We start from the raw sequence: 126,060 nt of genomic DNA, 5'->3' as shown, positions 1-126,060 counted from the left end.
AGTCACGTATGGGGCTCCCCCCAGGGACCCTGCTTCTCCCTCTGCCTGTGTCTCTGCCTCTCTCTGTGTGTCTCTCATGAATAAATAAATAAAATCTTGTTTTTTAAAAAAGGAAGTGAACAGACAAAAGTTCTGAAATCATTTTCTTTTCTCTGAGTTATGAGCGTTACCTTGCCACTGTTTAGTGTTCAAAAACTTTGTTAAATTTCCTTCACCTTCAAAATACAGTCATGAAGTCTTGGGAGATTCTGAGCAGTGCCATTGGTGGTACTGGATGTGAGTTCCTGGGATCCAGGTCCTCAAAGCATTCAGAGAAAATGAGGCTGTTAGATATTCCTGGGTGGAGACAATAGTCTGCAGCACTCAGAGTTTATTTCTGGGAAATAAATAAATAAATGATAAATCAGCTTTGAGGAGTGTCTCTTTGAAGATTTGGTCTTGCATGCCCTGAGCCAGGCCAAAGGATGTGTTGCTGGGCTCGGCAGAGACTTCATGGGACCATTAGAGGAAAAAGATGTGTCGGCCCTTCGCTACTTGTTGGCAAAAGTGTTAACTTGTCCTTCACATTTTCTAGAACACTTGGAAGTTGTCACAATCAGAGATTCTTAAAAAGAAAAAGGAAGGGTGGAGGGAGGAAGAAAGAGTATGAAGTTCTATAGGGGAAGATGCTCAAAAGCTTGAGAAATTGTCCCTGTAACTTTTTAAAGAACCAGTTTTCTCATCTTGAAAATAAGAATAGGGGGAGCATTTGGGTGGCTCAGTTGATTAAATGTCGAACTCTGGGCTTCAGCTCAGGCCATGATATCAGGGTCATGAGATGGAGCCCTGAGTTGGGCTCTATGCTTAGAGGGGAGTCTACTTTCACTCTCTCTCTCTCTCTCTCTCTCTCTCTTTCTTTCTCTCCCCGCCAGCCCCTGCTCCTTCTGCCCTTTCCCCACTTGGGGAGCATGCGCATGCTCTCTCTAATAAATTAATAAATCTTAGGAAAAAGAAGAAAATAAGAATTGGAAAATCTCCCTCTGAGATTTGGTGAAACTAGGGTCTTTGAGACCCTGGAAATGTTTGCTCCTGTTCTCCTTCCTGCAAGAAGATGCCTTTCCTATATGTTGTGTGATACACATTTTATCACAGTATAGAAGTGTCCTTAGAGATCAAGCAAGCCATCCTTCACTTTCTTCAAATGATCTACCACAATCCTGAGAACTTAGGTGACTTGCCCAAGACCATGCATCCAGCCAGGGATTGAACCCCAAACCCTCCACACCAGTGCTTTCCTCAGTGAGTGGGTAGTGTTTGTTGTTCTCCTTTATCATGGATCTGGCTACGTAAATACTCAGATAGATAGACAAATAATAATACATTAACTACAGGGAAAAACCAATATACACCCCCATAGCTTTGAACCAATTTCTACTACTGCAAGGGTCCCTGGCCTCTGTAGGCTTACATCAGAGGACAATGACCTCAGGAGCTAATTTGTTTCTACCCTTCTCAGTGCGGGCACTGGCCTCAGGGCCTCTGTTGTGCTGGCGAGTAAGTAGAAAGGCCCAAGACTTCTAGTTAGATAGGCCTGTTGAATGCAATCTGTCACTAGCTGTGTGATTTCAGGCACAGGAGAATTTATTTTCTCCAACACTCAGTTCTCTTCAATAAAAATGGGGACAATATGTATGTTTTCTAGGACTAAATGAGATCATGCATGTGATGCATGTTCTGTCGATTTTAAGTCTTAGTACTTGGTAATATTTTCCTCCACCTCCTTCTTTTTCTTTTTGACTCAAAAGCATTTATGCCTATTAACGGTGTTGGGTGAAGGGCTTAGAGAACTCACTGCGGGTTAAACTTTTTTCTCATTTAAAGAATATGATGAAAGCAATTCATGTGCATTATAGAAAAATAAAAAAGACAGAAAGTGAAAAAGATGACAATATGCCACTGCATGTTAATAGTTGATAGATATCTTTCTAGACTTTCTTCTATGCACATATACATGTTATATACAGATAACATAATGCTGAGTTGCTATATTGTAACTTGTTTTTAAAGTCCAATAATAAAAAGAAATAAAGTCCAATAATAGATTTTGAACATCTTAACATATAAATAAACCTGCTTGCATGTCTTAATTTTTAGATGCTACACAGTAGTCCATTGACAGGGGATTCAGTTATCCAAACCAATTCTCTGTGACAGACATGCAGGGTGTTTCCAATTATATGTTATGAACATGCTACAATTAACATTCTTGTGGGTAATTCCCGTTCACACCTTTAATTATTTTCTTGGTACAAATGCCTAGAAATGGAATTACTGGATTAAGGCATTTCCTAATGTGAAAGGGTTTTAAGAACTTGGTTCTCATAAAACTCATCCAAGGTAGCAGTGATGAAAGACCCTAGCTTCTTCAGATACCTAGGTCACCAAAGTCAGAGGCAAAAGAATGGACTTGTGTGTCATCCATCCTAATGGGATCCAGCTCAAGCTTGTGGGTTCCACCTGCTTCCCATCCCCTTACTTCACAATTGAACTTCTATTCTTAAACACCTGCCCCATGGACTTGAGGCTCCAGTAGTGGATATGAACACTGTTTTAGAGGGACTGTTTATTCAGCTCCCACAATAAGGAGGGGGGCATAAGCCAGTTACCTGTAATACCTCGTACTTGTTCTGCTTTTCTGGTTGAGCCCTGACTGATACAGTCATGAACAAAAGAGACCTATTGGAAGTGATGCTGCTGCAGAGACAGAAGTGACGGTGCATACAGAGAAAGGGATGGATCTGAGATATATTAAAGATGTAGCAAGTCAAAACTTGGTGACCCATCAAATATAGCCGTGAGGAGGAGGGAGGGGTCAAGAATGAGCTCAGAGGTTTCAGGTGAGCTGACTGGGTGGAGAGATTTTGGAAGCAGGGGCAGGGGTGGTAGGGAGAGCTGGAAACATATGTTTGAGACTGTTAATCAGAAAATCTTGACAAATCTCTTAAGTGATTTGTAATAAGTGTTGGATACATGGACCTGCAGCTTGTGGGGGATGAGCAGGACCATCATCAGTACCACACAGAGCTAAAACCATAGGAGTGAATGAGCTCCCTCTGGGAAGGCAGGTAAGGTAATAAGAATTTAGGTGGAACTCTGGAAAGAATTTAGATTAAGGGAGAAGCAGCGCTAAAAAAAAAATATCTGAGATTCAGAGGCTGCAGAGGAAAAAGCCAGACTCCATGGACAAAGGAGGATTGAATTCAGTAAAGAAAGGGGGTCAGGGGTCAGATGCCATTAAGAGCTTAAACCAAAAAAAGGGGGGCTAAATATGGGTCCACTGGATTAATCACCTGGGGAGGGCCCTGGTTACTATCGTTGCTAGCAGCTTCAGTGAGGCCCTGGGTGGGGTGGAAGCCAAATTACAGTAAAAAGAAAAGTAGATGGGAGCTCACGAAGTTGAGTCAGGACCACTGTCTTTAAAGGATTGGCTGTAAGTAGGAAGAAAGCAACACATGAGTAAGAGGAATACCAGATTGAGGAAGGACCTTTTTAGGAACAGAAAAGATTTGAGTATGTTTGCTGAGAATATAGGCCCAATTGATGGGGGGAGATTAGAAAGAGAACAGAAGGGGAAAATGATGGAAGAAGACCACTCAGTCAATTGACGTCATGGGTCAACTTGTCAGGAGGAACATTCAAAATGAGAAGAGTCGAGAGGAAAAGCCCAGGGACGCTTTGGAGATGGCTGGAGGAGAAAGAGAACGAGCTCCAAAGGGCAGGTGGACCACAGCCTCACAGAAAGAGTAAATCATGTAAGAAGGAAAAACAAACCAGAGCATCAGTGGTTTTGGCAAATAGGGAGGTTACTGGCAACCTTTTCCCAGAGTGATTTCATCATATTGGTGTGAACCTCAGCCAAAGTATAGTGGATTGAGATGTGATAGAAATATAATAAATTGCCTTCTATTTTTTAAGGCAGACATAAATTAGCACTTTGTGGGCATGATGGCCAAAGTTCAGTAAGTGGGCATTCTCGTGTCATGGCAGTGCAGTCTGGTAAAATGTTTGGAAAACAATTGGACACTAAATGTCCATAACCATAAAGTATTAATATTTTGGAGTATTCTATTTCTAAAACTCTACCCTTAGAAGGTATTTGTAAATATTGAAAAATCTTATGCCTAATAATATTTACTGTCAGGCCACTTACAATTGCAAAAAGGTAGGAACCACCTAAATGTCTGATAAGAGAGAAGAGTTAAGTAAACTATGGTGTGTTCATTGGCTGAAGTCCTGACTAGCTATTACAAAATACATTTGTGAGCTCTATAACATAGAAAGATGTTTATGTTATAATGTTAAATTACAAAGCTGGATAGACTACTGAAACTACAGGGTAGTTGCATGGTATTTGTAAAGCATCTCTATGGCAGGAGTACAAGAAAATGTTACTAATGCCCATATCAAAGATACAGAACTATACATAGGAGATCTCTATTTTTATTCTTTCAGTTTTCAGTATGTTCCAAATTTTCCTTAGTGAACATTAAAAAAATTTTAAGTATGCATTTTTTTTAAAGGAGGTTTGGTGGTAAAGGGAAGGGGAGGATAGGGGAGTGGCTTGAGGGAGGGAAGTGGGTTTTAGGATGGGGATTAGCTGAAAGCAGTTGTGGTCTGGGGAAAGGATGAGGCTGATTTAGGAGAGAAAAGATGCCAGGAAGGACACACTAAGCAGGGACAGTATGGGGGAGGTGGTGGTCGGGTTGGGAGAGTAGCTTGAGAGAAGGCGAAAAGGCTTTTGTCTTATGCAAGAGAGGAGGTAAGAATGGGCAACTCTGGAGAAGTACTGGAGGGAAGTGGAAGGATTTTTCACTGGGGAACATTTATTTTATTTGGAAACTAGGAATCTCAATCTGTTCAGGGTCAAGCTGTGGGAGGGAAGTAGTGTCATTTATCATGTACCATCTCAACAAAGATTTTATTTGAGCCTTTCTAAGGACAAGGCAATGTTCTAAGCAGGCTGACGAATAAGTGAATTAAAATGAACTAGACAATTGGAGACATGCAAAGAAATAGCCACAAAATAGACTAGAAAGGGCTCTGTGCCAGAAAATAGTCCAGAAAAGGGTGGGGTTTTTCAGCTGGGGCTTAGGGAAGGCTTTGTGAAGAAGAAGGTATTTGAGATAGGTCTTGGAATAGCACTTAGACATATGGTTTGGGGGCGTTGGGAGAAGACAGGGAGTAGCATGAGGTGATACAGGAACGAGAAATTCCAGGGTCTGTTCAGATGAGATCTAGTAGATGAATTTGGTTAGAACATAATATATACAGGGAATAGGATATAGAAGGGGAGGGAGCTGATTTTGTAAGGACTTGAATGCCCAGGTAAGGAATCTACACTTTAGTCCATGCATTAGCGGTTTCTAAATTTTTTAATCATGCATCCTAATAGTAATAAAATGTTAGAATATGCATCCCTGATATATGTATGACTATTTGTTATATGTGTTTATGTCAATAATTAATATATTAAATATTAGCAAAGCTTAATTTCTTTCTTTGTAAGTAAAAAACAAATAAAAAGAGATTCCTTTAAGAGAATAAGGAAGCAATCACATACTGGGAGAAAATATTTGCAAAAGATAAATCTAATAAAGGACTTTATCCAAAACATTCAAAGAACCCTTAAAACTCAACAGTAGGGATGCCTGGGTGGCTCAGTGGTTGAGCATCTGCCTTCGGCTCAGGGTGTGGCCCCGGGGTCCTGCGATCGAGTCCCCACATCAGGTTCCTCATCAGGAGCCTGCATCTCCCTCTGCCTACGTCTCTGCCTCTCTCTGTGTGTCTCTCATGAATAAATAAATAAAATCTTTAAAAAAAAAAAAACCTCAACAGTAAAATAAACAACCTGATTTAAAAATGGCAGGGGCGACTGGGTGGCTCAGTCAGTTGAGAGTCAGACTCTTGATTTTGGCCTAGTTCATGATCTCAGGGTTGTGAGATTGAGCCCCTCAGTGTGCCCTGTCAAGTTCCATCCCAGCAGGGAGTCTGCTTCTCTCCCTTTTGCTCTCCCACTCCTGCTGGGTGTGTCCACACACACACACACACTGTCTCTCTCAAGTAAATAAATCATTTAAAAAATATAAACAAAAAAATAAAAATAAAAAAAGGCAAAAGGCCTGAGCCTCAACAAAGAAGATATACAGATGGCAAATAAGCATATAAAATGATGCTTTCCATCATATGTCATCAGGGAATGGAAACTAAAACAATGATGAGATACCGGGAAAAAAAAAAAAAAAGATGAGATACCACTATACACCTTCTAGAATGCCAAAATCCAAAGTACTGGCAACACCAAATACTGGTGAGGGTTTGCAGCAACAGGAATGCTCATCATTGCTGGTGGGAATGCAAAATGGTACAGCCACTTTGGAAGACACTTTGGTGGTTTCTTACAAAACTAAACATACTCTTACCATAAAAACTATCCAGCAGCTAGGTTCTTTGCTATTTACCCAAATGAAACAAAAACTTATGTCCACATGAGACCCTGCACATGGATGTTTACAGCAGCTTTATTCATAATTTCCAACACTTGGAAGCAACCAAGATGTCCTTCCAAAGGGGAATGGACAGATAAACTGGTCCATCCAGACAATAGAATATTACTCAGAGCTAAAAGGAAATGAGCTATCAAGCCGTGGAAACACATGAAGAAATTGTCCATGCACGTTGTTAAGTGAAAAAAGCCAATGTGAAAGGGCTACATACTGTATGCTTCCAACTATATGACATTCCAGAAAAAGGGAAACTGTGGAGACAGTAAAAAGATCAGTGGTTGTGGAGGGATGGAGGGGAGAGAGGACTTTCAGGGCAGTGAAATGTATGTACGATACTCTAGTGGTAGATACATGTCATTATGCACATGTGCTAACCTATGGAATGTGTGATGCCAAGAATAAATCCTAATAGGAACTGTGTGGACTTGGGGTGAAAATCATGTGTCAACATAGGTTCATCAATTACAGCAAATGTAACACTGTAGTCAGGGATGCTGATAGCGGGGAATGCTGTGCCCATGTGGGGACAGAGGCATATGGGTATTCTCTGTACCTTTTACTTAGGTTTTCTTGTGTCCCTAAAACTACTCTAAAAATTAAATCTGTTTAAAAGGAAAAGTCACTGTCATATGACCTAATGTATACAGCCAATAAATATGGTAAAAAAAAAATTAGAGAAATAGATTTCTGATACTAACTCCCCCACACAACCCAGCAACTTATCTTGTGCATTCTCAGGGGATTTGCACCTTCTGTTCTGGAGCCCGTGTGACGTATGAATCCTCCTTTTGCAGGAGCTGGGCTGTAATCTTGTCTTTGTGCATGTGTCCCTGTCAGCCCACTATGAGACCGCTGGAAGGAGGCGGGCTGGAGCTGACAAGATCCCTTAGGAGGTCAATCTTTTTTTACGTCCTCATTGAGTTCTTCTAGGCAATGGCTCAAGAGGAGGTAAAATCGATGAAAAGGAATATAATGGAGGAAACAATAGAGGTGATGAACACATTGTTGCCCATTCCAGTTATAGCAGAGCTTGTCTCAGTGAGGACCAAAGGCCACAGAGTCCTGTATGGACTTTGGGTAAGGTGAGACTGGGGGAAAGGATGGCAGTGACCTAGTGAGGGAGAGGCCTCATTTCCTCCAGAGATTGCTGCTGTTTCTTGTATCATCCCGTTGCCTGCCCTTGAATCACCAAACTACTGCTTGCTCGTTCCCGGCACTAATCCTCGCAGGCCCCACGTGCCCCCAACAGAACCCCTTTGGCTGTCTGTCCTCTCTCAGCAGTGTCATTGTCTCTGTGCTCTTGTGTCCTCTCTTGCAAACAGACATACCATCAAGTATCCCTGTTTTGCCCAAATCTTTCTTTCCACTGTGCCTTCTGAAAGACCCTTTTAGTAAATAAACCTCCATATGTTACCAGCCTCGTCATTTCCCAGGTTCAACCCAAGGAACAGCTGCTCCATAAAAACTGTGGAATAGCTGCTTACATCTGGTTAACATTGGCACCATCTCCATTTCCCAGTGCTATTCCTGGGAGGGTTAGGCCACAGTGCTTGCATAAAACCTGTTTCTTTGAGAGTCATGCCACATGGTTTTCATGCCTGAGTGCGTGCACATATGAATATGCCTACATACAAAATTAGAATCATATGATTGTAAAACCCGCCTTGTCATTTCAAAATATATGATGAATATTTTCCTACGTGAATTGTTACATTTTTGTAATATGATTTTAAATTTCTGTTTAGTAGTCCATCCATGAAATGGATGTAACAAAATTTAGTCAGTCATCGTTACAGAAAATCTATGTTGTTTACAATTTTTGCTCTTTCAGATAATGCTGTGATAAACATTTTATGTGTTTTATGTGAACATTTTAAGCTCTGGAAGGCCACGAGAAAAGGGTTAGAGTCACTACCTACTGAATGGAGATTTTGTGTTCTCTCTCTATATATATACATATATTTATATATCATATAAATATATAAATATTTTGTATATATATTTATTATACATACATATACAAATTCTAGTAAGTCAGCATTGTATTTCACATATTCCTGGTGGGGATATGTGTTTGGGGGTTTGGGTTTGGGGACCCGGGTAGGGGGTAGGGAAAGAGCCAGAAGCAGGAGGAGCAGTATACTCTAGTACCAGCAATATTTTATGAAAGCAATTAACTGGGAAACAGTGCTAAGAGTGCTATATTATATAGGTTACATAATCTTCCTTTAAATCTTAAAGACTAAAAAAATAGAATTTACCTTGTGATGAATGAAATTTTAATTTTTGGGTGACTGGGCATTATGGAACAAAATGAGGAAGATGCCAGGGATGGGAGTCAGTTTGCAAGAGAAGCAGCTGAGGATTGCACATAGAAAATAGTTATATTTTACAATAGTTAAATTGCATGATTTTGAATCATGCAAATTTTAAATGGTGGGTTAGTAAAATAGCAATAAAGTCTCACCTTACATACAAAATTGAAAACAACTTGAATTCTCCAAATTTTAAAAATTAGCCAAAGATGGAATATGTTTTAAGTAAGTACATGGTAAGCCTTGTGGCATTGCCATATGACTGTTCTATGAAAGAGAAATACCCAGCACCCTTTGTCAGTAGCATGGAACCACATTTTTTTCATAAGCAGCAAAATTTTCATGAGTGATTTTGATGACTACTATTCAGTTAGTCTGTTTGATGTTATTATAGTTTGCAAATATTAGTATCATCCTAACGTTCACCAAATATTGTTAATTGGTGACGGTGGTACAAGTACTGGAAAATACATCTGAAATGAAATAACCTTGGAACATGAGATAGATGTGATTAAAAAGCCACTAAGAAGGCAAGTAAATGAGATACATGCAATGCTATTAATTTAGGAGAGAACAGTCTGAAAAATGTTAAAGAGGATGCTGAGAAAATATAGAGTATTCATACAAAAATACATGCTGTAAGTGCAGGAGATATAACAGCTCCATAACTCATCCTCTCTAATTTATGTTTATTTCTATGAAGAAAATTTTCTCAAATACGCACATTTTGAATAATGCTGAGTCTTTAGGTATGCATCTCTTAGATTAAATAAATCACATAGGAAATTGTTCTAGGTGAATATAAGTGAGGAAATCCTGGTGACATTTGGAAATGCAATGCTGAAATTAAAAAATAAGACCCAAACTGGAACTGTAAAGTTATATGCGAGACTGAGAGTTTAAATCATGAGACTTGCTCAGGAGAGAGTACACATTTAAGAGAAGGTCAAGACATAATCTTCTGAACTCACCAAGTTCAGAGGACAGGAAGAAAAGTAGGGAGGAAGGACCCTTAAGAACCTGGCATGTGTCAAGAAGGTTCCAAGCATATACTTCTAGCATCTTATTGAATCCTCGCTGTTGCCCTGCCAGGCTACTGTGTACACCTGCTTGTAGAATGAGGGCAATGAGAAGTGAGAGGTGAAGCAGCTTAGCCCAGGTCACTCAGGTCTGTCAGATTCACTGCTTTCTTGAGAGGCATGAGATCAAGGCATGGGTTAGCCTGACATCGAAAAATCAACTGCAGTGGCGCCTGGTGGCTCAGTCAGTTAAGTGGCCAACTTTTGATTTTGGCTCAGGTCATGATCTCAGAGTCGTGGGATGGAGCCCCATGTCAGGCTCCAAACTCAGTGGGGAGTCTGCTAGAGATTCCCTCTCTCCTTCTCCCTCTGCCCCTCCCCTGCTCATGAGCACACACACTCTGTCTCTCTAAAATAAAAAAATAAATCTTAAAAAAACAAAATGAAAAAGAAAAGAAAAATCAACTTCACATTTTCAAGACAGAGAGGAGAGGCGTTGAGGTAACTCAAGTGAAATGAACCAGTGTCCTCTGCCTCGGTGAATGGCATCACCATCTACCCAGTTTGCAAAGCTACAAATCCAGGAGTCATCTTTCACTTCCCTCTTTCTCACCCCCACATCAAATTCATCAGGAACTCCTAGGATTTCTACCTGAAAACTACATCATAGCTTCACCACATCTCCTGCCCACCACCTTACCCTAAGTTATACATTATCTCTCCCCTAGAAAGCTCCAGTCTCTTTCTATCCTGTGGCTGTTTTTACCCAGCTACAACCTCTTTTCCCTACAGCAAACAACAAATGAATGCTATTGATATTCGGGGCATTAGCTAATCACTATTCGTTGTTGGAGCTTCATTACTGGGGCTGACCTGTCCATTTCAGAGTGTGTATCCTTGGCCTCTGGCCAGTAGCACCCCAAGTGCCTCCACTGACTTCCAAACATCCCTCTGGCGGAAAGGTGATACTGCTCAGCCCCACCTCACCCATCCCCAGGTTGAGATCCATGGTGGCTGGGTAATCTTTTAACATAAATCAGATTATGTCACTGACCTGGTTAAAAACTTTTGTGGTTTCCCATGGCACTGAGACTAACACCCCAATTCCTTCTGGGGACAGCAGAGCTGTTCGTGACTGCCCCTCATCTACTTCTTCAACCTCATCTCCTAGAGCCCATCTCCTTCTCCTCTTACCTGCACGGTCCAGCTGCTTCTCTCATCCTTGGCCACATCAACCTGTCTCCTGCCTCTAGACCTTTGCGCCTACTAGTCCCCTGGAATAGCTAGCTCATCCTTGGGCTCTCCTTGATTGGCTCTTCTCTCTTCAGACTTAGGCATTAGTGCTGCTGTAGGTGTGAGGCTGCCAGTGACCATCCTAGCTAAGATTGAAGGGAGGCTTTGTTGAGAGATGGAGGCAGGGAACAGACAATATCTTTTGAACCCCCAGATCCAGCTGTGTCTTAGGTGGGACTCATCCATTTGAATTGCCAATACACAAAGCAGTAACATTTCCCTTTTATTTCTGTTGGGTTGGGTATCTACCACCTGCCCTCCACGTGCTCCCTCACAGCAACACCTGTGTGTAGCCATGGTGGAAAGCGCCTGAGTCTTTTTTAGTGCTGGGTACAAGTTGCTTTTTCAGGGTGCTCTTGCGAGCTCCCTTAAGCAAGGACCAGACGTGCTCAAACCCTCCTGTTCCCAGCTTTCTTCTAAATTCTCTCTCCCAGCATCCTGCCCCACCATCTCTTCTCTTCTTCTTCTCTCTCTTCCCATCTTTTGCCCTAAATATGCTTTAAAATCCTCTTTCCGGAAAAGGAAATCTTCCCTCAACCTAGTTACCCTTTTGAATTACATCCTATCTCTCCCACTCTTAACCAACAAACTGCTTAAAAGAGAACGCATGAGCCCCTCCCTCCATTTCCTCATCATATACCACCAGTCAACCCTCTGCAAGTAGGCCTTTACTCTCATCCTTTTGGTGAAACGGCATCTGTCAGTGGTCACTATGACCTCCAGTCAACTAACCCGTGGATTTTTCTCAGCCCTCAATCTCGTTGCTCTTTCTGTAGCATTTAGTCCAGCTGATCGTACCTTCCTCATCTTCCCTGGGCTTCTGAGATACCCAGTGGTTTTCCTACCTTCCTGGCCATTCCTTCTGGTTACTGGAGTATTGGCAAAACCTCTAAGCAACAGTAATAAGATATCAAGGCTTGATCTGGTTTCCTTGATTCAACTGAACTCACTCAAGAGATTGTTGGCCTCACCTCCTTAAAATTCCATCTGAAAGGACTTATCATTAAGGTTACTCAGAATAACCTAATGGTAGTAGACAGTGAAATTGTCTAGACACCATTCTGTAATAGGAACTGTTTATTTCTTTATGCTGAGTACTTGGATAGTACCTACAAATGTCCACTGGATTTACCTGCCCAAGTATCCCTCCTCTATTCATACTATAAATCAGAGCTTTAACTTGAGGTCTTAAAATGGATTGGTTAAAAAGACCAATCTTCTATCATGACATGAAGTGTATACAGTACAATCAACATAAATAATGAAGAGATATAATTAAAATGAGGCTTCTGTGTTAATTACCAATCTCCCCTTACCTGGATATTGGGGAAAACCAACGGTTGGCTTGTACAAAGTTCAGGCACTGTGTCCTCCTTTAGCAATATTTTCTGACCCTCATGAAATGAAAAGGATTATTTTGTCATAAGGAAATGGGCACGTCCAATGGCTTATGAGCAGGTCTTGGTCTAATTTTTTCCTGGGCATAGTAATACAGTGGAGTTTTGTTTCATTTTATTTTTATTTTCACTTAGATTTTGCTTAGGGATTTCTGTGATATGGTTATTTTGAAGACAGATCACATGTGAGCTTGGAGGGAAGAAGCAACAATCACGACCACATTTCAGCTTAGAACCTTCTTTATTAAGGAAGGTCTTCAGTCACTTTCATTAACAAGAAAATATGAAGTTGGCAAGAGCACCTCTCAAAGTCACAGTTCCAATTGTTTTTGTGAGGTCAAAGAAGGGAGAGAACACAATGGTGGTGGCTTAGCATCAAAACAATAACAATCAAGTTGCCAACCTTATTATACCTTCCATGAAACATAACATTGCCCCTCTGCTTCCATTCTCTGAAGAATGAAGAGAAGTTGGGATTGAAGACTTGATATTAATCTAGACCTGCATAGCACCTGCTTCGATAGCAAACAAGGCCCCCACCCATACCCAGACTTGGGCAAAATGGCGGCTATGTTCCTGGGCCAAATCTCTTCATCTCTGACCTACATCTAGATCTTGAAATGTCTGATTCTCCCTGGGCAAGGATGGACCACTGGACCAGCAGCAACAGCAACGTCAGGCTGCACCACCTTGGGTACTTTCCCCACATGGAATGCTTCTCCTGAGGCTGACTCCACTGAGGCCACACCCATGAAGGCATGACGCAGGTCATAGTGTGCCCGGTGCTCTGGTAGGGGTGCCTCGGGAATTGCTACCACCACGGGTCCTACCACCAGGGCAGCTGCAGGCAGGTCAGGTGAAGCTTCAGGCACAGTCACACCTGGGTCTGCCACAACGGTAGGGCCCACTGCTTCGGTGCCGTCTGGTTGGGGCTGCGGGATCAAAGGCTGGAGAGAGAATCATTTCTAGGTTAGCTACCTTTCTCCTCATAAGCAAGGCCACTCACACTTCTGGAGGGCCCCTACCCAATTCTCTCACAGTAATAATTTTTATTTGTAAGGAATCTAGCAAAAAAGAACTACCAAGGTACAAAGGATTGCCTGCAGAGCCATGAGGGAGAGGTAACTAGCCTATAATAGCCCCTTTCTTACCAACTGTCTTGGTATCAGTGGACTTACATGTATATCCCACAAGACGATCACCCTGCCTTATAGCTTTGACCAGCAGCATCACCCTGCTTGTCATCTACGACTGCAGGCACTGGGAGCTGTTGGGCGCCAGTAGCATCTGGCTACCTGTGTAAACTCAGAATACCACGCCCAACCCCCTGTAAATAGAAATATGGACTTGTCAACCTCACACTAGCATTGGCTCTGTCCTAAAGCCACTAGCTCGTGGGAGGGGAAGGCATGGCTGAAATATCCTTTCATTTGTGGCTGATTCCATATATCCAGGGCAATTTATATTGTGGGACTCAGAAGGACAGGGCAGCAAATGCCCCATAATTACTAACACTTCATAAATGTTAAGGGATCATTGTATTCTGAAGATGAGGGCAGGTATATCCATGATGTCCTTACCTGTGTTTGGAACACGGTGCAGGTCACTGCAACATCTTCCCCACCAACCTTCTCTGTGAGTGTTGCCTTACAGAAGCCATATTGCTGCCCACAGAAAGAGAAGAGTTATCTGAACTGGTTTCAAAAGTGGATTCTCTCCCCCAGTTTCACTGACACTCCAAGTCAAAGGAAAAAAACTTAAATTCTAATTCCCTAAAATTTTCCCCCTAAAGTTTCTAGTTTCTGCTTGTAGAAGATATGCAATATATATAATTCTAAATAGAAGGTAGAAAAATACAGATATGCTTTGAGATTCTAAGAGATCACCCATAAGAGGCTCCTGGGTGGCACAGTTGGTTAAGTGGCAGACTCTGGGTTTTGGCTCAGGTTGTGATCTCAGGGTCATGAGGTTGAGCCCCTCATTAGACTCCAAGCTCAGTAAGGGGTCTGCTCGAGATTCAGATTCTCTCCCTCTCCTTTTGCTCTTTCTGCTTGTGTTCTCTCTCAGAGAGAGAGACAGAGAGAGAGAGAGAGAGAGAGAGATCACCCATCATCGCAGAAATTGTGGTGACCCAGAACTTCTGTTAACATACATGTATTCTTTTTTAAAAAAATATATTAAAAATCATTTAGAAATCGGGATTATTGTGACTATTCCATTTTGTATCCTGTGTTTTTCACTCACTGTAATATAACATTTTCTTATAACACTCATTTTTCTTTCAAAACTTAATTTTTAGGGTCTGTATAATTTTCTATTTTAAACAATGACCCCCTCCTGTTGGACATTCGGGTCTCTTTTGGGTCATTTTGAATCAATAATAAATCATCTTATTAGATACATTTCTGTCAAACATCTCTGATGATCTCTTTAGGCTAAATCCCTAGAAGTGGACATTACAGCATCAAGGGACTTAAAAGATTTCATATTGGAGGTGTACCTAGAAAATCTACAACACGCTTCTGGCAGCCGGATATGACTTGGCCTAGTGAGGAAACAGCCTCTATCTCTCTCCTGACTCCAAGGACGCCCAGTGGGGGAGATGACTTGGTGACAGTTCTTAAGCGAGGAGATGACACCACAGAGGAAGGCCCAGCATAACCCAGCCCCACAGGGAGGGATATTTTTCACTGTCATCTGTTTTCCACGGCCCCAAGACACTAGCTCTAAGAACGCCCTGTTCTACGGCCAGTTTTGCCATCGCCATGGCTTGGCCTGCTCACCTTTTCTGCCAGCAGGTTGCACTTGGCTGGATCTGTGACCTCTGCAGCAACACAGTCTGTGGCAGCCACTGCAAACTCCACATACGTGGAAGGTGGAAGAGGCTGAGGAGAATACATGAAAATGTTTATGAGGCAACATGACTTGACCTGAAAAGGCGGGGAAGCCGAGGCTGGAAGGCAGCAGCGAGGGCACCGATGCTGCACGCTCCAGGGAGTGCCACTCGTGTGGACCACTCTGAGCAGCCAGGAAACACAGCCCCAGTGGCTGCCACAGGTCAGTCATTGTGGCACTGTGTTCCGAAGCCCCTGTATACAGAGGTGAAGGAGGTACAGGTATCCACTGCCCATCATTCAGGGCAGAGCTGAGCTTTCAGAGAGGAAGCAGGAACCCAGAGGGCCCACCTTAATATTAATTTCAGATTCAATATATTAGTTTTAGTACAATACAGCGATTCACAGCCTTCCCTCTAGGGGGGAACTTTAGGACTTGGAGTCCTAAAGTTCTGGTTACTCCACGATGGGGCAGGAAAGTGGAGATGAACACCTCTCCCACCTATCCTATCATATAGAGCATGATCCAATGGAAAATCTAAAGAAAAGAAGAGAAGACACCTGTGCTTTTCTCTCTTGTACTATATGGGTGCTTACAACGATAATGTGTTTGGTATAAAACCTATTACAAATGTTGTGTTTGGTATAATAACATAACCAATGTTATTTGGCATAGTCTGGGGTGAGGGTTTCTGAGAATCATGTATTCTGGTTAATTAGAATCACCTTTCATGTTGATGCTTACAACAGTAATGTTGCCTTTGGCATAATACATATTACAAATGTTGTATTTGGTATAATAACATAACCAGTGCCATTTGGCGTAGTCTGGGGTGGGGGTTTCTGAGAATCATGTATTCCGGTTAATTAGAATCACCACCTACACCTAGAATGCATTTCCAAGGATGCCATGCCTGGGATCCAGAAGACCAATTTTCTTAAATATTAGAATTCTGTTGCAGTCAAATGTGCTAAATAATCCACTGTACAATGAGATTTTTTTTTTCCCAACGGTTCAGGAGGCCCTTTAGGACCTTGCCGCTACATGCCCACCTGTGTAAGCAGGCTCCTACCTCTGTGAGTATCAGTTACTGAGGATCCATCCGCATCAGTGCTGCAGGGTAAGGACGTGGAACCCCGTGGATGTATAGCAAGTGCTTCTGGATAACGCGGGGACGGTCCCCCACTGCACCGCAAGCCAACTAGGCCTGAGGCAGCCAGGCCAGGCAGAGGCTGGCTGTTTCATGTTAGGGTGACACCGCGGAGGAAGGCCCAGCATAACCCAGCCCCACGGGGGTGACCAATGCTGTAGGGTGGCTCCGCACGGGTGACAGGCTGACAGTTCCTGGGACCCTGGTGACCCCCGGTGTCCTCACACCCTCATACCCCTACGGACCCTATCTTTCCCCGGTCTCCCATCCCCCGCTGCCCCTGCACCTGCTGTGTCCCTCCCAGCTGTTTTAGCGCCCACATTCCCCAGGTGCCACCAAGCTGCCCAGAGGTCTGTCCTGAGGTCTCAGCCCTACCGTCAGTTGAGCCCTGGAGACTTCCACAAGCCGAAAATAGGAGCCGTTGCTCTGAGCGTTGAAGGCGGTCAGCGCAGCATCCACGGCGTGCACCACCCTGGTGTCGTTCAGCGGCGCCAGCAGGGGACACTGTGGGCACACCTTGCGCACGTCCTCGGCTGAGTCTACGCACACAGGAGAACCGAATCTGGGTTGTCCTTCTGTTCTCCGGGGGCATTCTCCCCACGCCCTGCTTATTTTGAAAGGCCTGGGACAGGCTCCAAAAGGCTCCAGGTGCTTTCTCTGCTGCTCACTAAATCTTCAGGTGGCTCCCGCCCTGCCGACTTTTCTGCAGGAGCCCCTCTCAACAAGGGCAATTTTCACCTCCAATGACAACCGTTCCTTAAAAAGAACAGGTTCACAATGCCAGCTCCCAGGAAATCGGACTCCTTCTTTCCCCACCAACAAAGTGGCTAAAACTTGCTTACGTTGAAAACAATTCAGGCCCCTTCCCCACTCTCTCTGCAAGGTACAAATAAGAAAAACTCATCATCATCTCTACCTGGGCTGGAATCGCATTTTGCAAATAACACGGTAAACTGGCCATCCTGTTTCAGCAGCCGGAAATCACAGTCCCCTTCCACAGCCTGGAGAAATAAACCCACGGTGAGGGCTCAGGAGGAGGGCTGGCCTTTCCTTTCTGGCTGGGAGCCCTGGGGGTGGTGGGTGGGGGGTTCCTCAGACGTGGTTGTCCAACAAGCCTCATGAAGTCACCTTGACTGAGTGGTATTGAAACATGATGCTCTCTGGTTTCGGGAAGGGCCTCAACAAGAAGGTTGAACTGCTGTAAAAACCAGCCTCAGGGAAGGCAGCCTCAAACAGTAATTCTAGCAGCCTCACACTGGCTAGCCATGAAGACGGGCTGGGAAGCTGGGTGAGACGGGTCTGCACTTTGCAGAACCACCGGGGACCCTGGATGGCTGGGGCACCATCCACAGTCACCCTAAGAGGGACACTCACATGCTGCATCTGCGGCCTCACGGAGCAGTTGGCCAGGGGCGTGGGGTCCAGTACATGGCAGGTGGTTTCCAGGGTGTCTATTTCGAGCTCAAACACCTCTCCCATTGGCCGCTGTGGAGACACAGAATGAAGCCGTGAGCAGCCTATTCCTCTGATCCCATGGAGTGAGCCAAAGTACGAGCCCCCATTGGGCTTGAAGTCAGCTCTGTTGGACAGGTGGGGGGAAGTCCCTCCTGTTAGTTGGCACCTCCACCCAGTGCTGCCCTGGCCTGTGGACAGGACGACAGCCAGGGCTTCTCAGGTCCTCCCCTGTTGGCTGGGCAGGCTCTAGATGGTGTTTGCAAGGAGGAAGGGACCATGGGCTTGGGCAGGTTGCTGGAACCACAGTCATCATTCTGAGCTCTCTTTGGAAGCTAAAACTGAGCACTGATACTTTTTTAATTTTTAAAATTTCACCCTTCAAGCGATGCTTTGCAAAAATCAGCTTTGGAATTTTTTTTCAATCAAGTGGCAAAGTAAGGTGGCGTAGGCTAATACCTACTGTCTCCTCTTTCTCTTCTCCATCCCTCTCTCCTCCCTCTACTTCTTTCTGCCTTCCCTCTCACCTTCAACTTCCCCTCTGCCCCATTTTCCTTTCCTTCCTAAAGGAAAATTGTCCTTGGCTTCTTGTTCTGGGGCTTGTTGAGGCCTGGATGCCAAGGTGCTGCTCTCTACTGTCCCCTGCTGGGGGTGAGGGGGCACAGCGAGCCGCCCTCTGACCCAGAGGAAACTCAGAAGGAGTAGCAGGGAAGGCAGAGAGAGCTGGGGCAGCTTGGTAAGTCCTTGTAGCTGTTCCTGGCGTTTCGTCTGTTTCTGTATCCTTTCTCCAAACCCTGGAAAATCCAGAAAGTACAAGTATGCTTTTTAAAAAATTTTAGTTCGGCTCTGCTTGCCTCTCACATGGGTTCTGGCTGAGTCACTAGTATCCAAACCTCCTCTCCGGGAGGAAGCTGTGTTTTATGATGTGCAGACATGCCCAAGTTGAACTGCCTGACAACACGCAGGGCTGCAGTGAACAGGAGCCTGGTGCTCCCTGGTTGCTCTAGCGAGGCCCCTCTCAAGCTCTGCCGTTAGTGAAAATTGCAATGTCTGTTCATTACTTTCCCTCGAATATACACGTCGTGTGTTTGTTTTTCCCCCTGAAGTCATTGGTGTTTCCTCCAAACCCCCACTGTGCTACAGTATGGTTGCAGCAATCCTAAAATCCATCCTGATTTCAAATATTTTGTCCCATTGTGAGATCAGGTGTTAGGGCAGACATTCTGACATTTACCATATCCTCCCCTCTGGACTGTAAATTTCTTGTGGGCACTGTGTCTTTCTCACTTTTGTGTTAGGTTGAACCACTAAAATGCCAATATTTGACTGCTTTTAATATACAAAAAGAGCAATTTTTTAGGGTTCAACTTGATATCTCATGGCACCTGCCATGGTTCTTACTCATGGAAGGCTTAAAATCAATGTTTGCTGAAAGAATTAGCCCTCCTCAGATATAAAAACTAATTTCAAAATAGACAGTAGACATACACCTTTTCCCCACTGCTCCAAATCTCTCAGCTGACCCCAAGGCATATTTCCCAGCTTAATCTTTATTATCACTGGCTTCAGACTATACTGGTTACTTGTCTAGTATGTGAAGAGGTAAACCCCATTCGTTCGACATTTCCTTCTGGGAGGTGGGTACCTGTCTTTGGGAGGTAACTTGTGTAGAGGAAAGAGCATGGATCTAGAATCAAATCCCAGCTGGACGCTTCCAGATTATATGATCCTGAACAACAACAAAACGCCCTAATATGTCAGACGCTTGGTTTCCCCTCATGTAAGGCAAGGTCCATACACAGCCCATGGGACTGGGGGACAGGAGAGGTAAGGAGATGGTGTATGTGGAGGGGCCTGGCCACCTAGTAGATGATTGTCAAATGCTAGTTTCATTCATTCTCAGTCTCCATCCAGAGAAAGCAAAGAGAGAGAAGTGATTTCCAGTCAACTAGAATCCTGTATTTTGTGCATATAGTTTTTCTAGCAAACCCCACTTTCTCCCTGTGATGTTCAGAATATCATTTGAAGACTTTTCTTGTCTCACACACCTCCCCGCCCCCATCCAGCACCCTCTGGAGACCCAGGACTACAGCCCAGAATGCCTCTGTTTCCCCACTTGCCCCCTCCCTCACTCCTGGGAAGAAACCAGAGAATTTGGCTCCCCCTGCAGTTTCATTGTGCTCAGAGATGTGATCTTTGAGACATGCAGTTGAGCTCCACACACAGGTTTTCTCAGCTCATACCCAGCAGGTTCACTTACCCGAGGCCACACCTTCACTTTGTCAATCTGGTTCAAGGTGTGCTTGTAGCCTCGAAGAACGTGGTTATTGATGTAGTCCACAGCCACCAGGGCTGCTTGCTCTGTTTCTGGGTCATCACAGTCCAGTTCCCTATAAACCAGAGCTGGCCCCACTGGGACAGAATGGCAGCCCCAGAGCTGAGCAAGGCAAAGGAACAGGGCGAGGGACTTCATGGCTGCTCCAGAGAGGCCCTAGCAGGTAGGCAGATGGCTGGAAGCTTCAGGACAAGCCCAGGTGCTCTTGCTCCAAAAAGTAGGCCGATGGAGGGCCGAGGGCTTTATTTATCTGCCGGAGCCTGCTGGAGGAATTGCATAAGGACGTGGGATGATTTCTGTTCTGGTTCCAAGTAAACCCCTGCAAACATCAGCTCTGGAAAAGCAAACAGGTTAGGACATCACTGGTCCCCAAGAAATCTGCCAAAGTCAATGCTGCTGGGGGTGGGCGGAAGGGGGTGGAGATGCTCCAAAGTCGGCTTGGAACGTGGAGGAGATGAGGTTTGCACCATGGCGAGGAGGGGCCCGCACCACCAGCCCCATTGTGCTCTGAGTTCAGCAGCAGAGGGAGCACTCCCTACTGGAGCAGAGCATGTGGAAGGGGGGAGGGTGGGGGTAGTGGGTGGCTGTGAGGGGAAAGTGGGGATAGGCAGCAATGTGGTAAAATCCTCTAATGTCAGCAAGAATGATCTCCTCCTGGAGGGAAAACAAGTCTTAGAGCTGTAGCAAAGATGGAGATGATCTAGAGTGACCAGGAAGAGTTATGGGAGCTGCTAAGGTCTTGGGTAAGAGCCTTGAGGAAAAGAGGGAAGGAAGGGAGAGATTGCTGCCCGCAGTGTGGAACAGGGGTGAGAGAAGGGGCTTCCTGCGGCAGGGCTGGGTGGGGCTCTCTACCCCCTCAGACCACATTGCCAAGGCCTTGCACAGATGGGCACTGACCTGGGTCTCCTGGGTGGCTGGGTGTAACTGGGGCCCCCAGCCAGTGCACAAGTGCCACAGAGGGGAACCCCAGTCCAACAGCCACTTCTCTGGCAAAGCTCTGGGTTTGAGTCCTTCACTGCAGGCTGAGATGCTTTGGGGGCAGCTAAGAACATAAATGCCTCTATAATGCCCTTCGCAGCCTTAGCAGAATTAGAGTGAGTCTTGATGACCAGAGCACAGGGCCATGGTGTTGGTTCCAGGCAGTGCTTGTAAGTGGCTCTTGACAAACCCTGGAGTGACCTACAGGAGGGTGGGCAGGACAGTGAGAGGCTTGGAAAAAATCATAGAAAGACATGGCTTGGTTTAGCCCAGAGCAAAGAAGCCCTAACATGAAGATCCCACATGTTCTTCAAATATTTAGAGTTCACCACTGTGTGTGGATGGATCTGTTATGTTCTCTGATATTGAGAATGACATTTCATCTTTAAAAAGGAGACACTTTCTACAAGGAAACTTAATCATATGGATCTGCTGGGAGTTGAAAGGTAAGCAAGGGTGAAGTGAGATATAGGGCCAAGAAGGTAGATGTAAGGGTGTTTTCCTAGTTATGCCCAGGTGCTCATATGGTCCTATGGAATCTTTTTTTTCTTTTTAAGATTTTATTTATTCACAAGAGACACACAGAGAGGCAGAGACATAGCAGAGGGAGATGCAGGCTCCCCACGAGGATTTTGATGCGGGGCTCCATCCCAGGACCCCTGGATCACGACCTGAACCAAAGGCAGATGCTCAACCCCTGACCCACCCAGGTGCCCTGATCCCATGGAATCTTAATGACAGAGGCTCAGAAGCTGTGGTTGGGACTCCAGGTTCTCTCTGAGAGTGAAGTCCTTGCTCTTAGGGACCCACAACAAGCTCTGGTCATCTAGCAATATGATCCTCAGGACCAAGGGTGACTTCCCACTCCTCTTATGCAACTTTGTGTGGATGCAATGCTTTTCTTTTAAATAATGTTTTAAGATATAAAATATGGTCATTACTAAAAATTTGAAAAGTCACAAAAATGTGTGCAGTGAGTACACACTTCATATGCCATAAGCTCAGGTGTACAAAATACTACTTTATTGGCCACACACACGAGTCTGAGCCCTCTTTTGTGAAATTTAATCTAGTCACTTATAGGTAACCTGATTTCCCAGGTGCTTGGTTGCAATCCAGTCCCATTTAGGTTTGCCCCTTACGCTTCTTCTGCCCCCCCCTCCCCCGGGGTTAGAAGGAAGCCTGAGTGGGGAGGGGAAGACTTCTGCAAATACCACTTTCCTTTATAGTGGGGCAGAGACTGATGTCTGCCTTTGCAGCTAGGGTGTGCACTGGCCCCTTCTGCCGGGTAACCCATCTCCTCTGGCGCCCAGGTGCACCCACCTGCATGTCCACCCACAAGCTAAGATCCTGCCTGCCCCCATTTGGTCCATAGCAAGACATCCCTCCTGCATCCTCTGATCAGGGGTCCCTTTGTCTCAGCTCTGGGACCCTTTCTAGACCAAGGGCCTTTTTCTTAGCTAAGCACTGCCCTCTTGGTTAACCTTGGGGAAACTTGGCTATTTTGTCCACCCCGGGTATGGGGGCTTCATGAAGCTGCATCTAAGCCCGTCTGCCCAGGCACTGCAGTCGTGATGGCTCTGCCACTGCTCTGGTGCCATCTCGCTATGCAGGAGACTTTTCCCTATGATGTGATGTCTCCCCATGCTGCCCATGAGTCCCCTCCTGCCCCCCACGCCTGAAGCGAGGTTCGGGTTTCCTATGCCTTGGGATTCTCAAACTCTTCTGGGGGTGGTTCTGCAGCCATCCCCGCCTCACGGTGGAGAGGGGGGTGGGTAGGAAAAAAGTCCTGTTGGATCATTCGTTTTGATCATGTTTTCTTGCACTTGGAGCACTTCTTTTGGGATCTTCGTTCTTAGATCTTCCATCGGTGACAATTTCTAAAGCACGAGGTATTGTTTTGTTTCACTGATGCTAGAAAAACAAAGCCTGTGGTAAAAGAGCAATTGATACCTCACTTATCATCCTATCAAAACTCATCCACAATCTCATTACCCAGAGGTCAACAGTGCCAATGTCTCTTTTTCTTTCCTTCTTTTTGAACAGTGCCAATGGTTTGTCATACAGGTGTTATCCCCATCTTGTGTGTTTTTTTCTATACAAAGAATTATTTTATGTATAATATAATTTAGACCATAGTGCATACACAACTTTGTCTTCTTTTTCATTTAACATTGTAACATGAGTATATTCCCACATCATTAAACGGACCTAGAGAACATAATGACTGCCTGTGATTCTCTGGCGTGTGTCATAATGTATGTAACCACTTGCTTACTATTGGGCATTTAGCTTGTTCTCAGCTGATCATTATCGTGTATGAGCAGCAATGAACTTTTGTGTTTAAAAATCTTTGGCTTTCTAGTTCTTTTCGCAAGAATGATTCTTTCTAGTAAAATCAGTGATTCACTAATAGTTTGGAAATGTTTAAAGCTCTCAGTTTTTCTGGCCAAATTGTCTATGGGGAAGACTATGCTGATTTATGTCTCTACCATTCAACCGGTGTAGGTCAGCTTGAGTATTGTTTCTTTTCTTCTGCTACTGTTTCCATTCTGACTTTTGTGAGAATTCAGATATGGGAAAATCCTCAGAACTCTTTTTAAATGTATTTTATGACTATCTGTGGTTATATCTCAACTATTCCATATGTCTAATACTTACAAACTGAAATACCTTTAGAGCCAAGCTGAATAAAATTGTCCCTTGAATTTTTTTTTTTCAGTTTCCTTAGATATAAATGTCATCATTTACCTACTGACAATGAAGAAGAAAAGAGACGATGTTTTGGTATGTTTTCCAAGAGACTTATAGCAAAGGGTGTCAAAGGGAGGCTACAGGTACTTACTGTGCCTGTTGGCACCAATTTCAACCTTGGGAAGATTTTCATATGCTAAATGCATGCACTTATCAGTGACCTTGGGTTAGTCTCACTCACCTGGCTCCCATTTCTTTGCATGCCAGTAGGGGATGGGTGTTTACTCCATTTTCTGGTCATCAGTCTCACTATTTTAATTGCTCATCTGTGCATTTATCTGTGAGGCCCACATCACTGTACTAAAACAATATTCTTAACATTTACACTGCATCTCAGAGTATTGAGGTTATCGGAGTTTTGTTAAAGCAAGAAGAACAGGCCCAAGGGCCTAAGGGCCAGAAGAGGGTCAACAACCTGCAGGACGTGGCAGCAGAGCGCTGGGCAGAGCTTGCTGGGTGGAGTCCCCATGCGGCTGGTGGCGGGGTTCTCAAGATGGCAGCTAGGATGGCTCCAGGTCCTCTGAAGTGGTCAATAGGGCTCTCCACTAGGGCAGCGATGCATCTGAGATATTCCAAGGCAGATTCCGCATTTATAATTACCAACCAGAAGCCAAGACAAGAAGGATCACGGCAAGCTGAGGTCAGTTGCTGGGGGTTGGTTGTGTCTGGGCCCTGCAGGCAGACACAAGTCTTAGAGGGGAAGGGTAGAGCTAGAAAGGGGTGCAATACCAAGTCAAGCTTTGAGATCTGAGGTGAGAGGCAGAAACTCAGCCTCTCACAAAGCAGAGCATGACAAGTGTACGTCAGCAGAAGCCAGAGGGACAATTGGTTTTCGAGGGGAGGAGGTGACAGTGGTTGGTGCTTTAATCGCTGGGCTGGATTTCTGGCTCTGCCCTTTTTGATACTTAAAGAGCCTAGGCCCTGAGAGGCCGAGCATTAGTTTCTGATAAGCCTGGTGTTTCTTCATTCATATGGGCAATTGAACAAATGTTTATCGAACACCCACTATCTGTGATATCAGGTGCCTGGATGCAGAGTGACGAGAAGACACAATCTGCCCTAAAGGAGCTCACCTTGACTCATGTGGCCCGGTAACGTCTGATCAGCCAAGAAGTATAGATTATTATATAAAAGTATCATAACGTTTGTCTTGTGGAGACAGACTGGAATTTATTTCTGCAACGTAAAACATCGGTAGAATGCAAATTACCCCTGTCCAAGGACCCATCAGGGTTTTTGTGAAGGTAACTTAGCCCAGTTGCCCTGGGAGTGATTTGGAAAAGCCCTTTGTACTTGGTGCCAGCCCATCAAAATTGGAAGATGTGGGCCTAAGTACAGCATGGCATAATTTATTAAATCGTAGTGACCAGCAGTGATTACCTACTCCCTTTCTTTGGGTGGAGAAAGGATTCTAAAAGCTTTCCCCCAATCCTGCCTACAAAACTACGACCTGGCTCTGTAGATCTAAACCCTGAAAAGAAAGGGCATCTGAGGGGATCAATGGGGAAAGAGTAGGGCCTGGATTAGGGTGAGGCAAAGGAGAGGGTGAAGGTGCACAATTTAAGGAGGTGCTCATCCTCAGGGTTGCATCTCTTTGCATTTTATATCCTAGGCCTCTCCTGTTTACACTTTAGACCCAGCACTGGGGAAGGGGCATGATCTCAACCCAGCACAGAAAGAAAAGTTTGCACTTCATCACATCTTCCTACTGTTTCAGGGAAAGTTCTTTTATCACTCAGGGTGGTGATGCTATGCGTGAAGTCCGCCTCAAGAACACAGTAATCCTCGGGGTAAGCTTTTCATTATCACAAAAGAAACTCCTGGGAACCTTCCATTCTCTTTTGTTTGAAGGAAAACTTCCTATATTCTTACTGTTACTGTGGCCTTGACACCCATGCAAACTCCCTGTCTCACAAAAGACAGAGTTAACCACTGTAGGGTCAAAGAAAAGTTGGGGAGATTGGGCTTTCTGAGGCTGGAATAACTTCTCCTCAGGAAAATATCATCTTCACTAAAAATAATGTTAGGGACTCCTTTTTCTGTGGAAAGCATTGTGCTTTTATTGTCATAACTTCATGGGACCTATTCTATTCTCATCTTTTCCTCCTTTACAGGAAGACACAAGGGCTCAGAGAGGTTTTTGCAACTTGACCACATCAGACACTGACGAAGCCTGGGTTTAGCTCAATCATTTTTCTTCCTATTAACCCCAAACCAAAGAAAGCCAAGAAGGTTGACTGGTGTGTGTTGCCTATAAGTGAGCAACTCGTTATTCTTAATAATAGAAAACACGGCTATGTGTTGTAGTTGAAGAAAGGTGGAAAAAAAAAGAAAAATGTATTGGTTTTGGTTAACAATGAAAAGAATAAATTAGTTTATTCTCATAATTTCAGTCAGTGGAAAATATCTGGAAATCAGTTTTGCAGAAGAGACTTTGACCTATTGACTTTAGTGATGACTCAGCTGGTGTTGAAATTATCTTGACTTCAGGCTTAGAAGGTAAATAAAAGGTAAGTTATTACATTATTTCTGGTTAAATGTTTTCCAGGGGGATGCAAGTCAATGCAGAAAATCACATCCATTTCTTCTACTGGTTTCTGTCATCACCTTTTGAGATCTTCAAAACAAGGTGAGTAGTACTTTCAGACAAGAAGCAAGATGAGAGGCGAAACGATCATCTTCTAATGAGGCCTCTGCTGTGCCTTCTGGGGCTCTTGAACATGGAGATGTTCAGAAGAGCTGTGCTTTACCATTGGAGGGTCAAATGATTCTAGGGAGGCCACTGGAGTCAAGTAACTCATTGCACCTTAGAAAATGGGGGCACTTCTTTATCTATCATGTAGATCCCTGGGGTTGGAATGGCTCCTCTCAACAGCGAATGAATATCTTAGATTCTGTAGATCCATTTATTGCCTTGAATAGAGTATTCTCTGGGCACACATTCATTAAATTCAAAGCTATTTCTTGGACACCTATGTTGTGCTAGGTGCTAAGGATGCACAGATGGGAGGTACAGTTCTTGTCCTCAGATGGTCACCACTGGGTCAGGCTCTACAGCACTATGTTGGTTATTATGAACACATGAGAGAAGTGTAAGCTATTCCTGCCCTTGGCCTGTGTTAAATCCTGAGGAATGCAATCCCTGAGTTGGAAGGGTTCTTACACTATAGCAATGTCTTTGTCACTTTTAATCTCATATTCCCAGCACCTGCCTCCTGCCCAGCACAGATTGCGCCCCTCATCCATGACCACTGACCAAGAGGTTCTAGGGCAGGTTCCCACTCAGCTCAGAGGCACCCTTCAGTGTGTGGTGTCTGCTTGAGGACATTTAGATACAAGAATCTCTCCACCACACTGGCAGTCCATCCTATTGTGGAATCACTCTAGTTACTAGGAGGCTTTTCCTTTATATTGAGTCAACACTTGCCTACCTTATAACCTCACCAATGGACCCAGATTCTCCCCCAGGATCTACATAGACTAAGTCAATTCTCTGGTCTGTATGTTGGGTTTTAGGTATTTAGATGCATCTACGTTGTATCCTGCCACCCTTTTCTGATCTTCATCATCTCTTTATCATGTACTTCTCAGGTGACTTAGTTTTGAGACTACCTCATCACCTTATTGAATAGGGAAGTCTGGCACCAGTGGTTAAAAATAGGATGAATCATCCTATGATTGGGGGTCAAGTGAATTTCATAGGGATCTGAGTGGAGATGGACTTGTGCATGCACCTGTGTGCACAGGTGAAGGATAATTCAGCAACTCCTAGGTGAGGAGATAGGCCACTTGCCACTCATAGGATAGTAGGAGGATTTATCCTGGTTTCTAGGGGCTTATCTGGACTTTCAACCAGAGTTACAATGAGACCAAGAAGCAGAGAGGCCATTCTTTTCCATAGATTGCTTTGATTAGACTTCTTGAAAGTTGAGAGGGAAAATGTATGAGGCTAGTTAGCAGGAGACCTGTCAGAGTGGAAAAAGTTTCCATTCATCTTGAATCTGACAAAGCTCTCCGTTGATAGCATGTCTTCACTACTTGATATCTGATCTGTAGAAGTCATGTAGTGATATGGAACATCATTGCTTCTGGTGCTCTTGTTAGAGCATTAGAAGGCCACAATTTGAAACATAGAAAGTGCCAATCATAGGGCCAGGGAAGGTAATGTGGGCAACTTTCTCTTTCTATGTTGGGTTGTGCAACACGCAGCCAAATCATTCAGCAGGTTAAGCAACAATTGAGCCTCCGGGACTCAGATTCTAATGGAGTCTAAGGCAGTGTGAGGATGGATACTAGCAAGAAGGTAAAACTGAGTAAGATGGAGAGGGGCCAGATTGGCTGGGGTGGGGCAGGGACAGGGAAGACATGGGAGCAGTGTAGCTTGATTAGGAAACCTATATTTATTTTTATTTTTTATTGGAGTTCAATTTGCCAACATATAGCATATCAACCAGTGCTCATCCCATCAAGTGCCCCCCTCAGTGCCCGCCACCCAGTCACCCCAATCCCCCGCCCTCCTCCCCTTCCACTAGCCCTAGTTTCCCAGAGTTAGGAGTCTCTCATGTTCTGCCTCCCTCTCTGATATTTCCCATTCATTTTCTCTCCTTTTCCCTTATTCCGTTTCACTGTTTTTTATATTCCCCAAATGAATGAGACCATATAATGTTTGTCTTTCTCCGATGGACTTATTTCACTCAGCATAATACCCTCCAGTTCCATCCACGTCGAAGTAAATGGTGGGTATTCGTTGTTTTTAATGGCTGAGGAATATTACATTGCATACATAGACCACATCTTCTTTATCCATTCATCTGTCGATGGGCACCAAGGCTCCTTCCACAGTTTGGAAGCCTACATTTAAAGAAAGGACTGACCCTGGTGCCATGATTTACTAGCTGTGTGACCTAACTAGAGATTTGATCTTGCTAAGCCTTAGCTTCTTTATCTGTGAAACATAGGCAGTAAAGCCTGACTAGTAGGGATGTGGGAAGGATTTAATGAGAATGTTTGCAAATTCTCAGCCTTGGGCGGTACACAGTGAACTATCAATAGATGGGGGCTCTTAATAAACCCAATGGCACAGTGGCACTGAATGCAAAAAGTGGTCCCGTGGGGGAATACAACGAGACCAAGATATGGTCTCTGCCTTCAATTAGCCTATACAGAGGCAGCATAGCCCAGTTACTAAGAGTAAGCACTCCTTAATTTTATCATCTTTGGCAAATTCCTTAACCTCTCTGAGTTAGTTCACTCATCTGTAAAAAGGCACAATAATAGCAACACATACTTCAAATGATTTGATCTTGCTAAGATTTGATCTTGCATTAAGTGAGATAGTACACTTAATATTCCTGCATCAGTTAAATATCTATATTACCACTTAGTCACAAGAAAGAAATAGAACAGGTGGAGAGTGTGACTGCATTTTTTGCACCAGCATGCTGGCAGAGAGAATCATGTGTTGGAAACATCTGGCAACAGGAAGGAACAGAAAGACAAAGGGAGATGTAGTGGTGTTGTGGAAAACAACCAATGGATTCTTCTTTGTTCCTGGTGCTAGTGGCCAATCCAGAAAATCAACAAGGCAGGACCTAAGGACAAGGGGCAATAAGCCTAGGGCTGAGTGGCTGGGGGCTCAGGGAGCAGTGCCCTCAACTAAGTGCTAGAGAGGTGGAGTGCCAGACATGTAGATGCTGGGGAGCCAAACTCCGCTCAGGCAGGGCGGGCAGCTCAGGAGGTTCCCTAGGAGGGGACTTGAATAGCCATTTAACCAATCACATTTGTCAAGTGGGCATCACAGTTTCCCCAGAGTGTCCCAGTGTAGTCATCTGGCCAGCTAGCTGGGTGAGTATCCCGTGCAGTGGTGTGGGGCTTCGCACTTTGAAGGGCCCTGCACTTGATGTAACGCTCTGCAGTAGCCATCCTGAAAATTCTTAGTCAGTTTTGAACAGGGAGCCCTGTGCCTTCACCTTGCATTGAGCCAGGAAATCATGTAGCCGGCCCTATTAACTGTAAGTGGTACATAAGAGGAATCCAGTGCTATCAGCATTCACAGGAGAAGGGGAGACTCATTCCCAGCTGAGCGTGGGCAGGGGAGAGGAAAGAGGGAGTCATGGTTGAGGACACATTTTGAGTTTGACCCTGAAGGAAGGACAGGTTTCAGACAGGTAGAAATGAGGGTATGGCTGTCTGGTTGGAAGAAGTGTATTGGCCAAGTCAAGAGGTAGAGATGGGTTGGCTGTGTTTAGGGAATGGTTAGAACCCTTGTAAACGTGGAGTGCCTGTTCCCGAGGGGCTCACATGGACTCCTTTAAGGGCAGTGCCATGCTCAGCTGACCTTCCAGAGGGCAGCCTTTTTCCAAGGCCTTTCTTAGACTTTCTTAGACTTTCCTCCAAATTCTGCTAGCTGCCTGTCCAACTAGTAAGTGAATTCTAGTCATGTTACTCATTAAAACCAGAAAGAAAAAAAAAAAAAGAAAAAGAAATCAAGGGATGGGGTAGGGATGGGAAGAGGCAAATATAACAAATAATCAAATAGAAATTCTTAACTAAAAAGAATGGCTATTGAAATAAAAAAATAAAAATACTTAAATAAGTAAAATAATAGATCAAATACAGACCAAGAGAAAAATTCAATCTGGAATCCCCATGGTCTAACTTGTCTTCTCTCTGTCTTTTATGTCTATCTTTCAATGCAAATTCTGTGTAGGGATTTGCATAGAAGACAAACAGTGGAGGTGGAATTCTGACCGGGGTCCATGTCTTGTCATCTGCCCACTACCCCACATGGTCATGGCCCCCATTTTATTCCATGGCACTGGGTTGCCCCAACCAGAGGCCTGGGATGCCCCAGAAAACAGTGCAGGTGTTGGCATTTATAAGATTACCTAGAGTCATACCCTGGCAGCACAGATAAGGGACAACATGAAAGAAAAAACATAGTTTCTCTTTTAAACATCTGTTTCTTCCTCGACCTTATCCTAAAATTGGCATTTAAAATTTTCTTTCTGTGAACACATGGATCGTGAATGTATTGATTTTGTTGTATGCCAGTGTGATTTGCATAAGTACTAAGGTTGGCTACTTGATCAACATGCTTTGATTTTTCTTTGATTGATTTTTCGATTTTTCTTTTCCAATATAAATGCCCCATGGTTTCTAAAAGTTGGAGCTTCCTCTCTTAAATTAAATGGGACAGAGTTACATAGATAGCTAGTAGGTTTTGTGTGGCTCCAGAGCCTCAGCTTCCTCCTAGGCTGTGTTGCCGTGTGTCTGAAGACGGGTGGGATAGACACCAGGACACCATGTGGAGGAGGGGTGGGGGCCCTTCTGGGGCAGAACCCACCTCCCCGGAGCAGAGCCAGGACTGAAAGGCCTGCCTGGTACTGAAGCGTCCTCCCTGGTCAAAGGGAACAACAAAATATTGTCTGTCACTGAGCTCTGTCTCCCGCCTGGCCCTGCTTTGAACTCATTATCTGAGCCCTATTATGAGAAAGAACCGAAGAGGGGCTGTCCCCAGAAGACCTCAGGAAGTTTAGGCATTTCTGTTTCGATGCCTGTTGACAGCCTATAACATAGAAAAGCAAAGAGACCTTCCTGAACTGTCCACATGGAACTCACTTCGGCCCTGGGTGCTGCTCCATGACCACCCCCAGGCCAGGGAGGGCGGTGCCGGCCAAGGGGACAAGGGCGGGGGTGCCTGGGGACAGGAGCCCTGAGTGACAGCAGTGCTCTCCTGCAGCCCGTGATTTGATCACCGTGAGAGCAAACGGTGCCCTCTCACTCCGAGTCGCTAATACACGGTATTATTTTGAGAAGTGAACAGAGAAGATGACATTTAACAAAAGACATCTGGGCATATCACATTTAAAAAGGAATAGGAGCTGGTTACCCAGGAAGGTTGAAACCAGCAGAGACCACGCGTGATCAGGAGCTGGGGGTGGGGGGGTGGGGGTGGATGGCAGCATTATCTCTTTGTATAAAATCCAAAACTAACAGTTCAAGGTTGATTTACTTTCTGATGTAATAAAATGTAGGTCTAAAGTCAGTTTGTTGTTCTTGTGGCTTCTGTCCATGAGCTCAAAGACAAGTCTGGGGAAACATTACTGACGGGGGAGCCTGGGACAGGGTGGGCTGCAGGGTGGGGGGCGCAGCCCCGAGCTCCATCTGCGCTCCCTTTGCTTCCATTTGACCTATTGCTGTCGGATCGGCAGGACGGCAGGACAGCAGGAGGGCAGGACAGGACGGTGAAGGCTAGGCCATGTCCCCACCTTTCCCTGCGCTGCAGTCAGGCCACCCTGAGCTCCCCCACCCCAGCCCCCAGTAGCACCAGTAGCAGTGGAAGCCCCCGGTGCCTGCCAGCCTGCACCCTGCCTCCGCTCTGCTCCTGCAGGGTGTCACCAACGCCCTTGGGGCCACTTCCCCACCGCAGCCCCCACGGCCCAGTTTGTGCTGTGAAAGGCAGGGGCAGGGCCTAGCGATGAGCCGCACGTGGAGAGGCGCTTGGACCCGCTCAAAGGAGGTGTGTGCAGGGGAGGGATGATGGCCCCAGGTGCTTCCCGTGTGCCCGTGCCCCAGGGGACTGGCAGGCGGCCCGCGCCCCGGGAAGCTCTGCGTTGGCAGGGGTCTGAGTTGAAGGGCTGGCTGGTGGGGAGCCTGCGGCGGGAACAAGCCTGCACCCCCACCGGCCCTGGCTGGGCTCCTCCTCCAGGGGCTGGCGCCTGGGCATCCCTGGTTCCCAGGGCCACCAAAGGTCATGCGCATTGCGGCTGCTTAATAAGGGTGTGATGAACCAATACTGTTTTCCTCGCCTGTTTGCCTTTGACAAAGTCTGCAATTAGTCCTAATCGGGTGGTTTTTTTTTTTTTTTTCTTTTTAAAGATTTTATTTATGTATTCATGAGAGACACAGGCAGAGGAAGAAGCAGGATCCCTGCAGGGAGCCCGATGCAGGACCCGACCCGGGACCTCGGGATCACGCCCTCAGCCAAAGGGAGATGCTCGACCACGGAGCCACCCAGGCGCCCCCCGTCCTGCCTGTTTACATCAAATTAAGTCTGTGAAGTTTTCCACAGTCCAGCTCCCTCCTTCCCTTGGATGTGATGCTGCCCACCCCTTCCCTACCCCGGACACCAGTGGGCTTGTCTCAGGCTTGACCAGGGCACGCCGCGCCCCTGCCTGGGCCGGACGGGACTGGGGAGCTGAAATGACCCTGGAACAAACTGGAAACCCGGCAGCCATGGGTCCAAATTTCCAGGCAGGACTCCTTAGTGCTCGGGGGGGCGCCACAGCCCCGTCCCCGCCACGGTAGACAGCGCCCTCCCGTGGAAAGAAGGAGACCGTGCGGGGCGGAGCTTCCCCCTCGGGAGGGGGCCCCAGGGACCAGCCGGCAGGTGCTTGCTGTCCTCAGAGCCCGCTGTGTTCTTTTTTTTTTTTTTAAGATTTTATTTATTTATTCATGAGACACACAGAGAGAGAGAGAGAGAGAGAGGCAGAGACACAGGCAGAGGAAGAAGCAGGCTCCACGCAGGGAGCCCGACGTGGGACTCGATCCGGGGTCTCCAAGGTCACGCCCTGGGCTGAAGGCGGCGCTAAACTGCAGAGCCGTCCAGGCTGCTGTTCTAAACGCAGTACTACTGTTCACGGAAACGGCTAATGCAATTATGATGTAAAATTAAAACCCTTAGTATGTGTCTTAAGACGATGCCTGGCTCAAGACTCACAAACCAAATAACCACACAAGCAAAAACAAAACAAAACAAAACAGACAAAAAGAGAATAGAACAAGCAAACATTGGAGAACTGCACCAACATACAATCAGAAAAAAATAATGTAATTTCAACCACATGAACGTCATCGGAAAATATGCTTTCACATTTATATGGTGGGATAGAATTTTCAGAACAGACTCTCAGTTTACTGCCTAAATGAAAAGATGAAGAAGATTGAGAAAAAGATGCAATAAATATCTCCTCTCCACCATCCTGCAAGCACACGCCTTTCCTGAATCGAAACGAATGGCTAACATTGCTTCTGCAGAGCAGAAATAAACATGTGTCTTGGCTGCTAAGTGATACAAAGAACATTAACAGCCTTTAATTATCTTCCTAGTGGGAACTTTTTCTACTTTACGTAAAAGTTCTATATGTGTGGAAATAAGTAAATATATAACGAAGTATGATTTTCATGAGGAGGTTGTAAGGTTGTAAAGGCCACGTTGCTAACCTTACGGAAAGGTTCGAAGTAACGGAAGAAGTATCAGTCTGTCTTTCCCCCGGTAACACCAGAGGCCTGAAGCTAAGACTGGTCTTTAAAATCTTGTAAATATATAGTGGCCATTTCAGTATCTCTTATCAGGGTGTTGACCTCATATTGAACTTTAAACATTTTTTAGAATTTGCCTAAACATCCAAGTATCATGGGTCGAACCATATCAATTGACAGTGAGAGTGAGGCTGCCGAATCAGGAATAGCCCGCCCCAAGAACTTCCACTGTGGTCCTGAGCTGACAAGTTTGGGGTGATTCTCCTTCTTTGAGAAGAAGCCCTTTCGGATGGCAATGTGCTACTGGTATCTATAAATTAAGGCATTTCCGAATTGTCGTAAATGGAATATTTTAGTCTTAAGGTTTTTGGGTTACTTGAATTTTTTTTTTTAATTGAGCTTTCCTTTTTTTTTTTTTTTAAGATTTTATTTATTTATTTATTCATTCATGAGAGACACACACAGAGAGGCAGAGACACAGGCAGAGAGCCCATGCAGGGAGCCCGACGTGGGACTCGATCCTGGGTCTCCAGGATCACGCCGTGGGCTGAAGGCGGCGCTAAACCGCTGAGCCACCAGAGGATCCCTGAGCTTTATTTCTGCTATTTGCCCTTTCATTTTTGTATATCAAGTTTTCATTATACTTAAAACTGTATCTTGAAACGTTGTGAACTGACTTGCTGTATTTGCACTTTGAACTATTGAAATAAATGTGATTTTTTGGTCTGATTAAAAAAAAAAAGAAAAAAGAATTTAAAAGATACTTTTAGAGGACTTTAAGTCCAGCACCATGTAAAGGGCCTATATATTCTTAGCATAAATGGATACAGTTATTCATTAAAAAATGGATGACTGGGAAATGAAAGGCAATGAAGTGTTTAATTTAGTCAGATAGTCAGCACAGGCAATAATTCCTTCAATGTCATAAGCCAGGTGAATATAGAACTTTTACCAAAGAAAAGAACTTTCTCCCTCTGCCCCTATAGAATCGTGCAAAGTGGAATGTTGTTTCCAAGACATGCCAATCTTTGAACAGGCCCGGGAGTGGCACGCCAGCGCTGGGCCCACTTCTGCACACACCTGCCCTGTACTAGTTGACCTTGGCCCTGCTTCCCTGGGCCTCCGTGCTCATTTCTCAGGGACTCCTCCTCCAGGGAACATTCTCAGGACTCAGCCTAGCGCTAGCGCCTCCAGTCCCTTCTGCTGCCCCTCTGCACTGGCTCACATCAATGACATGAGCTGCAGGGGCTTGTGTGCAAGCGGCCCCTCCAGTGCTGGGACCTTAGGCTGACCGACCATCCCGGTTTGCCCAAGACTAAGGGGTTTCTGCGATGTGGGACTTCCAGTGCCAAAACGGGAAACGCGTCCCAGGCACAGAGGGAGGAGTCGGTCATCCTCGTGCTGGTGGGAGTCACACGGAGTACTGTGAGTCTTGCCTTTCGCAGCTGCGGGAGCAAAGACCCGAGAAATCTGAGGCTTCCTGCTGTGTAAATGCCAGTTGGCTCATCACAGATGGGCGCTGGAGACACCTGCCTTTATTTCTCGTGAGGCCCTGCGGGTGCCTTGCCCCCCCCCCCTTTACTATTTAGTACACATCCCTCCTAGTACGTTCGGCAGAAATCCTTCAGCAGATACTCCTGTTTGGTTTCTAGTGAGTGTGGCGGATGGGGGGTGGGGGAGGGTTGTCACAGGTCAGAAATCCACACCTGTGGCAGGTCAATGAATGTTTTCCCCTGTTTGACATTGGGGAAAGACAACCTGTCAGTGTTTCAAAAAATATGATGTTTTACCAGAAATGCAAATCACTTCAAAAACAGTTCAGTCATATTTATTATGTAATAGCAATAATAACTCTTAGTCCAGGCTGTTATAACAAATCACCATGACTGATGCTTTAAACAACAAACATTTATTTCTCACAGTTCTAGAGGCTGGGAAGACCAAGGTCAAGGCGTTGGCAGGTCCAGTGAGGGCTCGTTTCCTGGCTCACGGATGGCCATCTTCTCGTGTCCTCACGTCGTGGAGGGAACATCTCTCTCAGGTGTCTTCTTAGAAGGGCACTCATCGCATTCAGGAGAGTTCCACCTTCATGACCTAATTACCTCCCAAGAGCCCTCTGAATCACCACTGAACACCATCATACTAGGGATCAGGTCTATGACGTTTTGGAGCGGGGGCACATTCACTCCATAGCAATAACTCATATTTAAAGAGTGTTTGTGGGGCACGCTTGGGTGGCTGAGTCGGTTAAATGTCTGACTCTTGATTTCAGCTCAGGTCACGATCTCAGGGACATGAGGTTGACCCCGAGCAGGGCTCTGCTCTGAGCATGGAGCCTGCTTAAGATTCTCTCTCTCGCTCTCTAAAAAAAATAATGAATGCTTGCTACACACCAGGTACTGTGGTAAGTTTCAAATACATCATGTTGTTTGTCAGAATCAGGTAGGGGAGGAGACTGAAGCTCAGAGAGGTTACGATATTTATCTGGGGTCACAGAGTTGATAATTGGCAGAGCCAGGATTTGAATCCAGTCTCACTGCACACAGTCCACACTTGGACTCAGAACTGCAGACTTGGGGCTAAGCATGCACGATCATGCTTTGCTCAAGCTGAGCAAACACCTGAGAACACCACAGGTTCACAGACTGCAACTGGGGCACATCAGGCAGGCTGTCTTCTTCCTGGACCTGCATCTAGATCACTGAGGAGACTCTCAGTTTCTACAGCAAGCGTTAAATAAAAGATATCTGTGGACTCTAGGCATTGCCCCAAGTTTGGCCAGAGAATCTGAAATGCCATGATCCATCTGGATTCATATGCTGCCACCGAAATTCCAGGGACATGCCCATGGGGAATAGCCTGTAGCTACTTCTCAGCTCAGCCAGTTCCTCTTGAAAGTGAGCCACAGTGATAAAGTCTTGGCTTGAAACTTCAGACTTACCCTAAGGTTTGTGCTTCAAAGGCCACCGAAGAAATAAAAAACCCAGTGTGGTATTTTGAGTTTGGGTTTGCATCCCCTTTGATCAAATCCTCTGCGTGCTGGAGCAGACTGCTTGGGTTCAAATGCTGGCCCTACCACTTGGGAGCTGGGAGATGGAACTGAATTTGCTTATCTGTACACAGAGATTAACAGCCTCTCTTCCATATAACTGAGTTCATCCGTATGAAGTACTTGAACAGAACCTGGTCCATAGAAGCACTCCATAAATATTTTTTACTCAGTAAGAAGGCACGTTTTCACTGTTCCTCACTTGATAACTGTGATAGATAGAACCTTCTGGCTTAAAGAGAACATCCATATGACTGCTATACCCTCCCAAGCTAAAGAACCCTCTCTGCAAGGTTCCTGGACAGATGCTCTCTTTAGCTTACTTGGTAGGGACTAGCTGTCTCAGGGACCAGCACTTCAACTGTGGGTGGTGCTAACTTCTGGCATTAGTTACACCATAGTGCAAAAAAGCTTGGGCTTTGGAACCTGGTTTTAAGATCTCCCCATCATGTCTACCACCACTATTCTGCCCTAATAGTTTAGGGTGAGAAAAAATCTATAGAACTATGATACAAATCTTTCTACATTATGGTGTGCTTCAGATAAAGCAGTTAAAGTGAACTGAAGCTCAGTCAAATGAGAAAAGAATATTCTTAACTTCTCAAATCATGGCCATCTGGATCATGGATTAACAGGAGTAACAAAGCCCCATTAACATTCTTACTTGTAGCAAGAACATTATCTCCATAGGGTCTTTCTAGCCAAGACTAGTAGCTCTAGCTCTCAGTATGAGATGGACTCTTGCAAAAATCTAAGAAAGAGGGGAATGAGCAAGTCCAGGTAACGATCAAGAGTTCTCTTGGGCTAAGAAATATAAGGGAAATGATGATTAGTTCTAAAAGATGTTCGACTAGGTAACTCAGTACATAATGAACATCAAATGTACAAAAAGTCCACTAAGATATGAATTTACATGATTTCATTTGAATTCTAAGATTTCCAGCATTTCAAATAAGCCTTTTAATTTTGTTCTTTTCCTTCACAAGAGAACACAGTTCAGTTGTACTCAAGTCTGATTGCTGTTAAAAGTGTGCCACTGCTTTTTGTCTTGTTCTTAACTGCTCTAAATTGATGAAATTTTCATTTTTTTCTCCTTTTTCCACTCATTTTTGTATACCAGGGGCAAAATGCAACAAAAAGGCAAAGAGTAGTACTGGCTGCTTGAACAAAGGTAGGAATGCTGCTGGAATTACAGATGGCAGGAAGGTAGTTCTACACATACTGCAACAGAAGTTATTCCACACTACTGAACTGCTCACTAGCTGAGGCAAGAAGCCCAAGAGTATGTGAAAAGTAGTGTGATGGGCTGGGAGAAGAGTGAAGGAGGTTCAAAAGTCAAACAAAACATACTTAAGTCATGCGCCATCTGAATCAGGGGCCCCTCAGGGAGGCAAAAGTAATCTGCAGGTCTACTTCACATTCACATTTTCTAGGGCCAGTGGTAATCCTAGTTCCTAACACAAACCAAAGGCTTTTTAATCAGGAGGTCAACTGGGATTGTATATATGAGAAGTGCTTTATAAACAGTAAAGTATCCGTATCAGATTATTCCCAAATTAAATGAGAGGAGATATACTTTCTCAGGGACAGTTAGATCTTTGTGTAACCTGGACTCATGTAATCCAATCTCTAATCTACTCAGTTCCTTCAAGCTACTTTCTAGAAGATACTATTTGTGTTTAATTGGGTGTGTGTGTGGGGGTGACGGGCCTGGTTCATTACCAAAGTTGGGGAGCCCTTCTCCTTTCCTCCATAGCTTGGCTCCTGGTCTTGTGATCTTATCCCAGGAAATATGTACCTAGAAGCAAAGGGCAATGGACTGGACTAGGACTGGTACTCCTGAAATATAACACACCGCTGCTAGCATGCACTGGTGTCCAGAGCACGTGTCACACCTCAGCCCTTTTGCAGGTTTGAGTGTCCATCTTGCCTGATGGGAGGACAACCCAACTAGCCCATAGGAAGCCAGGGGGGCACTAGGAGGATCAAGAGAAAGTTACCCGATGGAGATGGAAGGACAACAATGTAGCTAAACCAACAAGAAACAGGAGTCAAGAAAAAAATGACAACAAAATGTATTTAAAAACAGACTTCTCCAGTTGGTATTTTGAATGAAATGGCTAACAATTAACTCCGACCCCTTATATTGTGTTTCTTTTGCTCCTGGAGTCCTCTTGCAGCTTTAATTCTTGAAACTCAGGCAGCAGCACCAGACTTTAAATCCCCAAAGGGAGAGGTATTATTAAACCTTTTGCTGGTCATTCTTTTCTCAACACAAATGGACAAATTCTTAAGCCCTCTTATTCATCTCATGACGATCATTAGGAGAAACAAATTAAGCCAAACTTGCATATTGAAAGTAAGAACAAAAACACAAAAAAACCCTTGTAGATAATAAATATCGCTGATTCACTTATTTTAAACAAAGTCCAATTTTATTCACTCTTAATATCCTTGCAGTCCATTGTATACCTTCTGCACTGATCCTTGGTTCAGAAGCTGTTTGATACCTGAAGAAAGAATAAGTGATTCCATCAACAAAAAAAAGGGATTTCGCTTAGAGTTTAAAGAGATTTCATGGGGAGGCTCACAAAAGGCCCTATGACAACCACAGATCCGAGTTAAACAGATAAATAACCATGTTCAAGTTCATTGAGTGTGGATCCCCCCCCCCCCCATGGGCACACGTATGTCCAAGATGGCACGGCCCCTTATCTCCTTCTGTCTCTGAGGCACACATCCCACAAAACCCTATCAATGAGAAATGAGAAAATGGCAACCAAGCTCTTCAGTTGTCTTCCGTTCCTTCTTCTTTGTCCTCTTTTTAGTTCTGACCTCTTTCACCATTCTCCTTCCTCCTACTATTCAGGATGCACCAACTGGGCCCTTGCCTCAAGTAGCCATTGCTGATGCCACCTCTAGCCCTTCTAATGTATATCCTTCCCTTTAACGTTTGGTCCAGCTGATTTGTTTTTATGTGATCCCATTCACGCTCACAGCCACATACCCTTGTTGCCAAAGCCTCTTCACCCAGCCTTTTGTAACATGGTGATGAGATTTTCAATATCTCTTTTATAGAAAGGCAAGTTCATTTCCTGGTCCTGTGTTTGATGCCCAAGGTCACCAGAGTTTGTTTTTGTTGCCTGTCATCTCTAACCACTGTTTTCATACTCACAAACTGCAGACACGACACACACACCCACACACACACACACTCACACACACACACTCTTTCTCATTAGACCTCTCACCTTCTCTTGCTTCCTCTGTTAACTGTTCTTTTGGAAAATCCACATCAAAAGTGATTATCAAAGAGCCCTTGATGTTGTTGTTGTCAAAGTTGGGGAGCCCTTCTCCTTTCTTCCATAGCTTGGCTCCTGGTCTTGTGATCTTATCCCGGGAAATATGTACCTAGAAAGCAAAGGGCAATGGACCGGACTAGGACTGGTACTCCTGAAACACCACACACTGCTGCTAGCATGCACTGGTGTCCAGAGCTCGTATCACAGCTCAGTACAGCAGCAAGGGTGAAAAAGGGACAAGGGAAACACCATTAGGACATTGTGAGCCAAAGAAATAGGTTTCCAAAGGAAAAGAAAAAACACGTAATCTTAAAACCACCCACACAAAGGTTTAAAAAGACAGGTTTTAAAAAGACAGGTTTTAAAAGGATGGGAAGCAGGAAAATTGGTCTGTTTACCTTGTGGCCATCCAAGTGAGTAATATCCATATCAAAGCCCACCAGAGACTCGACTAGTGAGATTGTCACGTTTGTATACAAATCATCTCCTCTCCTTTCAAATATTGGGTGCCTAAAAATAGAACAAGGCAAAAATAAAAAACTCCCATCTTTCTTTGGAAAGTGTTCCAAAAATTTTAAGAAAAATCTTGGTAAAGGATGAATACCACTCTTTTAAACAATGAGCATTTATTAGACACTCCTTTGTGTGTAGCGTTAATTGAAACCAAAAAGTTGTGTTAGGTTTATTAAATTCTATGCTTAAGGAGTTTATAAATCAGCAGAAGGCAACGCACATAAGTAAAACTAAAACTACAAGTAATCATATTATAGAAAAGAGAAAGACAACTTCTGGCAGTGGGGGCTGGGCGATGGGCATTGGAACAGATTTGGGAAGGTCTCTAAGGCTAGGCTCGAGGCCAGGTCAGCTGTAGATGCAGATAAGGTGGGAATGGGGGAGGGTGAGGTTGGAGTAAGAGGGAATTCTGGCAAAGACCAGGACTTGAGAAGGTACCAGGTTTACTCAGGGAACATCACATGTTCCAGGTTTTCTGGGAAGATATGAGAGAGATAAAGTAGGTAAGGAAACTTGGGGAAAAGATCTCTGAGATTAAGAGTGGTAGGAGGGGAAAGTCCTAGGCAGTGGGGGAATGTTTCTCCATATTTACATAGGAAAATTGTTCCAATGAATCCTTAGAAGCAGAAGTATCACTGCTTTCCAAAGTGGTAACAAGAGAGAAATAATAAACAGGAAAGCTTAAGTCCTGGGCAAAATTCTTGTATAATCAGCATTTCATGCTAAAAAGAAGCTGCATATTATGTAACAGAAGGTTCTTTCTATGTAAAGCCTTCCATTCCTTTGTGGTGCCATGCTTGCTCAGTCAAAATCTCAGGTCTCTCCTTGAGTCCCATTCCTGTTTGTCTCTCTTTTACAACTCCTTACTTGTCTTATCAATTCTTTCCTTCCAACATCTTTTGGATTTGTAGGTCCCAAGTAAATATATAACAGTTCAATCCTGGGCCCCAACCCCAAATTTTCAGTATTGCTGTAGTTACAAATGACCAATTAGGTAGTGAAGGGCATGAAACACAGGGAAAAGCCTAGCAGTGTCCTGGTGGCTATCTATCTCTTTCTAATCCAACTCATCTGAAAAGCGGGGCCTAAAGAGAAGGCCTCCGAAATCAGATCACTTACTTGACAACTTTGATTCGGAACCGCAGGTCTCCTGGCTCTCCATCCACATGAGGCTCACCTAGTCAGAAGAGATGATGGTATATCGTAAGTCACACAAGACGAACACTGCAAATCTACCTGTAGTTTAGGAGAATTTTTAAAAGCTACTACCTTAGGTGTGGCCTATCAAGTCTACCTGTGAGAGCAATGTCTCTAACTGGTTATACCAAGTTTCAAATTATTAGTGAAGATCATCTGTGTCTCAGACACAGCGATAAATAACTTGAGCTGTTTCCTAACCAAAGAACCAAAGAAAGATTGATTTCTTGAACCTAAGTCTTAAATTTTCTTTTCTTTTTTTTTTTTTTTCAGAAACCTCAAAAGTGAGGTCTGAGAGCATCTCATTAATGCCAACCAGAGCTACATATCTTCTTTCATTACTGAGTTCAAATTAATCCATTAGGGTCTGAACACTCTAAATTTTGATATAACTTAGGCTACTAGATATCCAGTAAGTTACTGGATAGTAACTTTTGACTGTGATGTTCAAAAGGTAAACTGTAATGCTATGGCTTAATGTGAAAATCCATGAAGGTCATATAAGGCTTTCTGTGCCCTAAAACTGACCGAAGAGTATTGGAAATGATATACATGTTTACTAATGGCCATTAGGATATGGTGTGAGGTGGGGGTGGCTGGAATTCTCACGCACCTGGAAAACAGAAAATTATGACAATAAAAAAAAAAAAAAAAAAAAGAAAATTATGACAATAAAACATCAATATCAGTATTTCACCTTCTCCAATAAAGGGGTACTCCATTCCATCTCTCACTCCAGGTTCTATTTCTACCTCTAGTGTTCGTTCTTCATTCACTAGTCTGAGACAAAGAGAATTTAGAGAGAAAAAAATGAAAATACAGACCAAATCCCAGATACAGATAATTTTTTCTGTTCTATCAGAGTTGTTTCTTTTTTTTTTTTTTTTTTTTTTCCAGAGTTGTTTCTTGAAAGACTATTCCATACCTCTGGTTGGCAAAGCCATCGGAGATCCATTTACATCTCGTACATGCCAACAGCCAGGGCAAAGTTACTATATATTCTATAATCTTGTAACTGTGGCTTCTAAAGAAGCCTGTAGTAGACTGAGTACTTTGAGCTGAGTGATCAATAACAGAGAAAACTACTCAACACCTACGTAAATTTGCACCTGGAAGGACAGGAATCAGAAGCAAAGTATCCTACCTGATACTTCTCCTGATCCCACAAATAACTGATCTAGTTTATATATATATAAAACATACGGCTCAATTAAATAGTAGTGTTTATAATATAATCAGCAAATAGTACCTCTCTAATCTGAAATGTTAGCTGGACATATATAACTGCTCTAATATTCCAAGTGGGAAAAATGAAACACTGACAGTTGAGAAATATATTCAGGATATATTAAATTAATGGGCACTGCTTATTAGTTCAGAAACACAGAAGGAGATATTTAGAAGAAATACTTCTGGAAAAATAAAAAGGTACATGTCTTCGCTCTGTCCTCTAGAGGTGGAGCATGAGAGAGAGTGAGAGAAAGGTGTTGGGAGATTGGGGAAGTAAATCTCGGTATGGACCATTAGCATTTATCAGACAAGTGAGATGATGAAAGTGTCTCTTGGTAGAACAAAGAAGGTGCTCCACTTACTTGACATTAGGGCACTCGTCACAGACCACCTCCTGGGTCATCTGGAAGCGCCCTGGGCCCAGCTGGGTAGTCCGCATCTCCTGCCGGCAGTTGCATTTTCGTTTGCCTGGAGCCTGTCTTGCCACGGGTTTGTTTCTAACTACCTGAGAAGTACATAAACAACATCAGCTTCTCTCTCAGTAAAAGAGCCTTTAGTCTCCTCAATTGATCAGGGCTGCCCACATGCCGGAGCTGGAACTTCCCTCCTCTGGCAAGCTACCCCCCAGAAAACCTAAAGCTGACAGAAGCCTTTGTGGAGTCACAAATCAGCCTCTATAAGAATAAAGCAGATACTTCAATGGCTCAAATTCTGGAGCTGGAGAAGAGAGCGGAGTAAGAAGAGAACTGTAAAATAATACATATGATATCGGCATCTCTAAGGCACAACTAACCATGCCTGAGTTAAAGCAGTTCACAGAATTGCTATTTTTTAAGAAATCTGAGCTGTACGAAGCACAACCCCTGAAGAACCACTATGGCATTTGAAAGCTGGTCTTAGCTGTCACCATACAATTAGCTATGATAAATCTAATGAAAACACTTCCTTGTTTCGGGCAACTTGATCCAGGACTGTTTCCCACTGCTATCTCAATTCAGACACCTAACACGTAAGGGATACAATGATCACCTCTTTGTAATTGCTTGCAACCAAACATGCTGATCCCTCAAGGTTTGTGTGAACCAATCTGCATGAAGAAATGTGTTCCTGGTTTTTGCCTGCTTCATTAGTCAAACACCTGATCACAACGCATGAGTTCATGCAATAGGATGATGCAAATGCTTGCCAGAGAAACCCCTTAAAGCCTACCAATATATGGAAGCCTAGGTCAATGGAATAAATGACGACAGTAAGAGTAGAAGAGACCCTCGATAGGACTTACTCTGAGCACCAAGCAAGGCTCTGATCACTTTTACATATACGAACTTGTCTGATACTCATAACAACCTCATGAAGTAGATCTGTTACGGTCTCCATTTTGCAGGGGAAGTAATTAAGAAACAGAAGGTTCAAGAACATGACCAAGGTCTGGAGGGAATGTGGGAATTAATTAGGCTCACCTCTTTTCTCCCACCTCAACAACCTATCTTGCTTTTGAAAGAGAGATAGAACGAATACTTTCAGTGCCCTTTCCCCATCCTTCAGACCAAACCACAGTATTAGAAGCCAGTGCATCTTCTGTAACTGTCCAGTCTTCTTCGTTCAACTATTCAGAGCAAAAACACAACTAAAGAAAATGCTTCTTGTCTAGTTGGTAGCTATGCATGGGCTACTGGCTTTCTCCTCCAAAATCCTGGAAAAACTAAAAGAAAACATGGATTCCAAGAAGCAATAATTATAACACACAATTTGTGGGAAAACTCCAGAGCCAGAAGGCTGTTTTGAACCAGCATGTGTATAATGTGGAGGCTACAACATGGGGCGGCTGCAGCTAGTGGGGGCCACTGAAGAGATGCTAGAGAAAAGCAGTTGAAGTTCTGCTCTCATCTCTCTCATGAATCGCCTTGGGACAAGCACTATCTGGCCTCTCTCCTCCAAAACAACAGACTGCATACACCAAACAAGACCAAAAAAACCTCCAAGAACACAAATAAAACCACTATGCAAGGGCTTGCCCCCAAACGCTCTCCTCTGGAAAGAGAGTTGCTGATATCCATGGGGGAAATATGAGCTCAAAGTCCAAAGAAACATCTAGACACCTGCGGAGTCCAACTACATATATGTCCCCCACTTTCCAGAAAAGGCAACAAATAGATAAAATATATAAATTTTAAGCAAATGTATTAGAGGAGAAAGACCAATAAGCATAGTTACATTTAAGGAGATAAGGGAGGACATTAGCAATAATATAAGAAATAATGTAAAGATCCAGTAGAGATATTATATACAAAGATATGAGTTGAAATAAAAACACAGCCAATGGGAGACTATTGGGATGGACATAATTGAAAACTGTTGTGAGCCAGAAGTCCAAAATAAGGCACTCTCCTAGAAGGAAGCAGGGAAGGCTAAACAACTAGAATGGTTTTGTATTGTGTTTTTAATATTTAAAAGAAAGTTATGAGCAGATAGATGGAGAAATGTCAATGAAGAGGACTATATATTTGCAAAAATAATGGGATATAAATTTTCCAGAACTAAAAAAAGAGAAATAACCTCAAATGAAAAGATCCCAAAGTTTTAGTAGAAAATATAGGTGACTTGTTTTCTGATTTTAGGGCAGAAACAAATTTCTTAAACAAGACACAGGGGCGCCTGGGTGGCTCAGCAGTTAAGCTTCTGCCTTCAACTCAAGCGTGATCCTGGGATCCAGGATTCAGTCCCATATCAGGCTCCCTGTGGGGAGCCTGCTTCTCCCTCTGCCTAGGTCTCTGCCACATTCTCTCTCTGTGTCTCTCATGAATAAATAAATGAATCTTTAAAAAAAAAAAAAAAAGACACAAAAACTAAGCATAAAAGAAAAGACTGATATATTTGGCCATGCTAAAATTAATGACTTCTGTTCATTTTAAATAAATCTTCAATATAATGAAAACACAAGTTATAAACTGGCTACATTTGTATCACTTATTGCCAATAAAAGTTAATAAAAATAAACTATTCTTAGAAATCGATAAGGACAAAAAAATATGCGCAAAATACGGACATTTCACAAGAGAGGAAATAAATACGGCCACTAAACATATGAAGGTGTTTATCCTAATTATGAACTGAGAAAATGCAAATCAAGGCCACAATGAAATGATATTTCTGCCCACTTGATAGGCAAAAGTTGAGAAGTTTCACATTTCAGTTTTAGAGAGGTAGCCAATCTATAAGATCTCTAGTAGAAGTGCTAGTACTAATCAATTGAGAAAACAATATAGAATTATCTTGTACAAATGAACATTGGTTTCCATTACCCATGAATTCCACTCTTTTGTATATGCACCCAAGAGAAACTCTTGCTCACATGTACCTAGTTATATGTACAAGAATGTTCAAAAAGCACTATTAGGAAGTGAAAAACAAACAAACCAACCTGGAAATAACCTACATGCCTACTGATACAATGTGCTCAGAGTAAAATTCTATTTAGCAGAATTTTAGCTACAGCAACACCTACCGATCTTGGTAACATAATAGTGAGTGAAAAAAGCCAGTCCCAGAAGATAATGTATGGTATGATAGTATTTTTACAAAGCCAAAAACAATAAAAATACAACAATATATTATTCAGGTATTTGTACACATGTAATAGAACAAACAAAGAACAGTGGCAAGGGAACAGTAAAGACAAAACTTAGGACAGTAGCTAGCTCTGAAGTGAGACAGGAATGGAACAGAGAAGTAGCATGTGGGTAGATGTAAGTGGTAGTTTTATTGTAGTTCCTGGACTGGGTGGTGAGTTCATGAAACAGTTAACTCTGTATCATAAACCAAGGACTAGGATTAACTCAAACTGACACATCCATCTGATCACTCTCCCGACTCCCAAAAGACAGAGAAGGCACTCAGAAATTTCTTGTTTTTAGTCAAAGGAACAAGTTCTGGAAGTTATTATGAATAGCTGTATTGTTTGAACTTACTTCCACAAAATTTCCTGCATATACTTCTTCCAAAGTGACTTCTAGATCTACAATAATATCACTGCCTCTTGGAATATTTCTGTCTTGCTGACGAGGGGTTCCTCCAAACATGAAACCAAAATCTCCAAAGAAGCTGTGAATAAGTGTAAAATCATCAAGAAAAGAAAGCAGAGTTCACGTCTTCAATTATTTAGTTTTCTTCACATGGATACAATATTATGTCCTACCAATATACTGGATAAAAACTGACATTTTTAATACATTGGAGTCATACATAATATGCAATTTAAATTTATACAATATTAATTATATTGCCCTCTGCCACAAAAAATTTTTAATAAATATTATCCGGATACATATTACAGTGCACATATACAGTGTGCCAATGAATTCAAAGTTGGGCTTAATCAATGAAATAATAATCTGTTTTAATATCAAGGAATATCAGGATATAATGGCCTTACTGAGAAAGGGCACATATAAACTCATGTAATGCTGACTTTCATGATAATTTTGAACATTTGTATTATTCACTTTGTATATTCAGAAACTAGCTTTAGTTAAAGAAGCTATGTTCTGTAAAAAAACTCTTGGTTATATAATTAAGTAAGCTAAAAAAGCATCAGCCTTAGTAGAATTTTGGACCTTAAGATAAAGGAAGTTCTGTTCTCTACAAAATCAAAATCAATTTTTGTAAGTTATAAAAGCATCACTTTGAATTAATACAAACAATGCCCTTCAAATGTTCAAGTGTTCTAATCCTGACGTTAATTTTCGATGTTAAGAAACCTCAGATGTGGGCAGCCCGGGTGGCTCAGCGGTTTAGCGCTGCCTTCAGCCCAGGGTGTGATCCTGAAGACCCAGGATCCAGTCCCATGTCAGGCTCCCCGCATGGAGCCTGCTTCTCCCTCTGCCTGTGTCTCTGCCTCTCTCTCTCTCTCTCTCTCTCTCTCTCTGTCTCTCATGAATAAATAAATAACATCCTAAAAAAAAAAAAAAGAAACCTCGGATGTTAGCATAATGATGACAACTAAGTAACTCCTTCTCACCCACCAACCAATCTTGGTGAATGGATTTCCTGAATCTTAAAAACAGAGAGGGAGGATTTTCAGGAGGTGGGGGTAGAGTACAGATGGAGCTTTCTTTCTGTCTGGTATCCCTACATATTGCTTCTCATAGCCAAGGGGAAGAGGACACTTCCTTAGTAGGCTAAAACAACCAAATTGATCCTAGGGAAAAGAAGGATTTCCTAATCATATTATTCACAAATCTTTACAAGTCCTGAAAAAATCTACTGTCTCCCCCAAATACTAAATGAGGGAAACTACTGTATGCAACAGTGATTCTTACTTCCTTTGGGAAAGGATTCACAAAACCCTTTAAGAATCTGAAGAAAGCAATAAACCCTCTACCCATACAAAAGCATACTCACATTTTTTGTTTATAACTTGATTTGGAACCCCAGATTAAGATCTTATGGCATCATCAGTGCATACAGATATTCAAATGCTCAACAAAGAGGGGTTCAAAGGGTGTGAGGGAAAGGTGTGTATTATTATTCCAGTCATTTAGCACTCCCAGAAAGCCATGCACAACTGGAGCAAAAGAGCCTCTACCCTAATTCCTTCTACCAATGCTGATTACCATATTTGCCACACTCTTGTTGATATAATGAAAAAGAGGCAGTTCTGGGTATGGGAATAGGAATTTCTCTCTCTCTCTGCTTATAAGAATAATTTTATGCATTAACAGTTTGCAGATTTTAAGACAGTGAAGAGACAATATATAGTAGTTTCCAACACATAGGGCCCCCAACATTGTCAGGGTCAATTTGATTGATACAATTGGCTGGATGGAAGCATTTTCAGTGCTACCTGTCTATTTTGGAGCTTTATGAAAATAGAAGAGTGTATTCCTGCAGGGAAGAGGATGATTAACCTTTTGGTCAAGAATCAGTTGAGCTGTACTCTTCATCAAAAGCTTCTCAACAAGGGAGCAAGGATAAATCTCTAATAAGCATCCGATGACCTATTCTCAGACACTAACACTTTACAGATGGGCAAATTACTCACTGTGAAAAAATGTCTCCATGGGAGCTCTGATGACCATCTTTTAATCCCTCTTCACCGTAAGTATCATACTGTTTTCGTTTCTCACTATCTGACAGAACCTGGGGACAAAAGCCAGTGGAAGAAAAGATCACGAGTTAGTAATAATGCAATTAAGATACATGCACATTTAAGGGTTTTTAAAACTCTGATAAGACTTTTGTGAAATGTAGTTTTCATTCTGTGTGGTATTAAGGCTGTATATATTTGCTTTAGCAGACTAAATTCTTCAATGCACTGTTCATTTTGGAACTTCCAGTTGCTCAATTCATGTCTTTAATTTAAATTTATCAAAATTCACCTAGTCAGATAAAAATCATATCTGAGATTAGCAATGTGGCTATGAAGGGGAGGGCAACAACAGGGAAGAGGTGAGATGAATTCATCAGGTTTATTTCCCATGCAGTTTAATTCTTGTGCTTGTGCTGTTCACCTCTATGACACAGTATCTCTCTGAACCATAGATTATGATATGATAGGACAGATTGTAATTAATGATGCAGTAAAATCTTCTGCTTAGGCCTACTTGTCCCTACCATATGGACCCCTATCCCCTATACACATTAGGAGACTGACAGGTCAAGGGAATCAAATGATAGGCCCTTCAGAAAGGTCTATACTATACTTTCATATTCCCTTCTCTATTTTGGGGGTATGTAGAAATTCACCTGTAGAAGAATGCTATCTACTATATATATGTTTAAGTTTGTAATTTTGAGTCTGAATTGCAGAGAGTGGGGAAAAAAAATTCACTGCTCTATGAAGACTGCTCAAGGTCAATTTCACAGCTTGAAAAAATTGGGCCCATTCCATATAAAATACTGAAGAATATAGAAACAAAATAAGCTTCCATACTCTTTAAAGTCTTTCAACATGCCAAAAAAAAGTAAAGGCTTCCCATCTATTTAGAGAAATCTGAAGTATATACACACATACAATTTTGACAACTAAATAACTTTATTCCTAATTTGTTATTTTAAAACTCTATTTAGACAGCAGATTGAAGGCAAGTTATTTCAAACCCATACTTGCACTGGCTCAGGAAAAGAGAGGTTATAAGTACGATGGGGCTTGTTGCTCAGCAAAAGAAAGGGAAGACTTGCCTGGCATATATAAACAGGATACGCTTTTGGCTCGGGGCTGAATAATGTGTAAAGAGCCCCGAAAAAATTTTATTTTTCTAAATTTATCTTAAATGTTACAAGAAAGTGAGTGTATGAAAGAGAACATTCTTAAAAGCAAAGACAAATGGGTTACTTGACTAAAGGCATAATTGTTCATGTGAAAGGAGTGTTTGGGTAAATATCCTAAAAAAAAAAAAAAAAAAAATTAGCTACTTGAGGGAAGTAGAAATGGGCAGAGTTAACTTTAAAAACAAAAGCCTCAAACTCATTATTATGTGATCTGGATTTCCAATATTTTTACTTTCAAGTCTCTTGGGCTCTTGTCTTGCAAAGAAATGAACCCCACATTTGGGTCTATAAGAAACACCACTTCAAAACCCCTAAACCAAGACTATTTTAAAGTCAGCCTCTTTATGGGCAGCAGAGGCTTCTCTCATAACCCTCTCAAAACTACCCTTAAAGTTATCTATTATAATTCACTTCCTTTTCAGTTTTCTTCTGTCCAAGGAATGCAATTTTATTCCATGGTCTTAGAAACTATTTTATTTTCAAAAGAAAATAAAGGTTCTTAGTTGATTGGTCAATCAACCCAAAGTCTCAACTAATTAAAATGCCAGCAGTAATCCCAGCTCAGTAGAAAAGACAGATTTGTATTCACAAAAGACTCAACTGGGATTTTGATTCGTGAACACTAATTTATCTAAGGACCAAGGCAATGAAGTGAGTAATACAAAGAAAAAAGAAAATTTGAACCAGTGACTAGAAAGGTTCTTCGAGTTAAATAAACTGCAATCTCATGAATGATTTATGTATAGCCTGCTTAGGTCATAGCTAAACAGCATGGGAGACACTTATTTCTTTAGAGACAGAGAGAGTGAGTGAATTTGTAAGTGGTGGGTGAGGGGCAGAGGGAGAGAATCTCAAGCAGGCTCCACACTCAGCCTGAAGCCCAATACAGGGCTCCATCCAATGACCCTGAGGTTATGACCTGAGCCGAAATCCATAGTTAGATACTCAACCAACTAAGCCACCAAGGCGCCCCAACATGGTAGACTCTTTAAAGAAGATGGCAAATTCTAAGCAACAGCTTCCCTAAAAAATATTTTCAGTTCCTAGCAAACAATGGGAATATTTATGGGAAAAATAGTGCAAAATATGGTTTCCATATTATCAATAAGAACCAAAATGTTACATATAATTTAAGAGTCCACCAACACTCTCAAATTTATTTGTGGGCTCCAGGTTAGAAATTTCCATCCTATGGGATCTTTGAAGGCATCAATAGAAGGGGGACTCCATTAGCTCTAGATCGCTCTCTATAAATCATTGTTTTAGTTTGGTGGATTCTTTAGGCTTTGGGACCCCTTCCCTTCCTTTCAGCTTTTTCCCACTAAAAATATTTTTCAGATTTGTTTCCAGCCTTCTCACTAACCAGGGATTTAACTTGAATTCAGAAGTTTTAGCTCCAAAACTTTCAGAGTTAAATTATTTTACCTGTGCCCTTTCAGAAAATGGAATGTTATCACTACAGTGGTAACACTGTAATGTATACCTGAAATGTGCTAAGAAAGCAGAACTTAAATGTTCACATCATAAAGAGACAAGAAAAGTGCTAGATGTGTTAATTACATGGGCAGTGTCCTTTCACAATGTCTATATATATCACATCATGATGTACACTTTAAACATTCTATAATTTTGTCAATTACATCTCACTAAGGCTGGAACCCCTCCCCCACCCCGATCTCTTATTCTATTTCTAGAGGAAAAGTGAATTGCAACACATGAAAAAAGCTAACTCCTAACAAATGCAAGATTATCAGAACTTATTTGTAAAATTTTTTCCCATAGTGTTGAAGGAGTCTGTGTGTAACAGTTTTCAAAATAGTAAGTAATTTATTAAGCATTCAATAAATATTCCTCGGTGTTAGTAAAAATGAAAAAAAAAGAAATTGAGAATATGTCCAGCTCTACTATATTTCATGGTATCCTAGTGCAGATTAAATGAGATGATATTAATGAAAGCGTCTTCATCTCCTGATTAGAGGCTGCAAATTGTAAACTGTTGCTGTGTTTTGTTTGATCTGCACAAAAAAGAAAATTTTAAATTGAATTAGTTACCAACATTTTCCAATCAAAAGAATTACATAAAAATCTGCATTTCCACTTCTCTTGAAAAATTACACGATCTGGCAATACTGTGTTTCCATTTCTACATGTCAAAGACTAGCTGGGGTTGAGTAACAGCTGTCCCCTTGAGAAAGGGTAAGAAGACTTCAGTTTGTCACAGTCCTCATCAATCCCTGTTGATTCCCAACATGGAGGTAGAAGATCCACTGTCATGTTTTATCTCATAACTGCCCTGCATGTTCTGTGTCCCATTGCAGGCATGTGGATTTGCAATCCTCATTTAGATTTTGTTTCTATTTCCGGCTCTAGCTCCCAAACTGACTGATGATCAACCTACTCATTAATCTTTCAATCTTTCTTTTTTTCATCTTTTTCAACCTTACTCTCCTTAAAAAAACAAAAATACGAAAAAATTAGGAAATGGCATATGCTAATGTTAATATGCAATGTAGCAGCAAGCACTACTCTTATTTTTATCTGTAGCCTATTTTTTTTAAAAAGTGACCTGAAAGAAAGGAGTGTTACTCTGTGTTACATGGCCTTTGCTCTATCTGTAGATTTTGTTCGTACTTCATCCTTTTTCCTGACTCACCTCATAAGCAGCACCTAGGTCCTGGAATTTCTCCTGAGCTCGTGGGTCATCCGGGTTCCGGTCAGGATGAAGCTGCAGGGCTAGTTTCCTGTAGGCCTTTTTAATGTCTTTTATAGAGGCGCTGCGAGGCACCCCCAAGATCTTATAGAAATCTCGCCTAGGGAATAGGGAGGGGGAGAGGGTACTTCATTAAAGAGTTCTACAGTATGTTTTTAAAAGTGAAATTTTTTTCCTTTGCTTTTAGGTTTGTATATGAGCAAAGAGGTAGGAAAATGAAGGCATACATGTGACACACAAAAAAGAATGACTAAAAAGAGCCCGTCAGAATTTGTAAGGAATCTTACATATTGAAGTAATCACAATGAGAGGCCATGAACTTTTTGAACTTTGCTACAATTATTCAAAACATCTGTGGCATACTTCTCTTAGACCCTTTCAGACAAGAGAACTATTTCCTTATTTATGGTCACATGTTATTTTCAACCAGTAACTGTACAATCGAATTAACTCTCTCTTTTTTCCTTCCCTCTATTAGTGACTTCAAATGACTTCTGGCTATGTCCAAAGGTCAAATAATAACCAAAGGATGATTTTCTTTATTCAAAAAGATCACATCATGTAAAAGTTCTAACCGTAGCTTTGTTTAGAATGTTAAACATGAAGCAACTGAAATTAACTTCAGAGGTTAACATAGAAGTTAAGCCAAAATCCAGTTAAGAACTCTGAGAAAGAATAACCTCTACCTGGATGTAGGAGTTGTGGTGTTTTTTGCTAAAAGTGAGAGAAAATATCAATCTTGCAGTCATTTTTAGTGGCTATACTGGTTTGTCTTGGTCAAGTCGTAATTATAGACAGCTGCTGAAGCCCATATGCAGAAGCCTGTAAGTCTCAGCAGCTACAAATATGCATACAGCATGAGCAGGGAGATAAGGTACAGATTCACTGACCTCCTTGCAAGGGACTCTGCTAAAGTAATTATAAAAGGAGTATTTGCAAGAAGGGCCAATGCATAAAACAGACCATAATAAACTTCAAGGGTAGGGACTGTAGCCCATAGAAGACACCAATAAATATTTACTGAATGAAATGAATAAATAAGCATGCTCACAAAAACCTACTCCTTTTGCCAGAGTCATTTTAGCCATCAAAAATTATTCTGAAAAAAAAATTATTCTGAAAATGCATTTCTCAACACAGGGAATGGGAAAGTTGTCCACAATGGACACACTACTACAGTAGTGATGGTGACTTTAAAATGCAATGGGGATAAAATGCATTGAGGTGCCAAGTGATATATGACAGAACATGGAAAAAATGATTTCATAAGTTCTTTGTTGCACTTTGGAAAGTCATATAATCATTTCAGGTCTAAGTCTGTAAAATTATCATCCCCAATGAGAATTAATTAGACGTTTTATCCTCCCCATCCCCCCCCCCAAATCTGCAAACACCCCTAAGATCTAGAGACAAGGGACTAAATAAATCAAAAGGTTCACCAAAATTAATAACAAAAGAGCTGTTTAAAGAATGAGGCTTACTTAGAATATGCTTAATATAAAAATGGGTCAGTAACAGTCCAGAATAATCAGGGAAAAGAGAGCTGGCATAGTTCAGCATCAATGTTACAGTTCCCCAAAGACTTCTCTATAAAAAGGCTGGCGTTTAAAGCTACAGAATTAACAATACTCAGACTGACCCATATCTTAGGGTATGTATGTGTTGCTTTAAGTGAAGTACTAACAAAAACATACTAAAAAAAAACAATAAAGCATTACCTAGAAGAAATCATTATTATTATTATTTAGCAATTTAAAATGTTTCACCAGAAAAAAAAATGACAACAAAGTTTAAGCATATAAGCACGGGGGGAAAAGAACACTTTTAAGAAATAACAAGCGCTTTGAAGTTTAAAGCTTTGCTAAGTAGCATCCCCTACAGTGAGGGAAACTTAGGAATTGTTAGAAGCTAAGACTTCACTGTTTCCCCCATATACTCAAATGTGAGCCCGGCACGTCATATCCTGCGGTCACCGAGCTTTAGGATCGTAGATCTAAAAGGCTGCACGCATCCCTGAGGGTTCAGGTGGTCCTTCCTACTCCCTTTGTACGGGGGAGGGGGGCACCTTATTATCTTCATGATACAGATGAGAACTCAGAGTCACGAAACTCGCAGGTGGGGTGGGGATGCGGGGTCTTGAATGCCAGCTCGCTGTCTGTCGGTGAAATGCCCTTCCTGTTCCTGAGATTAGGAGGCTTCTCAGGAACGTGCCATGGAGAGGCCGTGAAGCAGGAGGGCAGCTAAGGCTCCGTTATCGCCAGGAGCCAGGAAGGACAAGCACTCTCCAGGGCCCGCCTCGCTGCCTCCATCCCATTTCCTTCGGCCCCGGCATGGCTCCCCTACCTGTTCTCCCTTGCTCGCTCAGCCTCGCAGCACCGCCCCCCCCCCCCCCCCCCGCCCAGGGGCTTGTTGCGGGCTGTCCACGTACCCGGTCCTCCTCTTCGGCTCAGCAGCACCCCGCGCCCCCCCCCCCCCCCACGGGCCGTCCCGCACCGCATCCACATCCCGCTGGAAGGGCCTCCGGCCCTGCGCCCCTCTCCGCCGCCCCGCACACCCCCTCCTCCCGCAGCCCAGACGCACCGACCCACCGGCCCCGTGCCCGCGGGCGCCCGGTCCTCACCCGGCGATCGCGGCCCCGAGGAGGTACAGCAGCAACAGGCAGAGGGTGCCCAGGTTCTGCGGGGCCATGGTCTCTCGGCGCCCGCCTCCGTGCCGGCCCCTCGCCCACGCGCTCCGCCCCGCCGCCGCGTCGGCTCACCGGCCCCCCACCCCCCGCCCGGTGCCCAGAGGCCGCCTCTCCCCGGGGTCACCCCTCGGTCCCGAGCGACGGCGAGCTCGCCCCCTCCTCGGCCAGTCCACTTCCCGGGAGTCCCGAGTCCCCGGGAGAGAAGCCCCGCAGCCGGCGAGAGCCAATCGCTGCTCGGGACATCACACGCGGCCGGCGCCGCGCAGCCAATCAGCGCGGTACACTTCACCTCCGAGGCGGCGCGGCCGGCCAGTTAGGCCTCCGAATTGCAGCCGCAGCTCCGGGCCAATTAGAGGAGGAAACGTCAGAGAGACGCGCCGCCGCGGGCTTCCGCTCGGCCCCGGTAGCCACGAGTCGCGGAAAACTGCGTAAAAAGGCGGTGGGGTCCAGGAGTCCCGCCCCTCCCCGCCCACCTCGGGCTCTCCACCAATCACGAGGCTCCTCCTCCAGCACTGACCAATTACGGGAGGGAGGACTTACCTGGTGACGAGTCTGGGAATTTCATTCATCCGGAGCTTTACGCTGGGTGCGGGAGCAAAGGGTCACCGGAGAAATGGGCGGGGACAACTACTCTGCGCCAACGGTGGGGCGGACGCACGGCTTAAGAGATCTTACTTTATCCTCTTGGAACAAGCCCCGAAGAAAATTGCCTCGGTTTGCACGGAGAAGAGGCCGTGGGGGCAGACAGACTTAGATTCGGATTCAGCTTCCATCACTTCTTAGCGGTGAGAACATCCTCCTTCCCTTGCCCCCGTCAAGCCTAAGCTTCATTTACAAACCCGAGGGCAAAACATTTTACTGGCAGTGTTGTGAAATTTAATGGGAGAAAAGCTGTAAACTGTCTAGCACAGCAGGCACGCAGTGTAGAACTCTTTGATTCCCCCCACCTACTTGTTCATGACAAAATTCTAGGTATCTTCCTTGATTCCGCCCCTATATCCTCTATCCACATCTTTCCTTTTAAACTATAGCCTCAATCTGTCCACGGCTGTACATCTCCACTACCTCTCTAGGCCAGGTCACGTCATCTCTCCCCTGGCAAGCCTTCCTACGTGGTCTCCCTGCCTCCACTCTTAATATATTACACTCTTGTTCACTCCTGACCCCCAACCGCATGATTTTTTGCAAACGTGTCAGACCATGTCATTCTCCTACTCAAAAGCCTCGAATAGCTTGTCATTGCACTTAAAATAAAACCCCAGCTCTTTATGATAGCTTATAAAACTCTGTGTGCTTTCATAAAGCTGGGGGAAAAAATAGTTAAAGCCTGATAGGATCTGTGCCCTCACCTAGTATATACTCCTTGGAATGTTCCAGCAAACCTGGTTTTTTCTTTTTATGAATACACAAAATTCATTCCTCCCTAAGGCCTCTATTCTTGCTATTCTCTTTGCCTGAAGCACTCTTCCCTTAGTTTCTAACTTGGGTGACTGCTTTTTACACTCAGATCAGTTGAAATGTCACTACTTCAGAGAAGACCTCCCTGACTAGCCAGTCGAAAATAGCTCCTGCTGAGTCCCTTATTCTTACACCCCACACTCACAGGACTGTACAGTTTCAAGAGAGCAGGGGTCTAGACTGTCTGGTCATACCTGAATAGAACAGCATCTTAGAACGGAGCCTACCACAGAATAAAAGTTGTTTCGACCGTGATCTAACTATGCTGGCTTTTTATTCTTGAGTCCTCAGATCAAATTCAGCATTGGTCCTCCCTCCTCCCCCCAAATTTATAGCACTTATTAATATGAAATTGTCCCTTTCCCTCTTAATATGTATTATCTATTCTCCCTATTAAAATATACACTTACGAAAGCAAGGATCTTACCTATTTTGTTCACTGCTGTGATCCTGGTGCCTAGCACTGTGCCAGACACCCAGCTGTGCTCTGTGATAATTGCTCTTGCGAAAAACAAAGGCATAGAGAGGTAACAGAATCTGTTCAAGGTCACTGAACTATTTAGTGGCGCAGCTTGAATTCTCCCCAGGATCTGTTTAATCCAAAGCCCTATCTACTCTCGGCTCTTACAGAGGGGTAAGCGGAAGACAAGGGTACTGCTTTCAGGAAGATGCCTACTAGACGAGAGAGGGCACCTAGAAGAGAAACTAAATTGCATTTTACGGTCTTATTTATTTTTGTAACTCCCACACCTGTGGAGGCGATAAACGAAGTAAGAAATCAGGAAATGGCCAAAAATCATTAAATGGAGGCTTCGAGGAACGCGTGGTGTTTTCTGCGGGGGGGGGGGCATCCCAAGAAGCTCCTGAAAGCGGTAACGTGGCGGGAAAGCTAACAATTTACCTGCAGGTTCTTTTGTTAAGGAGCTAATAACCCTGGGGGCTCTGGCTTTAGGCTACCTGGCTTTCTACGGCGGCTGCTGTGACCTGAGGGCTGTGTTCCTTTCACCTCTCTATGCCTTAGGTTACTTGTCGGTACAGCAAATGCACTTCACTTGGAGAGACTGCGATGATACACGTAAATGTGCTTTACCCAGGGCCGGCCCGTGGTAAACACTGTCAACCGTCATTGTCATTACACTACGGATCAAAGCGTGCTGACCTTACCAGCAGCTGTGGGCTGACCGTAGCTGCATAGAGCAATAGAAAACTGCCTACTTTCCTGAGGTGGAAGGCGCCGACCAGATTGCAGCCGGGTCGGGCTCCAGATCCCAGCACCTCGGCCCGGAATTTCCCAAGCCCGCGGGAGAAGCGGCCGGCCGCTCTAGCACCGTGGGCCTCCGGTTCTCGGTGGTGCGGGGCCTGGCGCCTGCGCAGTGGGTGCGGCGCCGGCGAGGGGCGAGGGGCGGGGCGAGCGGGGCGCGGCGGCGCGCGCAGGGTGCGGCGGAGGGGCCCTGCCTTCGCAGGTAACCGCGCGCCGGCCGGCGCCAGGTAGGGAGGGCGGGCCGGGGAGGCTGCCCTTTGGGTCGCCCGGTGTCGGGTCCGCCACGGAGCCTGCCGGCTGGGGCCTCCCAGGTGTCGGTCCGGCCGGGGGGCTCGTGCGGCCCGGACTCGGACACGGACAGCGGCGGAGGCGGCGGAGCCGGAGGACCGCCTGGGTCTCACGCCCACCTCCCCGCCCCAAAAACCCCGCCGCGAGCGCTCCCAGCGGCTGCTTCAGAGAGGGAGAGAGCCCTGGTTCGGTTACGGAATTGCACCCCGAGCCTCGGAGTTCCTCCCCCAGGGTCAGGGTTTCGGTTGCACACTCCAGGGCAGGAATTCAGGATCTCACAGAGCAGCCTCTTTGCATCTTGGGGCAAGCTAAGATCTTCCCACGTCACTCATCTCCCTTCCCTCCCTTCCTAGAGCAACCTGAGCCCTTCCCGTGCACCCAGGCAGCCGCCCTTTACCCTCTGACACCCTTCTTTGGGTTCATGCTCACACGTTCCTCTACCTGCCTCTTCTGTGGCCTCACATCTAAGGCCACCCGTTCTGGTGATCCTCTTATGGATCCACTCCCATTTTTCAGAGATTCTCCCGAAACTTGGGTTCCTAAGGTACCCTGGTAACAGTTGTCCAGGCTGGACAGACTTGAATTCTATCTAATCCAGGGCGATGCCAATTTAAGTCTGTGACTTCAACTTCTCCAGGCCTCAGTGTGCTCATCTGAAAATGGGGACAGTCATTATTTCCAGGTGTTTGAGAGGACGAAAGGAAGTGAAGAACAAAAAATGTTTAGCACGCTTCCTGGAACATAGTAAGCATTCAGTTGGTGCCAGTTATTTATTTATTGATTGATTGATTGATTGATTGAGCAGATAATCCCCCAAAGAAGTATGACTTTTTGGAATCAAATGCAAAACATAGTAATAGCAATAAAATATTTTCCACCAGTCACATAAGGAAGATTTTAAAGTGATGTTACTTAATGCTGAGGAGTGCTCAGCGGTCAAATGGTACTCAATGGTACCTTGGTCAAATGATGGTACAGTTTGACACAGTCCTCTTGGAAAGCAATGGAAATATATGTCAGGAGCTTTAGAATTGTCATTTACTTCATTTCACCAATGCACATCTGAAAATTTTCTTGGAAATAATCATAGCCCAGAGAATATGCAGAAAGATGGTGATTATAGCATTATTTGTATTATGAGACATTTAAGCTTTGAATTTTATTTTAATTGAAGTATAGTTGATATACATTATATTAGTTTCAGTCGTACAACATAGTGATTCGACAGTTAAATAAACACCACTGGGGCGCCTGGATAGCTCAGTAGGTTAAACCTCCAACTCAGTCTCAGCTCAGGTCTTGATCTCAGTTGAGAGTGCAAGCCCCATGTTGGGCTCCACACTGGGTGTGGAGCCTAGTAAAACAAAACAAAGAAAATACACAATAAATGTAGCTGCCATCTGTTAGCATACAAAGTTATTACAGTATTACTGACTATATTCCCTATGCTATACTTTTCTTCCCTGTGACTTACTTATTTTATAACTGGAATGTTATACTTCTAAATCCCCTTTCTCCTTCACCTACCTTTAAATTTTCCACAGTGGAAAATTTTAACCTATACAAAAGTAGAATAGGTAAATAAACCGCTATGTGCTCATCACCCTACTTCAACAATGAGCAGTATTTTGCCTATCTTGTTTTTGTAAAAAGTATTAAACCTACTTACTGTCCAAAAATAGGAGAACAGATGAGTAAACTGGGGTACCTTTATTTAGAGTGCTATGAAGCTTTTAAAATAACAGAATTATATATATGCTATTATCACAAGTTTGAAAATTCAAAAACTAACATCCAATCTGTAGAAAAAGATATGAAGTACAATACGATATTGACTAGTTTCCCTTTGATGGTGGGACAGTAGATGATTTCTTCCCCCTCTATTTTTAGATATGTTATGTACATTCCATAAAAATTATGTATTGTTATAACAAAGAAACAACAAACAAAATCTGAAAGCATTGCACCTGAACTAAGCACAAAGAATATGCCAGAGCAGGTTCACAGTTACTGAGAATAAAGGTGATGGATTTTTGCAGCCCATGCTTATGTGAGCATTCGTCTGCCACATATGTTAATGCTTCATACTGAACTGTATGTCAGCTAACACATCCAGATCTTTAGCCCACCATCCACTATGTGTAAGTGATTTGACCCTGAAATTGTATTCCCTTTATTTTGACTAGCGTTGTCCCTCAGGGTAGGCAAAGATTTCTTGTGAAGAGATGACTCTCCCATTTCTTCTTTATTTCCTAAGCAGGATTCCAACTCATACTTCATGCACTTATACACTCTTCCTAAAACAACCACTTCAAACAATTCATGTAAGATAATTTTGTTTTATCACAAAATAAATTCTTTTCAAAATTTCTTGTTCAAATCAATTATAGTGAGATCTGACCAAAAATTTATTCTGCTCTTGATTAATAAACTAGATCTGCTTTTAAAAACTGACATAGTACATCTTGAAACAGTTAAGGGAGGGGGTCACCTTAAAGAAAATGTATAAGTGGAAACAACAACAGCAAAAAGAAAATGTATAAGTGAGTTTCGTTTCAAATCAGTTTGTGAAAAAACCTTTGTTTCCTAGGTATGCCAAGAAGCCTTTTCACACAGATGTCCTTCGAGATAATATGGATCAGTCCGGAGTTCTCCTCTGGGTGAAAGCAGAACCCTTTATAGTGGGTGCCTTGCAGGTCCCCCCTCCATCCAAGTTCAGTCTTCACTATCTCAGGAAGATATCCACCTATGTGCGAACCCGGGCCATGGAAAGGGCTTACCCACGCCTGTACTGGTCTACGTGGAGGCACATTGCATGTGGGAAGCTGCAGTTGGCTAAGGATCTGGCGTGGCTTTACTTTGAAATATTTGATAGTCTTGCAGTGAAGACGCCAGAGGAGCGCCTGGAATGGTCTGAGATCCTATCCAACTGCATGTCAGAGGATGAAGTTGAAAAGCAAAGAAATCAGGTATGTATTTAGATGTATGTGTATGTGTGTATAATTATTTTGAGAAATACACTATCTTTCATTTTTGTACTAGCTCTGCAGTGTGTGGTTTTAGGTTAAGGACTGTTGTGATCCCGACGTGCCATTTTTTTTTTTTTTTTTTAACTGTTCCAGGTGGGCAGTTTTTAATGAGTTAGCCCTCCTTTTAGCAATCCCTATTCATCCCTTCCAAAGCCACGATGTTACAAGAACCCTATAACTGAAAGAGAAAATACTTTCGTTGACTTTAAAAATATTTTAAGGTAAGTCAGTAGTTATGAACCATTGATATGTTACAGTCTGGGAATGTGACTATTTTTAAGTGAGCATGTGCTATGTGCTGGGATTCAAAGATGATTGCAACAGCATCCCTACCTTCATGGAGTTCATAGACTAGTAGGGAAAGTTAGTGTGTAAAAGAGTGCTATTTGATAATGTGGAATGTATAATAGTAAAAGTATGCATAAAGTACAGAAATAGAATAGGGAAGAGAATGGTTAGTTCTCACCAGAAAGGTGAGACATCAGGAAAGACTTCACAGAGAAAGTATATTAATCAGAGCAGGCTCATTACAGTAAGTAACAGGCAATCTTGGCATTTCAGTGGCTTAACACAGTAACAGTTTATTTCACATTCATGCAGCAGTATAACACAAGGCATCTGGTAGGATGATTCTCTAGGCTGCTGTTGTCCAAGCAACGACTCAGGGATCTAGTCATCTTCTGTCTTCTGGAACCATAATTTTATTATTAGCTTTGCTGCAGTTAAAAGCAAACAAAAATGAAATTGCAGTGGCTCACAGTAACAAAGGTATATTTCTTGCTTATTTTACGTGCAGGCTACACTTTAGCTAGGGCTAAAGGTTATGGCTTGGCTCTATGTGTCTACTCATTTTGGGAGCCAGGCTGAAGAAACGTATTCTGTATAGGTCATGCCTATTCTATGACAGAAGAGAAGAGCAGCAGAGCAGGAGAAAACTCATGATGCTCCTTAAAACTTTTGTTCTGATGGGACATAAACTATAATTAGTTTCATTCCATCGGCTAAAGCTTTGTTCTATGTCCTTGTCTAAAATCAGGTAGGTGGGGAAGTAAACTACCTCAGGATGTGGGGAAATCCCATGACCATGGGTCAGCTGTATAAGCCTCCTAGAGGATGTGGAAGTGAATGATTACAGGTATCATACCATTTGTCCCAGCCATACCCACTAGGGCCTCAGAGTCCTTCACTTCCGGTTTTTTTTTTTTTATTATTATTTTATTTTATTTTATTTTTTTGTGGACTGTTTTTGGGAGACTCAAAAGTGGCATATGTTAATCCACCCACATTCCATTGACTGTAACCCAGTTATATACCATGTCTAACTTCAAGGGAGGCCGACGAATGCCATCTAAATGTGTGCCCAGGAAGAAAAGAAAAGGTATTTAGTTAGTATCTAGCCATTCTCTGCCACACGGGGTAATATCTAAACAAGGTTTGGAAATTGAAAAGTTTGACAAGAAAGGAAAGACATTATAATTATTCGTTAATTAAATACTCAGTGCCTACTATGTGTGAGGTATGGTAATGTATACTGGATACAGAGATTAATAAAACCTTCAAGAAGCTCCAGATTTTTTGACTGCTTGTTATGTGCTAGATTCTATGCTAGTTACTAGGACTAAAAAAATGAAAAAGATGAGAATCTTACAGTCTCATGAAGAAGGTGGTATATGAATAACGATAATATACACATAATTGTTAAATGGAAGTATGTATAAAATCAAGGAATTTTGCTGAGTTAAAAAAGCCAATTCCCGAAGGTTATTATACTGTATGATTCCATTTATATAACATCCTTGAAATGACAAAATTATAGAGATAGAGAACAGATGAGTGATTGTCAGAGGTTTAAGGAAGGGGTGACGGTGGGAGGGAAGTAGGAAGTAGGTGTGGCTATCAAAGGACAACATGAGAGATTCTTGTGTTGATGGAAATGTTCTGTAACTTGACTGCATCAATGTCAGCACCCTGGTTGTGCTACTGTATTAATAACTTTGTAAGATGGGAAACTGGATACAGTGGACAGAGGATCTCTCTATTAGTTCTTATAACTGCATGTGAATCTACAGCTATCTCAAATTTAATGAAAAAAGCAAGCATTTAAAAAAATATGTAGAATCACAGGGTTCTGATTAATTAAGTAGTTCTAGATGGTCCTGAAAATCTGTACTTTTAAGTTCCTTAGATATAGCCATTTTTAGCCAGGTTGGCTAAAATACAGCTGTAGGAGATGTTATTACATTTTTGTGTCTCCTATATGTGTATGGGAATGAATATGTGAGGATAATCCTGAGCTTCAAATCCTGAGCTTCAAACCATATCCTCCTTCAGATAAGAAATGACTTCTAACCATCTATCAGAACGATAGTATTTTTTTTAAATCAAACACTCTTTTAAGAACTTGATAAAAATCTGAATCCTCTTCCCCCCACAAGATGCACATACACCAAAAAATTACATTCAATTCCTGATTTATATTGATACCCTAAACTTTGTTGATAAGTCACTTAGGTTAGAGTAACCTCCGTATTTTGGTGAGATCTCCTTCCTGTCTTTGATCTATTTATTTATTCAAGTGACTAAAGTTTGTCTTTTTTTTTAACTGCAATTTTAAACTTCTGAAATAATATGCTTTTAAAAAGTATGTACTTCATCCTCTCCTCTTCATAGATTTTGGGGAGAGAATATCTATGGCCATAGATGCTACCTAGCTTTCCGAGAAGGTAAGTGACTCCAGTTTCATTAGTTCTAGAAACTCCCATATCTGGACATCAGAGACATACATATCAAAGGCTAGCAAGTTTCTACATTTTTCTTTTTAGGATTGGCAAACTGTTGTGAATTTATTTTACTGTATCTAATTAGTTATAGACTAGAGACTTGTGTGGTTAAGGACATGTGTTCATCATCTCTTTTCTTTTTGGACAGCTTTCAGTGGACACCCTACAATTTCTGCTCTTCTTATACATACAGCAGTTAAATAAGGTCTCCCTGAGGACATCTTTGATTGGAGAAGAGTGGCCTAGTCCCAGAAATAGACCTCAGTCTCCTGACCTGACTGAAAAATCCAGTTGTCATCCTAAGGTACTATTAAAATTTTGGTCTCCTCCTTTGAAAGGAACAATTTATGAGGGAGATGATTTGGCTTCATTAAAAATTGTGTTGGGATTACTTATATAAGCCAGTCATTTGCTGGTGTGTTTTGTTTTGCTTTTTTGTTTCTTTTCCTTATTATAAAACAAAATAAATATTTGCAGTCTTAGTCTAAATAGAGAAGTAATTTCCATTCCTTCATTGACACAAAAATCACATGATTTGGGGGCAGATTATTCACTGTTCTCATTAGCATTCTTATTATTGCAAATGTTAATGAATTTGAATCTACTCATTTGACTAAGTTAGAGTAAATGAGAAGATGTAGTGTTTGCAAAGTCAGTTGAAATCTGAAAAAATTTCTATGAAAATATCTTCTCATGTTTAAGTGATGTGCTTTGGTATACTTAAGTTCAGCACGCTTATGTTATGTGACAATCAAGAAGTTCAACTTAACTGCCTCACGTGAGTTTTAGAGATTGTGTTATTTCTTCTTTCTGGTTTTGTAAAGAAGGCTGAAATGTTTTTACCTGTTTATGTAAAAATATTCTAAAAAATCTTTAAGTAAAACATGGATCTCAGTATTACTGCCATGTGCAGGTTCTTTAAAAATGTTGTGAGGCAAACAAAAACCACCACAAAAGCGTCTCTGATAGTTGGTACTTTTATAATCTCCTTTTTCAAGTAAATCTGTCCACCCTTATATTCCATGATACAATTCCTTCCTGGTCATACTGCTTATTCTTCATTTTTACTCTTCTTCATGAGCCTCCCCACTGGCCCCTACAGGCCACTCTTCCCCCAGGATTCTATTTGGGGCAATTTTGTCTTTTCACTAGACATAGTCTTTAAACATAATTCTTCTCTTCCCGTGATTTTATATATCTCAGTGACTCCTGAGTGTGTCTCCATCCTGGATTTCCCTCCTCATGTAGATGCCCTAACTATACCTTAGATTCAGAATGTCCAAGTCCAGATGTATTAAAAAGGCCAATCATTGTCTGTTCTTTCCACACATTGTTTCCTGTTGAATGGGCACTGTATAGAGATGGTGTTTTGAACTAAGTCAGCATTCACATTAGCTCTGCCACTTAATGTCACATAATTTTAGGCACGTTGGTTAATTTTTCTCAGCCTTGGCTTCTCTTTTGTAAATGGGAATGATAATGCCTATTTCTGCATGGCTGTGAGAATTCAGTAGTTCATTAGCATAAGGCTTGTTGCATAGTAAACATCAGTTAATGGTGACTCTTCGTTTGTGCTATATATAGCATGACCTCTCCCAACAACTGATTAGACCAGAGATGGACACTTGACTAGAGTAACCCATTCATAGGTATGTATTTGAAATTGGTCTGATTCAAATTGATGACCTGGCTCAATCAGTGTCCCTAGGACCTGAAGAAATTACCAGTTTGTGATGGGTGCTTGAGCTGGCAGCTTAGGTGGCAGTGGTACCAGAATAGCCACCATGTTCATGAGTGATCTGGACTTATAAGGATTAGAAACTCTGAGGTAATCAGAGAAAAAGAATAGAATGGAACAGACGGGTAGAGACACTGGCCTCTGAGAGAGAACCAGGCTCAAGATGGCCTTCCAGTTCCAGTTCTGATGAGGCCTACGTGTACTTCATCAAAGTCTTACTTACTCTGCCTCCAAAACAATTTTTGTTTTTAAGATTTTATTTATTTATTCATGAAAGAGATAGAGAGGCAGAGACATAGGCAGAGGGAGAAGCAGGCTCGCTGTGGGGAGCCCCATATAGGACTCGATCCCAGGACCTGAGTCAAAGGCAGATGCTCAACCACTGAGCCACCCAGGTGCCCCCTTCCAAAAGAATTCTAACTTAAAAGTCTGTCCCTTTTTGGGTAGCTGGCCCAGTTAGTGAAACATGCAGCTCTTGATCTCAGGATTGTGAGTTCAAGCTCCACATTGGGAGTAGAGATTAATTAAAAAAAAAAAAAACCTTTAAAAATAAATAAAAGCCTACCTCTTTTTTTACTTTCATAGGAATATTTTATAGGACATAATGACATGTTAGGGGGGCCTTTATTTCTATAATTAGATCTATCTGGTCACTCAGCTTTAAGTCTACACTCCACCTACTATGCTGAACTTTCTAAATACAGAAGGATTATGTCTGTTTCCTGTCAAAACTCCCATCATTGATTATCATTGTCACTGTTTTTATCTTCTGTTCCATGGAGCCACCTCAGGCCGACTGTGGGTGAGGGGGATGCAGTAAGTGAGATGAAGAGCGACAGCTCTGCTTTGACATATTCTCTGGTATCCAAATGAGAGTTTATTAAAAAGAAAAATGGTATTGCTATCCAGAAAATAGTTTTGAAGTCCCTGGCACACAAAATAAAGCCCATATGCTTTAGTGTTTCATACAGGCCTTTCATGATTGGTCCCTGACTACCATTTTTACTTTACTTGACACTTCCCAGCATTCTTCCTAAAACTCACCCAGAACTTCCATTTTTCTGGACATAGCAGGTAATTTTACTGCTATTAATTTTTGCATATGCTATTCTGCAGGCTGAGAATGCCTTTTTTCCTTGTCTGTTTGCATAACTATCAACATTAATCAAGAATCTGTACAAATAGCACTTTTTTTCCCCCAAGAGGGGTTCCTTACTCCTCTGAGGCTCATAGCGTGTCTTTACAGATCTCTGCTATAGTTCTTATCCCACTGTGTAATAGTTGCTTATATTGTCTTTTCACTACATAGGCCCTGAGTTCTTTGAGGACAAGAACTATGTCCTATTCAGTTTGCATATTTTGTCACTTAACACTGCTCATACCACATAAGAGATATTCAAGAAGTCTCTGTTAAATGAATGAGCCAAATCATTGAAACATCTGCCAACTCAAAGCTTATTCCAAAAGTGATAACTTCTCTTAAATCTAGCTACTGTAAGATCAGTTGCATTGTTACATCTGGTGGAATTTGAAACTCCTCCTGTAACATGAGAAGGTAAATAAAGAAACCCAATGCTTCATCAAATGAATGTCCCAAGGTAGCTATTTTTTTTCAAGGTAGCTATTTTTATGTTAGATCAAGACTTAGAGTATTTACTAGCTGTGTGACCTTGGGTAAGTTTCTTAACCTTTCTGTATAACCATTTCCTCATTTGTAAAATTGGCATGTTAATGGCATCCATTACAAGATGGTTGCTAGGATTAAATATGTTAAGGTTTGTGTAACACTTCGTGTTGGCACACACGAAGGGTTAGCTATAGTATTACTTCTGAATTAGTTAAGAAAGGAGAGAATCTGTTTATACCTATCACATGTATTAAAAAATCTTTATAAGGTTTATATTGTTGCCTTAAATGCTTTTTTAGGAGAGGAGACAAACTGGAAATACAAAGTAATTAAAATACAAAACGTTCAGGTCTTGTAAAATCTTTTCTGTTAAGAGTGCTTTATTTTGATATTTTTTAGAACTGGAATGATTACAGTCACCAAGCATTTGTCTGTGATCATCTATCAGATCTCCTTGAGCTACTTTTAGATCCAGAACAACTCACTGCATCATTTCATTCGACACACAGCAGCCTAGTCTCTCGAGAAGCTGTCATGGCTCTCAGCTTTCTTATTGAAGGTACAGTGAGTAGAGCCAGGAAGATATATCCACTTCATGAACTCGCACTGTGGCAACCACTACATGCAGAAAGTGGCTTCTCAAGGATCTCGAAGACCTTTTCTTTCTACAAGCTGGAAGCCTGGTTGAGAGCCTGTTTGACTGGGAATCCATTTGGTACATCTGCTTGCCTTAAGTCTGGAAAGAAATTGGCTTGGGCTCACCAAGGTATTTTTTTCAGTATTTTAACCTGTATTAAATTGCATGACAAGTTAAGGAACCTAGTGTTTTCTGGTGTGTTAATAATCACACAGCTTCTGTAGAAGACCTAAAAAATATTGCTACTTATAGAGAAAAAGGCAACAGCTCTCTTTTGTCTATGACTATTTCCCTCAAGGCAGCAATAGTCTGAGAGAGTTGATTTAAGAGTCTGGGTCATTTTGGTCAGTTAATGGAACTCCAGCTTCAGCCAGTTCTCTCTTTGCTCTGTTTTCCTCCTTTCTTTCTCCCTCGCCCTCTCACATGCTCATTTGTTTGAGGTTTTCCTGTTTTCTCTGTACCACAGCCGAATTTGGCCTTTCCCCAGTTACAACCTCAGAGAATTGATGTAAAAATGGGGTCCTTTTTAGGTACACAGATACAAGCAGATTAGATTTTTCTAAATTGGAAATTTCAAGTTACAGGAGAGAAAATTTGTCTTTGATTGCATCATATACTTATTACTGACAGTCCAGCAATGGCTAACAGGATAGGTTCGGGTGCTGAATGACTTCTGGGGCCCAGGTATAAGTTTAAAGAGAAGTAGGTGAGGCAAATGCCAGGCAAAATTAATGGGGGGAAAAAAAAAGAGAGAGAGAGACCTAGAATATACTTCCACAATCTCTGAATTTCAAGGTAAAAGAAAAAAGTTTCCATGTAATTAAATCAGTTTTGTATCCCATTTTCGAATCAGTTTTGAATCAGATGATTGAGCAATGTCTATAGAATCTCAAGCAAAAAGATTGTGATCCAAGAATTCTATATTCAGCCAAGCTATTGCTCTAGTATGAGGTCACAGGCTTCCAGATATCTTAGGGTCCCATAAATATGTAGGACATACTACATAATTCTTGATGGTGATAAAAGAATATAGGTTCCAGTAAATATGTAGGACATACTACATAATTCTTGATGGTGATAAAAGAATATAGGTTCCAGTAAGTTTTTAAATGTTGTTACAATAGTCACTAGTTGGAAAAAGAGGCTATCTAATCTCTTAGGATTATACTGAAATATTAGCACAAGTGGATAATAGGATCACAAATAATTTGTACCTTCTTTTAGCACTAGTATTTAAACATTTTCTACAATAGCCACATATTACTTATTTTATAAAAGGAAGCAATAAGAATTGTTTTTTCAAAAAAATGTAATAGCATACTTATGTGACCTCATATTTGGCTAGTATTTTTTACAAGGGTGTCCTGATAGCTTTCAGAGAAGTATACTCTAACTAAGAAGCCAATCATAATGGTGAGACTGTACTAGGAGGGCAACCCCTTCACAGATTTTTTGAGTATCAGTTTGTGCAAGGTACTGTGTGTGAAAGGAAGATGTGCTCTCATTTACTAATGATGTAGGGATTAAAGACATGAATCCAAATAGAATTCATGGAATGATGTGGTAAGTAGCTTAAGAGGGTTATGAAATTGGTATTATGGCAATTTCAAAAGATTAAGGACTGGGATGATAAATTAAGGAAACTTGCAGAAGATATTTGAGTTATTTGAATTGGGCCAGCTCTGTCACTAGCTAGCCATATGACCTTAGCCACAATCTTGAATGAACTTTAGACCTTAAAAAACTTTTATGACAGACAATTATGAAATATTACAAATATACAGAAAAATACAGAGAACGGTATAGCAAACACCTCTTCACCCCATGCCTAGATCTAAAGTTTTTCCAAATCTTACATGTATCTAATTGTAGATATGTAGACATGTAGACATATGTAACCTCATATGGTTGATTGTGTGTCTTTGATTTGAAACAATCTCATTTATTTATATTTTTCTCAAATAGTTGAAGGGACGACCAAAAGAGCTAAGATTGCTTGTAATACTCATGTGGCCCCTAGGATGCACCGCATGGTGGTAATGAGCCAGGTTTACAAGCAGACCTTGGCCAAGAGCTCAGATACTCTGGTGGGGGCACATGTAAAGATTCATCGTTGCAACGAATCTTTTATATATTTGCTGTCTCCTTTACGGTAAGCACAGTCTTTACAGTGTTCTGATATTTTGATATTTTCTTTGGACTAGATTGATCCTTTTTTGCCATCAGAGAATAATTTTGTAGTCAAATATTCTTTTATCTAATTCTCATTCAGTAGAATTTACCTCATTTTTTTTTTTCATTTTTCAGATCTGTGACAATTGAGAAATGTAGGAATAGCACCTTTGTCTTGGGCCCTGTACAGACTGCTCTTCACCTCCACAGCTGTGACAACATTAAAGTCATCGCTGTTTGCCATCGTTTGTCCGTCTCTTCCACAGCAGGTTGCATCTTTCACATTCTGACGCCTACACGCCCACTTATTCTCTCTGGAAACCAGACAGTAACTTTTGCCCCTTTTCATACCCATTACCCAATGCTGGAGGATCATATGGCCAGGACTGGCCTTGCTACGGTGCCTAACTATTGGGATAATCCGATGATTGTGTGCAGAGAGAATAGCGACACAAGTGTCTTCCGACTCTTACCACCTTGTGAATTCTATGTATTTATTATCCCCTTTGAAATGGAAGGGGACACAACAGAGATACCTGGGGGTCTTCCAGCTGCCTATCAGAAAGCACTGGCTCAAAGAGAACAGAAGATACAAATCTGGCAGAAAACTGTGAAGGAGGCTCGTTTGACAAAGTGAGTGTTTTCTAGAATTGGTTTCACATAAAACTCCGTGGGAAAACAAATTAATCTGTCCATGTTTACAGCTGAACTAAAGTAATAAAAAAGATACAACGTGTCTTTTGTTGAGGTCAGTATTCCAGGCTGTTTGGTTGGGGTTGGGAACAAGTAGATACTCCAGAATTAGACTCCCTTCTTTTCAGAAACTTTAGTTGATAAACAACTTATATTTATGAAAGGTCATATATAGAATATACCACATGATCCAATACTTGATGAATTGGTTTTCATTTTTAATTTACTTCTCTAAACTATATTGGTGGTTCTCAACCTTAGTTTTGCATTAGCCATCCAAGGGGCTTGTTAGAAATACAGATTCCTGGCTCCAACACACCACAGACAGACTCCCAAGAGTGGCTTCCTAATACTGCTCCATGGACTAATGCTAGTTTTTGTCAAAGTTTTTCCTAATCCATGGTAAAATGTGAAAAATAAGTGTGGTGTTTTAAAACAAAGCTAAATTTAGTCCACTGAAAATACTGTATTTTATTCTGAAATTATATCCTTCCTAAACTTGGGTGCTAAAATATGTTGTTTTTAAATTCCATGCTTGTGATAGTAGATGATCATGGTTTATTATGTTCACTGCAAAATTTTATTTCAAGGGTACTAGTCTGAACTCTAGAAGCCAGGGACATGCTGTATGGTTACTAGAGATTTAGAAAACATCAGTGTGGGTAGGCAGGGAAGGTCTGTGGAGGAAGCAGAATTGATGTTGAGCCTGGAAGAATTAGCAGCGTTTGGATAGGAGTTGAAGACTGAGCAGAGTACTTCTATTGTATCTGACCAATCGTTCTGTTGTTGCTGTTTTGGTGGCGGTGCTCTGATGTACAGAACTCAACAGAGCAGTTATTTGGAGGGAACAAATGGAGAACTAGAAATAATGTCTATCCCATGAAAGTGTTCATGGGATAATCACCTGGAGTAAAATGAACATGAATTAGCATTCTTACATTTTTTTTATTCCTAATGGCATTTTTAGGGATCAAAGGAAGCAGTTCCAGGTACTTGTGGAGAACAAGTTTTATGAGTGGTTGATTAATACAGGACATCGCCAACAGCTGGACAGTCTTGTGCCCCCTGCAGCAGGCTCCAAACAAGCAGCAGGATAAGACTCCTACGTGGAAACGTTGGTGGGTATTTATAACATATGCCTCTTAAAACATATTTCTTGGGAAAAGCTGACAAGCATACAAACAAGCTGTGCAGGATATTATGTTACTGGCCACTGCCACTTTTTCTCCACCAGACCTACCAGCATGTACAGACTTTACATACCCACTTCTACTGCATTTTATAGTGAGAAGACCAACCATAGGCTCCACCTTTGGAATAATGGGCAAATATAAAGGCCAAGTTTTGCCTTATTTGCTTCTTGCCTAGTACAGGTTGTACTGTCTAAATACACTACTTTCCCCATACATAGCTTTCAGTTTTATTTCCACCTTTCTAATACATCTTTCATCTTTCCCTTCACCCACACACAAATCCATTAAGTTAACTGATCTTTGTAAATTGCACATATAAACATTAATAAATTACTAGAATTAATCCAAATGAAGATTTGAATACTAAACTCTGGAAGGTCACAGATCCAATACAAGAGAATCTTGATACAGACAAATTTACTAGAAGTTATTTAATCCAAATGTAAAATACTCTCTTAAAAAATAGAAATTAGTTTACTTTTCTATTTTGAAGTCTTTTTAAAAGACTAATAGACAATAGACAATAGAAAAACAGACAAAGGACATCAATAGTTATTGATAGCAGAAAGATACTTATAACGATACTTTTACTTAAAGAAATGTAAGATATCATTTTTCTTCCATCAGATTGGCAAGAATCAAAAGCTGGTATACAACACTGGTAAGACGTATAATTTTCTGCTGGAAGAAGTGTACATTTGTGCAAAATCTTTGGAGGATAGTTTGACAAAACGAAAATTGTAAATGCACACATTCTTTGACTTAGCAATTTTACTTCTTGGGATTTATCTTCTAGATACACTCATTTATGTAAAGATCTGTTTAAAAAATGTGTTCATTGCAGCATTGTTTGAAATAGTTGTAGCCCAGAAACAACCCAAGTGCTTCCCAGGAGAGTGCCTAAAGCTGGTGCCTAAAGCATTGGTTCATCCAAGGTAAAGGATGCATTTTTAAAAAGAATGAGGTATATCTGTAGGTGTTGATATGAATCATCTTTAAGCTGGGGGTTTGGAGGGGTTAAGGCAGAAGAGGAGGGGTAAATTATTGCCTTGTATGTTTGAAAAAAGAGAGGGATTATTACATATACTTATATGCTAATTATATGCCTTAAAAACTTCTGAAAGGATACAATATGTCTAGGGTTAAAGAAAACTTTTAATTTTTTTTTGATACAGAATTCACATAACATGAAATTCATCTTTTTAAAGTGAAGGATTCAGTGACTTTTATTAATGTAGTCAATAAAAGTGTGTGCAACCTTCACCATTGACAAATCCAGAACATTTTCGTCACCCTAAAAACAAACCCCATACACATAGTCATTCCTCATTCCTCCACTCTCAGTATCTTCTCTTTTCTCCAGTTTTTGACAACCACCAATCTACTCTTTGTCCTCTGATTTGTCAACTCTGGACATTTCTTATAAATGAAATCATATAACATGTGGCCTTTGTGCCTGGCTTCCTTCACTTCACATCATGATCTTAGGGTCATGAGTGTAGCGTGTGTCAGTATGTCATTCCTTTTTATGGCTGGTTGATACTCCATTGTATGGATATTCCACAATTTATCTGTTCATCAGTGGATCTGAGATTGGAGTTGTTTCCCCTTTTCAGTTGTTTTCACTTTTATTGTGAATAATGTTGTGTAACTTTAGTGTAAAAGTTTCGGTGTAGACCTACATTTTCAATTCTCTGGGTATGTACCTAGGAGTAGAATTGCAAGGTTATAGGTTTAACTTGTTGAGGAAATGTTGAACTGTTTTCCAAAACTGTAAAAAACTATTCTTTATCATTATAGATTGTTCGCATTTTAAAGTGTATATTACTTCTTACAAAAAAAAAGAATTTTATAATATTTAATAAATGCGGAGATTAAGAATCAGAAATCTGATGAAGATTATCCAAAACAAATGGGAACTATAAGAATGTGAAATTTTAGTTGAGACTAATATTGATAGCCTATAGCCTTTTCATGTCTATATATGAATGTCTTTTTTTCTATTTTGAACTGATATGACCCTCAGAAAAAAGGAATACAATTAATCTTAAATGTTATGTATTTTGTCAGTCTAAACTTTCATCTGACCTTGATTTATGTGATTTTATAAATATAAGTTTTCTCCTCATTACTTGCATGAAGACAATAGAAAATTCAGTTATTAATATTTTTCTTTGGTTATTTTCAGGGCCCTGGTAACAGGAGGATGGATAGAAGATGGTACACATCTTGAACATACATTGGGAAGATGCTCTTGCTGCTTAAGAGACATTGGGGCTCTTTCCTTCCTTTTTAAGACCGTTCTTTGATTTTCATTCCACACTGATATATTACTACTTAGGTCGGATTTTAGATGAGCTTCTGTCATATAAACGTATTGTTTATAGCACATCAGAAAACCAAAATGAAGTTGATGAAGGCAGTTTCATTGTATGTTACTATTAAAGTGATTGAGTATAGATTTGCAAGTAAACTTCACATTTCAGTTTGTATGATGAAAGGGTATCATCCTTTCTAGAGTTAAATAAGAGTTTTCTAGTTCTTTGTAACTATTTAAAAGGAAATTGCTGTTCCTTTTAAAAAATGATTGGAATGAAAGCATAGTTTGTTGGTGTATAAATATAGCAGAAATAGTTTTATACAAAGATATTTTAGTCCTTAAAAGTATGAAACAATGAAATTGTGTAAAATCTCTATTTTTCATTTTCTGCTCCAATTTTTCAATAAGCAAACTCTGAAAAGTAATTTTCTTCTTTTGATAAAAAGATAAAGTTTTACTTTTAATTTTAGAAAAGGTTTTATGAGGGAGGAAAGAATTTTTCCTCTATCCTTCTAGGTTCTTTTGGCTTTGATCTACTAATTAAATGGGCATAAGACAGATTAACAGGAGGAAACAATTTTAATTACATATCTTTGGGTGCCTCATAAGAACATGAGTCCCAGGAACAAGTCAGGCAGTTGGCATATATGCCACCCTGAACTAAGGAATGGAATATCGTCCTAGGGCTTCAAAGAGGAAGAGGGTAATTCACAGGATGTTAAGAAGAACAGATGGGAGGCAGGTAGATGTTTGCCATGTCATACAGTTAGTTGAGTCATTCAGATTAAAAATTCCCTCTGGTAATGGCGCCCCTTCTGAGCCAGGCCCCATATCTGAATTATTTTAGGTGGTTAAGGGAGGGAAAATGTTTTTCTTGAACCTGAGAGGTCTTGATAATTTTCAGCTCAAAATCCCCACATGCTACAGTAGCACATTTTGGGGGTCATGTATTCTGCTCCCTCTTAGTTACCAGTGTCATCCTGTGATGTTATATGAAAATAAAGTTTACATTTGATTGGAAAAGCTGTATTCTTTAAGATAAATGAAAAAATTGGGATCTCTGGGTGGTGCAGCGGTTTGGCGCCTACCTTTGGCCCAGGGCGCGATCCTGGAGACCCGGGATCGAATCCCATGTCAGGCTCCCGGTGCATGGAGCCTGCTTCTCCCTCTGCCTATGTCTCTGCCTCTCTCTCTCTCTCTCTCTCTGTATGACTATCATAAATAAATAAAAAAATAAAAAATAAAAAATAAAAAAAAGATAAATGAAAAAATTATTAAATTATTAAATAATTATTAAATTATTAAATGAATCTGCTGATGAACATTGTTTCTTATGCTAACTGGTCATTGAATTAGTAATTATTATCAAAAAGGGGCTTGATCTTTTATTTCTAAAGTGAAAAATTAACTCTTAGAATGTGTATTCTAATTGAGGTTTTCATCATTTTTATCTTAAGATGAAATTCAAGAGAGAATTCAATAAAGAAACACTGGAGTAACAAGTGTTTTGGAAATTGCTATTGGTTACTGAAATTAATGATATTACTTAGATATATTCCAGTTTATCAAATTCAAAGCTAAGCATAGCTTAATAATTTCTCAATAATCTTCTTATCAAGGCACGTTTCCCATTTTCTTTTTTTTTTTTTTTTTACGTTTCCCATTTTCTGAATCAACCGTAATATATCTTGGGGCATCCAAGATATTGTTGCATAGCTTTATTAGTGAACATGAGGAAGATGGACTTTTAAGAAGAGTATGTTTGACCAGGAAAATGAAAATTGAGAAGGATTGCTATTTCTTTGAATTTACCTAAAATAGGGCACCTGGGTGGCTCAGTCAGTTAAGCATGTGCTTGGGATGAAGCCCTGCATCAGGCTCCCTGCTTAGCAGAGAGCCTGCTTCTCCCCTAGCCCCTGCTTATGCTCTCTCTCCTCTCTATCTCAAATAAATAAATAAAAATAAAATCTTAAAAAAAAAAAAAGAATTTACCTAAAATGTAATCTCATTCTAAAAGTCAGAGGTGTAGTAGGTACCAAGAAGTGTCCTCTAAACAGGTCCTCATATGATATCATGGCAGAAAAATGCCACCAAGCAGGCAGCAAGTTGGGCTTAGCTCAACCTTTGCAGGATAATTCCCATGGTAGCTTTCTGTCTCTCAGGCTGCATACTGAAGAGCCCTTTCTTATGGATTAGAACTTGCATGTATGTCCTGAAAAAACTTCAAACCTAACAGTTGCAAGAATCTGAATCCCCACACAACCCTTGTCTAGATTTACTGCTTGCTAATGTGTTGCCACATTGACCACTCTGGACAGTAGTAGTATTTTTGCTCAGCAATCTCAGAATAGGTTGCTGACATCTTAAACCTTTACTCCTAAAGATGTTAGCATGTATTTCCTAAAAATAAAGACATTCTCCTGTGTAATCATAGTACAAATTATTAAATTGATTAAATTCAGGAAATTACACAATTTCATGATACACAGCCTGTAAACAATTTTTGCTAATCATTCTCAAAAATATCCTTTGTAGTGACATTATCCAAACAAAAGACCACGCATTGTGTTTAGTAGTCAGTAAGTTTTGTTCCTTTGGAATGTGTCACTTCTGTTCAGAATTAGAGGGTAGTCTTTTGACTCTCCTATAAGCTCTGTTGAAAAAAGAAGACATTGGGGATTTCAAGGTGGCTGCTTGCTAGAAAACCAAATTGCCCAGGTAAGAGGGACGTTTTTGTTTTTAATTTTGAAAACTTTGGCTGGGTTTTGGTGCCTTGACTCAGCAAAGTCTATAATGCAGCAAGGCTTGGTAAGCATTAGAAGGGGTACTGAAGCTTTCCTTTATTTCATAATCCCAATTGTTTTTCTAGAAACCATCAATAGCCTCTAAATGACTGACTCAATTTTTGGATCCTATTCTCATGACTAAGCAAATGTTTGATTTCAAACCAGCCCAGTATAAATGTCTCTGTGCCTCTAACTCTCTGTAGCTATTCCGGATTCCAGCACCGGGGAAACCAATCTATGCAACAAAATGTCTAAATCTGGAACCAAGGTAAGTAAGCGGTCATGCTGATTTTTACCCTACCACTTTCTTTTCCTTTGTGCCTCTTTTACAGTGTTTCCTTTCGTTTGGAACGTTTCCTCTTTTCCAATGTACCTAAAGATACATTGAAAGAAATGTGGAGAAAAGCTTTTGCTTCCTTGCCTGCAGGTAAGTATGATAGTGATTTGAAGGCTGGGATTGGGAGAGGAGATTAGGAAATGCTGCTTATGTTTTTTACTGTAACAGAATTACCCAACAGTTGTATTAAGGGTTTATCTTTGTGTAGGTGGGGGGGGGCGACGTTCAATACTGTACAGGTATATAGCGTGCAAATGTCGTCATGATTTCTACCTCTCACCAACCAATACATTATGAATTTCCACAGGAATAGTACATACTGATAAAAGGAGTACATGGAGTAGAAAACATTTAGTATTTGGTTAAAACTCTGTTCTGTGAGGGAGGGGCGCCTGGCTTGTTCAGTTGGTAGAACATGTGATTCTTGATCTTGGGGTTTTAAGTTCAAGCCCCACATTGGGTGTAGGATATTACTTAAAAATAAAATCTTTATTAAAAAAATCTGCTCTGTAAAAGTTAGCATCAGTCAGTAATGTTCTAGACCAATGAAGTGAATTAAGTCCCACATATCCCCTTCATTCAAGCGGTTACTCTTATCCATTTCCTAAAATAAAGTGCTTACTTACCTTAGGAAAATTGCCTCTAAAATACTTAATTCACAGTTGGTGGACTGGAAATTGATCTCTTAGGCAGGGCTTTAGGAAGGAGGGAATCTATCTTCATTCTTTATTTTAGCTCTTCCATTGGCCAGTGAGTATAAGGCAAACCCATTGATGCCTGATTTCCACCCAACTTTTTACTTTGAAAAGTTTCAAACCCATTGAATCTTAATAAGAAAGACATGTTGAACAGATACTTGAATATCCCTCACTTATATTCTCCAATTGTTAACATTTTGCTATATTAGGTCTCTCCCTTTGTACTAAACCACTTGACAAATAGCAGACTTAATTCTTTTGCCATAAGTATTTAGGCATGTATCTCCAAAAATAAGCACACTATCATTATCTTGTCCCCTAAATTTCTCATAAATACAATACCTAATATTCAGGCCATATTCAAATTCCTTCCTGTTGCTCCCCCAAATGTGCTTCATGGCTGGCTTTTCCCCTGATACAGGGTCCAGTCAAGTCTCATGCATTGCATTTGGTTGCCAGGTTTAAGCTTTTCTTCCTTTAGCTTCTTTTATATGGAAAAATCAGCCCTACCTTTTTGTTGTTTTTGAGACATTGACATTTTTCAAAGTCCAGATCAGATGTCCTGTAGCAAATCCTGAAATCTGCGTTTGTCTGATTGTTTCTCTATGTTTAGATTCAGAGGAAACTGTCTTTGGCCAGAAAGTTACATAGGCAATGTGAAGTATTCCCTATCGCATCATGTCAGGAGGCACCTGTTAACTTGTTCCAGAATTAGGTAGTGCCTGATTTTTTTTTCACTTGGAAAATAGAACTAATCATCATACTCATTATCTAAAAGATTGTGGGAGAAGAATGAGACAGTGTCTTTAGTGCTCCAAGGTTCTTGAAAGGACGCCATGCAAATCCTGTAGGAAAGAATTGTAAGCCCTTAGAGGAATATCCATGTGCCTTGAAGGAAGACTGTTACAGAACCTTCTTCGGGGCAGCCCGGGTGGCTTAGTGGTTTAGCGCCACCTTCAGCCCGGGCCTGATCCTGGAGTCCTGGAATCGAGTCCCATGTCGGGCTCCCTGCATGGAGCCTGCTTTTCCCTCTGCCTGTGTCTCTGCCTGCCTCTCTCTCTCTCTCTGTCTCCCATGAATAAATAAATAAAATCGTAAAAAAAAAAAAAAAAACCCTCTTAGATGAAAAAAAAAAATCCCGCTTTCAAAGATTTCCAAGGTAGTAAGAGTGTGCCTTCTTATTTCTTGTAGCTGCACTGTTTACGTGGTTAACTCACCTGCTTGCTGAGCCAAGAGAGCAAGTTAATCTCTTACTCTTTGTCCATTGCTTCTCCCTTTCCCTCCAGTTCACTAGCAATTTAATCAGAGTTGTGTGGGCTTGGCAGAAACAATGCATTTTACTAAATTTGGTTTTGTTACCTCTGGAATACTCAACATTTTTCTTTCTGCTGTATTGGTTTAGTAGGCTATTTTTCAAAAACCAAATGAGGATGAGAGAAATTTTGTCATAATTTATAGGGAAATCTCCAGCACTATTTCTTAGCCTACTCTACAAATGTTTTTGCCCAAGAATCTCAGCTGACCATAGAGTAGATTTCATTGTCCTTTTGCAAATGGAAATTGAGTAGAGGTACAACATTCTCTGGGCTCTGAGATTTGGAATGTCTCCACTGACAGGAGAGCTTGGTTCAGTAATGGCTCCATGGCAACAATGTACTTTGTTTTAGCCCTGGGATGGTTGGCTAGTCTGCTGGAAGGGTAGACAGCAAGGTGACTTTATAAAACATCCTGTATATTTCTACTTCTCAGATATAGATTTTAGCCAGGCAAATGTGCAGAGGGCACTAAGTGTGAGAAACATTGAAGTAAAAAAGATAATAACTTTATTTCCTATAGCATATCTCTTGCAAAGCCTCTTTTTTGGTGAATAGTTAACCAAAACCAAAGCTAAATTAAATTAAAGTTGAATTAAGGAGTTTAGAATCAATTAATTCTTAGTGAAGTTACCTTGGTTTTCCTAAAGATCTTTCCACAGGCTTTGGGAAAAGCGTCTAAGACTTAGTCGTGTTCCATTACTAAGAGAGTGAATGGGGTGTGTAGGCAGGAAAACAGCAAAAGGGAGATAAGACTCACTTGCCTGCAACTAACTCATAACTAGCTATTTAGGGAAGTCATTTAATTTCTTTATCTGTAACAATACTAACAAAAGTTTATTGGCAATTATGAACCAGAATAAGTGTTTAATTGGCATTATCCCTCCTCAGAACAACCCTCTGCAGTGGATATTGTTACTCAGTTTTACAAATGTAGAGCCTGAGCTCTAGAGAGAGGTCCGGTGGCCTCTCCATGGTCACAGAGCTGGTAACTAGCAGTGCTGCAATTTTGTTTTCATCTGTAAACTGGGACACCATATATCTCTAAATCTGTGCTATGCTAAAATGGGAAATGGAGTTGGAAGAGAGATTTGGGAGGGGAAGGGAGGAAATGAAGTAGATGATTTAGGGGTAACAGTTAGGTGTAAGGGAGCTCGTAGAGAACAGGAAACAGAAGAGTGGAGAGAGAAACAGGAAGGGTAGATTAAGGTGGAAGGAAATAACCATTAGTCAGTAGGCTATAATCTAGAAGGGCTCCCCTGCGGTAGAAAACATTGAGGTTTTATGCCCTTTTACAAGTCATTTTTGGTTTCTGCCTGTCCATCAACACTTACATCCAATCAGTCACCAAATCCTCCATTCCTTTGACTGTTTCCTCAGTGTCATTCATCTAATAGTTGCCATTTGGCTGGCCCGCATCATCTCTCACCACACCCATAGCAACCACCTGCTTCTACGCAGGGGCCACTCCATTGCGTCTCGCAAATCATCACCAACGGATTCTAGCAGGGCATCTGTGACTTTATTTCCTTTTTTTTTTTTTTAATTTTATTTATTTATGATAGTCAGAGAGAGAGAGAGAGGCAGAGACACAGGCAGAGGGAGAAGCAGGCTCCATGCACCGGGAGCCCGACATGGGATTCGATCCCGGGTCTCCAGGATCGCGCCCTAGGCCAAAGGCAGGCGCCAAACCGCTGCGCCACCCAGGGATCCCTGTGACTTTATTTCCAAATACTTCACCACATACTCTATATGCACCAAGCTTGGTGAACTACTTGTCCCTATAGTGGGTCATGTTTTTTTTTATTCCTTTGAACAGGCAATCCATTTTCCTTTGCTTCTGAAAACCCCCGCCTTATCCTTCAATCTTCACCTCAAAGATCCTTTCTAGACTACCTCCCTTCGCATGAAAACACCAGACATGATTTTCTTCTTTTAAACCGATAAAGCAAATTGGCCACAAGGTGGCGGCATAACGCTAGGAGATCAACTGCTTGAATCCATTACCCCTGGTGATTTCAGTTTAAATTATAAACCAACATTGACATTGGGTTGTGGAATTGCAGAACAAGAAGGGGCAACCTCTGCAGTCCATTTGGTCTAGTGGTTTTCAGAAACTGCACTATGAAGCCCCAGGAGTGCCTAGGAACTTTTATCTCCTGTTGCAAACCAAAAAATTTTATTTTATAGCTAGCTGGGGCTTCCAATCCAGTCTAGTCCTTTGATTTGAAATATGGGAAGCTGGAGCCCAGAAAGGTAGCTTGCCTAAAGTAGTAAGGCTGAGTGTAGAGATGCAGCTTGAGAGCCCAGGTTTATTATTTCCTGTTTCTCCGGGCTGCATGCTACAGTGCCATCACAGGCCTCAGGTTTACCCCAAAGGTTGTGGTAGAAACTTGGTAAGAGTTTGAGGCAAAGAACATTCTTGACTTGTCATCTTGTTACTTTGTAACTACTCTGTGGCAATAAAATAATACAGAACATAAAATATTGTCAGGTGTATGCTCTATATATCCATCTAAAATAAGCTCTTTACAGCAAAGGTCTACATTTTATTTTTCTCTATGTATCTTCCATATCACCTAGAATGAATTTATGCATTTAGAACTTACTCATCTTCATCTCACAGTTATTGAAGGTTTGTCCATAGCTTAAATAAGGCTGCGCCTTTGCCCATGGAAGAAGTCTAATAGGAGTCTGATGGGAAAGAGATATGTAAGCAGATAATTTACTTTCTAATGTGATAAGTACAGTGAGTTATGGGAACAAAAAGGAAGAAGCAATGAACTTGGGTCTGGCTTATCTTTTGTTTTGCTTCATTTTAAGCCTTTAGGAAGTTCTGATTCCTGTTGCTGACAACCAACGTTGTCTGCCAGAGGATAGGTGTTGTGAGGTGAAGTAGAACTCTCTTATTTCCTCCTCAAAACTGAAGAGAAAGGAATGTCCAAAGTGAGGAATGTGTTCTTGGTTTTAATTTTGTTTATGAAGAAAGCCACCCAACTCCCCAGTTCCTCTCTTTGTCGGCCTTGCACCTCAGATCACTTTCTATGAAGACAAGCATTTCCAAGGCCGCCACTATGACTGTGACTGCGACTGTGCAGATTTCCACATGTACCTGAGTCGCTGTAACTCCATTCGAGTGGAAGGAGGTACCTGGGCGGTGTACGAAAGGCCCAACTTTGCTGGCTACATGTACATCCTACCTCGGGGCGAGTACCCCGAGTACCAGCACTGGATGGGCCTCAACGACCGCCTCAGCTCCTGCCGAGCTGTTCACCTGGTGAGTCTGGAACCCAACCCTCCCAGCTCGTTTGCTTGCCTACCAAGCTATGGTTCTCTCTGCCTCTCTTTTCCCTACTCCCTCCCCCATTTTTTTTTTTTTTTTTTTTTACTTTTATGTGAAAGCCTTTTCTTAACATTTCTCTACTCTTAATGGGGTGTTTTCTTTTGTTGGCTGCTGAGGCTTACATAAAACTTTATGTCAGCTCATCCCAAGACTGAATGACGAATTACATCCGGAGCACTCTCTCTACCTCCTGAGGACTTTAAGGCACTAAGTTTCTCTTACTGAAAGTCACCTGTTTCAGTCAGTACACCGTAGGAGATGGGAGATCAGATCATCTAGCTTTCAGGATGGTGGGTTCTGAACCATGCTGTTCTCGAAGTTGTTGAACCGTTGGTGATTTTCATGATGGTCGCTGTTTATTTCCTCCTGTGTTTTTCCAGTCTAGTGGAGGCCAATATAAGATTCAGATCTTTGAGAAGGGAGATTTTAATGGTCAAATGTACGAAACCACCGAAGATTGCCCTTCCATCATGGAGCAGTTTCACATGCGAGAGGTCCACTCCAGTAAGGTGCTGGATGGTGTCTGGATTTTCTACGAGCTACCCAACTACCGTGGCAGGCAGTACCTCCTGGACAAGAAGGAGTACCGGAAGCCCATTGATTGGGGTGCAGCTTCCCCAGCTGTGCAGTCTTTCCGCCGCATTGTGGAGTAATGATTTGGATGGGGCCATGGGCTTCTCCCTGGGGGCCACATGCTGGCTGGCCTTGTCATACAAATAGGCATCATAAATAAAACAATTGGCATGCATTCCAGTGTTGACTGTAATGCCTCTCCTTAAACACTCTTAGGGACCAGTAAAATCATGCCCACCCGTGGTGGGGCAGTTACACAAAGCAACTTGTCCTTCAGATTACCAATCTATAACTTTGTGCCGAACTGAATGGGACTGCATTAGAAGGCTAAAAAATCATACTGCCATGTGGTGGTTCTCATTGCTTGAGTTTGGTATTGATTCAACAGGTACGATAATAACAACAGCCTGTTGAGAGCCTTCATTAATCCATTTTCTCTCTACAACAACCCTGTAAGAGAGGTGGTTTATTTGCATTTTACAAATAAGAAAACAGAGGCTTAGAGAAACTAAAAACTTGCCCAAATTCACCAGCTGGTGATTGGAGGAACCAGGGTTTGATCCAGGATATTTACATTTCCACAGCCCCTGTTCTTTTCCTTCATTTCCAACTTGTTCATTCAACACCTGCCAGGTGGGGGTCCATGTGCATAATGACAGTACAAGACCCTGAGGAATTTAAGAGGAGAAAAGGTCAGGGTCCCCTGAAGGTCTCATGGAAGAGACAGACTAGCTATCAAGAATGGACAGTGAGGGATCCCTGGGTGGCGCAGCGGTTTGGCGCCTGCCTTTGGCCCAGGGTGCGATCCTGGAGACCTGGGATCGAATCCCACGTCGGGCTCCTGGTGCGTGGAGCCTGCTTCTCCCTCTGCCTGTGTCTCTGCCTCTCTCTCTCTCTCTGTGTGTGACTATCATAAATTAAAAAAAAAAAAAAATGAATGGACAGTGAAAACAGAGCCATTGCTTGAAAATGGTGGAGCCATGAGGACTTCAGGCCAAACCTGAAGGCTTTTAAGATTTCAGAGGTCCCTGGGTCAGTTACTTCTCAACCTTAAGTTCAGTTAAAAAACAAAGCAAAACAAAACAAAAAAACCATATTTAATTTGTCCTGACTATACAATAGTTGAAATGGAGTTTATTTTTATTTTTTTTTAAAAGGACACTTGTTTGTTTTTTTAAGATTTTATTTATTTATTCATAGAGACAGAGAGAGAGAGGCAGAGACACAGGCAGAAGGAGTAGCAGGCATCATACAGAGAGCCTGACGTGGGACTCGATCCCGGGTCTCCAGGATCACTCCCTGGGCTGCAGGCGGCGCTAAACCGCTGCACCACCAGGGCTGCCCCATACAATAGTTGAAATGGAGTTTATTTTTACTTTGAGTAACTCCTGAGATTTTCTTTGTTTAATTTTGATGAAGATGAGAATGGTGAAGGAAACCCAGTGTCATTAGGGATACTTGGTGAGCACCTGAGTGAACCTGGGGATGTTCTGGAGGTACTTGTCTTTAAAAGAGAGGGCAGAGTCAAGGTCTCGTAGGAGCTTTTCCAGAAAAGGACAAATTAGAACTGCTAAGGATATTCCCTCCGTGTGCACTTCCATCTATACACTAGTGCAAAATGTATTCTCTCCCCTAAATATTTTTTATTTGACTTGTTACCATCCCCTGCCTTTTGTCATTTTCTCTGTTTTGAGTGAGGGACTTTGAGAAATTTGAGTAAAAGTAAGGGAGGGAGACAAGATGAACCATAGACAAAGAATGGGAGGCCACCCACTGAGCCACAGTGAGCTCTGGACCTCATCTCTCTACCATGAGGCGAACTTGCATTATCTCTAAAATGAGGGAGTTGAACCAAATGCTCACTCAAGTCCCACTGAATATAAACATCTTAATTCCTTGGAGGTCAGGAGGAGGATGCAGAAAGGCCAGCTGATGACCAAAGACTGATACTTTCAGCAGCACAGTTTCTGGAAATGACCTCAGATCTAGCCCCTCCTTTTCTGCAGAAGAAACTGAGGCTGGGGTAGCAGTGCTTTAGGGCCAGCCTCTGCTCTCCTATCAACTGCCGCCATGTTCCAGTCCCTGGTGAGTCGGACATGGTCTGTTCAAAACAACCAGAAACACAGTCCTGGCAGCAGGATAGGAAAGTAAGCGTCAGGATGGCTTACCCCAGTCTCAGAAAAGTAGAAGATGGTTTTTGACAGATAAAACAGAATCATTGTTTGGGGATGTTATAGGCCTCTCAGTTCATGCCCTGATCTAGAAAGGGATTGCCACCATTCTCCCCAGCTGTAGACACATCAGTCAACTTGCACTTAACAAGAGTTTTCCTAGCAATTGATATTAGAGGTCAAAAACACTTTGTGTCCTTATCTGTCCATCAATCCCTGTTTTGGTAGAACATTCTGCTGTTCCAGCACAAGCCAGCATCCCACCTGTCAAGCACACCAGAATAGCACCTGGGCTGTTATTTAGAATTATCTCCCTCTAGCTTTTATTGTTTTGTCTCTCTGAAATGGAGGATCTCTAGAAGATAAGACAAGGGCATATTTATACATTTGAGCCCTGTTTTCATCTCTAGCATTCCTCTGAGACAACTCTTTGAATATTTCCCAAATATAGAACCCACTTCCTCAAAATGCAGCATCAGGGCTCCTATTTCAGGCCTCTGGGGTAGGGCTGCCAGATTGAATATGGGACAGTGTTAGTAAATCACAAGAACTGGCATATAACTAACTATAGACACAGTATAAGTACATCCCAGGTATTGCATCGGACAGAGTTACACTAAAAAAAAGTATTTGTCGTTTGTCTGAAATTCAAAATTTAACTGTGCATCCTGTATTTTATTTGCTAAACCAGTCCACCCTATACCTGAAGGGCAAGTCAAATTACACATGAATGACGTGGGACTAAAACACAGGGACTGGCATAGGCTCTGGAAACAAGACACATGTCCCACAGCAGAGCATTTAAATACAATTTTTCAGAAAGCACTGTGAACCAACAAAATGTGTCTGCAGCCAGATTTAGCCTATGGACCACCAGTCCCTGTTCTGGGCCTGTTGGAGAGCTCTGAGTATCAGAAAATACTGCTTACATTGAGTCAAGAGTAATTCTGAACCTGAAAGCCTAGTTCTGTTTTCCTTCTAGTTCTCGTTCCCAAGATAGCCCGTTAGGTATTTGAAGATTCCCTCCTGTTGGTCTCCACACCCTCATCTCTAGGCTGAACAATTCCTGTTCCTTTCATCGCTTCTTTCTTGGTGTCGTTGGCACCCAAACTCCTCATTCTGTGCTTCTCCTCTGTGCTGGTTGCAGATGGTCTTTTCCCCTCTGCTCAGCCATAGCCTGACCAGACTACATCTGGAGGATCGTGTCCAGTTCTTTCACCTTCCTTTCTCAGATATGCCCTGTTCTTGACTATGCTCAGCTTTCCTGGTGCCCTCCCACCAGCCCCGATGTGGGCCTGGGCACCCTTTTCTAAGAACTCACATTTCGGCTCCAGGGCTTCCTCTTTGGAGAGTGAGAGAGAAATGGAATCCTACCACTTCCATACGTGCACTCTAAGTCACGTTAGTATACACAACCTCAACTTCCTTATCTGTAGCACAAAGATGACATCTACTTTGTGGGTGTTAAAATGATGTCATGCATTAAAAACACATAGCATGTATGGCCAATGCTCATGTATGCCACAGTTGTGGTCTATAAAGACTTGACCACTAGGGGTACCTGGGTGGCTTAGTGGTTGAGCGTCTGTCTGCCTTTGACTCAGGTTGTGATCCCAGGGTCCTGGGATTGAGTCCCGTATGGGATCCCCGCAGGGAGCCTGCTTCCCCCTCTGCCTATTTCTCTGTGTCCCTCATGAATAAATAAATAAAATCTTAAAAAAAAAAAAAAAAGATTTGACCACTAGATAGCAGCCAACAGTTCCCGAAGGAAATACAGAGTTAGGTGCCTGTGAATTTCTGGTCACAGAGATTTTGTCAACTGATCAATACTTAACTATTTTTTTATGTGTGTTTCACACCTTATTTAATGTATATTGTTGATTTGTTAACATTGAATTCACTGACAGCCCATGCCTGAATGAGATGAACAGGTTCTCTCTGCAGGGCACATCGCAGCTTTCTTAGGAAAGCTTGCTTAGGAACACCAGACAGCACTCCAGCACTACATCTGGGGGTTGTTTTCTCTAGCAAAATCACCAACCAAAAGGGAAACAAGGCATAAAACACAGCACTAAATAGACAGCAACAAAACAAAACAAAATACTTGTTTATAGTATGAGAGCTGCAACCAGAAGGCAAAGCCTTCATTTGACCTCAGCTGGGAACACGAGCACTGGGGGACTCAAATTTTTTTGCTGCTCCACTCATGCCCTTGAATGCCCTCAAAAGCACCAGAAGGAGAGATTGTGGAATTACCAGTAAATTTTAGCCAGTGGGCAAATTCACAAATACAGAACGTGTACTTTACCACTATGGCTGGTGCGTTAGTACCATTTTCCTGGTTATTTAAGTACCTCTGTTACCAAACTGTTGGTTTTTTGCTTTATTTTTTCCTTGCTTAGCTTTTTTTATATCTCTTTCTATCCTCCAGTTGTTTTCAGAAAAGCATCTCTGCATTTTTGGCAGATGCTTCACTGCTGGGAAGGCATACATCAGAGTCATCCAGCCCATCCCATTGCCTTGAAGAAAGAGCTACATTCCTATAGGAGCTGGCCTCCCCTTCGCTCTCTCATTTGCCTCATTCCTGGTTCTACTTCCCACCAGTTTCCAAGGGCAGCAGGGCTGTCCCTAGGGTTCACACAAATCCCCCTCTTTTCTTAACTTTGACCTCATCTCTCTTATTTGGGGGCTTTCATCTGCCAGGAGCTGTGAGTCCCCAAACTCCCCTAACCCCCTGGCTGACCAGCCTGTGGTCCCCACAGGAGAGAAGGCCCTGTGGCAGCAAGACGAACCTCTCTGTCTGCAGACAGACACCACCCACCTCTCCCACTTCCCTCAAGCCTCACACTTCAAAATTGGGAAACTTTAGAACTGGAGGGGCTGGGGGCTTTCATATATACTGCAATAGCTTGATAAGGTGGGAACCAGGGCCCAGACAGGCTAGAGGAGTTGTCCGAGGTCACTGGTTCCAAAGCTCTTGCTCCTTCCATAGCCCCACACAGCTTCTGCTTCTCAGTCTTCATGAGACAGAACCACCATATGACATTGACATATGAGAAGGCTCAGCCTAGGGGCACCTGGGTGCCTCAGTGGTTGAGTGTCTGAGTTTGGCTCAGGTCGTGATCCCAGGGTCCTGGGATCAAGTCTTGAATCAGGGTCCCTGCAGGGAGCCTGCTTCTCCCTCTGCCTGTGTCTCTGCCTCTCTCTGTGTGTCTCTCATGAATAAATAAATAAAATCTTTAAAAAAAGAGAGAGAAGGCCCAGCCAAAGAGAGTCATGCCATGCCCCTCAAAGCATGGGTGATTTTCTCTTGAATAGCTCTACTCTGAGATATAATCCACATGCTGCACCTGTTCAAAGTGTAGGACTCACCAGACTTTAGTATATTCACAGATCTGTGCCAGCATCACCACAGTCAATTAGAGAACATTTTCATTACCTTAAAAAGAAACCCTATGCCCTTTAGGAATTACCATCTTATCTCCGCCTTCCCCCCACCCCACCCCCAGTCCTGAGCAATCACAAATCTACTTTCTGCATCTGTGGACTTACTTCTACTAATTCACGTATTGTATATATTCATATATAATTACTTATATATCAGTATTTACATATATATACTTATTCTAGACATTTCATGTAGCTGAAATCATATATTATGTGGTCTTTTGTGGCTGGCTTCTTTTATTTAGCAAAATGTTTTCAAGGATCATCCATGGTGTAGCATATATCATGCTTCATTTCTTTTTGTGGCCAAATCCTACTCCATGGTATGGATGCTTCACATTTGGCTTGCCCATTCGTCAGTCAATGGACATTTGAGTTGTTTCTACCTTTTGACTACGGCTATAAACATTTGCACAAGTTTGCATGTAGACCTAATGCTCCTTTTTTTCTTGAGTATACAGCTAGGAGTACAGCTGCTGGGGGCATGGGCTCTTTCCTCTTAAATGCTGGCAGCCTGTGGGGCCTTGAAGCCACACAGACCTAGTTTTGATTTGGATTCTCCTGTTTTCTAGTTGTAGTATTTCAGCCAAACACACCTCTCCTAGGTTGAGCCTTCTCCTACATCAAATAGAGATGTAATTGTACCTCCCTTCCCAGTAGTTTTGTTGGCGTTGGATGAAATATTAAGGAAGAATTCTCGGCCCAGCAAACAACCCAAAGGAGCAGGTGCTCAGTAAAGGCAGCTATTTTAAAGTTTCCCAAAGGTGGGATCCCTGTAGAAGTGGCTGGAGAAGACTTGGTTGGTAAAAAGCTTGGGAATCAGTGGGACAGTGGTGTCTCCAGCCTCTCCCTGCTTAAATGATCTATGACTTAGGTGCCCCTGGCTAACAGTGAGGCCTGTTTGGCCAGCGGGTGGAGGGGAGGAGGGGAGAGGGCGGAGGGCAGCAGTGGTGGGAGCTACAGGCAGGCAGAGAGCTCCACGCAGCTGGGCGGAGTAGCTACTTGCACAGGAAGGGGAACTTAGTCTCCCTGTCTCATTTCTGCCAGGGCTTGGGCCTTCCCCTTGATCTTCTCTTATCTCTGCTAAGCGATCTTATTTCCTTTCTCTTCGGTGAAATGGTTTCTCATTTCCCCCCACCCCGCACCAGTGCGGCCCTTTGTGAGTCAGCAACCATCGGGGCTCAGCACCCTGGTTGAGTGGTTCTGGAATTGATTAGCTCTGGGGGAAATCCTGCCAGCACTCTGCCTCCCTGGAGCATAGCCGGCAGAGATTTGTTCCCATTGTCCGCGCCCCACCTCCCTGAACAGGCCTCATTAGCCTGTTCACTGACCCGCGGGGCCAGACAATGGTGGGCCTGGCTGTAGTGCTGACCCCCACGTTTCTCAGGCCGCACTGCTGGTGGCCCCGAGCTCACGGCACACTGGGTGACTCTGATGCGGGAACCCCAGGATGTGGACAGAAGGAGGAATCTCTAGACTGTTCCTATAAGCAAGAGGAGGGGGAAGGGGGCAGCCTGCGGGTTGCTTATAAACCAGAAATAAAAATATCCCAACTGCAAACAAGCTTTTGGGGCCTCCTCTAAAGGCCAGGGGGTCCTTGCCATTGGGCGGGATCACATTTTCATGCCAGGCTGCCTGTGGCTTACAGCCACTCAGCAGCAGCTCCCACTGGCACATCTTGTTTCAGAGTTTTTAAAGCCCTTTCCCATGTTGATCTGACCCTCACCATAGAGGTACCAGAAAAGGAAGTTATTGGGGACACCTGGGTGGCTCAGTGGTGGAGCATCTGCCTTTGGCTCAGGAAGTGATCCCAGGGTCCTAGGATCGAGTCCCGCATTGGGCTCCCTGCATGGAGCCTGCTTCTCCCTCTGCCTGTGTCTCTGCCTCTCTCTCTCTCTCTCTCTCTGTGTCTCTCATGATAAATAAATAAAGTCTTTTTGAAAAAATAAAATTTCAACAAAACTGAACATTCACAGGAGGTTTACTATTCAAGAGTTGTATGTGTATGCCTGGCTGGCTCAGTGGGAAGAGCATGTGCCTCTTGATCTTGGGGTAATGAGTTTGAGCACCATGTTGGGTGTAGAGATTACTAAAAATAAATAAGTACATAAACTTGAAGAGTTGTGTGGTAATCGAGAAAAAATCTATTGGGTGTCAGAAGTTGAGGCATACCCAGACTCATCAAAGAAGATGTTCTCAGTCTGTGACACTCTCACACTGTTCCTAGGCCCTGGAAAGATGACCCTTTTTCTGCCTTGGGCCTCCACTTAGGAGGATCCTACATCTCAGAGACTCTAAAATACACAAGTGTTTTCTATCTAAATCTCTGTCCATCTGTCACTCTGGTAAATAACTGAGTGAAGGGTAAATACAGGAGAGGGTCACTTGAGTTGCAACGGACCATAGACCACGGAGGAGGGAGAAAATCGCAGCCTCTGTCCTGGGAAACCAGAGAAAGATGGTCTGAATGACATACGTATTTGGGGGGTTAGCTTTATTAAGGTATAATTTATTAACTATAAAATTCACCCTTTTTAAAGTGTTTGGTTTGGTGAGTTTTGACAAACTGCCAACACGATCGGCACATAGAACATTTTTATACCTCAAATTCCCTTCTGTCCCTTTGCAGTTAATCCCCTCCCATGTCCCACTCTGGCAAACGCTGGTCTACCTTCCCTCCCTGTAGCTTGCCTTTTCCAGAATGTCATACAGGTGGCATCATGCTGTATGCAGCCTTCTGCGGGTCTGGCTTCTCTCACTTAACATATTGCTTTTGAGTGCCTTAGGAGTTGCTCTTTACCCATTGTTGCGTATATTCGTAGTTTATTCTCATTACTGGGTAGTATTCAATTGTCTGGATGTAGCACATTTTGTTTTACCGTTTACCAGCGGAAAGAGACTGGGTTGTTTCCAGAAGGCCTGCTTTGTTTATAATTGCTTCAAATTATGCAAGGTGGGATCCAGCCAGAGAAATTTCCACAGGATAACTCTGTTCTTTCCCTTCTGTCTACTCGGGTGATGTAGCACTGGGAGGTGCTTAGAACTGCCTGGAAATCCTGAGTTGGCAAAATGACACACAGGGAGGGGTATATGCCTGCCTAGGCTTCCTGGGGACTTTGATTGTGTCAGTCCCTGTCCCGAGTTCAGAGGGTCTGGTGAGAGCTGTCATGAACCAGCAGATCTGAGTCATGCATCAGGCCTGGCCCAGGGGTGGGCTCAGCATCTTGGGCCTCTGGGATGCAAGGGTGATGCTTGGGAAGAGGCTTCAAGGCTCTGGCTGGGAATGCAGGCCCGCAACAGCTTAATCTATAGTCTCTAGGAGCGCCTGGGTGGCTCAGTGGCTGAGCGTCTGCCTTTGGCTCAGGTCGTGATCCCAGGGTCCTGGGATCAAGTCCTGCATCAGGCTCCCCTTAGGGAGCCTGCTTCTCCCTCTGCCTATGTCTCTACCTCTGTGTATCTCTCATGAATAAATAAAATCTTTTTTAAAAATTATAGTTTCTAAATATTCAGACATCTGGCATATGCGCCTCCTTTTGCACCAGGCCTTCAAAGGTTGTGGAGGGCAGGCTCCTGGTTGTGAGTGGGGAGGGCATATGGGAGCAAAGGACAGTGTTAGCGCCAGTGGCCCTCTAGTGGTTCACGGAATAAATTCTGTATCTGCAAGCACCTGCTTGGCTCCCGGAGGGTAGCTTCTGTGCCCGGAGAATCTTACCTCATTATTCCATCTGGTTCCCTAACTGATGGCAGCTGTCAGGCCAGGAGAAAACAATTGGTGCCTGGCAGTTCTTCACAGTATCCTCCGTCTACAACCTCACACGGCCGCCCCCAAGGCAGCTGTTTGCTTCTCTCGGGCCCCAACCCCCGCCCCCCTCCCGGGGCCCTGGTGTCTACAAGACACCTCCACCTCCGGGGGAGCAGGACCACAGGGCCAGCGTGCACCCAGCCCCAGCCCTGCTCCCAGTACACTTCTTTCTGGCCCAGAAATATATCTGGGCTCCCTGACGTCTTGTCCCGGTTCCTCTTCATTCCTGATTCTTGGATGGGTTGATTTCTTCTCTCTCTCTCTGTAGGATCCTCACATCTGTGTCCCCTGAGCCTGAGAAGCAAGCCACCGTCCTGTCCTCACCCACTCTCTCTTCTCTCGTGTCCACTCAGATTTTGGAACCAGTCTACCCTCCAAGCATTTCTCGAGGTCTTCCTTCTGTTCCACCTCCCTGCCTGTGCCTCTGCCTGAGTCCTCGATGTAGTCCCCCTGGCCCAGGTAGGTCCCTCTGCCTTCTCCTCAACTCATCATTGGGTCAGCTTCCCTGCCTCCAGAGTATTCTCTCCAAAGCACAGTTGTGGTTTGTGTCACTTCCTTGATTTAAACCTTTCTAATGGGACACCTGGGTGGCTCGGTCAGGTAAGTGTCTGACTTTGGCTCAGGTCCTGATCTCAGGGTCCTGGGATCAAGCCCCACATTGGGCTCCCTGCTCCATGCGGAGTCTGCTTCTCCCTCTGCCCCTCCCCCAATTCATGTGGGTGCTCTCTTTCTCTAGCAAATAAATAAAATCTTATATATATATTAAAAAAAAAACCCTTCTCATTAATCATTTGGGTTCTGGGTGTTCTGAACAAAATCCAAACATCTAGAACCATGACACGTGTCCCTGGTGATAGAGTACACTGTGCCAAAATGGCCGCAGCGTACAGTTGTGCGGTGTGTGCACGAGGCCATCCAGCCAAGGGGAGGTACTCAAGTGCAGCTGGAGAAAGGGGCACCTTCTTTCTAACTAGGACAAAGTCTTATCTCTTTCTACCCCCTCAGATCCTCACACACACTGTCCACCACCATTAACAACCCCCCCCCACCACCACCAATATACTGCACTCCTGGTGAATTGCTGGTAATTCTTCAAAGGTGCCATGATGTAGCCTGTCTGGAATAACCCTCCCTGCCTTTTTGCCTGTGAGTCTTCTCCTCATCCTTTTTAACAGATGTCCCACTGGGGGAGTCTTCTGTGGCATCTCCCCTCCCAGTACAGTGACACTGCTCTTCCTTGCTCCTGTAACACTCCGCCCTCTTGCCTCTGTCTCAGTTCTAGCATCCTGGGTCAGAGTTATCTATCCATGTTTGTCTCCCTCTTTAGACTGTGAAATTGCCCCAGGTCAAGGACTGTGTCTGGGTAGGTGTTTATCGTTACATGGGTATTTATCATGTCCCTACTATGTGTGGGGGCCTTCTGTTCTATTGCCAATACTGGTGGGTTAGAAATTATGAGAAAGATTTCTCTTGAAGGCTTAAATTTAAGCATAACTTCCTAAGAATCACCGCGGAGGGGGATGGGGCAACTGGGTGATGGACATTAAGGAGAGCATGTGATGTCATGAGCACTGGCTGTTATATAAGACTGATGAATCATTGACCTCTACCTCCAAAACTGATAATACATTATGTTAGTTAATTGAGCTTAAATAAAAATATAAAGAATCACAGCAGAGATCTTCAAAGTCATCTCAGAAAGACAAAAAGGCTCCCCATCCTCCAAACTTTACCGTACCTTGACAGAAAGCAAAAAGACTTTACGTGAAGAGATCAGTTAACAGATAGGAGTGGAATGGTCAGCCCTGGAATCTAAGAAACGTCAAGTCCTAGGGACAAATGTTGCGCAAGAAGGTGGGTCCGTCCAAATGCTGTCCCCAGAGGAGGAAGCCTTGGAGGGCCTTCAGATGTCACCATCCCGAGGGCAGAAGCAGGAAAGAGGCACACCTGTGGAGCCTGGGGGTCACCAGCCCGCAGCTGCCAGCCACTGAAATTCTTAACGCCCCTCATTCCGAGCCCAGGCTTTTCAGGTAAACGTCTATCTGATTTTGACTTGGCTTCCAAGGATAACGTGACCACCCTTTGTCATAACGGCTCAAGGGGTCTGGATCTGGTGGTCGGTACTCACCGTAAATTACTGACACAGATGGGCCCGTCTACACTGTGTGCACAGATGCTAGCCTCTGGGCTTGCAGGGCTGGAGGCCAGATCTTTCCTTACGGAAGCAAGGAAAGATGCTCTGTGAATATCTGGGGACACAATGTAGCTGCGGAGCTACTCATGAGAACCTTGTTTTGTTTACGCAGGCAGCAGTGTCCTGGTCAAGCGGACAGGCTCTTTGGGCTGGATGGCACAGCTTCACATTCTGGCAAGTTACTTCATCTCTCTGGGCCTCAGTTTCCTCATTTATTCGATGCAACCAGTAAGACTAGCTATGCAGCTAGCATCATTTTCTCTACATCTGAAGCCCATTCCATCCTCAAAGCAATCCTCAGCCAGAAATGCTGGGAAGTTACGGGCCAGGATAGTCAAGCTGAGAGAGGCGCACAAGCACAGGACTGCAAGTGACAGAGCCTGGAGTCAAAGCTGGCCTGCCCGGTGTAGACCCCCATGCTCCCCTGTCCAGTTTCGTGCAGTAGACCGGGGCCCTGGCCTCCACCTCTACTGTTCCTGCTGCTGTCACCACTCCAGCAATGTACCCTACCCAAGGGAGCCTCAGCCCCATGGGCAGCCTGCTGGGCCAGGGGTGCGGCTCATATGGGCTGGCTTATTTCGGTGCATGCAGTATTTCCCCCCTGTAGAAACTCTGGCATAGGCCTGTCCATTTATTGAAAAAAAAAAGGTTGATATTTTAATAAACTTAAATATGATAAAAAAAAAATCATCGAAGGTGATGGTAGCAGGAGGAGCAAAGCCCCCAGGGTGCTATTAGCAATTTGGCATTTCCATTTCCCATGGGAATGTTGATGGCACTCTAGAAGCAGTGTCATTATGATTAAGACACTGTAACTGTAGAAACTTGAAGGTGTGAACTTCAGCATAGGAACAAATGCAAATATCTCACCAGAGCCGGTCATCCGCGGTAAAGCCAGGGGTAGAAGCCAGGTCTGTTTGCTCCCAGACTGGTGCTTTCTCTCTCTTACACCACACTGCCTCCATGTGTCCATCTCTGAGCCTCAATTTCCCCCTTACAATGGTGTCTTAACCACTCAGCCTGCCCCAACAAGTTATTTTAGACTGGGTGGCTTTATTTCTCAGTTCTGGAGGCTGCCAAGTCCAAGATCCAGTTTCTGGTGAGAGCCCACCTCTGGCCTGCAGTTGGCCATCTACTTGTTACCTTCCTGCTGCAGAGAACACAGGAGAGGAGGTCTCCAATCCCGGGCAGGAGGGCTCCACCCTCACGATCCAGACACTTTTCAAAGCTCTCCCTTCCACATGCCCTCACATTGAGGATTATTTTCAACATATGAATGGAGAGGGGTGGACACAGGCATTCAGTCCACCCCAAACGGGAATGAAAAAGAACTCCTGGATTTCAGGGCTGGGAAGACGAAAGGGGGAAGGTCATGTGAGTTGCTTTGTAAGCTGCAGAAATCACACAGGGCAGCAGAGTAAGGTGGAAAGGGCATGTGTTTCAGAGGTAGGCCTGGGGGGCAGCCTTGCTGCCCACCTGCTTATCTGGGCCCTGATCTCTACAAAATGCAACGACCCCATCTCCTGCCTAAAGTTGTTATGGCACTTGAGTGAGATATTTTATGTAAAATTCTTAATTCTCTGTCAAAGTTAGAAACTACCAATTCTCTACCTTTCCTCTGCTCCCCACCTTTTGAAAGGAGCACTGAAATGGGACACCTGGAAATATTGCGAGAACCCAAAGAATGGGTGTCGTTACAGGACTTGGCTCAAATGAAACACATCGCCCCCCCCTTCCATCTAAGGGCACCTGCCTGTTCCAGGGGTGACAGTGAAATCGGCTACGTGGAGAAGAGGCAGAAACGACTTCCCAAGAGGTTGACAGAGTGTCAAGCGCTGGCTGTCAAAATGAGAGCCTGTTGCATCAGTATTCGGAGCAAGTAGGCTGTGCTATTTATGGGAGCTTATTTGCCTGTGTCAGGAAACACTCAGAGTTTGCCATATTTTCAACCAGGGGCGGATGAGCCCCACAGGGGTGCTGAGCAAAGGGGGAGCGGGGGCTGCTCAGCCTCCACATCACCCTTTCCTCCCCCAGGGCAATGGAGCATGGGGTCACTGAAGAGACTCTTGATCGGATCTTCTGTTCTTTCCACCTGTTTTTAGAGCCAAGGTGTCCTGCTTTCCTATGCTTACTCCATTTTGTTTTTAGAGGGAGTACACATGTGCAAAAGTCGCACACGCTACACAGAGGTGTTCGGTCCCCCGTCCCTCCTCCAGGCTGACACCCTCCCCTCTCCCACCAACAGGCTACGGCCGATACTACGTTCCCATGTAACTCTTCAGGGATATTCTTTTCATTCTGTTCTCCTACCACTGAAATGCTTATTGGGTACCTATTCTAGGCTCTGGGAGTGGAACAGTAGAAAGACAAGTAGAAATAAGTAGTGATAAAACAGTAGAAAATTCTTGCCCTCAAAGAGCTGCCATCCAGCTGGTACTTCCATGCTTACCTTTCATACACGTGTTCTATGCTTTCTCCATCTGGTCTGCTTCTGCTTCAGTACATCAGTCACTATTCCTTGTACACACTTCTCTGTGCCTTGCTTTTTTCATTTAATACTGTACTTATGAGGTTAAGAAAGGCCACGTTTTGGGGATACCTGGGTGACTCAGAGGTTTAGCACTTGCCTTCGGCCCAGGGCATGATCCCGGAGTCCTGGGATCGAGTCCACATCAGGCTCCCTGCACGGAGCCTGCTTCTCCCTCTGCCTGTGTCTCTGCCTCTCTCTCTCAATCTGTGTCTCTCATGAATAAATCAATAAATAAAATACTTAAAAAAAAAAGAAAGGCCACATTTAAACCCAGCCCAAAGGGCTTTTCTGTTGCAATTGCCTGAGCCCCGACATTAGCCTACCTACCATGAGAAGGAAGGTAAAGTCCACAAATAACTCCTGACCCAACAAAGGCGAGAAGGAAGTACGAGCATTACAGGTCTGTTTTGGAGGGATAGGCCTGTCATCAGGTTCAGATTCCTGTAGGAGGTTTACTGTTGAATTAATCAGGTTTTTTTTTGTTTTTGTTTTTGTTTTTTTAGGATTTTATTTATTTATTCACAAGAGACACAAAGATACAGAAACACAGGCAGAAGGAGAAACAGGCTCAATGCAGGTCTTGGTCCCAGGACCCTGGGATCACAACCTGAGCCAAAGGCAGACACTCAACCACTAAGCCACCTAGGCGCCCCTTAATCAGTGTTCTTGATGTTCTCAGTTTCAGAAGTTGAACCCAAAATGGCTTAAATCAGAAAGAGGATCCACTGTCTCTTAAAGCCAATAAGGATGCTGGGGACAGTTCCAAGAGTAGAAAGGGGATTAAAGAAAAAAAGAAAAAACAAGCTGGAGGATCCAAAGTTACCTCTGACTCTCCCTCAGCCTCTCCTTTGCACGTCTGGTTCATGAGCATGTGTGTCTCCTTCTGCTCTCTTAGCAAGCAGAACCTTTACATTTAGGGGAATGAGATGCTATAGGTGAGGCCAAGACTCCTATTGGCCAGGACAGGGTCCCATGCTCACCCTCTGGTCCAGGGGGATGGCACGCATGCCCAGGAAAGGGGGAGGGGAAAGTTCTCCCAGCAAACAGCAATGGGGCCCATCAAACAGTTCCATGGACCCCTGCAATCACTCTTCAGGTGGATGTCCCTGTCGGTCCAATGTTTCTTGGGCCAAAAATCTCGCTTAAAACTTAAGTTAGAATGAAACTTTTCAGAGGCATTTTAGAAAGCTTGATATACTTATTTTTGTGTTTGGCTGCACTGACAATTTATCCTTTCATTGATTCATTGTCCAGCACTACGAAGCACCATGCCTGGCGGCACTGTTCTGGGCTTCTGAAGATACCTTGCTGAGTAAATGTTACCTGGTCTCTGGCCTGGAAAGGGACTCAGTCCCTGCCCCAGAGGGAGGAAATGGGCAAATGGCACCTTAGCTCATCACCACACATGGATTGTGAACAGAACTGTGTGGAAAATGCTGTAGGAGGAGAGGAAAGGACAGGTGATTCCACCAGGGAGGACTTCAGAGAGGAGGGGTCACACAGCAGAGTCCTAGAGAGGTGGGGTGGGGTGGCATGAGATATTTGATTAGGACTCTTTGGGGGATAATACATAGAGCACAAACTGAGATAACTCAAGTAAAAAAAAAAAAATCACAGAATTAAACCTGCATTTTGCAAATGCCAGAATCAGGACTTAGAGGGCCAAAGGCAACACATGCGGCAGACTTCTCTCCATTTCTTATCTCTTGGGACCGCTCTTTCTGATTCCATCTATCTGTCTGTCTCTCTTCAACCACCTCCTCCTCCCCAAACCAGCTGTCTCTAGTCTTATGGAAGACTATGTGGGAACATGGCAGGGTAGAGGGAGGAAGGGGGAGGCGATACTGAATGAGAGAACAGAATGGAGAGCCAGACTAAGACTAATGGAAGAGCCCAGAATTCCAAGCTAAGAACACCTGCATGAAGACTGGACTTTGTGGAAGGCAGGCCGTATAAGCCTTCCCAGGGGGCAGAAGTAGGCCAACTGGCCACATAGAACAATCTGTCACAGCCAAGGGAGGGCCAGTTGTTTCTGAGGGAGCAGGAAGGGAAACATGCCTGATCTCAAAGGAGGAAGAGGATTCCCCCTGGAGGGGCCACCTGGGAGAAGAAGGGTCCCAGTGAGCTATGGGAGGGAGGACGGCCTTGCATCAGAACAACAAAAGGAGCACAAGGTGTGTGTCCCTCCCCAGAGCATCCACTTGTCACCAGCCAGCGAGTCTTGCTCAGAGTGAAGTGCAGCAAAGAAAAGAAAGTCTTTCCAGTAGAAGCCGTACACCCGCAGAGCCTGTGTTCCCCGAAGCCCAGGCCCCAGGGCCTCTGGGGTCCAAGATTAATGGGAAGAGTTTCCTCAGTGGTCCCAAGAGCTGCCCCTGTGGGAGTGAGCTCACCAATTCCAGTCCCAGCTCCCAAGGGCCAGGAAGCGGTGTGCACGGCAGCGCTTAGTGACAAATAAATGAGCTTGACTTTGATTCACTAAGCCGATGGCCTGGAGAAAGAGATGATGGGAGGTCCCTTCCGTGGGGATTTCACCCACACCTCAATTTATTTGTGGCCTGGATCCTGAGATCACTAAGACCACTTCCATCTCTTACACACACACACACACACACGTGCACGTGTGAAGAAACACCACATGCATGCACACCCACGCCCATGACAAGGTACTGTCTTTTCTCCCTACGAATACCTCTTCTCCTCCAGGCTATGTGTGCTTTATGAGTCAGGCCTCTGTCTTATTCACATCTCAACCACCCCTGCAACTTAGTAGCTGGTACTTAAAGGTCTGCAGGAGGAGTTTGAGGATGAAGCATGAATGACCATCTTCTAAGGCCCTTCAAACCGCACCGGAAAATCCCCAGTTCCCTGGACACTTCCCACAGGCCTGACTCCCCATGTGGGTAGTTTCCTCAAGGTGATTAGTGTGGGAGGTGTCTAGAGAAAGTCATTTGTAGTAGCACCAGCTGAATAAAGCAAATGCCTTTACTGGATGATTCTCCATACTTGGGCAGAGCAAATCCATGTGTTCCTGAAGGGAGGAATGCTCCCAGTGGCCACTGCTGCTACTTGGTGCTACCTGAATATTGGAGAAGGAAAAATGCTCATCCTCTTTCTAGATTTTTCCAGCCTCGAAGGCAGAGGGATTGACTGGGTTTTCACATTTTATCTTATCCACACACCAAGCATTTTTGTATTTTCTCTACAAAAATTCTTCCCACCTCTGTTTGACTGCAGCAAGGATTGGGTGGTGTGGGGCAGAAGGAGGTGGGATGTAAGACCACCTGTTTTGAGAGGCTCTGAAACTATCCTACTCTTCTTCTTTGGGGTGTGTCCTTGGGTGGGTGGTCTCTTATTTCATTTCTTTTAAACATACCACTCACTTCCCTCACCCCACCTCATCCCCCTGCATGTGACAACCATGTTTCTGAGAATAGAGAGGAGGTGATACATCCAGAAGTGGTGGGCTTTAAAGTGAAATGTGTGTTTGGTTATTACTTTCTTCAAGCTGGGACTTTTTAAAAAAAAAATTTATTTATTTGAGAGAGAGGGAGAGCATGAGCAAGGGGGAGAAGGGGAGGGAGAGGGAGAAGCAGACTCCTCACTGAGCAAGGACCCTAAAGCAGGATTTGATCCCAGGGCCCTGTGATCATGACCTGAGCTAAAGGCAGACACTTAAACGGCTGAGTCACCCAGAGGCCTAAGCTGGGGCTTTTCAGAGCATTGCTGGCACATGGAACCCAGTGCCCCAGAGCCCCATGTTAAGGGGCAAAGCAGATAAAATCAACACTTATAGAAAGCCATTTTTGAGTACCTGGAAGAAGGATCTGGGTTCAGATCCAGCTAAGAATGATAATGTGCATTTATAGAGCACAGACTCTGTGCTAAGCATTTGCATGGATGATGTCCTTGAATCCTCATATATCAACCCTGACAAATAAATATTATTACCCCCTTTAAGAGTAAGCAGATATTCAGAGAGATAATTCACCCAAAGTCACACACTTTGTAAGTGGCAGAGCCAGAATTCAAATTCAAGCAGTTGGAATCTAAAGCCAACACTTCACACTGTTTTACTACTTAGCAGTACATTTGGGAGAAATTATTCAACTTGCCTAAGCTTCAATTTCCTTACCTACAAACATGGTCATAATAACAGTACCTACCTCCAGGTTGTTGAGAACATTACATGGGATAAGGAGTCTGGAGCAGTCAGCACACGGGAAGCAATGGGTGGCAGCAGTTATGATTATTGTAAAGGACAAGCATTCCAGATCCACATCAGATGACATTTCTTCCCACTGTGTGCTGACATGGAGGGTTGTGTGGTCTTCAGCCCTCAGATGTCTCCAGGGTGGCTCGGGCTGGACCTGGATCCCTAAAGTCTTCAGGAGTGAGAAGGAGGTCCTTATTAGGTGGTACGTGGGGCCCTTGGACCAGCCCTGACCAATGCTCCTGCCTCTTACTCCCTTGAACCAAGTCTGCTGGGTGCAGAGGAGACCCCGTGCCTAGCACTAGGGGGACAGCGGTGGGTGGTGGGTGGTCCTTCTAGTTGGCCCGCTCCTGCCAAACAGATGGGGAGCTGTTTGAAAGTGGCAGCTTGATGTATATTAGCTGGCAAACTGCTCATCCTGTTGGGCGGCCTGGAAGGGACTCTGCCGTTGTGAGTGGGTGACGGGGCCTGCGGAGGGAGGTTGGCAAGTGGGGTGGCGTGGTGTGGGTGGAGGCGAGGCCAGTGCTGGGAGGCGCACTCAGAGGTGGGGAGGTGAAACAGCTTGGCTGCAAGTCTGCTTGGCCCTGCTTCTCACCAACGAAGCATACTGGGTAGCATTTGCTTCATTGGTCTCCTAGAAACAGCGTCACGGGAGCCTGAACCAGAGTGTGGTGCTGTCAAGAGGCCTCGCAGCCCCTTTGGTGAGATCTGCAGACAGGAATCCGTGGCCTAAGATGGAGAGAGACTTGTCCAGGTTGCCCACTTACCTCTCTTTATCCTGGTCAACGGTGAGAGCTGTCTCTATAAATAAATCCAAGTGTTCAGACTTTATATTGCTTTTTAAAGAACTTTTAAAAGTATGGTGATCAACACAAAGGAAGTTTTGAAAGAAAAGGATGAAATCACTCTAATTATGATCATTTTGTGCTTTCATGTTCAGGCTTTCAAGAATATATGTTTTTTTATGAAGCTGCAATCACAGAGGACAGACAATTCTGCTTTCTCATTTAATGGAGTGATTTTTCCTCACACTGCAGTCTTCAGTGTTGTCACACACACACACACACACACACACACACAAAAACACACCCTGTAGCTGGACAATAAATCAAATTTCCAGGACCCAGAATTGAACTATGCAATATGACTGGTCTGCATTTATTTATTTTTTTTATTATTTTTATTTTTTTTTATGACTGGTCTGCATTTAATTATGATTTCCGTGGTGACATGTTAGGGTCTGTCTGGTATCCCTCCTATCCTATAGGGACAGGCTAATTTTACAAAAAGATCATCGGTAGCCAAGAAGAGAAATAGGACTGAGCAGGAAACTGCCTGAGTTTGCCTGGAGACCCTAGGCTAGAATGGGATGGGATGGAGGCAGAGGTACTTTTTTTAAAGCCTTCCAGGATCTTAACACGCAACCAGGACAGGGAACCCCTGGTGTAACAGGCAAATCCTTAGAAAAGTCCTTACTACGTGTGACATAGAGGATAAGGGTAGATTAATTAGAATCCTGTCCTGTAACAGAGTTGAGACTTTGCCATCTGCATAGTGTGACAGCTGCAATTTGAATAAAACATACTTAAAATTGTTTTTGCAGAATATGGCCAAGATTAATGAAAGGGTCATTTGATGGGAAGGGAATTAAGATGATGGAGGGAGGTCAGCGAGTATGATTTCAAAGGGGTGAGTGGTTACCTACAAGATTTCTTCCCAGCCCACAAGAGGGCTCCGATGGATTTCTGGTTCTAGGCTCCACAATAGTTAAAAGGCCTGGGTTGGGATTGCCTAATGAACAAAGTGTGTGCAGCAGCTGTCTCAGCTGGGTCCATGGTAGACACCTAGGGCCACCCACCTGAACCAGAATGGATGGGAGACTCACAGGCTGTTGGGAAAGTGGGCACTTGGCACAGAAGGCTCCAGTCCTCAACTGTTTGTCACCTGTCAGTGAGCGAGAATGACAGCTACCTCTAGCCTCTTCCATCTCTCTTCCATTCAGTTTTTGAAATCGTCTCCAAAGTTTTCCTTCCTTATGGTTTGGAAAGCTTTGCCAAGACTGATTTGTTATATTCAACTTCTCTCATCAATACCATGTACTCTGGGGTTTCCTTGATGCTCTGTGTCTAGGCCATCTTGAAGCTGCCTGCCTTGAGGCACTGGAACGGGGGAAACAAATCAGTTTAAGACAGCAAACACTGTCTGAGCACCTACTCCAGACCATGAATGGTGATTGGCACCAGTGCCAGGGAAATGAGTGAGCAAAATCCTTGCCCTTCCTCGGTTGTGTGTCAGACTATGATACGTCCTTGATAGTCACAAAATGTTGTGAGCACATGGGAGAGGGCAATTCATTCTGTCCCAGGGCTCTGCAGTCTCTACACCGAGGAGGGAATATTTGAAAGAAATTATTCCATAAATCTATTATTGTGTAACAACCACCCCAATCCTTCATGGCTTAAAACAATTCATCATACTTTCTCATAGTTTTGTGAGTCAGCTGGGCTCCCTGGGAGGCTCTCTCTTGGGGGTCTCATGTGGGGTAACAGGTTGCAGCTGGGGCTGGAGCCATTCAAAGGCTCAACTGGTCTAGGCACCCCAAATGGCTCCATCACACACATGCCTATCACCTTGTCTGAGATGGCTGCAACACCCTGGGCTGACAGGGTATCTCTCTCTCTACGTGGTTTTCCAACTTGGCTAACTGAGCTTCCTGACAGCATGGCAAACAGAGTACTTGAACTTCTCACATGGCACATAGCTGCTCTCAGAGCATCACTTCAGGAGATCAAAGGAGAAAATACAAGTTCTTTTTTGAGCTAACCTTGGGCATTATGCAATGGCACTTCTACTGCATTCTATTGACCAGACCAGATCCAAATGGGAGGAGCTTACATGAGGGCATGATGACCAGGAGACAAGACTCACCGAGGAGGCTCTTAAATCTAGCTGCCACAGAGGATAGGATTTCAACATTCACGATGAGAGGAGGGATATATCCTTGGCAAAAGGGACCACATAAGCAAAGCATGGGGAACAAAAGCATGTACAGAACAAAGAGTGGCTTTAGTTTTGATCATGTTATATGTAAAGTGAATATAAGACCTTAGAAAGGTAGGCAGAAGTCAGACCACAGAGGAATGTGGACTTTATTGTATAGGCAATAGGGAAACTGCATATTGCAGGGCTGGGAAATCCATATTATTAGATCAGTGCTTTGTTTTGAGCACTCTTACAGCAGTCGGGAGGGTGATTTGAAAGATGGGAGAGTTTCTGAAGGTAAAGGGACCAGTCAGAAAACAAATGCAACAGGCGAGGTGAGAAAAGAGAGTTTGTTCCTGGGGCAAGGCGGTGGGGCTCAGTGGGACAGGGCGAGGGGATGGATGAAAGAAATGGTTCAGAAACAGAACTAACACAATGGGGCCATTAAAAAAGAGGAAGATGAGACTGGGGACTCTAGACTAGGTGACAGGTAGGAACGAAGGCTGAAAGCTGTAACAAAGCTGTAGTATTCAGCATCATCAGCCCGTATGTGGCAGGTGGAAGCTTTGGAAAGGAAGGGGCACTGGGAAAGCATTTTTACTCTAGGGATGTAAGAATCTCCTGGGGAACTTATTAAAATGAAGATACTAAACTTTCAGAATCTAGTTCAGGAGTTATGGGTGGGTCCTGGGATCTGCATTTTTTTAAAAAGATTTATTTATTTATTTGAAAGAAAGGGGAAGGGCAGAGGAAGAAGAAGAGAATCCCCACTGAGCAGGGAGCCAGATGCAGGGCTCAATCCCAGGACCCTGAGAACATGATCTGAGCCAAAATCAAGAGTCGGATGGTTAACCGACTGAGCCACCAGGCGCCCTGGGATCTGCATTTTTACCACGTACCCCAGATGATTGTGATGTTGGTCACAGGGCCCCACTCTGATAAATACTTAGGTTGATAATGGAGATCACACTGCTAAGTACATGGGAAAGGTGACATTAAGTTTGTAGAAGGAGGATGAAGATTCAGAGAAGGAGAGAAGGCAGTTTTCAGGTGAAACCATGTTTCCCCAGTCAATGGTTGAGAAGGCTCCAAGAACAGGGGAGCAGGCAGTGGGTCACGTGCTGCAGGGAGATTACATGATTTAATAATTCCTAAACTTTTGTCACATTTGCTTCAATGACTGTTTTTTGTCATTGCTGAAATATTTTAAAACAAACCCTGGATCTCCTATCGTTTCACCATTTTTACACCTGGATGTAAAACATTTCTTACATCTTCACAGTGTAATTACACACCTAAATAAATAGGTGTTTCCTCTTTGGTAGTCTCTAATGTCCAATCCGCAGTCAGGTTTCCCCAGTCGTGTAAAAAATGATTTAAGTCAAGATCTAAAGCGCCTCCATTCACTGAAGGTGGTTCTTAGGTCTTTAAATTCTCAATGTCAAACAGTCCTTCCATCCCCTTCTTAAAGTCCCTGAATTACTGAAAACATGAAATGAGTCAGTTGCTCAGTGGAATGAGTGGATTTGTCTGGTTGCTTCCTCACAGTGCCACTTAACTTGTTTCTCTATCCCTTGAAATTTCTTTAACTGGAGATTAGATTGAAAGGATCACCTCTTGCAAGGCAAACACAATTAATGGGTAACACTTTGTGCTTCATGCCTTGGCCACTCGTTAGAATCAGCTGGGGCACTTTGTAAACATTTCCATGCATAGGCTGCACCCACACCTTTCAGATCATACTTAGTGGGATGGAGCTACGCACCAGTACTTGTTAAAGCTCCCCCAGGTGATTCCAGTGTGCAGGTGAGGCCCAGCGCCTGTGTTTCATCTCATCAGGAGGTGCACCTGTTGTTGGCCCAGTCCCAGGGATCTCGCTAAGATGGAACAGTGGCGGTCAGGTGCCGGCGGCCTTCTCTTTCCATGTACAGGGTCCCATTAATATACCATCTGATTGTTTCATCCATTGATAATTTTCACCTGAACCAATGGCATTGCAGAAAGATGATTTTTTAATTCTATATTTTATTCACTTTTTTTTATTTGGCTGGAATTCTTCTATCAAAATGAATACTCCCTTATCCACCTGGGCTATCCGTTACTCCAAAATATAATCTATCCAGGCAAGGGAAGATAAATGGTTAATCTTAATCAAGAAGAATGGTCACATCATGTCTGAGACCATCTGAAGGAGATGAGGGTTGAAGATTCAAGCATCCTTTGGGTGGAGATCGGGGGAACGCAGGTAGAGTTCACATTGTAACATGAGGTCGGGTCACCTCAGTGGTGAAGGAGGCAGGGAGAGAAGAGAAGCCTGGAGTTTAGGCTGTTGGGAATGTGGGAGGCAGTTAATTTCCAGGGCAGGGAGTGCTGGGTGGCCATGGGTCTCGCTGGGATTAGAGTGTGAATTTGTGTTGCGTTGGTACCAGTAGTAGCAGATTTGTACAGTTAAGTTCAGAGGCAGAAAGGGATTCAGTTGGGGCGGCCAGGCTGGGGTTGGCAAGGTGGGGAGGGAGGTGATGGTGGTGGCGAAGAACAAGGGGGTGAAGGAATCAGGGTATAGTCAAGACCTTCGCTATGGTAGCACTGTGATTTCTCTGTCCATGCATATGGTTCCCCATGGCTGGACCTCTGCTTATTCAGGTCTCATGTCACATGCTACCTCCTGCTGAAGCCATCCCAGACTTTGTACCCGGTCTTCCTGGTAGCCCCTTTTCTGTGCTCACACAGCCCCTGGATCACCCCATCTCTGCCTGTGCCAGCAGCCATGGTTTATTTTATTAGGGCCCTGAGTTCCAGTCAAAGTCTGTGGAGACATAACATGGCTGCAAAGGGAGGTAGTTGTTGAGAGCAGCAGTGGGAACAAAGAGCACTTCTCAAGAACCCTAAGCATCATTATCCATTTGCGTAACTGGATAACACACACAACCTGAGTTTTCGTTTTTTGTTTTTTTGTTTTTTTTTAAGTATTTTTCTTTATTCATGAGAGACACACAGAGAGAGGCAGAGACACAGGCAGGGGGAGAAGCAGGCTCCATGGGGGGAGCCTGACATGGGACTCGATCCCAGGTTTCCAGGATCGCGCCCTGGGCTGAAGGCAGGTGCTAAACCGCTGAGCCACCCAGGCTGCCCCACAACCTGAGCTTTTGCATTTTTAAAACCAGATTGTACCAGTCCCTTCAGGAGTTTCCAACACACTTGGAATAAAACCAGCTATGGTCTGAATGTCTGTGTCCCCCAAATTCATATATTGAGATCCTAATGCCCAATGTGAGGGTGCTGGGGGTGGGGTCTTTGGAAGCTGCTTAAGCAAATGGGATTCATGTTCTCATAAAAGAGGCCCCGAAGAGCTCTCCCCACCCCTCCCACCATGTGAGGACACAGTGAGAAATCTGGATCCAGAAGAGGACACTCACCCAACCATGTCAGCACCCTGATCTCAGATTTCCAGCCTCCGGAACTGCAAGGGATACATTTCTGATGTTTATAAGCCACTCAGTCTGAGGCATTTGTTAAAGCAGCCCTAAGACAAACCTCCAACCCTCCTTGATGTGGGAAACAAAAGCAGAAGAAAAATTATTAAATTTCCTTGCTACTGGGATGCCTGGGTGGCTCAATGGTTGAGTGTCTGCCTTTGGCCCAGGTCATGATCCTAGGGTGTTGGGATCGAGTCTTCTACTGGGCTCCCCACGGACATCCTGCTTCTCCCTCTGCCTATGTCTCTGCCTCTGTGTGTTTCTCATGTTTAAATAAATAAAATCTTAAAAAAATTTTTTCCTTGCTACCTATAGTCCATTGACAAGTCCTTGAAACAAGCAGAGTGACCTTCCTCTAGGGACTCAACTGCCTCGATGTTGATACTTTGCTAAGGGCCACAGGCAGCCTTAGCCCGACCCCTAGCATCCTGTAAGTCTCCTTTAACTTACAAAAATTCCTTTAGAAATTTCCTTTATCTCTAAACCCCACAAGATACGTGTTGGCAATCATCCCCCAAGTATATGACCCCCGATATACATCTGAAAGGTCTCATGACTCAGGCTTTATTAGACGGTAATAAATGACCTTTTTCCAGCAATAGCAGGTCCCTCGAGGTCCTGGAGACCTTGTTTCCAAATCCTTTAGAGACTTACACTATCCCTAACCCCCCTTCCAACTTGAAGGTATATAATGGGCCACCCCTCATGACTCTGGTGCAGCTCTTCCTGCCCACAGGCCTTGTCCCTGTGCTTTACTAAAACCACCCTTTTGCACCAAAGATGTCCCAGGAATTCTTTCTTGGCTGTTGGCTTTGAAGTCTAATGTCTCTCCTACATCACTCCTCATGGCCCACGACGATCTGTATGCTCTGCTGCCACCGGCACCCTCGTTCACTCTGCTCCTCACGCACCAGCCACCGCAGCATGTGGCACCTACAGCCCCTCTGTCTGGAGCTTTACCCCACAGGTACCAGCCTGTGTCCCTCACTTCATCAGGTCTTTGTTCCAATATCCTATGTGCAGAGAATCCCTCCATAACCATTGCGTCTCTCTGTGTCTGTGCTTCCCTACTTTCTTTCCCTTCCCAGCACCTGCCATCCCTTGGCACATGACCACACATCCCACTGTCCTTTGTTTGCTGCCTGTCTCCCTGCCCAGAACCTAACCACCATGACAGTAGTGCCTGGTTCTGGTTTGTCAGGATGCTCTTAGTGCCTATAACAGTGCCTGATTTGAGGTAGATGTCCAAAATATATTGTTGGATGCATGTATATATAGAGTGCTTTTGAAAGAGGCAAAGAAAAATTGAAGTAGGAATGGGGTGCATGCTTGTCTGTGTTCCCCTGCATCCCCTGGCCCCCACAGGATGAAGCACAAGCCTCAAACGGAGAGGCAGGGTGTGGGCTAGAAGCAGTGCCAATATCCTTGACACAGAGAACAAGGCCAGGGACTTGTCCTGGGGTGCTAGTGGTGGGGATTAAAGAAATAAGAGGCAGGAAGAGGCATGGAGCCCTGGGAAGGGGCTGGTATGTCAGACTCGATGCATTCTTTCAGTAAGCATGTGAAGCATGTGGAGCCCTGCTGTGGTCTAGATGCTGAGCCCAGCACGGGGATGGGGGTGGTGGTGGAAGAAGATGCAAGCCCTCCCCTTAAGCAGACAACAGAATGGGGGGGTGAGGTGGGAATTCAGCAAATAAAACTGGGTGTGACTGGTGCTGGAAGCCATAGGGTACAGGTTAGGAGGAAGGATCTGGAGCCTGATTGAAGGGACCCAGATTTTGGCTTTGCTGCTTAACTAGCTGAGTGATGGCCAACCAACCATGTGGCCTCGCTCTGTCTCGGTTTCTCCAACTGTAAAATGGTGATAAAACTGCCTATCTCATAGCATTGTGAAGATTAAATGAGCATCTGTGTATCTATACACACACAGAGATACATACTGTGTACGTATATTATATGCGTGTGTATACACACATATGTATCTTAGAACGGTGACGGTATACAGTTAGTACTATATAAATGTTGGCCGTTATTTATTATTATCGGAAGAGACCTGCATATGGAGATATTGAGGTACAAAGTGAGGAAGGGGCAATGCTACTTTGGTGCAGAAGCAGGCAGAGAAGGCTCATGGAGTTGGGGGGGGCCTGGAGCTGAACCCTGAGAGGTGAGTAAATTGGCCCAACCGGGGGAGGGCACCGTGTGAGGGGAGTTGGGGTGGGGGCTTCCAGAGCCCTTGGGCTTACACGGAACATCAGTTCAGAAGAGACACGGGTATGAGGGAATGTCACTGACTGGAGCAGAAGGTCTGGCCGGGAGCGGAGTGCAGGACTTAGAGACAGCCTCAGGGAGGTCCCCCATTCCGGGGGGGGAGGGGGGGTCCCTGACTGCAGCTGCCGGCCTGTCCAGGGAAGTGGCCACAGGATGGCTCTATGTCTCCAGAATAAGCCAGGACCATTTGCTTGTGATTTTTTCAAGGAAGAAATACAATTTGCTGGTGCTGGAGAAGACATTAATTTTGTTATGTGGGCTGCATGAGTCATCCAGGAACAAAGCAAGAGATGTAAGTACACTTTCCACAGCTCTGCGTGTGTCATTTTGTGCCTGCCCAGGGCTGGTCATTCTTCGGGCAGCTCAGATCTCTCCGGTGGGAAGGTCCAGTGCTAGGAGAAACAGGTCCTAGACCTCCTGAGTCTACACCACACCTTAGCCCATCTTGTAAGCCCAAAAAGGGATGGGGGAAAAACACCCGCCTCCTGCTCTGTGGTAGGATTTGGGAGACAGTCAGGTGTGTGTCCCTACCTTGGCTTCTTCTCGTATGACCTTGGGCATGTCTCATAATTCCTCAGGTCTTTGGATTTCTCATCTGAAAATGGGGTGCAGGACCCCTAATCAGGGCTGTGATGGGGATGAAATGCGACAGTACAATTCCCGGGACAAATCCCTGCCGGAGATGTACTTGGTGAATCTCCATCCTGCCCCTCCCAGTATGTGAGGAGCATGAAGACAGTGATTCTTTCTTTCTTTCTTTCTTTCTTTCTTTCTTTCTTTCTTTCTTTCTTTCTTTCTTTCTTTCTTTCTTTCTTTCTTCTTTCTTTCTTTCTTTCTTTCTTTTCTTTCTTTCTTTCTTCTTTCTTTCTTTCCTTTCTTTCTTTTTCTTTCTCTTTTTTTATCACTATTCATTTTATTTATTTATTTATCCATTTATTCATTCATTCATTTTAAAGTTTTCATTTATTCATTCAAAAGAGACCCACAGAGAGAGGCAAGGACACAGGCAGAGGGAGAAACAGACTCCATACAGGGAGCCCGACATGGGAATCCATCCCAGGACTCCAGGATCAAGCCCAGGGTGGAAGGCAGGAGTTCAACTGCCAAGCAAAGCTGACGTCCTTTTTTTTTTTTTTCTCAAAAGATTATCTTTACTATTTTTATTTATTTTTTATTGGAGTTCAATTTGACAACATAGAGCGTAACACCCAGGGCTCATCCCATCAAGTGTGCCCCTCAGTGCCCATCACCACCACCCCCTGCCCACCTTCCCTTCCACCACCCCTAGTTCGTTTCCCAGAGTTAGGAGTCTCTCATGTTCTGTCTCCCTCTCTGATATTTCCCACTCATTTTCTCTACTTTCCCCTTTATTCCCTTTCACTATTTTTTATATTACCCAAGTGAATGAGACCAGATAATGTTTGTCCTTCTCCGATTGACTTACTTCACTCAGCATAATACCCTCCAGTTCCATCCACGCTGAAGCAAAAGGTGGGTATTTGTTGTTTCTAATGGCTGAGGAATATTCCATGTATACATAGACCTCAGCTTCTTTATCCATTCATCTCTTTTATCTTTCTTTCTTCCTTCCTTCCTTCCTTCCTTCCTTCCTTCCTTCCTTCCTTCCTTCCTTGATTTATTTGAGAGAAAGAGAAAGCACAGGGGGAGGGGCAGAGGGAGAAGCCTGATGCGATGCAGGTCTCAATCGCAGGACCTTGAGATCATGACCTGAGCCGAAGGCAGACGCTTAACCGACTGAGCCACCCAGGCATCCCTCAGCTGTCCTCTCTTGAAGCCCTAGACCAGCTCCTTCCATTCTCTGAACGTCAGCATGGGATCTTTTGGAAGAAGTACTTGAACTCAGTTCTTACCTTCCAGCACTGATCGTCTAAAGTTCTATAACTGGGTCAAGAACGAACATGCCTGGAGGGAACATAAAGAATGTGTTTGTGCTCAGCTACTTACAGAGTTGAAGAGGTTATTAATGGTGCATCACCGAGTAATAGCTCCCAGCAGGTGTGACATAAATCTGGGTTGCTGGTTCCAGTGTACAGGCAGTGCTACTCGGATGGCCAGTGTGGTCGTTTAAGGTTGATTCACGGGTGGAGGCTGGAGACAAGAACCAGAAGGGCCCTTCACCAAGCCCGCTGTGGAGCTTCAACAGCCTCTTGCGGAAAGAAGAGGGAGGACGTTAGCTGTGTCTCTGGGCAGGCAGGCTGTACTCATCTAGGAGGAATGCCCGACCCCCAGGAAGGCAGTATCAGCCGTCCTTCAGGCCCAGGTCAAATTCAACCTTCTCTAAGAAGCAGGCAGCATGGCCTTCAGAAAGAAAAAATCATGTGTTTGGAACTCAGATTATTGTCCTGATTCTCCTTCTCACTGGCTATGCAACTTGGGTAAGTCATTTCACTTTCCAGAGCCTCAGTTTCTTTGTTTGTAAAATGGGCATGAAGATAATCCCATTCCTCACAGACTCATGTGGATTGAAGCAGGTAAGGGAAGCACCTCACACACACAGTAGGTGCTCAACAAATACAACTGTAATAAGGCTGTTGAGGGCCCCTGTGGTTGGAAAGTCTCTTTCTTCCCCAGTTGCTCCATGCCACCCGAGGTTCAGGACTATTCACGGGTCAGCCTTCACCTCCTGGTGTATCATAAGCTTCTAGGGAGTGAGAACCGCTTCAAATCCACATCTGATCCCCTAGAGTGCCTGGCACAGAGTAGGTGTTCAATTAAGGCGTCTTGGATTAAATGGGAGACAAACTCCAAGAGAAGAAATAGCATTTCTCTCTTTGCCAGCCTCCCTCCTGCCAGCCAGCCAGGTGCCTGTGAGCATGTGTGACTGGGGAGGCCTGGCCCTTGGAACAGGATGTGCCGGGAACCCAGGTCAAGGGACAACACTAAGCAGTGAGGGAGAGGCGGGCCGGCTGTGACATGCCCAGGGGCCCATCTTCTGTCTCTTTGGCAGTAAATCATGAGGTGAGACAATCCCACCCGCCAGACTCTGTTTAGGCCAAATCGGCTGTTCTCCTCGTCATTTGTAACGGAAGCCTCCAGCAGAACATCACAGTTAATTGCAAAGAAGGGTGAGTCACACCCAGCCAACTGGAAGAAGAGGGTACTCGTTGTGAAAGGACAAAAAGACCAGCAAGAAGCCTGCAGAAGACCAGCTCTGGTGTCTGGGGAACCACAGGCCTTTGGGGGGGGAAGGGAGTCACACGGTCCTCCGAACTCTGCCCCAGTTATGTGTCAGTGGCAGTACCTCAATAAACACCTTTCATTATTATTTTTTGAGACTTTTTTTTTATTAAGATTTTTATTTATTTATTCATGAGAGACAGATTGAGGCAGAGACACAGGCAGAGGGAGAAGCAGGCCTCTTGTGGGGAACCCGATGCGGGACTCGATCCCAGGACCCCGGGATCACGACCTGAGCCAAAGGCAGACGCTCAACCACTGAACCACCCAGGTGCCCTATATTTTGAGATTTTAAAAATACAAGAAAAGGTGCAAACAATAAGATGTCCGTACGCTTGATTATTTAATCCTCAGGGCAGCGTGTGGAGAGACAGTAGCCTCATTCACAGATGTGAAAACTGAGACCAGCAGATTCTGTGGCTCACGCAAAGTCACCTGAGCCCAAGGCTCTCTTTTCTGTAATGTGGTCTGGTTCAGTCTCCAGGGACCTCTAGCTTCCCGGAAACTCATCTTCCGCCCAGGTGCCACCGCTCCCAGCAGTGCGGTGTCGCCACCTGCAGCACAATCCTAGTGAATGCGCAGCACTTTCGGGAGTGTTCGCGCGCCACGCGCCACGCGGAGGCTCCATGCCCTTGACAAACAGACCGGGCCCTCGGGACAGCCCGGGAGGTAGGTACCGTTATTTCCTTCACGTTGCAGATGAGGACAGAGGCTCAGAAACTTGCTAAGGTCACACAGTTGTTGCTAAGAGCTGGGACTTGAGCCAGGTGGCTGACCCTGAGGGCACGCTCTGGTTCACTTTCCCCAAGAGCCTTCCACAGGCACCCACTACGCTGCTGCGTTGCTCCGTTTAGAAGATTTTCCTTGTTCTGAGCCAAGTCTGCTGTGCTGGAAGGTCTAACCGCAGTATTAGTTTTGCCTCCTTTTACTAGCCACCCCCTTTGCTCTGACACCCCATCTGAATCCAATCTTGCACCGGGTTCTGATTTCTCTGCATCTGCTGCTGGTAGGCCTCAGTGGATCCTGAGCACAGAACTTCTAGACTACTGTCGGGGCCTCGCCCTTTCTGGGCTTCTGGTCGTCCTGGGGGCCCTGTCCCCGGTGTCCTTTTGGCCGAGAGCAGAACAGTGGTCCACAGCAAGGACCAGGTGTCACCCAAGGGCCCAGACGCAGAGAGGCAGTACTGTCAGCCTCCTGCCCCTCCTGGGCCCACCCCACTCGAGTGGGAGTCCCCCTTGCGTGGGAAGCCGGGACGGGCCCCGTGCAGCTCCCGAAAGGCAGGGCTGGGGGTGCCGTCCCTCTGGGAGTCACCGGACAGGGTGCGGGGATGCGCGCAGGTGTTGAGCAGGCCGGGCCTGGGGCCACCGAGCTGCAAAGCTGACAGGGCTAAGTCAAGGGCTCTGTGTGGCCCCGGGCCTGGCATCCCCCCACCCTAGGAAACAGCCCAGAGACAGAGGAGGCCCCACGGGTCGGATGCAGAGGGACAAGCTTCAAGGACAAGCTTCAACGTGCAGCTGGAGACCCAGTTGCACCCATTGTTCTGGGTCCCTGGGACCCAAGGGGGACCCAGTTATCAGAAGCTCCTGTAGGAGCTGCAATTTGCATTTCATTGTAGGGATTTATATTTGGTTTTGTTCCTTTGTTTTCCCAAAGTTGTTTTCGTGTAAATGTTTCTTTTGAACATTTTTCAATAACACTAAGGAGAGAAGGCGGCCTCCCGCGGCCCTGTTCCTCCCCTAGGAGCCCGAAGCTGCAGAGCCTCCGCAGCCGCGTGCGCCCCCACGTAGAAGGTGGGCAAGGGAGCCGGGCAGGCAGGCTTACTGAGCCCCTTTGAAGTGCTAGGCGCTCCCTGTGTGTAATCACATTTTAGTCTCCCCACGCCCTGTAGGTAAACCTGAGTTTTCTCATTTCGTTTTTCCTGATGAGAAACCCTGGAGCTCAGAGGAGTCCAAGCTGTTAAGCCACTGAGCAGGTGGGGCTGCTCTGGCCCAGGGGTCACCCCCTTAGGACCCCTTCTTTTCTCATCCCTTGGAGGATCCTGTGTTTTGTGTCTAAGGGCTCATCCCCTCTCAGGCAGGTGTAGGAGAGTTCATCCTCAGAAGTAAGACATGTCAGTGGGAGGAAGACAGGGAAACTGGAGTCTGGAGGGCCCAGCCCACCTTGGCAGAGAGGCCCGTGGGCCAGGCTCTGTCATCGGGGCCCGTGGGAAGGGCACCCGTGATGGGAGGTTGTCAGTGGGCATGGGGAGTTCCGACTGAGCCAGGCACACAGCTCTAGGTTCATCTGCAGGGGGGAGTGTCATCCGGGGAGCCTCATGTCCCTATGCCCCCAGTCACTCCAAGTCTGCTCAGCCAAGCCCAGGGGTCAGAATGTGTGGGACTTGTGCACGACACCATCCTGGGATGTCAGGATTGGAGGGTGCACTGGGATTATCCCATCCAACCCCCTTACATAATAACACATGGGGAAGTGAAGTCCCACAGCTGGGCCACCCAGCCTGCGCCAGCCTCCAAGGCTCTGGGAGAGCAGCCCTGCTCCTCTCTCAGGGGCTCACCAGCTTGAGTATCAGTCATATCACTTGGTTCACCTGGTTCTGGCTTAAACTCTTTGAGAAGGGTCCAAGAATTCACATTTTAACCCCTCTTCTCCAGGTGATTCTTTTAAGATTTTGTTGAGAGACAGCACAAGCAAGGGGAGAGGGAGAAGCAGGCTCCCTACTGAGTGGGGAGCCCAATGCGAGGCTTCATCCCCAGGATTCTGGGGTCACGACTTGAGCCAGAGGCAGACACTTCACTGACTAAGCCACTCAGGTTCCCCTCCAGGTGAGTTTTTTTTTTTTTAATATTTTACTTATTCATGAGAGACAGAGAGAGGCACACACAGGCAGAGGGAGAAGCAGGCCCATGCAGGCAGCCTGATGCGGGACTCAATCCTGGGTCTCCAGGATCACGCCCTGGGCCGAAGGTGGCCCTAAACCACTGAGCCACCCGGGCTGCCACCCCCTCCAGGTGATTCTTATGCACAGTAGAGTTGAGCCTGGTGGCTGGGCCATGCAAATAGGATTAGACAAACTTCAATGCTTCGGGTGTTCTGCTAAGCCCCCCTGAGGAATTGGACTTCACCTGACTTTCTCCACTCTCCTCTGTCCCCACCTGCAGGGTGTGGAGTGTGGAGGGGGTGGTCCTGCTGGTGGGTGAGCAGGCTGGATGAGCCACAAACAGTTGAGAAGTAGGGGTCACCTTTAGAGGGGTCTGTACCCTCCAGCTCAACAGTCCCTGCTCAGCTGCATCACTCTTTTAGGTCACCTGCCTGGAAACCTAAAGTTTGCCACTCGGAATGGAATGGCAAGGACCTGGCCAAAGACTTTAAAGAAGCGGGCTCTAGGTGCGGCTCTGATGCTCACCGTGGAACTCTGAAGAACTAAGGCCCGTTCCTGCACAGGCCTCGTTCCCCCGGGTGTAATGACAGTTCCTACTGACGGTCTCCTGCCCTTCTTGCTCTCACATTCCGGAGTCCTGTGACTCACCGGCGGTAGCCCCATCTCCATCAGCTGGTGTCCTCCACTGCAGCCATACAGGACCTGCCGCTCCAAAGATGCTTAATAGAGGCTTATTATCAGATGAAATTAATTTGGAGGTTTAAGCAGGGCCGGTGGGAGTTTGTTTTGGTTGGAGACTGACTCGGGCCATAGGCGTGCAGGAAAGATGTTCTGGGGGACGTGTTACACGAACAGCTTATTTAAAAGCGTCGCAGAACCTTGTTTTATCACAGACACGTGGCCCTGTATAAGCAGGTGCTGAAGCAAGCTGTCAGAGCTGCTAGGGGGAGGAGGGCCTGGGTGGCTCGGCCGGTTAAGTGCCTGCCTTTGGCACAGGTCATGATCCCAGGTTCTGGGATAGAGCCCCATGTTGGGTTTTCTGCTTGGTGGGAAGCCTGTTTTTCTCTCTCCCTACTCCATGCTCTGTCTCTAATTAGTAAAATCCTTTTTTAAAAAAGCTGGTAGTGGGAGACTGCAAGGCCCCCCGATCAAGTGTGGGGACACCAGGCAGAGGTGTGAGCTGGGAGAGAGGCAAATGACCTTCTAGACACACACTTGGGTGTGATGGGCTGGCTTCAGAGACACACACTGGGGCTGTCCTGATTTAGAAAGAGCCACAGGCTTTGGCCATATATTATGAGACAAGATGAAAGGAATTCATTACAGCTGCTTGTGGCGAAGGTGGAGAGGGCTTTGTGGAAGGCTGGGCTCGATTTAAGGCCATGCCAGAAGGGATCCAGAAACAAACCAGTGCTGCAGTTTTCCCAGAGAAGGTGATTATTGCCTTCGGGAATATGGACCATTATTCTAGAGCTCAGAGCAGACCCTGGTGCATGTGGGAGGTCACTGGGTGCTCATGGGCTAATTGAGGTCCATGGAGTCTGTAGCTGGTGGCCCAGGTGAAGGAACTGCAGGTGGGGTTCATCTAAGACTGAACCACCCCGAGCTCTGCCTCCCTAGCACTGGGACCCACCTGAGGGGAATCACTGAATTGACTCAACACTGCAATATGCTTCACAACCAGGCAGTGACATTGGTATTTACTTTCTTCCGTATTCTTTTTGTATCTTCTCCAAATTCTCGACCTTGAAAGTAAAGTTACTTTGGATTCAGAAAATAATCTGTGTTTTTAAAAACTTGTTTTCAAATGAGAAAGACCCATTCAGGTAAAGAAGGTGGCTAAATATATCCACCCAAACATGGAAAAGGTCAAGAAAACAAACGTCTTCCTCCTTTCTCAGAGAGCCATGCTCCTCCTTCCTCCAGCTATTGATTGAGAACCTGACACTGTCAAAATGTGCCGAGGGTTCAGGATAAGAGATCCCGCTCTCAGCCCTCGGCCCAGCCTGTGGCTCAGGCCTGTATGCATCTGTTGCACCGGCTGTATCTAGAAGGCAAAGACCTCACTGTGCACGGAGTTTGGTGGCTCACATCCAGCGTACCTGGGAGTCAGTGATAGCAAATTGCAATCCCCTGGAGCTCACACACATCTGTGAAGCAAAATCCTTGCCAAAGCAGAGCTGCTAGGGACACGTGTATATAGCAAAGGAAGATTCTCAGGGGTGTGCCTTAACCCACTAAGGCACCAATGTTGTGCTCTTGGCAAACTAGTTACAAGGCCCCAATATCCATGACTGTTTAGTGAGTTAAAGCCCTTATGGTCATTGGTCATGGTCAGTCATACCAATTGTTAGCACAATGTATGCTTCCATACTGGTTGATCAATAGCCTCCTGGCCCAGCAGCCTTGGAACCCTGTCCACAGTCGGGCTGGGGTCTTGCATAACCCAGTTCTTGTGCTAGGGCTAAGGTCTGTTGTCATCACTGGTATGGATCAGCTTCCTCACAGTCCGCTGGACATCACGTTGGCTTCCCCAGGTATCCAGAAGACCAATCTATGCTTGGCCTATTCCTGACCCCAGGAAGCCCTAGGTAGCTGCCTCATGGGAGTTACTCTGGGATTCAGCAAACTGTTGGCCCATGAACCAGCCTGCCACAGCCCTCATTTCTGCATCTTTCCTGGAAGAAATGAGCCCAACCCAGCAGATCCCTGGGGCTGCCGCTGGACATCATCAGCCAGTGTTCTCTGGAGTGCTCCTTAGATGGCAGCCCATTGCACAAAAACTCAGCATCTGAGAGACTCAGGTTCTGGGAGAACTGGGGAGAGAATTTCCGTTATTACCCTGGTATCCATGGGATTTTGCTAGTGCAAGGAATAGAGAAGTATTCACACTAGCTCAAGGAAAGCAGATTTATATAGAAGATTAAGGGGAGCTTCAAGGAGATGTAGGCACAGGAGTCACATTAGGGTTTTTCCTCCATAATTCTCAAGCTCTAGGTGGCTCTGTATTCAAGGCAACTCTGGTTTCTGAGAAGCAGTCATCCAACAACCTTCCCTCTGACCCAGGGGTTGCCAGCATCCATACGTACATTTGCCAGGCAGGTAGCATAAGCACGAGGCTGGCCAGTTGGTGCCTAGTAGGGCTGGTGGAGCCTGGTAGATGGGAGAACACGTGGCCCCGTAAATAGGCCACTGCACCCCAGCGCCAGCTTACTGCAGCTGTACAGATCTGTGTTACAGACTTTCTGGCTGTATTTTTATGTGAAATCTCCCTGGTTTTAAAGACTGGTAACAGATTCACAAAAATGTGGGTCATTATGTGGCTAGATGCCACCATAGTCTTATCCTATGACTGCCAGTTATGCACCTTTTTAACTGCTCCACCTTTGCCCCGACTCGTCCTTTCCCAACTAGTGAGGTCTTTATTTAATTGCCATTGAGCCTCCTAAAAGAAGAAAGCTAATTGGCCTGGCTCAGCCTTTTGAATCAGGTCAGGCCAGGCTGTGATCGGTCGCCTTTAGGTCAAGCTCCTATTCCTGCCTAGTCCAATCAGCTGTGGCCAGCCAGCAAGAGGGGACATAGGGATGCAATGTGGCCTCTCAGGAGGGTTTATGGATAGACCAGTTCCCCTTTCTACAGGCTGCAGGTGGTAGGGCTGCCTAGCAAACATGTGAGGTACACACGTGTTATTTCAATCCCCCAACGGCCTGGGGGATGTCAGGGTTCTCCAGAGAAGCAGACACACACAGGGATGGATTTATTTTAAGGAATGGTTCATGCAGTTGTGGGGACTAGCAAGTTCAGTATGGGGTTGGCCAGCAGGCTGGAAACTCAGGCTGAAGTTTCTGTTGCCCATCTTAGGGCAAATTTGCTCCTCCCCGTCTAGGTAAGGTCAGTTTTCACACTAAGGCCTTGAACTGATTGGATGAATAACATCCTTCACTTAAAGGCAACTGATCACAGATGTCAACCACATCCGCAGATTACCTTTATGGCAACACCTGGATTAGCGTTTGATTCCGCGCATGGGCACCAGAAGCTAGCCAAGATGATGCTACAAACTAATCGCCACACAGCCCCATTAGGTAGATATTGCTTCTCCCATTTTACAGATGGAAAAACAGAGGCTGAGGGAGGTCAAGGAATTTGCCCGTGGTCAGAAGAGTGGTATATGCCAGGGCCAAGTTCTGCGCCTGGTGCCGTGTGTCTCCAAAGCTGACCCTCGACTCCTGCACTCTCTGTCTCTCTGGTCAGAAATCTGAGTAAATCTGAGCTATGTATAGACTTTCTACTTTCCGAGAAGGGCTTTGGGGAAGAGGTATTTCAGCTTCCTTCCGAGATAGCATTTGCTTCTCTCTTGTTTTCTTTTTTTCCCATGACTCCTCACATTTCTCTTAGTCTCCATACCAAACTGGCAAAGTGGTTTCCTTGTGTACTAGTAAAACGATAAAAAGGATTTAAACAGCCCTCTGCCTCTCTTGAAAAAGCTTTCTCCCCATCAGTCAGAAGTGGGAAGAAGAATGAAAGAAAACAGGTCAGCGTTTCTAGCTTTCCAAGCTGTGTTTCAATAATAAGGAAAGAGGCAAAGAAACCCCCAGAGGTGGGCAGGAATCGTGCTCAGGATATTTCTTCCTGGAGAAAAGCCTCCGCTGCCCAGAGGGGTCTCAGTTATTTATTTACGCAGCTTGCTGGGGTACCTTCTCCAGTACGATTTTGAGTTGGAGTGGCCCTGAAGTCGGGGTCCACCATTTGGTGCATGCTGTGCTAAAACGGGGTTGATAACGATGACACTTCTACACGTGCACGTTGCATTCATGGCTTGAAACGTGTTGACTCATGCAATGTAGGCGTGCTCCATTTCACTGCTGGATTTCTCTCGTCCCAAGGCCCTGAGCTCCCAGCAGGCATGCCAAGAGAAATCTCTGGTGTCTTTGGGAGATGGGAGATGGTGCATTCTTGATTCATAAAAATTTCTAGAATGTAGGAACCAGAAGGCCCCTCCACTCAACTCTTTTTTGTTGTTTTGTTTTACAGATGAGGAAGCTGTGGCCCAAAGAGGTGACTTGCCAACGTGTCCTGACTGGGAGCTGTACTTCAGGATAGACCGGTCTTTCTTTCTGGTAAAGCTCTCCTGTCAGACCTGCTCCGGACTGACCGAGGAGGAGAAGAACGTGCACCCAGTCTCCAGGGGCAGGCAGCAAGCTCTATAAAAAGGAGGATCTGTGTGTTTATGCTGCCTCCTGTTATCTTTGGCGTGGCCTTGCATGCCAGTCCTTAACCCTTCACAGAGCCCTGGGCAGTGTCACCACAGTGGGTTAGGGAGAGGGCAAGGCAAGCCCTTGGAAGAGTGGGAGCTGTGGGAAGCGCTTAGGAGAGTGTATGAAAGGAGGTGAGCCAGTGGAGACTGAGCGGGTGTCAGAGGGAAAACTCGGGGGGTTGGGGGAGCCGTTTCTCGGGGCTCCCTTCAGCAGAACAGTCTTCCTGACAGATTTTCCTTATTTGTCTCTAAAGGGGATTTCAGATCATTCAAGATGGACTCAAGTGGTTGCCAAGGCAACAGTGTTACAGTCGTCACTGCCATGGAAACCCTTTGTGGCATAATATAAATATTTTCCTTTAAGAACGAGACAGGGAGCTGAGTGGGTGACAAGTCATTTTCTAATGCTCACGGGCTGGGGCCAGAGCTCGCAGTGGATGGGAGGAGGGAGAGGACCAAATTAGTTCAGATTCTGTATAATTCACAGAATAGCCTGATTTTATTTGTTTGTTTTTAGATATAAGAGCCAAAAAAAAAAAAGGGGGGGGTGGCAAAAATGTTGACAAAAATTTTAGTCCACAGTTCTGAAGTGGACGGAGGTAAGAATTTCCCACCCGGATCTCTTGTTTTTCTCAGCACCGTCTATAAGACTAGATCCTCCAGAAAAGTGGTGAAGGCATTTTAAAGAGTTTCCAAAGCCTCCTCTTCCTCCTCAGGAAAGATGGAAGCTTTGGGGGAGAGGACAGGAGTACCAGAGACTCCTAGCCAGCAGGAGCTCAAGTAGTGACCAAAGAGAAGGGATGAGTTTTTTGCCCTCATGGGCTATTTTGGAGGTTAGAGCCACAGAAATGCTGCTTGCGCTTGCTCCCTTGCTCCCTGGGCCCTGTCCCCACACTCACCCGGTATTGTGGCCACGCCACCACCGTACTCTGCTTCCTCAGGAGACTACCTGTCCCCCAGGTGGGAAGACAGAACCAGAGGATCTCCAAGGTACCTTCCAGCGACAAATTCCAGGATTCCCTGGTCCTGCCCTCAAGAGTTTATGGTTGGAGACGTCATTGGCTCTGTACCCAGAGATGCTCTGATTTTACTATTCTGATTGCCTGTGATTTTAATTGAGTGACAGAATGAGCCCCGAGGGCAGCAGCTGTGGGCTGGCTGGACCAACGGGTCACTGCCCCGCTGCTGTGCTGGTCTCCATAACCTCCTCCCTCCTAGAGCACTAATGTCAAGGCCTCTGGCTGGCTCTCCTCCAGGTGGTTTCTGTTGTGGGAGATTTGCTGGCTTCAGTGACTGGTCGGGGAGCTTGTGGTGAACAGGCTCCCGAGGCCCGGCCAGGCTGCAGGGAGGCTGGGGCCTGAGGGCAGCCAGCACCGTGGCTCCTGAAGCCTTGCCCCCTGGGCTGCCTTTCTTTGCTGTGGGCTCCTAGGAGGAGGATAGGAGTGGTTCTCTAGTCAGGGAGCCTTTGAGGAGGGCCTGGGCCTGCAGCTGATCTTGCAGCTCCCCTCCAAAGAAGGGCGAAAGAGGAGGGTGGCTTTGCATGGGTCCTAGCGCTGTAACATGAAGAAACTGGCCTGAGAATGTTCAGAATGGTCATTCCAGTTATCTTCACTCCTGGGGTTGGGCCTGGGAGTGCTCCCCATTGTGTGGTTTTAGGGAAGGGGTTTTCATCTCCTCAGGCCTGGGTTGCGGTCTGTAGCGGGGGAGTAGCACAGTTGATGGAGCAGACTGTAACTAAATCTACGAAATGATTTCAAGTTTAGAAATGGGCCGTGTAGGGACGCCTAGGTGGCTTCTCTTCTACTTTCTGCCATTCTGATGGCGCTAAGGTGACATGATTTTTAAATGTCTCATTTCTCTGATTTTTAGGGGTGCCGGGCACAGGTTCATAGGTTTATTGGCCACTTTGCGTTTCTATAAGTTGTCTTTTCACAGATTTTGCTTTTTCTTCTCTATACTTTTTTGTTTGTTTTTTCTCTAACCTTTTTCTTTTTTTTTTTTCCTTTTTTTTCCTCTATACTTTTTAAAAACACTTTTTAATTGGAAATAACTTTAAACTTAGAGGAGCCAGTCACATGATATGGGCGGGGATATCAGCCTTGATCACGTGGCAAAGGTGGTGTCCGCCAGTAGTCTCCCCCACAAAGTCACTATTTTGCCCCAAGTCAAGGGTTTCTTTTGACCTCAGCTGAGCCACCGTGCCCAGCCCTCAAGTCAACTCTAGTATTGTAACCGACACGTGAGAAGTCCCTGTCAGTGGCAGACCAGGGCCTGTCACAGACAGGTAACCATCTTGTAAAGTTGGCCGGCTCGCTACTCGCTATTGTAACAAGAAAAATTGTTGACACCTTTTGAGTGCTTACTGCATGCCGTAAGGAGCCTATGGTGTCTTTTTGTTGCTGCTGTTCATCGCTGTCAAGCAAGTCTCTCTCAATCCTGAGCAGCATTCCTTTTATCCATAATCAATTTTTTAAATCAAAGTAACACAAGTTCATAACTTGAAAGTCAAATGACACTATAAGGCCCATACTGCAAACACTAGTCCCTTTCCTGTTCCTCGTAACTCTCCCATTGTCCAGTCTCTCTCCCTAGAGGCAACTACCCACAGCTTTTAGCTAGTTCTTCTAGAATTTACCTCCAATTCTTCCTTAATTTTTTACTGAATTTTAGCCACTTCCTATATGTTCTTCCTTGGTAGGTAGGGACTTAGTTCTCATATACCAATACTCTTTCATGTTTCCTCCACTGTCTCCCAAACATGATTACAGTACAATCTTTGGGTAATCTGACGCTCCATATTTCACTATTTTGACTATGCAAATAATTTTCACTGCTGAGCCAGGTAGTGGTTTGGATTAAGATTCCATCCTTGTATGGCCCTGGGTTTTTCTTAGACTTTGCAATTAGTTTGTTTTGTATTTGCCTGTTGTACTACAATCTACTTTCCCCATCGAATGTTCCACCATCCTGAATTATTCTAGTTCATCAAAGTTCTTCTACAGTTCTTATGCTCTTATTTTGAGATGTAATGTCATTTCTTATGTGCCCTGTATGGTCTATTTCTTCTAGTTTCCTCTTGTTTCCTGAAGATTTCCTCTCCTCTATGTTA

The 126,060-nt window shown here is 44.2% G+C and overlaps 4 protein-coding genes and 2 long non-coding RNA genes across 17 annotated transcripts; 3 read left to right on the top strand and 3 right to left on the bottom strand.

The window, feature by feature from the left end:
* Positions 1-12,788: 12,788 nt before the first annotated feature.
* AHSG (alpha 2-HS glycoprotein) lies at positions 12,789-20,578 on the bottom strand. Its single transcript, XM_072807759.1, has 7 exons — positions 20,264-20,578; positions 17,926-18,036; positions 17,468-17,552; positions 16,927-17,090; positions 15,350-15,451; positions 14,147-14,230; positions 12,789-13,513 (listed from the first exon to the last, which is right to left on the bottom strand). Exons 1-7 carry the CDS (start codon positions 20,474-20,476, stop codon positions 13,175-13,177), a joined length of 1,098 nt encoding a protein of 365 aa, XP_072663860.1. The 5' UTR covers positions 20,477-20,578; the 3' UTR covers positions 12,789-13,174.
* A 3,459-nt stretch (positions 20,579-24,037) lies between these two features.
* On the top strand, positions 24,038-34,267 carry LOC140622151 (uncharacterized). Of its 3 annotated transcripts, XR_012021854.1 has the most exons (5): positions 24,038-24,103; positions 25,092-25,314; positions 25,788-25,860; positions 26,619-26,699; positions 31,812-31,999. It is a non-coding gene; the product is annotated as an uncharacterized lncRNA (long non-coding RNA). The 3 variants fall into 3 exon arrangements; XR_012021853.1 differs by lacking the exons at positions 24,038-24,103; positions 31,812-31,999 and adding an exon at positions 32,951-34,267 and having other exon boundaries at positions 24,913-25,314; XR_012021852.1 differs by lacking the exon at positions 24,038-24,103 and having other exon boundaries at positions 24,913-25,314.
* A 5,174-nt stretch (positions 34,268-39,441) lies between these two features.
* DNAJB11 (DnaJ heat shock protein family (Hsp40) member B11) lies at positions 39,442-59,056 on the bottom strand. Of its 3 annotated transcripts, XM_072807753.1 has the most exons (12): positions 58,912-59,056; positions 58,175-58,248; positions 56,830-57,114; positions 53,547-53,703; positions 49,665-49,762; positions 47,593-47,725; positions 43,987-44,129; positions 43,092-43,174; positions 42,317-42,374; positions 41,083-41,194; positions 40,634-40,793; positions 39,442-39,892 (listed from the first exon to the last, which is right to left on the bottom strand). In XM_072807753.1, exons 3-12 carry the CDS (start codon positions 56,856-56,858, stop codon positions 39,828-39,830), a joined length of 1,038 nt encoding a protein of 345 aa, XP_072663854.1. In that variant the 5' UTR covers positions 56,859-57,114; positions 58,175-58,248; positions 58,912-59,056; the 3' UTR covers positions 39,442-39,827. The 3 variants fall into 3 exon arrangements, with proteins under 3 accessions (XP_072663854.1, XP_072663853.1, XP_072663852.1); XM_072807752.1 differs by lacking the exons at positions 56,830-57,114; positions 58,175-58,248 and having other exon boundaries at positions 58,912-58,955; XM_072807751.1 differs by lacking the exons at positions 56,830-57,114; positions 58,175-58,248; positions 58,912-59,056 and adding an exon at positions 56,224-56,509.
* Positions 56,861-76,508, top strand: TBCCD1 (TBCC domain containing 1). 8 transcript variants are annotated; one of them, XR_012021848.1, is made up of 10 exons: positions 56,861-57,074; positions 61,887-62,265; positions 65,254-65,409; positions 68,870-69,236; positions 71,073-71,259; positions 71,415-71,912; positions 72,940-73,090; positions 73,793-73,826; positions 74,010-74,100; positions 75,354-76,508. XR_012021848.1 is itself a non-coding variant. In XM_072807747.1 (8 exons), the coding sequence occupies exons 2-7, from the start codon at positions 61,930-61,932 to the stop codon at positions 73,067-73,069; spliced, it is 1,674 nt and encodes a 557-aa protein (XP_072663848.1). In that variant the 5' UTR covers positions 56,861-57,074; positions 61,887-61,929; the 3' UTR covers positions 73,070-73,090; positions 75,354-76,508. The 8 variants fall into 8 exon arrangements, 4 of the variants coding, with proteins under 4 accessions (XP_072663848.1, XP_072663849.1, XP_072663850.1 ...); XR_012021849.1 differs by lacking the exon at positions 73,793-73,826; XR_012021847.1 differs by lacking the exon at positions 74,010-74,100.
* On the bottom strand, positions 60,116-80,901 carry LOC140622147 (uncharacterized). Its single transcript, XR_012021851.1, has 3 exons — positions 80,524-80,901; positions 79,817-80,151; positions 60,116-63,041 (listed from the first exon to the last, which is right to left on the bottom strand). It is a non-coding gene; the product is annotated as an uncharacterized lncRNA (long non-coding RNA).
* On the top strand, positions 76,756-84,715 carry CRYGS (crystallin gamma S). The gene is made up of 3 exons (XM_072807755.1): positions 76,756-78,539; positions 83,654-83,896; positions 84,343-84,715. Exons 1-3 carry the CDS (start codon positions 78,519-78,521, stop codon positions 84,613-84,615), a joined length of 537 nt encoding a protein of 178 aa, XP_072663856.1. The 5' UTR covers positions 76,756-78,518; the 3' UTR covers positions 84,616-84,715.
* Positions 84,716-126,060: the final 41,345 nt, after the last annotated feature.

Source organism: Canis lupus, chromosome 31, assembly GCF_048164855.1.
Source record: "Canis lupus baileyi chromosome 31, mCanLup2.hap1, whole genome shotgun sequence".
NCBI classification, from domain to species: Eukaryota; Metazoa; Chordata; class Mammalia; order Carnivora; family Canidae; genus Canis; species Canis lupus.
Note: the sequence above shows the minus strand (reverse complement) of the source record. Positions and strands in the feature narration are given on the sequence as shown.

Bases quoted from the DNA above. Each gene is read 5' to 3' on its own strand.
- DNAJB11 (XM_072807751.1), bottom strand. From the start codon at position 56,291: ATGGCCCCGCAGAACCTGGGCACCCTCTGCCTGTTGCTGCTGTACCTC. The intron at 47,726-49,664 runs GTGAGTAATTTG...ACTTATTCACAG, and splicing joins CATGGAGACATTTTTTCACA to CTTCTTTGGAGATTTTGGTT. The intron at 41,195-42,316 runs GTAAGTGATCTG...TTCTATTTTTAG, and splicing joins TTCCGAATCAAAGTTGTCAA to GCACCCAATATTTGAAAGGA.
- CRYGS (XM_072807755.1), top strand. From the start codon at position 78,519: ATGTCTAAATCTGGAACCAAG. The intron at 78,540-83,653 runs GTAAGTAAGCGG...CTTGCACCTCAG, and splicing joins TGTCTAAATCTGGAACCAAG to ATCACTTTCTATGAAGACAA. The intron at 83,897-84,342 runs GTGAGTCTGGAA...GTGTTTTTCCAG, and splicing joins CCTGCCGAGCTGTTCACCTG to TCTAGTGGAGGCCAATATAA.
- AHSG (XM_072807759.1), bottom strand. From the start codon at position 20,476: ATGAAGTCCCTCGCCCTGTTCCTTTGCCTTGCTCAGCTCTGGGGCTGC. The intron at 17,091-17,467 runs GTAGAGATGATG...CTGTGTGCGTAG, and splicing joins AAAATGCGATTCCAGCCCAG to ACTCAGCCGAGGACGTGCGC. The intron at 14,231-15,349 runs GTGAGCAGGCCA...TTCTGTGGGCAG, and splicing joins GCAACCTGCTGGCAGAAAAG to CAATATGGCTTCTGTAAGGC.
- TBCCD1 (XM_072807747.1), top strand. From the start codon at position 61,930: ATGGATCAGTCCGGAGTTCTCCTCTGGGTGAAAGCAGAACCCTTTATA. The intron at 62,266-65,253 runs GTATGTATTTAG...CTTTTTGGACAG, and splicing joins TTGAAAAGCAAAGAAATCAG to CTTTCAGTGGACACCCTACA. The intron at 69,237-71,072 runs GTATTTTTTTCA...TTTCTCAAATAG, and splicing joins ATTGGCTTGGGCTCACCAAG to TTGAAGGGACGACCAAAAGA.